The sequence below is a fragment of the Triticum aestivum genome, chromosome 2B (genome assembly GCF_018294505.1).
Source record: "Triticum aestivum cultivar Chinese Spring chromosome 2B, IWGSC CS RefSeq v2.1, whole genome shotgun sequence".
NCBI lineage: Eukaryota > Viridiplantae > Streptophyta > Magnoliopsida > Poales > Poaceae > Triticum > Triticum aestivum.
This window is the reverse complement of record NC_057798.1, coordinates 453437329-453581507: the sequence shown is the minus strand read 5'-3', so window position 1 is coordinate 453581507 and position 144179 is coordinate 453437329.

Sequence of the window (144179 nt, the reverse complement as noted above, 5' to 3'; positions counted from 1 at the left end):
ACCTCCAAACCTTGTCGTTTGAACTCTCTTGATCTCCCGCACCCGCCTAATGCCTCTTCTTCCCTGCCACGCCCGTTCCTTCGCTGTAAGACGAGCGCTCCTTCCTTTTTCATTTTTTTCTTCTTTTAGATCGTACCGTTATGTAGATTTGATTGGTTTAGTAAGTCCTTTTTTTATTAGATTGCTTTTAGTGTACAATTTTTTATAGGTTTAGATCTAAACCGGTTCACCGGTTTCTTTTAGTTATACATTGTATGCAGTTGTTAGTTAACGACCGAGCGATGTTTAGTTTCAGGTTGCACCCTCTAAGCCCATTAGTACCCAATTTTTTATTTTAATAATTTCGTTTCTGTTTTTAAAACAGAAAAGTTTCAATTTAGTAAAATCAGTTTCTCCTAGATTATTTAATATTTTAAATTGATTCCTTTTGCTCTAGCTTGCAAATTTCCTAAAGTTGTAGAAAATAAGTTTGGCCATGTTTGATGCTTTAAAATTTGATTTGTATGGGTTTTACTCAGATTAGTATTTCTGCCATTAAAAGAGCTACCATTAATTTTTTTAGTGATTCTTTTTGCCACTTCTTTGTTTAGACCTTGCCTAGCAGTAGGTTCAGTTTTGGTATCTTTAGATTTTAATAAAATTAGTTTTACAGAAAAACAACACTGTTTTAGTTTCTTTTACTTTGCTGCTGTTTTCTATTGTTTTAATTAGTTTAAATTTATTTATTTTCTGTTGTTTTATTTTTAGTCAAATTAGTTCCTGTAGATTTAGAAGGTGAACTTTTATTTATAGAAATTAGAAAATGTTTTATTTTATTTTCTTACTAGTTTTTTTAGGCATAAGTAGAGTTTTAAAATAGCTTTTAATGTAATTCTTTTTGCACAAAGTTTTTATACTGTTTTCCCTTCTGTTAGTTAACAAAACTTTTGTTTTGGTTCTGTTAAGAAAACTTTTTGTTTGATAAAACTTTTTTTGCTAGTTGTAGGCTTGGAGTAAAGAAAGCCTATTTGTGAGTTCATTTGGTTTTCCTTAATTTTTTTGGTTGATTGTCTATGTGTGAAGTATGTTAGCTTGTTTTTATGTTAATATAGTTGTATGCTTATGTGTTTATTGTTTGCTTTGAATAGAATTCCTGGAGTGCGAAGCTTGCTATCAGGAGTCACTAGCGTTCAAAGACCGTGAGCTAGGCAAGTTAGTTGATCATGTTCTACAATACCTATGATTTGTTGCATTAGAATTATTCCTCCCCACCATGCATGAAGTAGGAGAATTTTGAGTTATGTTCTTGAGTAGTACCATTTGGTAGGTTGACCCGAATCCCTTTGTTACGATTGCCCGGGACGTTGTAGTTTATTTTGCTATGTTCGTAGATGGGGTTGGTTGAATGATACATATGGGAGATTTGAGAGTCGAGATGATGAAAACCCCATGACTTCAAGATTCAAGATGGACTTCAAATTCACTAGTAGGTGGACGACAGATTGATGGGCACCCTGGAGAAACCAGCGGATGGCCAGGATGCATGGAGAAGCGCCATGACATCTGATACGTCTCCAACATATCTATAATTTTTGATTGCTCCATGCTACTTTATCTACTGTTTTAGGCAATATTGGGCTTTATTATCCACTTCTATATTATTTTTGGGACTAACCTATTAACCGGAGGCCCAGCCCAGATTTGCTGTTTTATGCCTATTTCAGTGTTTCGAGGAAAAGGAATATCAGACGGAGTCAAAACGGAACGAAATCAACTGGAGAAGTTAATTTTGGAAGGAAACCAACCAGATGGGCTTGGAGTGCACGTCAGGGGAGTCCCGGGCTGCCCACGAGGGTGGGGGGGGGGGCGCCCCCCTGGGCGTGCCCCCTACCTCGTGAGCACCCCGGAGGTCCATCGACGTACCCCCTGCACCCATATATACCTACGTACCCTAAAACTTACAGAACATAAGATAGATTGGGAGTTCCGCCGCCGCAAGCCTCTGTAGCCACTAAAAAACAATCGGGACCTTGTTCTGGCACCCTGCCGGAGGGGGATCCCATCACCGGAGGCCATCTTCATCATCCCGGCGCTATCCATGACGAGGAGGGAGTAGTTCACCCTCGGGGCTGAGGGTATGTACCAGTAGCTATGTGTTTGATCTCTCTCTCTCTCTCTCTCTCTCGTGTTCTCTCTTGTGTTCTTCTATGGCACGATCTTGATGTATCCCGAGCTTTGCTATGGTAGTTGGATCTTATGATGTTTCTCCCCCTCTACTCTCTTGTGATGAATTGAGTTTCCCCTTTGAAGTTATCTTATTGGATTGAGTCTTTTATGAACACTTGATGTATGTCTTGCGTGGGATAACCATGGTGACAATGGGTTATTCTATTGATCCACTTGATGTATGTTTTGGTGATCAACTTGCGGGTTTCGTGACATTGGGAACCTATGCATAGGGGTTGGCACACGTTCTTGACTCTCCGGTAGTAGCTTTGGGGCACTCTTTGAAGTACTTTTATGTTGGTTGGATGAATCTGAGATTGTGTGATGCATATCGTATAATCATGCCCACGGATACTTGAGGTGACAATGGAGTATCTAGGTGACATTAGGGTTTTGGTTGATTTGTATCTTAAGGTGTTAGTCTAGTACGAACTCTTTTATAGATCGATCCGAAAGAATAACTTTGTGGTGGTTTCGTACCCGACCATAATCTCTACGTTTGTTCTCCGCTATTAGTGGCTTCGGAGTGACTCTTTGTTGCATGTTGAGGGCTTGTTATATGATCTATCTATGTTATTATTGTTGAGAGAACTTGCACTAGTGAAAGTATGAACCTTATGCCTTGTTTCCTACCATTGCAATACCGTTTCCGCTCTCTTTTATCGCTCGCTACCTTGCTGCTTTTATTATTTCAGATTACAAAAACCTATATCTACTATCTATTTTGCACTTGTATCTTCATCTCTTCGCCGAACTAGTGCACCTATACAATTTACCGTTGTATTGAGTGTGTTGGGGACACAAGAGACTCTTTGTTATTTGGTTGCAGGGTTGTTTGAGAGAGACCATCTTCATCCTATGCCTCCTACGGATTGATAAACCTTAGGTCATCCACTTGAGGGAAATTTTCTACTGTCCTACAAACCTGTGCACTTGCAGGCCCAACAACGTCTCCAAGAAGAAGGTTGTGTAGTAGACATCAAGCTCTTTTCTGGCGCCGTTGCCGGGGAGGCTAGGTAAAGGGCACTCACTCACACCCCGTCAACTAAGCTCTTTTCTGGCGCCGTTGCCGGGGAGGTTAGCGCTTGAAGGTATATCTTTAGATCTTGCAATTGAATCTTTTTTATTTCTTGTTTTTATCACTAGTTTAGAAAACTACAAAAAATGGAATTGAGTTTGTCTCTTACGCTTCACCTTTTTAATATCTTTCGTGAGTATGATGGAAAAGAAAATCGTGCTCAAGTGCTAGAAGAAGAAATCTATAGAATGTTTGGTACTAAATCTTTGAATGATGAGCATGATTGCAATGTTGTTAGTATGAATTCTCTGAATATCCATGATGCTAATGATATGCAAAGCCACAAGCTTGGGGAAGCTATGTTTGATGGAGATGATATTTTTTGTCCCCCAAGCTTTGATGAGCAAATTTACTATGATGAAAGCATGCCTCCTATCTATGATGATTATTGTGATGACACGTATGCTTTAAAGAATAATGATAACCATGAAATGTGTCATCTTGATCTTAATTTTCAATCACATGATAGTTATTTTGTTGAGTTTGCTCCCACTACTATTCATGAGAAGAAATTTGCTTATATGGAGAGTAGTAAATTTTCTATGCTTGTAGATCATGAAAAGAATGCTTTAGGTGCTGGTTATATTGTTGAATTCATTCATGATGCTACTGAAAATTATTATGAGGGAGGAGCTTATGCTTGTAGGAATTGCAATAATATCAAGTTTCCTCTCTATGTGCTTAAAATTTTCAAGTTATGCTTGTTTTACCTTCCTATGCTTGTTGATTATTGTTCCCATAAGTTGTTTGCTCACAAAATCCCTATGCATAGGAAGTGGGTTAGACTTAAATGTGCTAGTCATATGCTTCATTATGCTCCCGTTATGTTTCAATTCTTATCTTTTATGTGAGCATCATTGTCATCATCATGCCTAGCTAAAAGGCATTAAAGAAAAACGCTTGTTGGGAGACAACCCAATATTTATCCTTACTGTTTTTATGTGTCCACATGATTATGATACTGTAGTAATCATATTTTATAGCTTTTGTTTCAATAAAGTGCCAAGTAAGACCTTTAGGATGGCTTACGGTGATATTTGTGTTGATCCTGCTAAAAATCAGAAACTTTTGCACCCAGTAAATTCGTTTTGTTAATTCACAGAAACATGCTTATGATCTGATTCTTTTTGCTCTGGATTGGTACACGAATTTCTTAGGACTTCCTAATTTGGTAGAATATTTGGAGTTCCAGAAGTATACGTTTGATACAGATTACTACAGACTGTTTTGTTTTTGACAGATTCTGTTTTCTATTTGTTGTTTGCTTATTTTGATGAATCTATGAGTAGTATCGGAGGGTATGAACCATAGATAAGTTGGAGTACAGTAGATATTACACCAATATGAATTTAGAATGAGTTCATTACAGTACCTAAGTGGTTGTTTTATTTTCTTATACTAACGGAGCTTACGAGTTTTCTGTTGAGTTTTGTGTTGTGGAGTTTTCAAGTTTTGGGTAAAGATTCGATGGACTATGGAATAAGGAGTGGCAAGAGCCTAAGCTTGGGGATGCCCATGGCACCCCAAGGTAATATTCGAGGACAACCAAGAGCCTAAGCTTGGGGATGCCCCGGAAGGCATCCCCTCTTTCGTCTTCGTTCATCGGTAACTTTACTTGGAGCTATATTTTTATTCACCACATGATATGTGTTTTTATTGGAGCGTCATTTTATTTTGTTAGTTTTCGCTTGCTGTTAGTTAGAATAATATTTTGCATCTTTAGTTTCAATAAAAAAAGTCAAGGATAGCCTTTACCATGCTTATTTTGCTATTATACATGTTTTTGCTGTTTGAAAAACAGAAAGTTTACCATTGTTGCAAAAATTCCCTAGAAAAGTCAGCGAGCGGTATAATGTTGAGTCTTTTTGCATAATGAGATATGATAAATTTATTACAGTGGGAATTTTAGTTCATAATTTTTGGAGTTAGGGAAGTATTGATACTCTTGCATTCTTTACATGCTGTACTGTTTTGGCAGATTGCTGTTATGGTTGCATTGTTTGCATATGTTTGCTTGTTTAATGATTCTATTTGAAGATAGGAGTATTAAATATGCAGAGGCATTTAGTATGAAATGTTGAATAATAATGTTAGTGATTTGTTACAGTAGAAAATGATAAGGTTTTGCATTAGTTTATACTAACCTATCTCACGAGTTCTTGTTGAGTTTGTTGTGAATGAACCTTTTGATAAAAAGAGAAACCATGATATGAGAGGAATTAAGGAGACACGAAAGTTCAAACTTGGGGATGCCCAAGGCACCCCAAGATAATATTTCAAGAAGTCTCAAGCATCTAAGCTTGGGGATGCCCCGGTAGGCATCCCACCTTTCTTCTTCAACAACTATCGGTTAGTATCGATTGAGCCTAAGTTTTTTGCTTCTTCACATGAGTTGTGCTATCCTTGCATTGTAGTTTTCTTTTGTTTTGCTTGCTGCTTGAATACAATACCAAGATTTGAAATCCTTTAATGAGAGAGAGCCATACATGATTTGGAATTTGTTAGGATACTCTATGTGCTTCACTTATATCTTTTGAGCTTGATAGTTTTTCTCATAGTGCTTCACTTATATCTTTTGAGCTTGATAATTCTTGCTCTAGTGCTTCACTTATATCCTTTAGACCACGATGTTTGATTTGTTTTAAAGAAACTATTGATCTCTCATGCTTCACTTAGATTATTTTGAGAGTCATTTATAGCATGGTAATTTGCTCAATGTTAATATACTTGGTGTTCAAGATATGTGAAGCTTTCTTTTGAGTGAATTGAATACTAAGATAAGTTTGATGCTTGATAATTGTTTTGAGATATGGAGGTGATAATATAAGAGTCGTGCTAGTTGGGTGATTATGAATTTGAGAAATACTTGTGTTGAAGTTTGCAAGTCCCGTAGCATGCACATATGGCTAAAATTATGTAACAAATTTGAAACATGAAGTGTACCTGGCTTGTGCATCCTTATGAGTGGCGGTCGGGGACGAGCGATGGTCTTTTCCTACCAATCTATCCCCCTAGGAGCATGCGCATAGTACTTGAATTTTTGATGACTTCTAAATTTTTTCAATAAGTATATGAGTTCTTTTGACTAATGTTGAGTCCATGGATTATACGCACTCTCACCTTTCCACCATTGCTAGCCTCTTCGGTACCGTGCATTGCCCTTTCTCACCTTGAGAGTTGGTGCAAAGTTCACCGGTGTATCCAAACCCCGTGATACGATACGCTCTATCACCCATAAACCTCCTTATATCTTCCTCAAAACAGCCACCATACCTACCTATTATGGCATTTTCGTAGCCATTCCGAGATATATTGCTATGCAACTTCCACCAGCATCATCATGACATACATTACTTTTGTCATATTGTCATTGCATGATCTTGTAGTTGACATCGTATTTGTGGCAAAGCCACCATGCAATATTTTCCATACATGTCACTCTTGATTCATTGCACCATCCCGGTACACCGCCGGAGGCATTCATATAGAGTCATATCTTGTTCTAAGTTTTGAGTTGTAATCCTTATGTTGTAATCAATAGAAGTGTGATGATCATCATTATTAGAGCATTGCCCAAATAAAAAAAGAGAAAGGCCAAAAAGAAAAAAATAAAGGCCCAAAAAAAGGGCAATGCTACTATCTTTTTTCCCACACTTGTGCTTCAAAGTAGCCCCTTGTTCTTCATGTAGTGACTCTCATATATTGTGCTTCAAAGTAGCACCTTGTTCCTCATGTAGTGGGTCTCATAAGTTATCTTTTCATACTAGTGGGAATTTTTCATTATAGACCTTGGCTTGTATATTCCTATGATGGGCTTCCTCAAATGCCCTAGGTCTTCGTGAGCAAGCGAGTTGGATGCACACCCACTAGTTTTCTTTTGTTGAGCATTCATAGCTGTAGTGCATCCGTTGCATGGCAATCCCTACTCCTCGTGTTGACATCAATTGATGGGCATCTCCATAGCCCATTGATTAGCCTCGTCAATGTGAGACTTTCTCCTTTTTTCTCTTCTCCACACAATCCCCATCATCATATTCTATTCCACCCATAGTACTATATCCATGGCTCACGCTCATGTATTGCGTGAAGGTGGAAAAAGTGTGAGATTATTTAAATATGAAACAATTGCTCGGCTTGTCATCGGGGGTATAGAAGTTGGGAACATCTTTGTGTGACAAAAATGAAGCATAGCCTAACTATATGATTTTGTAGGGATGAACTTTCTTTTGCCATGTTATTTTGAGAAGACATAATTGCTTAGTTAGTATGCTTGAAGTATTATTATTTTTATGTCAATATGAACTTTTGTCTTGAATCTTTCGGATCTGAATATTCATATCACAAGTAAGAAGAATTACATTGAAATTATGCCAAAGTATCACTCCGCATCAAAAATTCTTTCTTATCATTTACCTACTCAAGGACGAGCAGGAATTAAGCTTGGGGATGCTTGATACGTCTCCAACGTATCTATAATTTTTGATTGCTCCATGCTACTTTATCTACTGTTTTAGGCAATATTGGGCTTTATTATCCACTTTTATATTATTTTTGGGACTAACCTATTAACCGGAGGCCCAGCCCAGATTTGCTGTTTTATGTCTATTTCAGTGTTTCGAGAAAAAGGGATATCAGACGGAGTCAAAACGGAACGAAATCAACTAGAGAAGTTAATTTTGGAAGGAAACCAACCAGATGGGCTTGGAGTGCACGTCAGGGGAGTCCCGGGCTGCCCACGAGGGTGGGGACCGCGCCCCCTGGGCGCGCCCCCTACCTCGTGAGCACCCCGGAGGTCCATCGACGTACCCCCTGCACCCATATATACCTACGTACCCTAAAACTTCCAGAACAGAAGATAGATCGGGAGTTCCGCCGCCGCAAGCCTCTGTAGCCACCAAAAACCAATCGGGACCCTATTCCGGCACCTTGCCGGAGGGGGATCCCATCACCGGAGGCCATCTTCATCATCCCGGCGATATCCATGACGAGGAGGGAGTAGTTCACCCTCGGGGCTGAGGGTATGTACCAGTAGCTATGTGTTTGATCTCTCTCTCTCTCTCTCTCTCTCTCTCGTGTTCTCTCTTGTGTTCTTCTATGGCACGATCCTGATGTATCTCGATCTTTGCTATTGTAGTTGGATCTTATGATGTTTCTCCCCCTCTACTCTCTTGTGATGAATTGAGTTTCCCCTTTGAAGTTATTTTATCGGATTGAGTCTTTTATGAACACTTGATGTATGTCTTGCGTGGGATAACCGTGGTGACAATGGGTTATTCTATTGATCCACTTGATGTATGTTTTGGTGATCAACTTGCGGGTTTCGTGACATTGGGAACCTATGCATAGGGGTTGGCACACGTTCTTGACTCTCCGGTAGTAGCTTTGGGGCACTCTTTGAAGTACTTTTATGTTGGTTGGATGAATATGAGATTGTGTGATGCATATCGTATAATCATGCCCATGGATACTTGAGGTGACAATGGAGTATCTAGGTGACATTAGGGTTTTGGTTGATTTGTATCTTAAGGTGTTATTCTAGTACGAACTCTTTTATAGATCGATCCGAAAGAATAGCTTTCTGGTGGTTTCGTACCCGACCATAATCTCTATGTTTGTTCTCCGCTATTAGTGGCTTCAGAGTGACTCTTTGTTGCATGTTGAGGCCTTGTTATATGATCTATCTATGTTATTATCGTTGAGAGAACTTGCACTAGTGAAAGTATGAACCTTAGGCCTTGTTTCCTACCACTGCAGTACCGTTTCCGCTCACTTTTATCGCTCGCTACCTTGCTGCTTTTATTATTTCAGATTACAAAAACCTATATCTACTATCTATTTTGCACTTGTATCTTCATCTCTTAGCCGAACTAGTGCACCTATACAATTTACTTTTGTATTGGGTGTGTTGGGGACACAAGAGTCTCTTTGTTATTTGGTTGCAGGGTTGTTTGAGAGAGACCATCTTCATCCTATGCCTCCTACGGATTGATAAACCTTAGGTCATCCACTTGAGGGAAATTTTCTACTGTCCTACAAACCTGTGCACTTGCAGGCCCAACAACGTCTATAAGAAGAAGGTTGTGTAGTAGACATCAACATCTTGCAGAAAGCTTCACCCAGCCACGAAGAGATGGATGGATACCCCTTGACTAGGAGCTTACCTGTGAAGCCGCAAGCCATTATGGGCTCTGGCTTGGTCGACCCTAGGCGTGACTCTGGACGGACGGTGCCAGCAGATGTAGAAGAACGGTAGGAAATGGATGGGCACCGGCAGTGGCCCAGAGGAACTCTACGGAAGACCATGTTTCGTTCGTCCCTCTTCAAACACCAGGCAATGTGAGGACATAAAGGAGGGAACGATTCTTGCGCGTAAAGTGCACAAGACTCTGCAGAGTAGAAATCTAATCGATTAGTCGTGTCCCGATTACGGACAACTGAGCCTCTGGAATTGGAGTTATTCAGAAATCTCAACACCAAACAAAATAAATCATTTAATTGAGGGGTTATTAACAATTTCAGGAATGAGACACTGGTTAGCAGAACCATCTCAATAACAACCAATATTTTTGTAGTAATTGCAGGCAAGTCCTTTGTTGTAGGAAAAAATGGCTGTTTTGCAAAAACATAAAATTAAGAGCCCCACAGCCAAATTGCACATAGTGTTAGCAATATTTGTTGTTCTCTCTTCATGACTTGCCGACATATTCAAAATGCTGACCTACACGGCTGCAACGTCTTATGTTGTAGAGAAGTTTTCCGACTAGGATTGAGGCTATGATCTACGTTCGATGATTTCCCTATGGAGTTGGATGGACTCGCTTTGTCTACGCTTTAGCGGCTTTGTTTAGTTTACTTCTCATGAGTTGGCCTTCGGCCGAATCTATTATTATGATATAATAAAGACTCGATATGAGAATCGTGTAATAGATTCAGGTGTGATTGAACTTTGAGTCTTTTCATCAGTGTACTATGTGTGCCAGCATGATCTTGGGTTGGTAAAGATACATAGAGACTTGACCGATTTCGGGTCGGGTCGCTACAGTTTTGGTAGGGAACGTGCCACCTTTGGGGACGAAATGATATTTGTTGTCACTTCTTGCTTTCAATAATTTTCTAGTGTCAACATAGATTGACAGGAGTGCTATGTCAAATTTTGGGATTTTTCAGGGTTCACTTAGACATTTTTATAAATTAACTGGGTTTTCTAGGCATTTTATGTGCATAATTCAAATTTGAACAACATGCACATGCTCCAGTGTAGAAAAATGGGTCGAGATATAAAATGTGTGTCCTTGGGTGCATGCTTAGCTCGCATGCAAGAATTGGAATGAATTTCAAACACCCGGGCACTATTGATTGCCGGCAAAATGTTAAGATACTTTGTTTTTAAATTCTAGTAAATCTGAAACTTGTCCGAAATTCATGAAACTTGGCATGATATCATGGAATGGCATCCGGCATGCTCTGGTATTTTTCGTGTCCATTTTGAGAGAAGGCGCACTCGAATAACAGCCAACAAAGGCATTTTGAAACAAATAGCCGCCACTTTAACATCTCAAATGTTTGTATAATTCAAATCGTGTTTGATACGTCCATTTTGCATCATGCCTTTATATTGATATTTATTGCATCATGGCATGTTATAACACATTATGGTACAATATGTATGCCTTTTCTCTCTTATTTTACAAGGTTTACACAAAGAGGGAGAATGCCGGTAGCTGGAATTCTAGACCGGAAAGGAGCAAATCTAAGAGATCTATTCTGCACAACTCCAAAAGTACTGAAAATTTACGGAGAATTATTTTGGAATATATAAAAAATATTGGGCGAAGAAAATAACAGAGGGGACCCACAAGGAGGCCACAAGCCTGGGGGCGTGCCCTACCCCCTGGGCGCGCCCTTGTCAGGTCTTCGGTGCCCATCTTCTGCTATATAGAGGGTTTTGACCTAGAAAAAATTAGGAGGAAGCTTTGGAGATGAAGCGCCACCGTCCCGAGGCAGAACCTGGGTAGAAGCAATCTAGGGCTCCGACAGAGCTGTTCTACCGAGGAAACTTCCCTCCCGGAGAGGGAAATCGAAGCCATCGTCATCACCAACAATCCTCTCATGAGAGGGGGTCAATCTCCACCAACATCTTCACCAGTACTATCTCCTCTCAAACCCTGGTTCATCTCTTGTATCCGATATTTGTCTCAAAACCTCATATTGGTACCTATGGGTTGCTAGTAGTGTTGATTACTCCTTGTAGTTGACGCTAGTTGGTTTATCCGGTGGAAGATCATATGTTCAGATCCTTAATGCTATTTAATACTCCTTTTGTTATGAACATGAATATGCTTTGTGAGTAGTTACATTTTTTCCTGAGGACATGGGAGAAGTCTTGTTATAAGTAACCGTGTGAATTTGGTATTCGTTCGATATTTTGATGAGATGTATGTTATCTCTCCTCTAGTGGTGTTATGTGAACGTCTACTACATGACACTTCACCATGATTTGAGCCTAGGGGATGGCATTGAGAAGTAATAAGTAGATGATGGGTTGCTAGAGTGATAGAAGCTTAAACCCTAGTTTATGTGTTGCTTCGTAAGGGGCTGATTTGGATCCACATGTTTCATGCTATGATTAGATTTATCTTAATTCTTCTTTCGTAGTTGCGGATGCTTGCGAGAGGGGTTAATTATAAGTGGTAGGCTTGTCCAAGTAAGGATAGGACCCAACCACCAGTCCACCCACATATCAAATTATCAAAGTAACGAACATGAATAGTATGGCATGATGAAAACTAACTTGACAACAATTCCCATATGTCGTCGGGAGCGCTTTGCTTTATATAAGAGTTCGTCTAGGCTTGTCCTTTGCTATAAAAAGTATTGGGCCACCTTGTTGCACCTTTGTTACTTTTGTTACTTTTTACCCGTTACAAATTATCTTATCACACAACTATCTGTTACCGATAATTTCAGTGCTTGCACAAAATACCTTGCTGAAAACTGCTTGTCATTTCCTTCTGCTCCTCGTTGGGTTCGACAGTCTTACTTATCTAAAGGACTAGGATAGATCACCTATACTTGTGGGTAATCAAGACTCTTTTTTGGCACTGTCGCCTGGGGGTGAAGTGTCTTTGGTGAGTGGAATTTGGTAAGGAAACATTTATATTACGTGCTGAAATTTACTGTCACTTGTCACTATCGAAAATAATCCTTTGAGGGGCTTTTTCGGGGTATCTTCATCTCGACCAGTAGAGCAAGAATTTGCTCCTCAACCTACTGAACCTACTAAAAATATTTATTATGAAATTCCTTCGGGTATGATAGAGAAACTGCTAGCTAATCCTTATGCAGGAGATGGAACACTACATCCTGATATGCATCTAATCTATGTAGATGAAGTTTGTGGATTATTTAAGCTTGAAGGTTTGCCCGAGGATGGTGTCAAGAAGAAGGTATTCCCTTTATCTTTGAAGGGAAAGGCATTGGCATGGTATAGGCTATGTGATAATATTAGATCTTGGAACTAACACCGATTGAAATTGGAATTTCATCAGAAGTTTTATCCTATGCATCTGGCTCATCGCGATCGGAATCATATATATAATTTTTGGCCTCGTGAAGGAGAAAATATCGCTCAAGCTTGGGGGAGGCTTAAGTCAATGTTATATTAATGCCCCAATCATGAGCTCTCAAGAGAAATTATTCTTCAGAATTTTTATGCTCAGCTTTCTTGTAATGATCAATCCATGTCCGATACTTCTTGTATTGGTTCTTTTATTAAGAAGACTATTGAATTCAAATGGGATTTATTGGAAAGAATTAAATGCACTCTGAAGATTGGGAACTCGACGAAGGTAATGAGTCAGGTATAAACCTTAAGTTTGATTGTCTTAAATCTTTCATGGATACCGATGTTTTTTCTGAATTTAGCACTAAATATGGACTTGACTCTGAGATAGTAGCTTCTTTCTATGAATCATTTGCTACTCATGTGGATCTTCCTAAGGAGAAGTGGTTAAAATTTAATCCTCCAATTGAAGTGAAAGTAGTAGAACCTATTAGAGTTGAAGAAGAAACTATTACTTAGAATGTTGATCCTGTTATTCCTACTGCTTACATTGAGAAACGACCTTTTCCTGTTAGGATAAAGGATCATGCTAAAGCTTCAATTGTGGTTCGTAAGATTTATACTAAAACACCTACACCCCCTAAACAAATTAAAGTTGAACCTAGTAGTGCTATGGTTAAAGATCTCTTGGTTGATAATATTGATGGGCATGTTATTTACTTCTATGATGAAGTTGCTAGAATTGCTAGACCTGATACTAGACCCATTGTTGGCATGCATGTTATTTCTGTTAAAATAGGACATCATTGTTATCATGGCTTATGTGATGTGGGTGCTAGTGTGAGTGCAATTCCTTTTACTTTATATCAAGAAATTATGAATGATATTGCACCTACTGAGATAGAAGATATTGATGTTACTATTAAGCTTGCCAATAGAGATACCATATCACCAATTGGGATTGTTAGAGATGTTGAAGTCTTGTGTGGGACAATAATATACCTTACTGATTTTCTTGTTCTTGGTTCCCCACAAGATGATTTTTGTCTCATTATATTTAGCAGACCTTTCTTGAACACTGTTAATGCCAAAATAGATTGTGAAAAGGAAACTGTTACTGTAAGTTTTGGGGATGTGTCTCATGATTTTAATTTCTCTAAATTTCGTAGACAACCCCATGATAAATAATTGCCTAATAGAGATGAAATTATTGGTCTTGCTTCTATTGTTGTGCCTCCTATTGATTCTTTAGAACAATATTTGTTAGACCATGAAAATGATATGTTCATGATAGAAAGGAATGAATTAGATGAAATACTCTCTAACCAAATGCCGGTTTAGAAACACAACTTGCCTGTTGAGATTCTTGAGCTTAAATAGTTACCTGATACTCTGAAATATGCTTATCTTGATGAAAAGAATATATATCATGTTATTATTAGTGCTAATCTTTCAGAGCATGAAGAAAAGAAATCATTGAAAACTTTGAAGAAGCACCGTTCCACTATTGGATATACTCTTGATGATCTTAAGGGCATTAGTCCCACTCTATGTCAGCATAAAATTAATATGGAGCCTGATGATAAACTAGTTATTGATCACCAACGACGGTTAAATCCTAAGATGAAAGAAGTGGTAAGAAATGAAATATTAAAGCTTATGGAGGCAGGTATAATTTATCCTATTGCTGATAGTTGATGGGTAAGTCCTGTTCATTGTGTTCCAAAGAAGGGAGGAATTACTATTGTTCCTAATGATAAGAATGACTTGATTCCACAAAGAATTGTTACAGGTTATTGAAGGGTTATTTATTTTAGGAAGTTGAATAAATCCACTAGGAAAGATCATTACCCTCTACCTTCTATTGATCAAATGCTAGAAAGACTATCAAAACATACACACTTTCGCTTTCTAGATGGTTATTCTGGTTTTTCTCAAATACCTGTGTCAAAAGAGGATCAAGAGAAAACTACTTTCACTTGCCCTTTCGGTACCTTTGCTTATAGATGTATGCCTTTTGGTTTATCCAATGCTCCTGCTACCTTTCAAAGATGTATGACTGCTATATTCTCCGACTTTTGTGAAAAGATTGTTGAGGTTTTCGTGGATGATTTCTCAGTTTACGGAACTTCTTTTGATGATTGCTTAAGCAACTTTGATCGAGTTTTGCAGAGATGTGAAGAAACTAATCTTGTTTTGAATTGGGAGAAGTGCCACTTTATGGTTAATGAAGGTATTGTCTTGGGGCATAAAATTTCTGAAAGAGGTATAGAATTTGATAAAGCTAAAGTAGTTGCTATTGAAAAGATGTCATGTCCTAAAGATATCAAATGTATAAGAAGTTTCCTTGGTCATGCTGGTTTCTACAGGAGGTTTATTAAATACTTCTCTAAAATTTCTAGGCCTCTCACTAATCTCTTGCAAAAAGATGTTCCTTTTGTTTTTGATGATGATTGTGTACAAGCATTTGAAATACTTAAGAAAGCCTTGATTTATGCACCTATTGTTCAACCACCTGATTGGAATTTACCCTTTGAAATTATGTGTGATGCTAGTGATTATGCTGTAGGTGTTGTTCTAGGACAGAGAGTTGATAAGAAATGGATTGTTATCCATTATGCTAGTAAAACTCTAGACAATGCCCAGTGAAATTATGCTACTACTGAAAAAGAATTTTTAGCAGTTGTCTTTGCTTGTGATAAGTTCAGATCTTATATTGCCAATTCCAAAGTCGATGTTCACACTGATCATGATCCTATTAATATCTTATGGAAAAGAAATATGCTAAACCTAGACTTATTAGATGGGTTCTCTTACTACAAGAATTTGACTTGCATATTATTTATAGAAAGGGGGCTGAGAACCCCGTTGCAGACAACTTGTCTAGGTTAGAAAATGTTCCTTATGACCCACTACCTATTGATGATAGTTTTCCTGATGAATAATAAGCTGTCATAAATGCTTCTCGTAATGCTCCTTGCTACGTGTGATGCCCCTGAATCAATCGTACACTAATCATACACGCAAATGTGTACGATCAAGATCAGGGACTCATGGGAAGATATCACAACACAACTCTAAACACAAATTAAGTCATACAAGCTTTATATTACAAGCCAAGGTCTCGAGGGATCGAATACATCATCTCGAATACAAACAAGTCAGCGGAAGCAACAATATCTGAGTACAAACATAAGTTAAACAAGTTTGCCTTAAGAAGGCTAGCACAAAAGCAACATCGATCGAAAAGGCAAGGCCTCCTGCCTTGAAGCCTCCTAACTACTCCTGGTCGGCGGCGGCCTCCACGTAGTAGAAGGCACCCTCGGGGTAGTAGTAGTCGTCGATGGTGGCATCTGGCTCCTGGACTCTGTCATCTGGTTGCGTCATGCGAGAAGAATGGAAAAGGGGGAAAAGAGGGAGCAAAGCAACCATGAGTACTCATCCAAAGTACTCGCAAGCAAGGATCTACACTACATATGCATCGGTATCAATGGAAATGGCTATATTTGTGGACTGGACTGCAGAAATGCTAGAATAGAGGGGAAGGCCTAGCCTATCAAAGACTATCATCTTCAAGCAGCTCCAAGCATCTTGCAACATTTAGAAGAGTTTAGAATATCAGTTTATATTTAGCAAACATGTTATAACATTAGCGCCCAGAGATCCTTTCTCGACTCCCTGTGAGAAAGCAATCCCGCAGCCATCATATCCATTACTCATGCCTCAGCATCCAGTCCTAGTTGTATTGATCGAGATACAACTTCGAGTGTCCGTTACCGTTGACACGACTATTCGAATAGATAGAATACTTCCCTGCAGGGGTGCACAAACTTGCCCAACACGCTTGATCAACTCCGGCCGGACACACCATCAGGTCATGACCGCCTCGGCCGATCAACATGCCATAGTCCTACCTAGGCTCAACAGATAGGCCAACACACCAGTCTACATCCTAAATGCAAAGGGGTCATGGGCCAATCGTCCTTTGCAATCATGTGCGTTGCAAACGCGGCCGGTGAGCAGACCTAGCCCCCTTATACAAGTGCAGGCTTAACCAGTCCAACCCAGCGCGCCACTCAGTCGCTGATGTCAGTGAGCTTTCGGAAGAATCGTACGCCGCAGAGTGCCCATACTTATTACCGCGTCGTGTTCAGTGCGAAAAGGCCAGAGGCCTACTCGGATCAAATATCCAAACCGTTAGTGTCTTGGTAGTGCGCGGTAACAAGCACAGACTCACGATCATGTGACCCCGTCGCCCCGTCTCGTGGACTTACGGCAAGGGCTAAGAATGCCCGGTCGGGCCACATAATTATCTCTTGGGTACCCTCCAGGTCAACCCGACTTCACATCACTCACGGGTACCCTTCGGGGCCGACCCGATGTCATCATGGTTCTTTGTTAAGTCAAAGTAACCGCGTGTACGAAACAGCAAGGGGAAACCCGAGGAATCACCCTCAATGTATTCCCACTCGATGTAACCGTCAAGGTGGACTTGGAGGAATCACCCTCGATGGTCCACACTTGAGGGGTTGCACGATAGAGTCGTTATCGGGAGTGGTGAAGGAGGAATCACCCTCGATGGCCACGACCGAATAGCTGCACTACAGGGTCAACATCAGAAGTGCTAACGAGGTATCACCCTCGGCACTCGATAGTAACTCTGCAGAGTTGTACAACTAGGGGTGATGTGTGATGTCGGGCCTGGACGTCGATCACTTTGATCGAGTCATCAAACATAAAGCAGGGCCACTGGGACAAGGTGGGGGGTCATTGATGGATCTCCAACCAACCTATACGAAGCAGTTTAGGATAAACATGTAAGGTATGAAAGCAGGTAACAAAAACAGGCTATGCATCAAAATAGGATCATACAAAAGTAGTAGCGGTTCTAATGCAAGCATAAGAGGGAAAGAAATGGACGCATCAGAATGATCAATGGGGGTTTGCTTGCCTAGAAGCTCTACAGATAGATACAGACCCTCGAAGGTGAAGTAGTCGATCACTGGTTCAACCGCGGTGTCGGGGTCTACCGGAAAGAAGTAACGGAGAGGGAACACAATAAATAATGGAGCTATCAAAGCATCACAAAGCATAATATGGCAATACGCGGTGCTAGGGGTGACCTAACTCAGTACTACAGGTTAAAGACGGAGAGGGAAAATATCCGGAGGGGTCTTCCCGGCATTTGGCATTTTCTGGACAGATGAAAAGAGTGGGACAGTTTCATGTTCAGCATGCTAGGGGCATGTGACAGCTACATGGAGGGCACTAACAGATTCGTCTCATTTTTCTGAACGTTTTTCATATAAAAAACATTTTCATCGAAGCTATGGTTGAATTTATATGAATTTCCAAAGTTTAACAATATTCTGAAATTCTGGAATTATATTTTACTTTGAAAATAAACTGAAACTACTAAGCGCACACACAGAAGTGTACCCAGCAGTGGCTACAGAGGGTGACTGGTGGGGCCATTGACTGGGTTGACCCAGTCAACATTTTGAGTAGCCAAAAGTGAATAGTGTACGTGGGTCCCAATTGTCACTAACTCATATTATTTAACAGAATCATAAATTAAAAGAAAAAAAGCTCAATTAGGGGTTTGGGCTAAACTAATTAGGGCCTTCCTAATTAATCTCGGGCAGGGCCCATGTGGCAGCGGCACAAGGCCAGCTGAGGCGCTGGCGGCCATGCGCAGCGAACGAAAGGCAGCTGCGGGCGCGGGCTGCTTGAGAGCGGCTGGAGCTTGTGGGCGCGCGGGGGAAGTGGTGGCCGGAGGCGAGCTCGGCGGGTTGGCGGGGCGCGGCCGGCGTGGCTCGGCGGCGGCAACGGTGAGCGGCGGCGGACAGCAGCGGTACGCAGCAAAGCAGCAGCGCATGCAGTGGCAAGCAGAACAGCCTAGCGGCAAGCAGCAGAGCAAAATAGTGGAAGTAGCTTGCAGCAGTAGCAGCTAAAACCGAGCAGTGACAGCTAGCACGGGAGAGTAGCTGCAGTGGCATGCAGCAGTTAAGTGCAGTAGCAGCTCGCAAGGAGAAGAGGCAGTGCAGCTGCAGTACGCACACACGTACGCATACACGGAAACTCGGGCACGACGGTGATAGCGTCCTACAATGTACAAATCGAAGGGGAAAAGGGGGATCCGAGGGAGGAGCTCACGGTGGCTCCGTTGGCTTGCTTAGGGAGGGCCGGGGTGGACCGGAGCGACGGCATCGACGGCGAGTTAGTGATGTCCGGTTGAAGAAGACGGCGAGTTAGTGATGGAACGGACGAAGCTGAGCACGGCGACCCTCCAGGACGTGCCTCCGAGCAACAGTGACGACAGTGGCCACGGCAACAAGAGTAAGGCAGCGGTGATCACACCGAATTCGAGCTCGAAAAATAGCGGATGAGGAGGGGGCGAAGGGGGATCGAGGGGGGGCTGGACGAGCGCGTGCTAGCGTTTTTGGTGGACGCCTTTATAGGCCCGGGGGGCTACGTGTTGGCCATCCATGGCCAGTATCCCATGGATGTGCGCCACGTCTGGCTCTGCCTCCTCTGGCGAGGGGAAAGGGAATGGCCGGCCAGATGGGCTGGGCCTCGAACAGGGATAAAGATGGGCCACGTGCACAAGGGACTTTCCCCATTTATTCTTTTTGGTGCAAACTTATTCAGCTCCGGTTTTGCAATTGATTTAGATTTCAAATGATGTTTGTTCTAGTCCAAACTTTGTACATAAATACTTAGTAACATACCAGAGCTGCACAAAAAGTTTCAAGCTAAATGGAATTGTTTATCTATTTTTAGAAATTGAAAAGGGGCAATTATTTTGCTGCTCATACAATTTTAATTAGATTAGGGGCCTTTTAATAACCCAAAAGTTGTTGGTTGATACATGAAAATTACTTAGTGAAAGTTTGTAACACTGTGAAAAAAAATTATTCACTGTTTTATGAAACTATAATTTGACTGGTTATTCGAATTTGTATCTCAACTTAGTTTGAAGCAAGTGAGGTTTAGGAAAATTTTAATCATGATGACTGGCATCATTAACAGGGGTTTACTGTAGTATGATTCTCGGGGTGTTACAGTATGCTAATTATGTAAATTACATTGTTGCTAAATTTATACCTCCTAGTTTCACATACAAGCAAAAGAAAAGGTTTTTCTATGATTTAAGGCATTGTTTTTAGGATGACCCACACCTTTATAAAGAAGGAGTAGATGGTGTTTGTCAGATGTTGGGTTCCGGCAGACCCTTATGGTTCGAACTCTGGGGTGCGCATGAAGATCTCTCCCCTACCGATCTACGTCCGATTGCCTCGTGAGATCTAAGCTGGAAATGATGAACAACACGAAAGACACAAGATTTATACTGGTTCGGGTCACCGTTGTGGTGTAATACCCTACTCCAGTGTGTGGTGTGGTGGATTGCCTCAGGGGCTGATGATGAACAGTGCAAGGGAAGAACAGCCTCGCGAGAGGTGTTCTTGAGATGGTGCGATGAACTGCTTGGGTGAGTTCGATTGCCTCTCTCTCTCGGTCTTTCCTAAGTCTCGATCCCATTCCTCCACTCTGTGGTGGCTAGCCCTATTTATAGAGGCCCTGGGCCTCTTCCCAAGTATTGAGCGGGAAGGGCGCCAACAACGGCCATTTCGAAGGGGAACATCTAGTACAGGTTATCCTGACTAAAGTTGGTCTTCGGCTGCCAAAAGCACTGGCGATGACGCCGTCTTGGACTCCACGGTGACCTCCATCCTGCCGCTCCGCTGGTCTCGGTCTCGTTGCACTGAAATGGCAACCTTTACCCGATGCCTTGGTACTCCGCGCCTATGCTTACCCCCTTTGCACCAAAGAGAAAACAAGGACACTGCGCAGGCCAGCGCCCGCCTGGTCTTGATCGTCATGGCTTGCATCACGAGCACCTCGCGAGGTACCCTGCCTTGATCGCTCCGCCTCCTCGCGAGCCTGCCTGGCGAGGCCACTCCTGAGGAAAGCATTGCGTCGTCCGCTCCACGAGGCTTGGCCCCTCGCGAGGGTCTTGAGTCTTGTGCTGATGAAGATGGGTCGTACCGGGCCACCACTTGAGCCACGTCGCAGGCCACAGGCAGGCAAGTCTGGGGATCCCCGTTCCGAGAACGCCGACAGTAGCCCCCGGTCCCAAGGAGCGCTCGGATTTGGCTTAGCGGAGAAGCGAAGGGGCAAATGCGGAGAGCCGCGGGCCCCATCAGCCTACAGCCTTGGGGGCCGCGTGGCGGTTGATTGGACATGGGCGTCTCCGCTTCCCCACACTGCCTCGGCAACCGCTCAACTTGACAAGTCCCCGCATGCAAAAATGGGTCATGATTACCTGAGATCGTGGTGGCCGACAGTTGGCCTCCTCCGAACTATAAGTACGGACGGACGAGAGCCCCCGTAGTCCATCCCTTCCTGCTACTCTTCTTCTTCCTCGCCCTTGCTCCTCCTTACGCCAATGGCGCCGAACCGCCGGTTTTCTACGGAAGAGAAGGGGAAGGCTCCCCGAGAGGGTCCCGATCCTCTCCCGCTGAAGAAGTGTCCTGTCCCCGGCTGCTGCGGCGTGACCGCATGGCAGGAGACATCGCGGCCGTGGCATGAGCGACCGCCGCCTGGGTTTCCTCTGCCCTTGTACGCCCGAATCGAGGGCCCTGGAGGAGAAGATGCCAAGTAACAATAACGACTCCGACGGCGACGCCGGCGAGTCATGGCGGTTCCCGTCGTCACCCCTGGCGTCCATGCCGAGGGCTCTTCCCGTGAGTTCGTGCTTCATGCCGCCATGCCCCCACGCTCTTGGATTCGCCTTCCTCCCTCCTTCGCCTTTGAGATGCTGCCAAGTGGGTCTCTGGAGCTCTGGCTACAGCACGCTGACTGCAGCACCCTTGTGACTGGAGCAGAGGTTGCGGTCGTCACTCCGGGGAAGGTCTTCATAACCCGGGGCTGGGGCGAGATCGCTCGGGTCTGCCGGACAGGTGGTGCCCTCGTAATTCATCTGGAATACGATGACGCCTCCTTGATGTTCTTCAAAGTCTTCGACACGGAAGGGCACCGGCTGGAGTGCTGCCCCAAGGAAAGCGGCCGGGGTACCGACGTGGCGAGGGCCAGACCGGCCAATCGCCTCCCCAGCAGCTACTCAGGCAGCAGCGGAGGAACCGGAGAATCCAGCGACTCTCCCGAGCTTCACGCGACTCCGGAGACGAGCGACGACAGCTACGAGCCCCCGAGCTCGCGTCGCGCTCGGAGCAGGGCAGCCGCATCAGGCCGTTGACACCACTGATCTAGATGGGGTTGGCCCCAGCGCCTGATGGCCCACTGTTGATGATGGCGTCTCCCGCGGAGGCGCGCGTAGTTAATGCTCCTTAGGATTAGCACCTTTTGTTCCCTGCGAAGAACCATAGTAGCACCCCGCGAGGGTATGTAAGTCGCCTGCCATGTATTTTGTGAATTGTACATCCTTATCATGAATCGATGCAAGATGCGTGTTCTGTCCCAGCTCAGCTCCCCCTTTCTTTCCTCACGAGGGCTTGGTGCTCTACGCTGACAGGTCCCGGTCCCCAGGCAGGCTTCAGCCGTCGCTGGTATGCCAGGTCGTGATGCCGTGGTCAAAGCCAGGAGGTGAGCGGCCCAAGGTCCAGTAAGAGCCCCTGAGTCGCGATGATCAGGAGGTCCCCTTTAGCGCTCAAGCAGCCTCCGCTAGGCAAGAAAGGCAGGAAACATTGCCGTGACAGAGCTGCAATGGGCGAGGGTTTGGTATTGAGTTGATTTAGCTTTTGCGTGACTTATCTCATAGGTTGGGAGTAGCTCTCCGGCGAGGTGCCGGGCCTGCGTGTTGGCAGCTGAGGTGTTGCTGGGTCAGGCCCTAGTGAGCTTCTCCCCTCTTCCCTGCACTTTCCTTCATGCTCTACGTCCTCAGGTCCCGACCCTTGAGCGAGCTCAGCCGCCGCTGGTATGACAGGTCGCGATGCCGTGGGTCAAGGCCAGGGGGTGAGGGCTGGAGAGCCAGTAAGAGCCCATGAGTCGCGATGCTCAGGCGCCCCCCTTTTAACATGTGAGCGGATTGTATGGGAGAGAGGGAGAGAGAGCTCGCGATGCCCCCCGCGCTATTCCTGAAGCGGATCATGCACACCAATCATGAGGGAAAACAAGGTCTGCCATTACGGTTGCCAGCCAGCCATTGGTTGCTCCGAGTGATTGAGGCACTGAGTGCCTGGCGAGGTAGCGCTATGCGGGGGCTGCTGCGGCCAGAGCTCGACCACTCAGATTTGTCGGTGTTGCAGAGACGGACCCATGCGCAAGCGCCGTGCTAGAGCGAGCGGCTCCAAAGGTAGGTGTCAATCGAGCAGGCAATTATCTCAAGCAGGTTAATCATGAAGAAGCAAATCCACTTAGATATATGCGGAGAAAGCAAACGCCACCGGGTCAGGCCCGAGCAGCTTGGGGATGATGCAGCACGAGGGGCACCCCCAATCAAGGTAAGCAGAATACACAAGCAAAACGGTACATGCCGCAGGGACGGACCCAAGCGACCTGGAAATGATGCGGCCCTGGGGGTGCTCCCAGCTGAAACAAAAACTGAAAAGAAGTCACCTGATACTGTTGCAGAATGATTGTCGGAGCAGCTGGTGGTGCAGGATGAAGAAGCCGATCCTCACGAGCCCTCGGGACCCCGAGCCTCGGGAGGCTCAGGAGGTCCGAGCGGCCCGCTGAGGTCCATCTCCATCTCCTCCAGGAACGTGCGATTCTTGGCCACCTGAGCTTCAAGGATGATTCTCATCAAGCGCTGGTGGGCTGCAGCCGCATTCGGCAAGCCGAAGGGCATGCGAACGAAGCTGTGCGGTGGGCCCGTGCAACGCCCCACGCGCGAAGGCCAGAAGCACTCCTGAGAAGCGACTCGATTGAGCCTTGGGTAGTCGATGAAGACGCTCATCCCGCCATCCTCGCCTGGATGGGGAGCTACGCTAGGCAGGCGGCGGTTGTCGCGCATGACTCTCGATTCCTCCAACTCCTGAGTGGCCTTGGTGATGAATTCCTGAGGGTTGGGTCCTTCTTTCCTTACGCATTCCTGAGGGAAGCATGCCGCGAAGCACGCCTCCAAGTGGTGCCCAAGCGCCTCCGTCGTGATCTTGGCAAAGTCGATGGCTCCCCAGGAGAGAGCCCCCGAGCCCTGCCCGAGGAGGGTGCTGGGAATGCCTTCCTATGCGATGGAGGGTGGCGCCCCTTGAGCGTGTGCATGTCCAGATGTGGCGCCTCCGGAGGTGCCTGCCTCCTGAGGCCTTGGACCAGGTGATGTCTTCTTCTTCTTGGGAGCTGCTCCAGGGAGGTTTCCACTCTTGCTGTCTGGGTCCTCGATCGACACGTCCTGGATTGCACGCTCGAGGGAGCACACCGCATCCTTCTCTTCACAGGGGACCATGATGACCCCACCGCTTCCTGGCATCTTGAGGTCGTTGTAGCCATGGTGAGTCACTGCCACGAACTTGGCCAGGGCTGGGTACCCGAGGATGGCATTGTATGGCACGCGAATGTGGGCGACATCGAAGTCAATGAGCTCGGTGCGGTAGTTGTTGCGCTGTCCAAAGGTGACAGGAAGGCAGACCTGCCCTATCGGGACAGTGGAACCATCAGTGACTCCTGACAAAGGCTTGGCTGGCTGAAGCTGATCATATGGCACTTGGAGATTGTTGAACGTCTCGACGGACAGGACGTTGAGCCCTGCCCCACCATCGATGAGGGTCCTGGTAACTTGCACGTTGCTGATGACTGGGGAATAGAGCATTGGGAGGACACCGGCCGTTGCCGCGCACTTGAGCTAATCCGCTGAGCTGAACGTGATGGCGCACACAGACCACCTGAGAGGGCGCGTGGCCTCAAGCTTGGGGAGGACTACATTCACCTCACGAGCAAACTACTTGAAGATGCGCTATGAGACTGGGGCCTGAGCGCCGCCCAGGATGCAAGTGATTGCACGCGGCTCCTGGAAGCCCCCCAGCCCCCTTGTCCTGATGATGGTCTTCATTCCTTCTTGGTGGTGGTGGTAGAGGAGGAAGGCATGCGTTGCCTTGCGGGCGATCCTCACGAGGCTGATCTCTCCAAGCTCCCTCGCGAGGCTGGTCCTGCCAGCGGTCCTCGCGAGGTCGGCCACGCCACCCTTGGTGAGGGCCACGGTCGTCCCATCGTCCTCCACCTCTTGCTCCGCCTCGGCCGTAGCCCTGGTCATTTCGCTCGGGGCGTTGACCGCCGCGGCCTTCTCGCACGGCCCTGAGCTCTTGGCATTCGTTGGTGTTGTGAGTATGGAGGTCGTGGTACACACAGTACCGTCTTCCCTTGGACGACTCCGGCTGGTCCCTGCCGCGCTTTGTGTCCGGCTCCGCTGCGAGCACAGCCGCTCCCTTGCGCTTCACATCCTTGGCCTTGGCTTTCTTCTCTTCTGGGTCTGCTACCGGGAGCTCGAGAAGGGAGAGGTGTCCTTCCTCAGCCCTTGTGCACCTTGTCGCCAGGTTGAACAGCTCCAGTGATGTATACATATCTTCATGGATCGCCAGCTCCTCCTTCATCTTGACATCGCAGACGCCATCAGAGAACGCCGAAATGATGGCCTCCTCAGTCACCCTGGGAATCTTGAGGCGAGCATTGTCGAAGCGCTGGATGTACTTCTGCAAGGTCTCTCTGGGCTGCTGCTTGATGCAGCACAGATCACCCACAGCCGGTGGACGATCGCGAGTTCCCTGGAAGTTGGCGATGAAGCGCGTGCGCATCTCGTCCCAGCAGGAGATCGTGCCAGGAGCCAGGTTCAGGAGCCAGGTGCGGGCGCCGTCCTTGAGTGCCATGGCAAACCAGTTCGCCATGACCTTTTCGTCCCCGTTGCCGTCCCCAACTCGTAAATCTACAGGAACTCCGCGGGGTCTGCAGTGCCGTCGTAGCGAGGAGGCAGGTCAGGCTTGAACTTGCCTGGCCAGGCGACACTGCGTAGCTCGGGGGTGAAGGCGCGGTAGCCTGCGGTGGCCATCGGAGCCCACTGCTGATGCTGGGCTTGCTCCTGGGGATTCCCGCGCACCGCTGCCTGGAGCAGCGCTGGGTCTTGACGTGGTGGTGCAGGAATGCGGTCATGGCGCACCGGTGCCGGGAGAACGCGAGCACTGTCTTGGGGACAAGGGATTTCTTGGCAGCTCCTCACTGGTCGCGCGGGCGCCGGACGCGGTGGATCCCGCCCTGGGACCGCGCGCTTTGGAGCTAGGGCGCCTTCTTGGGGAAGAGGCGGCGGAGGTACCTCCTGGTGTGCGGCTCCTGCGCAGGACGGATGGCGAGGCAGCGAGAGGGATGACATACGAGAGCCCCCTGCAGCGCTGACGAGCTCGGTGATGCAGGCGAGCCAGTCCTCATAGAGGTCGTCGATGGGACGGTAGTGCAGGAGCTCACGCGCCAGGAGCAACGAGGCGTGCGCGTCCGTGGGGGCGCGGCGGGCATGGGACGAAGAACCGGCTGGAGTCAGTGATGGGGTGGCGGTGCGGCCTTCCCGCTGCACCGAAGGATGCAGAGACGAGGCCTGCTGCTCGTTCCCCACCGGGCCGGTGGCGGCTGATGTCTACTACACAACCTTCTTCTTGTAGACGTTGTTGGGCCTGCAGGTGCATAGGTTTGTAGGACAGTAGCAAATTTCCCTCAAGTGGATGACCTAAGGTTTATCAATCCATAGGAGGCGTAGGATGAAGATGGTCTCTCTCAAGCAACCCTGCAACCAAATAACAACGAGTCTCTTGTGTCCCCAACACACCCAATACAATGGTAAATTGTATAGGTGCACTAGTTCGGCGAAGAGATAGTGATACAAGTGCAAAATAGATAGTAGATATAGGTTTTTGTAATCTGAAATAATAAAAACAGCAAGGTAGCGAGCGATAAAAGTGAGCATAAACGGTATTGCAATGATAGGAAACACGGCCTAGGGTTCATACTTTCACAAGTGTAAGTTCTCTCAACAATAATAATATAGATAGAACATATGACAAGCCCTCAACATGCAACAAAGAGTCACTCCAAAGCCACTAATAGCGGAGAACAAACGTAGAGATTATGGTCGGGTACGAAACCACTACAAAGCTATTCTTTCAGATCGATATATAAAAGAGTTCGATAACACCTTAAGATACAAATCAACCAAAACCCTAATGTCACCTCAAGTATCCGTGGGCATGATTATACGATATGCATCACACAATCTCATATTCATTCAACCAACATAAAAGTACTTCAAAGAGTGCCCCAAAGCTACTACCGGAGAGTCAAGAACGTGTGCCAACCCCTATGCATAGGTTCCCAAGTGTCACGAAACCCGCAAGTTGATCACCAAAAAATACATCAAGTGGATCAATAGAATAACCCATTGTCACCACGGTTATCCCATGCAAGACATACATCAAGTGTTCATAAAAGACTCAATCCGATAAGATAACTTCAAATAGGAAACTCAATTCATCACAAGAGAGTAGAGGGGGAGAAACATCATAAGATCCAACTACAATAGCAAGGCTCGGGATACATCAAGATCGTGCCATAGATGGAACACGAGAGAGAACACGAGAGAGAGAGATCAAACACATATCTACTGGTACATACCCTCAGCCCCGAGGGTAAACTACTCCTCCTCGTCATGGATAGCGCCGGGATGATGAAGATGGCCCTCCGGTGATGGATCCCCCTCCGGCAGGGTGCCGGAACAGGGTCCCGATTGGTTTTTGGTGGCTACAGAGGCTTGTGGCGGCGGAACTCCCGATCTATCTTCTGTTGTGGAAGTTTTAGGGTACGTAGGTATATATGGGTGCAGGGGGTACGTCGGTGGACCTCCGGGTAGCTCACGAGGTAGGGGGCGCGCCCTCCACCCTCGTGGACAGCCCGGGCTCCCCTGGCATGCACTCCGAGCCCATCATGTTGGTTTCCTTCCAAAATTAACTTCTCCAGTTGATTTCATTCCGTTTTGACTCCGTCTGATATTCCTTTTCCTCGAAACACTGAAATAGGCATAAAACAGCAAATCTGGGCTGGGCCTCCGGTTAATAGGTTAGTCCCAAAAATAATATAAAAGTGGATAATAAAGCCCAATATTGCCTAAAACAGTAGATAAAGTAGCACGGAGCAATAAAAAATTATAGATACGTTGGAGACGTATCAAGCATCCCAAGCTTAATTCCTGCTCGTCCTCGAGTAGGTAAATGATAAAAAAGAATTTTTGATGCGGAGTGATACTTTGGCATAATTTCAATGTAAATCTTCTTAATTGTGTATGAATATTCAGATCCGAAAGATTCAAGACAAAAGTTCATATTGACACAAAAATAATAATACTTCAAGCATACTAATCAAAGCAATCATGTCTTCTCAAAATACATGGCAAAGAAAGTTCATCCCTACAAAATCATATAGTTTAGGTCTATGCTTCATTTTCGTCACACAAAGATTTCCCAACTTCGATACCCCGATGACAAGCCCAAGCAATTGTTTCATACTTAAATAATCTCAAACTTTTCAACTTCACGCAATACATGAGCGTGAGCCATGGATATAGCACTATGGTGGAATAGAATAGATGATGGGATTGTGGAGAAGACAAAAAAGGAGAAAGTCTCACGTTGACGAGGCTAATCAATGGGCTATGGAGATGCCCATCAATTGATGTCAACATGAGGAGTAGGGATTGCCATGCAACGGATGCACTAGAGCTATGAATGCTCAACAAAAGAAAACTAGTGGGTGTGCATCCAACTTGCTTGCTCATGAATACCTAGGGCATTTGAGGAAGCCCATCGTAGGAACATACAAGCCAAGTTCTACAATGAAAAATTCCCACTAGTATAAAAAAGACAACTTATGAGACTCGCTACATGAAGAACAAGGTGCTACTTTGAAGCACAATATATGAGACTCACTATATGAAGAACAAGGTGCTACTTTGAAGCACAAGTGTGGAAAAAGAGATAGTACTGTTGCCCTTTTTTTGGGCCTTCCTTTTTTTGCCTTTCTCTTTTTTTTGGGCAATGCTCTAATAATGATGATCATCACACTTCTATTGATTACAACATAAGGATTACAACTCGAAACTTAGAACAAGACATGAATCTATATGAATGCCTCCGGCGGTGTACCGGGATGGTGCAATGAATCAAGAGTGACGTGTACGAAAAATAATGCATGGTGGCTTTGCCACATATACGATGTCAACTACAAGATCATGCAATGGCAATATGACAAAAGTAATGTATGTCATGATGATGATGATGATGGAAGTTGCATGGCAATATATCTCAGAATGGATATGGAAATGCCATAATAGGTAGGTATGGTGGCTGTTTTGAGGAAGATATAGGGAGGTTTATGTGTGATAGAGCGTATCGTATCACGGGGTTTGGATGCACCGGTCAAGTTTGCACCAACTCTCAAGGTGAGAAAGGGCAATGCACGGTACCGAAGAGGCTAGCAAAGGCGGAAAGGTGAGAGTGTGTATAATCCATGGACTCAACATTAGTCAAAAGAACTCATATACTTATTGCAAAAATTTAGAAGTCATCAAAAATCAAGTACTACGCGCATGATCCTAGTGGGATAGATTGGTAGGAAAAGACTATCGCTCGTCCCCGACCGCCACTCATAAGGATGCACAAGCCAGGTACACTTCATGTTTCAAATTTGTTACACAACTTTAACCATACGTGCATGCTACGGGACTTGAAAACTTTAACACAAGCATTTCTAAAATTCATAATCACCCAACTAGCACGACTTTGATATTATCACCTCCATATCTCAAAACAATTATCAGGCATCAAACTTATCTTAGTATTCAATTCACTCAAAAGAAAGTTTCACATATCTTGAATACCAAGTATATTAACATTAAGCAAATTACCATGCTATTTAAGACTCACAAAATAATATAAGTGAAGCATGAGAGTTCATAAGTTTCTTCAAAACAAACCACCATTATCCTCTAAAAGATCTAAGTGAAGTACTAGAGCAAAAATTATCACGCTCAAAAGATATAAGTGAAGCACATAGAGTATTCTAGCAAATTCTAAATTCTGTAAGGCTATCTCTCATTAAAGGATTTCAGATCTTGATACTTCATTCAAACAGCAAGCAAATCTAAAGAAAACTACAATGCAATGATAGCACAACTCATGTGAAGAAGCAAAAACTTAGGCTCAACCGATACTAACCGATAGTTGTTGAAGAAGAAAGGTGGGATGCCTACCGGGGCATCCCCAAGCTTAGATGCTTGAGACTTCTTGAAATATTATCTTGGGGTGCCTTGGGCATCCCCAAGCTTGAACTTTTGTGTCTCCTTAATTCCTCTCATATCATGGTTTCTCTTCTTTTATCAAAAGCTTCATTCACAACAAACTCAACAAGAACTCGTGAGATAGGTTAGTATAAACCAATGCAAAACCTTATCATATTCTACTGTAACAAATCACTTAAATTATTATTCAACATTTGATACTAAATGCCTCTGCATATTTAATACTCCTATCATCAAATAGAATCATTAAACAAGCAAACATATGCAAACAATGCAACCATAACAGCAATCTGTCAAAACAGTACAGTCTGTAAAGAATGCAAGAGTATCAATACTTCCCTGACTCCAAAAATTATGAACTAAAATTCCCACTGTAATAAATTTATCAGACCTCAATATGCAAAAAGATTCAACGTTAGACCATGCTCTGACTTTTCTAGGGAAATTTTGCAACAGCGGTAAACTTTCTGTTTTCAAACAGCAACATGTATACAAGCAAAATAAGCATGGCAAAGGCTATCCTAGACTTTTTTTATTGAAACTAAAGATGCAAAACATTATTCTAACTAAAATCAATCAAAAACTAACAAAATAAAATGACTCTCCAAGCAAAACACATATCATGTGGTGAATAAAAATATAGCTCCAAGTAAAGTTACCGATGAACGAAGACGAAAGAGGGGATGCCATCCGGGGCATCCCCAAGCTTAGGCTCTTGGTTGACCTTGAATATTACCTTGGGGTGCCTTGGGCATCCCCAAGCTTAGGCTCTTACCACTCTTTATTCCATAGTCCATCGAATCTTTACCCAAAACTTGAAAACTTCAACCAGACAAAACTCAGCACAAAACTCGTAAGCTCCGTTAGTATAAGAAAATAAAACCACCACTTAGGTACTGTAATGAACTCATTCTAAATTCATATTGGTGTAATATCTACTGTATTCTAACTTCTCTATGGTTCATACCACTTAATACTAGCCATATATGCATCAAAATAAGCAAACAACACATAGAAAACAGAATCTGTCAAAAACAGAACAGTCTGTAGTAATCTGTATAAAACGTATACTTATGGAACCACAAAAATTATGAAATAAATTTCTGGACCTGAGAAATTTGTCTATTAATCATCTTAAAAAAGAATCAACCTAAAAGCACTCTCCAGTAAACAATGGCAGCTATTCCCGTGAGCGCTAAAGTTTCTGTTTTTCACAGCAAGATCAGATAAACTTCACCCAAGTCTTCCCAAAGGTTCTACTTGGCACTTTATTGAAACAAAAGCTATAAAACATGATTACTACAGTAGAATAATCATGTGGACACACAAAAACAGTAAGGATAAATATTGGGTTGTCTCCCAACAAGCGCTTTTCTTTAATGCCTTTTATCTAGGCATGATGATGACAATGATGCTCACATAAAAGATAAGAATTGAAACATAGCGGGAGCATCATGAAGCATATGACTAGCACATTTAAGCCTAACCCACTTCCTATGCATAGGGATTTTGTGAGCAAACAACTTATGGGAACAATAATCAACTAGCATAGGATGGCACAACAAGCATAGCTTCAAAACTTTAAGCACATAGGGAGGAAACTTGACATTATTGCAATTCCTACAAGCATATGTTCCTCCCTCATAATAATTTTCAGTAGCATCATGAATGAATTCAACAATATAACCAGCACCTAAAGCATTCTTTTCATGATCTACAAGCATAGAATTTTTAATACTCTCCACATAAGCAAACTTCTTCTTTATAGCATACGTATCATCACAATAATCATCATAGATAGGAGGCATATGCTTTCATCATAGTAAATTTGTTCATCAAAGCTTGGGGGACAAAAAATATCATCTTTATCAAACATAGCTTCTCCAAGCTTGTGTCTTTGCATATCATTAGCATCATGGATATTCAAGGAATTCGTACTAACAACATTGCAATCATGCTCATCATTCAAAAATTTAGTACCAAACATTCTATAGATTTCTTCTTCTAGCACTTGAGCACAATTATCCTTTCCATCATACTCACGAAAGATATTAAAAAGGTGAAGCGTATGAGACAAACTCAACTCCATTTTTTGTAGTTTTCTTTTATAAACTAAACTAGTGCTAAAACAAGAAACAAAAAGATTCAACTGCAAGATCAAAACATATACCTTCACTTACCTAGCCTCCCCGGCAACGACGCCAGAAAAGAGCTTGATGTCTACTACACAACCTTCTTCTTGTAGACGTTGTTGGGCCTACAAGTGCACATGTTTGTAGGACAGTAGCAAATTTCCGTCAAGTGGATGACCTAAGGTTTATCAATCCGTAGGAGGCGTAGGATAAAGATGGTCTCTCTCAAGCAACCCTGCAACCAAATAACAAAGAGTCTCTTGTGTACCCAACACACCCAATACAATGGTAAATTGTATAGGTGCACTAGTTCGGCGAAGAGATAGTGATACAAGTGCAAAATAGATAGTAGATATAGGTTTTTGTAATCTGAAATAATAAAAACAGCAAGGTAGAGAGCGATAAAAGTGAGCGTAAACAGTATTGCAATGATAGGAAACAAGACCTAGGGTTCATACTTTCACTAATTTAAGTTCTCTCAACAATAATAACATAGATAGAACATATGACAAGCCCTCAACATGCAACAAAGAGTCACTCCAAAGCCACTAATAGCGGAGAACAAACATAGAGATTATGGTCGGGTACGAAACCACCACAAAGCTATTCTTTCGGATCGATCTATAAAAGAGTTCGTACTAGAATAACACCTTAAGATACAAATCAACCAAAACCCTAATGTCACCTAGATACTCCATTGTCACCTCAAGTATCCGTGGGCATGATTATACGATATGCATCACACAATCTCAGATTCATTCAACCAACATAAAAGTACTTCAAAGAGTGCCCCAAAGCTACTACCGGAGAGTCAAGAACGTGTGCCAACCCCTATGCATAGGTTCCCAAGTCTCACGAAACCCGCAAGTTGATCACCAAAACATACATCAAGTGGATCAATAGAATAACCCATTGTCACCACGGTTATCCCATGCAAGACATACATCAAGTGTTCATAAAAAAGACTCAATCCGATAAGATAACTTCAAAGGGGAAACTCAATTCATCACAAGAGAGTAGAGGGGGAGAAACATCATAAGATCCAACTACAATAGCAAGGCTCGGGATACATCAAGATCGTGCCATAGATGGAACACGAGAGAGAACACGAGAGAGAGAGATCAAACACATAGCTACTGGTACATACCCTCAGCCCTGAGGGTGAATTACTCCCTCCTCGTCATGGATAGCGCCGGGATGATGAAGATGGCCTCTGGTGATGGGATCCCCGTCCTGCAGGGTGCCGGAACAGGGTCCCGATTGGTTTTTGGTGGCTACAGAGTTTGCGGCGGTGGAACTCCCGATCTATCTTCTATTGTGGAAGTTTTAGGGTACGTAGGTATATATGGGTGCAGGGGGTACGTCGGTGGACCTCTGGGTTGCTCACGAGGTAGGGGGCGCGCCCAGGGCCCCACCTCCACCCTCGTGGACAGCCCGGGGCTCCCCTGGCGTGCACTTCAAGCCCATCATGTTGGTTTCCTTCCAAAATTAACTTCTCCAGTTGATTTTGTTCCGTTTTGACTCCGTCTGATATTCCTTTTCCTCAAAACACTGAAATAGGCATAAAACAACAAATCTGGGCTGGGCCTCCGGTTAATAGGTTAGTCCCAAAATGTCAGGACCCCGACTCGATGTCACATCGATCTAGCCGGTAACACCTCATATCACTTTGTGGCCTCACGCACGGTATTCCCACGGGTGTCGCCTTACCTTTGCCCGGGACCGTTTGCGCCTTTTGGCTCACGTATATGATAGTGTCGCTAGCATCCATATGATAAAGAGCCCGGGCTGACATGACTAGTCGTAAACCCAAAGTGGCACAGACTTACAGGGACAGGCATCCATGACCCAGCTTCGAACGTGTCGGTCATCAGCAAGTGGGTCCGGGCTGTAGCACTGGGCTAGCAGGACTCCGGTAAACCGGGCTGTAGCGGGCTAACAGGACTCCGGTACTCAAAGCGTGACATTTCCCCGAAGGGACAGACACAGGAACGAAGAAGGACACATGCCGGCCAGCCTAAGTGTTCCAGAGCAGTAGCAAGCTACCATGGCTCAGCGGTAACACTAGGAGACATTTCCCGGTAAGAGAGGCTACTAAAGATAAACAACTAGATAGTCAGATCCCACACATACCAAGCATTTCAATCATACACACAATATGCTCGATATGTGCAAATACAACGAAGCATCACAACATGACTCTACGACACAAGTACTTTATTTAAGGCTCAGGGAGCCATACATAACATACACAAAGGTACGGGTCTCACGACCCAACATACAAGTCATACAGTCATACAAACCAGCAGCGGAAGTAACTTGTCTGAGTACAGACAACTAGTAAAATAAAAGAGGCTTGGAAAGCCTAGCTATACTACAAGGTCCTTCACAAGCTCAGGGTCACCACCTGGGTCTTTAGCCTACTCGTTGATGTCAACGTCTACATAGAACCCATCAGAAGGGGTTGCAGCGTCTTCTGTAAAAATGTAGATTATAGCAACATGAGTACAAAGGTACTCAGCAAGACTTACATCAGATCCTACATACATGCATATTATCAAGAAGGGTTGGTGGAGTTATTGCAGCAAGCCAGCTTTGACTCTTGGCTAGACTATCCTACGATACTCCAACTTGAAATGGTTTTGCGCACACGAGTCCACTACTCACCACTTCAATACACTACCGAGGATCCACCTCCGTCTTCCTACGGAAGAGCCATCCTCGGCACTCACACTTATCTTGAGGCTTTTAGCAGTTTCCATTTACTTGTCTATGAACTGTATAGGCAACCAAGTAGTCCTTTACCGCGGACGCGGCTATTCGAATAGATCATGTTAACCCTGCAGGGGTGTACTTCTTCATACACGCTCTCACCACTTACCGTCGTTTACACGACATGTACTCGGCAACCTTCAAGCGGAAGCCCAACGTGGGTGTCGGCCACGACCTACCTAATCACCTAAGCCTCCAGTCCAGGTTTATCGCCTATTCAGGTTCCATCCGCAGGGAGTCCGGCCGAGGTTTCCCATACGGCCCCGAACGATGTGAACAGGGTTCCCGAGATACCTAACGGGTATTCGGTACACCCGGCCACGTACCTACCGCATCACAGCCCACCCCTACGGTCAGCGCTGTCCACGGCCTCCAGTAGGCTACAAACACCAGAAACTACTTGCAACTCCTGGACGGAGAACTAGGGTGAATAAGAAGCCGAGAGGGTCCATTGGTTTCGGGCCCAATGCATGGTAGTAGCTGATTCTTAAATCACACATACAGATCTCAGTGCTTAAGGTCGGCTTCAATGAAACAACCCACCATGTACTCCTACATGGCCTCTCATCGATACCTTTACCAAATCGTGTTCACCACACCACTCTCATTACCGACATAATCATTTCACTCTAGCCCATCACCCAGATGAACCAGACCTGACACGACTCTAAGCATAGCAGGCATAGCAAGGTAGGAACAACACATACATATGGCTCAATCAACTCCTACACATGCTAGTGGGTTTCATCTAGTTACTGTGGCAATGACAGGTCATGCAGAGGAAATGGGTTCAACTACCGTAGCACACAGCAGTTTGAAACGCGTTGTCTTAATGCAGTAAAAGAGAGCAGGAGCGAGAACATGGGATTGTATCGATATGATCAAATGGTTGGTTGCTTGCCTGATGGTTCGATGCACTGATACGGTTCTTCGTTAGGGTAATCACGGTACTCCTCGGAGGCAGAACCTGTCGCAAAGGACATCGATACACAACCATCACCAAACAATGTGCAACAATATGATGCATGCATGAAACATGGCAATATGAGTGTGTTGGGCTAATGCAACTAAAACCAGAAGGGTTTGAACAAATTTGAATCAAAGATTCAAATTTCAAACTCAAACATGGCCTTTTAAAGTGCTTTTCCTTGTTCTGCTTAAAACATCAATTTAACTTGTTTGATCATGCATGAAAATAGTACAGATGGATAGATTGGATTTTTCTGATCATTTTTCATATATAATTTGTCCAATTTGGAGTTACAGAATAAAAGTTATGAATTTTTGAAGTTTAAATAATATTCTGGAATTTCCTGATTTAATTAAATCCAGAAATATAATTATTGCGCCAGCATGACGTCAGCATGACGTCAGTGGTCAACTGCGGCTGGCTGGGGTCAAACCTGACGTGTGGGGGCCACACGTCAGTGACAGGGGGGTTTAACAGGTTAAATTAATCCTAATTAGGGATTAGTGGCGCTGGGGCCCACTGGTCAGTGTCAGGGGGTTAACTAACAGTGGTTAGCGCTAATCCTAATTAGCTACAGGGCTGGGCCCACCTGTCAGGGACTCAGGGGGGGTCCTGCCGTGGTCAAAGTGGGTCAAACCCACCGGCGACATGACGCCGGCGAGGCCCGAGACGGCGGCGCGATGCGGGATCGCGCTACAGGGCACGGGCGAGGCCGTGCTTGGGCTCGTTGGAGAGCCCTTGCTCCCGCGCGTCGAACGGTGGTGGTGGCCGTGCCTGGGGTGGTCTGTACCGTCGACGGCGAGCTCGTGAGCGGCGGCCGGAGTTCGGGTGCGGTCGGAATCGGCGTTGCAGGGCGTTTGGGGAGGTGTTGGTGCGAGCTGCGTGCTCCTAGTGAGGTGTGGAGCACGATAGTGTGCTCGGTTGGGCGCTACGGTGACCGTGGCCACGACGGCGACATCGCCGGCGGCGTCGAGCTTCGGAGCTCAAGGGGGCGGCAGCTACAGAAGGCTAGGGACGACGGGGCAAGGGGGAATCGAATCGGTGGCTCACCGCGGAGCTGCAGGGATGGTTAGCGGGCTCGGGGACGGCCGGAGTGCAGCGAATCGACGGCGATGACCTCCGGTGGCCGAGGAGGGGAACGGCGACGTAGGCGGCGATGCAGGGCTTCCGGAGACCCGTGGAGCGGTGGGGAGGAAGAGGGGGTCGAGGCGGAGCTCCTGAGCTAGTCGGGGGAGCGAGGGGTGGCCGGAGACGGCTGCTGTGGCGAACGGCGGCGAGGGTGGTGTTCGGCCGTGTGAGAGAGAGAGCGAGGGAGAGGAGGGAGGAACTGAGGGAGAGTGAGAGAGAGCAGGGGGGAGGCGTGGCGTCGTCCGGGGCATCGAGCGAGGAGGGGAGGGCAGGCAGGCAGCCGAGCAGGTGGCGTGGCGCGGTGGCGCGCGCGCGCGCCGGCCACACTCCCCTCCCTCTGTCGAGGACGAAGACGACAGAGGAGGGAGGCGGGCTGGGCCGCCTGCTGGCTGGGCCGGCCAGCTGGCTGGGCTGCACAGGGAGGAGCCCAGGTAAGCTCCTCCTGTTATTTATATTTTCTGTTTTCTAATTTCTGACATTTGTTTTGATTTAAATAATATATTAAATCATTTATTTAACTTATGCCAATTTTTGCAGGAGCTAGATATATTATTCCAGAGCTCCTTTATAATTGGCATAATATTTGGACATATATTAATATATATAATTAATATATTTCCAATGCAAATATTTATGCATTAATTCCAAATGCCCAAAATAAATACCTATGAGCTCTTAAAAATATTGGTTTGATTTTTATCTCTGTCCAATATTTTCAGAGAGCAACATGAGCATTTTCTTGGACCCTTTTGGAGAAATTTTTATTTGGGTCATTTTCAAAATGATTCTGAGGGTTTCACAGATCCCCATTTCAAGTTTCTGATGAAAGAGTAAACATGATGCAACACTCTAATGCATGACTAGCTAGGGTGTGACAACTCACCCCCACTCAAAAGAATCTCGTCCCGAGATTTGGGTTCCTCCGGGAAGAAGGCGGGATACTCAAGTCGAAGACGATCCTCCCTTTCCCAGGTTGCTTCATCCTCAGAATGGTGCGACCATTGAACTTTGAGAAACTTGATATTATGACGTCGGGTGGTACGTTCGGCCTGATCGAGGATACGAATGGGGTACTCTCGATATGTAAGATTATCTTGGAGATCAAGCGTTTCGTGGTCCACTTCACGGATAGGATCCGAGAAGCAACGCCTGAGTTGAGAAACGTGGAAGACATCGTGGACTCTGGAGAGGTGCGGAGGTAGTTCCAACTGGTAGGCAACTTCTCCTCGTTTGGCGAGAATGCGAAAAGGTCCAATGTAACGAGGAGCCAATTTGCCTTTGATACCGAAACGATGGGTTCCCTTCAGAGGGGTGACCCGAAGATAAGCCTTCTCGTCAACCTCGAAAGTCATAGCCTTATGTTTTCGGTCATATTGACTCTTTTGACGAGATTGGGCTGTTTTCAACTTTTCACGAACGATGCGAACTTGTTCTTCTGCTTCCTGAATCATATCCGGGCCAAAGAATTGTCTTTCCCCGGTCTCTGACCAGTTAAGGGGTGTTCGACACCGTCGTCCATAGAGAACTTCAAAAGGGGCTTTACCCAAGCTAGATTGATAGCTGTTGTTGTAAGCGAATTCGGCAAATGGAAGGCACTTCTCCCAGTCCATTCCGAATGAGATAACAGAGGCTCGAAGCATGTCTTCTAGAATCTGGTTGACGCGTTCCACTTGACCACTCGACTGAGGGTGGAAAGCGGTGCTAAAGGAGAGACGGGTTCCCATAGCATTTTGGAAACTTTCCCAAAATCGAGAGGTGAAAAGACTTCCTCGATCCGAGTTAATTTCCAAAGGAACACCATGGAGAGACACTATTCGGGAGATGTATAAGTCTGCCAGCTGGCTAGCGGTTATACTCTCACGAACAGGTAAGAAATGGGCTACTTTGGAAAGACGATCGACCACGACGAAAATAGCATTATTCCCTCTCTTGGTCCTGGGAAAACCGGTAATGAAATCCATACCAATTTTATCCCATTTCCATTCAGGAATAGCTAAGGGTTGAAGGGTGCCAGCAGGCCGTTGATGCTCTGCTTTTACACGACGACAGACGTCGCAATTAGCAATATACTGAGCAATTTCTCTCTTCATCCTAGTCCACCAGAACCTCTGGCGTAGGTCCTGATACATCTTAGTACTACCGGGATGAATGGTGAGAGGAGATTCATGAGCTTCCTTAAGGATCAATCGCCTCAGGTTTCGCACTTTGGGAACCACTAGTCGATTCCCGAAGTATACGACCCCTTGATCATTAATGGAGAAGCAATTCGCAATTCCTTTCTGAATGTTTCTCTTGATGCGGGAGATTCCCGGATCTACCTTCTGTGCTTTGATAATCTGATCCGTAAGGGTAGGTTTTGCCACCAAGGTGGAAAGAAAACCTTGAGGTACAATGTGAAGGTTAAGCTTCCGAAATTCCTCATGGAGAAGCGGTTGACTTTGTTGTAACATCAGATTGTTACAATAAGATTTACGACTTAGCGCATCAGCCATGACGTTGGCTTTCCCTGGGGTGTAGGTTATTCCTAAGTCGAAGTCTGTGATCAATTCAACCCAACGTCTTTGCCTGAGATTCAGATCCGGTTGGGTGAAAATGTACTTCAGACTTTGGTGATCAGTGAATATTTCGCAACGATTACCGAGGAGGTAATGTCGCCAGGTCTTAAGTGCATAGACTACGGCTGCAAGCTCTAGATCATGAGTAGGATAATTCTCCTCATGTGGGTGCAATTGCCGTGAAGCGTAGGCAATTACGTGTCGATCTTGCATGAGAATGCAACCTAGTCCTTGTCGCGAGGCGTCGCAGTAGATAACAAAGTCCTTGGAGAAGTCTGGCGGTACCAGTACGGGAGCAGAGGTCAGGCGTCTTTTCAGTTCCTGAAAGCTGTGCTCACATTGTGGAGTCCATTCGAACTTCTTATCTTTCTTGAGGAGTTCGGTTAGAGGTTTAGCAACCTTGGAGAAGTTCTCGACAAAGCGACGACAATAGCTCGCTAAGCCCAGAAAACTCCGAACTTGCTTGACCGATTCAGGTGGAGTCCAATTAAGGACGGCTTGAACTCGCTCAGGGTTAACAGCAATACCTTTACCAGATATTACATGACCCAGATAGGTCACTTCTGGCAACCAGAATTCACATTTAGAAAATTTGGCATAAAGGCGATGCTCTCGAAGTTTCTTCAACACTAGCCTTAGATGTTCGGCATGTTCTTCCTCGTTCTTGGAGTAGATGAGTATATCATCGAGGTAAACCACGACGAATTTATCCAAATACTCCATGAAGATTGAGTTCATTAACCGAGAAAAGGTGGCTGGAGCGTTGGTTAAACCGAAGGACATGACGGTGTACTCGTATTGGCCATAACGAGTAACAAAGGCCGTTTTAGGAATGTCCCCGTTTCTGATTTTGATTTGATGGTAGCCCAACCTCAAATCCATCTTGGAGAAGACTGAGGATCCAGCGAGCTGATCATACAGGTCGTTGATCCTGGGAAGCGGATATTTGTTCTTGATTGTGACCAAATTGACAGGTCGGTAATCTACAACCATCCGGTCCGTACCATCCTTCTTCTTGACGAATAGGACGGGGCAAGCCCACGGAGATGAACTAGGTCGGATGAAACCCTTTTTCAAGGACTCATCGAGTTGTTTCTTAAGCTCGGCTAGTTCTAGGGGTGCCATCTTATAAGGTCTTCTAGCAATCGGAACGGTTCCTGGAATGAGGTCTATTACGAACTCAACATCCCTGTCAGGTGGAACACCTGGCAATTCCTCTGGAAAGACATCCGGGAAGTCACGGACTACCGGAACGTCCTCAAGGTCTGGCAAAGGGCTGGCGTTAAGAGAATATAATTGTCGCTTGGCTATTCGGGTCAAGACATTGACTATCTTCCCCGAAGGATGGGTGAGTTGAACAGTCCTAGAGAAGCAATCAATTTGGGCATGATGAGCCGACATCCAGTCCATACCCAGAATGATATTAATATCTGAAGATTTAAGGGCTATCAAAGACGCGAGGAAAACAAGTCTGTCGACTTGGATTTCATTTCCATAACTTACCCTAGAGGTCTGCCATCTAGAACCAGGGGTAGAAATTTCCATAGTGGATGGCATGTCACAGAATGCAACGTTATGCAAACGAGCATAATTTTCGGATATAAAAGAATGAGAGGCTCCTGTATCGAAAAGAACAGATGCCGGGTGGCAATTAACAAGAAGCGTACCGAGAACGACGTTGGGATCCTCTTGAGCTTCTTCGGCAGAGATACAGTTGACATGGCCACGTGAAGCGGTGACCGGCTTGGCGTGGAATATTTTTCCTGTCGGCTTGCCACGGCCAACAGCTTTAGCAGACTGGTTGGGGTTGGTCTGGGGACACTCACGCATATAGTGACCAGATTCCCCACACTTGAAACAAGTCACGGAACTGGTACGTGGAGGAGCATTGTTAGTTGGACCCCCATAGGGCTTGGCTGGAGCAGACTGTTGAACGGGGCGAGGCGCCTGGAAGGATGGCCTCGGTGTGAACCTGGGTGGCAGGGCGGTGTTGGGTACCCACACGCGGCGCTTCTGAGGACCAGCACCGGATGAGGAACCCATGTCACGGCCATGCTTGCGTGTTGCGTCATAGTCAGTCTGACCAGTTTCAGCACTGATGGCTTTGTTGACAAGTTTCTGAAAAGATGTGCACTCATGCAGACGGAGGTCACGGCGAAGCTCAGGACTAAGGCCCTTACGGAACCTTGCTTGCTTCTTGGCGTCAGTAGAAACTTCCTCGGTTGCATATCGTGCGAGATTACCAAACTCCCTGCTGTAAGCATCCACAGAGAGTCGGCCTTGGGTGAAACTGCAAAATTCTTCACGTTTACGGTCCATGAGACCCTCCGGAATGTGATGTTCACGGAAAGCCTCACTGAATTCAGCCCAAGTAGTGACATGGCCCGCTGGGCGCATAGCTCCATAATTCTCCCACCATAGACTGGCGGGGCCTTCAAGATGATATGCAGCAAAGGTGACCTTGTCAGCCTCCGCTACCAGCGCGGAACGCAGTTTGTGAGAGATACTGCGAAGCCAGTCATCAGCGTCGAGAGGCTCGACGGAGTGGTGGAACGTGGGTGGATGCAATTTGATAAAATCACTGAGTGACACCACGTTAGTCCTCTGATGGTGTGCTGTGTTCTGTTCAATACGCTCCAACAAACGGTTGGTCTCCCGCTTGTTTCTCTCAGCTTCCATCATAACCTCGGCTAGGGAAGGAGGATGAGGCAGATTTTCATTCCTGCCTTCACTGCCTTCGGCCTGCTCTTGAGAAGCAGGGTTAGCGCGCGTGTTGACCATCCTAGGTAAACAAGACAATGATTTAGTCAGAATGATAAAATTCCGACATAGGATAAAATGTAAGGAATAACTCGAAATGCAAGATGATCATCCGTATGACATGGTAGATACAGAAACTGCTTCTTTATTCCATCGTCATACACACCATACAGGGTTTAGTACAAGACCAAACAAAGTACTATTACGGTGAAAAGAGGATTACATCTCATCGGAGGCATTCCAAGCTCCTATACATTATTTTTCTACACCTCCGGAAAGAGTACAAACTAGGTCATATCCCACGAGTCACGCGGGACGATAGACGACACAGCTAGTGCGAACTAGTGATACTACCACTAACTCAGACCGATCCGTAGTAGTCCTCGTAGAAGTCACCTCCATAGCCTGGAAGCTCAACATGATCATCCGGAAACAGACGATCTCGCGGAGCTTGTGGACCATAGGGGCTAGGATGAGGCCTTGGACCAACAGACGGTGGCCTGCGGGGACCGCGAGGTGGGGTGATGCCTCCTACATCACGCCAAACCATCACGTCTGGCAGAGCAGATCTCACAGGATAGAGATCGCGCATATCTGAATATCCAGCTTGCACCGCCGGTGCGAACCGAGTCAAAGTGGCCCAGTGGTCAGCACGGGTATTGAAGAGCTCTAACCTCAAGGCCCGATTTTCACGGTCCTTATCCTCGAGCATCTCAGCAGTGGTGCGAGTCCGTGAATCCTCCTGAGTGGGGTCAGCATAGATAGCCTGGAGATACCCTTGTGCTCCCGGAAGTGATCCTGGCATATACCGGAAATCAGAGTCCCGAAATAGACCAGATCTGACTCGCATAATGGTCATCATAGAGTAGGCGGCGTCCTGCACAGCCATCTCAATAGTAACCCCGAGTCCATAGGAGCAGTGAAGAGGCTCGGTGGATCCAGGATAAGATGGAAATATCCTGACAGTGCAGAGATACTGGCTTTGATTAAAGTCTCGGAATTGCTCTTCGACCGTGTACTCAGGATACCAGCGGTATCCAGCCTCAGTCATTACCCTGACCAACTTGGCAGTATGGCCGGGTACATCTAGGCATCGAGTCAGGCGAACCACTTGATTGAGGTCGCGAGTGGCCATCTGAAAGCACAATCATAATGCAAGGCATTAGAATTTCTAGCAAAATTTCGGCAGCATAACAGCTGTAAATGCTCAAGAAGGATTTTGAGACATTTGACAAAGGATTTCGTACACACTCAACATCATCATATCAAAGTTCTGAATCCATTCTAACAACATAATGTGGTAGTAGAACTGAACTAGGCTTGTATCCATCAAACTTATAAGGTACTACTGATTAGTAACACGTGATCCTGATAGAGAGAATAGATCCTAATTCCTTAACCCCCGGTGGAAGAATGGACTGACTCAGATCAGAATGTCATAAGATAAAGGAGTAAAAAGAGCCTTACGTTCCAACCCACAAACAATTCCCCTACATATAACTAAAGAATTTCTAGACTCAACATCGACCAGTTTGGCTTGGAGAACCTACAGGCAGTCCGGCTCTGATGCCAACGCTGTCAGGACCCCGACTCGATGTCACATCGATCTAGCCGGTAACACCTCATATCACTTTGCGGCCTCACGCACGGTATCCCCACGGGTGTCGCCTTACCTTTGCCCGGGACCGTTTGCGCCTTTTGGCTCACGTATATGATAGTGTCGCTAGCATCCATATGATAAAGAGCCCGGGCTGACATGACTAGTCGTAAACCCAAAGTGGCACAGACTTACAGGGACAGGCATCCATGACCCAGCTTCGAACGTGTCGGTCATCAGCAAGTGGGTCCGGGCTGTAGCACTGGGCTAGCAGGACTCCGGTAAACCGGGCTGTAGCGGGCTAACAGGACTCCGGTACTCAAAGCGTGACATTTCCCCGAAGGGACAGACACAGGAACGAAGAAGGACACATGCCGGCCAGCCTAAGTGTTCCAGAGCAGTAGCAAGCTACCATGGCTCAGCGGTAACACTAGGAGACATTTCCCGGTAAGAGAGGCTACTAAAGATAAACAACTAGATAGTCAGATCCCACACATACCAAGCATTTCAATCATACACACAATATGCTCGATATGTGCAAATACAACGAAGCATCACAACATGACTCTACGACACAAGTACTTTATTTAAGGCTCAGGGAGCCATACATAACATACACAAAGGTACGGGTCTCACGACCCAACATACAAGTCATACAGTCATACAAACCAGCAGCGGAAGTAACTTGTCTGAGTACAGACAACTAGTAAAATAAAAGAGGCTTGGAAAGCCTAGCTATACTACAAGGTCCTTCACAAGCTCAGGGTCACCACCTGGGTCTTTAGCCTACTCGTTGATGTCAACGTCTACATAGAACCCATCAGAAGGGGTTGCAGCGTCTTCTGTAAAAATGTAGATTATAGCAACATGAGTACAAAGGTACTCAGCAAGACTTACATCAGATCCTACATACATGCATATTATCAAGAAGGGTTGGTGGAGTTATTGCAGCAAGCCAGCTTTGACTCTTGGCTAGACTATCCTACGATACTCCAACTTGAAATGGTTTTGCGCACACGAGTCCACTACTCACCACTTCAATACACTACCGAGGATCCACCTCCGTCTTCCTACGGAAGAGCCATCCTCGGCACTCACACTTATCTTGAGGCTTTTAGTAGTTTCCATTTACTTGTCTATGAACTGTATAGGCAACCAAGTAGTCCTTTACCGCGGACGCGGCTATTCGAATAGATCATGTTAACCCTGCAGGGGTGTACTTCTTCATACACGCTCTCACCACTTACCGTCGTTTACACGACATGTACTCGGCAACCTTCAAGCGGAAGCCCAACGTGGGTGTCGGCCACGACCTACCTAATCACCTAAGCCTCCAGTCCAGGTTTATCGCCTATTCAGGTTCCATCCGCAGGGAGTCCGGCCGAGGTTTCCCATACGGCCCCGAACGATGTGAACAGGGTTCCCGAGATACCTAACGGGTATTCGGTACACCCGGCCACGTACCTACCGCATCACAGCCCACCCCTACGGTCAGCGCTGTCCACGGCCTCCAGTAGGCTACAAACACCAGAAACTACTTGCAACTCCTGGACGGAGAACTAGGGTGAATAAGAAGCCGAGAGGGTCCATTGGTTTCGGGCCCAATGCATGGTAGTAGCTGATTCTTAAATCACACATACAGATCTCAGTGCTTAAGGTCGGCTTCAATGAAACAACCCACCATGTACTCCTACATGGCCTCTCATCGATACCTTTACCAAATCGTGTTCACCACACCACTCTCATTACCGACATAATCATTTCACTCTAGCCCATCACCCAGATGAACCAGACCTGACACGACTCTAAGCATAGCAGGCATAGCAAGGTAGGAACAACACATACATATGGCTCAATCAACTCCTACACATGCTAGTGGGTTTCATCTAGTTACTGTGGCAATGACAGGTCATGCAGAGGAAATGGGTTCAACTACCGTAGCACACAGCAGTTTGAAACGCGTTGTCTTAATGCAGTAAAAGAGAGCAGGAGCGAGAACATGGGATTGTATCGATATGATCAAATGGTTGGTTGCTTGCCTGATGGTTCGATGCACTGATACGGTTCTTCGTTAGGGTAATCACGGTACTCCTCGGAGGCAGAACCTGTCGCAAAGGACACCGATACACAACCATCACCAAACAATGTGCAACAATATGATGCATGCATGAAACATGGCAATATGAGTGTGTTGGGCTAATGCAACTAAAACCAGAAGGGTTTGAACAAATTTGAATCAAAGATTCAAATTTCAAACTCAAACATGGCCTTTTAAAGTGCTTTTCCTTGTTCTGCTTAAAACATCAATTTAACTTGTTTGATCATGCATGAAAATAGTACAGATGGATAGATTGGATTTTTCTGATCATTTTTCATATATAATTTGTCCAATTTGGAGTTACAGAATAAAAGTTATGAATTTTTGAAGTTTAAATAATATTCTGGAATTTCCTGATTTAATTTAAATCCAGAAATATAATTATTGCGCCAGCATGACGTCAGCATGACGTCAGTGGTCAACTGCGGCTGGCTGGGGTCAAACCTGACGTGTGGGGGCCACACGTCAGTGACAGGGGGGTTTAACAGGTTTAAATTAATCCTAATTAGGGATTAGTGGCGCTGGGGCCCACTGGTCAGTGTCAGGGGGTTAACTAACAGTGGTTAGCACTAATCCTAATTAGCTACAGGGCTGGGCCCACCTGTCAGGGACTCAGGGGGGGTCCTGCCGTGGTCAAAGTGGGTCAAACCCACCGGCGACATGACGCCGGCGAGGCCCGAGACGGCGGCGCGATGCGGGATCGCGCTACAGGGCACGGGCGAGGCCGTGCTTGGGCTCGTTGGAGAGCCCTTGCTCCCGCGCGTCGAACGGTGGTGGTGGCCGTGCCTGGGGTGGTCTGTACCGTCGACGGCGAGCTCGTGAGCGGCGGCCGGAGTTCGGGTGCGGTCGGAATCGGCGTTGCAGGGCGTTTGGGGAGGTGTTGGTGCGAGCTGCGTGCTCCTAGTGAGGTGTGGAGCACGATAGTGTGCTCGGTTGGGCGCTACGGTGACCGTGGCCACGACGGCGACATCGCCGGCGGCGTCGAGCTTCGGAGCTCAAGGGGGCGGCAGCTACAGAAGGCTAGGGACGACGGGGCAAGGGGGAATCGAATCGGTGGCTCACCGCGGAGCTGCAGGGATGGTTAGCGGGCTCGGGGACGGCCGGAGTGCAGCGAATCGACGGCGATGACCTCCGGTGGCCGAGGAGGGGAACGGCGACGTAGGCGGCGATGCAGGGCTTCCGGAGACCCGTGGAGCGGTGGGGAGGAAGAGGGGGTCGAGGCGGAGCTCCTGAGCTAGTCGGGGGAGCGAGGGGTGGCCGGAGACGGCTGCTGTGGCGAACGGCGGCGAGGGTGGTGTTCGGCCGTGTGAGAGAGAGAGCGAGGGAGAGGAGGGAGGAACTGAGGGAGAGTGAGAGAGAGCAGGGGGGAGGCGTGGCGTCGTCCGGGGCATCGAGCGAGGAGGGGAGGGCAGGCAGGCAGCCGAGCAGGTGGCGTGGCGCGGTGGCGCGCGCGCGCGCCGGCCACACTCCCCTCCCTCTGTCGAGGACGAAGACGACAGAGGAGGGAGGCGGGCTGGGCCGCCTGCTGGCTGGGCCGGCCAGCTGGCTGGGCTGCACAGGGAGGAGCCCAGGTAAGCTCCTCCTGTTATTTATTTTTCTGTTTTCTAATTTCTGACATTTGTTTTGATTTAAATAATATATTAAATCATTTATTTAACTTATGCCAATTTTTGCAGGAGCTAGATATATTATTCCAGAGCTCCTTTATAATTGGCATAATATTTGGACATATATTAATATATATAATTAATATATTTCCAATGCAAATATTTATGCATTAATTCCAAATGCCCAAAATAAATACCTATGAGCTCTTAAAAATATTGGTTTGATTTTTATCTCTGTCCAATATTTTCAGAGAGCAACATGAGCATTTTCTTGGACCCTTTTGGAGAAATTTTTATTTGGGTCATTTTCAAAATGATTCTGAGGGTTTCACAGATCCCCATTTCAAGTTTCTGATGAAAGAGTAAACATGATGCAACACTCTAATGCATGACTAGCTAGGGTGTGACACAAAAATAATATAAAAGTGGATAATAAAGCCCAATATTGCCTAAAACAGTACATAAAGTAGCACGGATCAATCAAAATTATAGATACGTTGGAGATGTATCAGTGGCGTTGGCAGTAGGCGACGGGGAACGACAGGGACACCCGCCGACGGGAGCCGTCTGGGTGACGCGGGTGGCGAGGGCAACCCCGCGCTTGTCGCGAGCCCGGCGAGCGTCAGCCATGGTCACGACGGAAGATCGAACACGGAACAGCGGAAGAAAGATTCCGGTGCACCCCTACCTGGCGTGCCAAATGTCGGATGTTGGGTTCCGGCAGACCCTTAAGGTTCGAACTCTGGGGTGTGCACGAAGATCTCTCCCCTACCGGTCTACGTCCGATCGCCTCGTGAGATCTAAGCTGGAAATGATGAACAACACGAGAGACACAAGATTTATACTGGTTCGGGCCACCGCTGTGGTGTAATACCCTACTCCAGTGTGTGGTGTGGTGGATTGCCTCAGGGGCTGATGATGAACAGTGCAAGGGAAGAACAGCCTCGCGAGAGGTGTTCCTGAGCTGGTGCGATGAACTGCTTGGGTGAGTTCAATCACCTCTCTCTCTCTTGATCTTTCCTAAGTCTTGATCCCATTCCTCCACTCTGTGGTGGCTAGCCCTATTTATAGAGGCCCTGGGCCTCTTCCCAAATATTGAGCGAGAAGGGCGCCAACAATGGCCATTTTGAAGGGGAACATCAAGTACAAGTTATCCTGACTAAAGTTGGTCTTCGGCTGCCAAAAGCACTGGCGATGATGCCGTCTTGGGCTCCACGGTGACCTCCATCCTGCCGCTCCGCTGGTCTTGGTCTCGTTGCACTAAAATGGCAACCTTTTCCTGATGCCTTGGTACTCCGCGCCTGTGCTTTCCCCCTTTGCACCAAAGAGGAAACAAGGACACTGCGCAGGCCGGCGCCCGCCTGGTCTTGATCGTCATGGCTTGTGTCATGAGCACCTCGCGAGGTACCCTGCCTTGATCTCTCCGCCTCCTCGCGAGCCTGCCTGGTGAGGCCGCTCCTGAGGAAAGCATTGCATCGTCCGCCCCGCGAGGCTTGGCCCCTCGCAAGGGTCTTGAGTCTTGTGCTGATGAAGATGGGCCATACCGGGCCACCACTTGAGCCACGTCGCAGGCCGCAGGCAGGCAAGTCTGGGGACCCCCGTTCCCAGAACGCCGCCAGTGTTATTAGACGTTGTGTACCTGAGCATGAACATGAACAGATCCTATGCAAGTGTCACTCCGAGGCCTACGGAGGACACCATGCTTGATATAGAACTTCACATAAGATATTACAATCTGGTTTTTATTGGCCTACTCTCTTCAAGGATGCTCATAAGTTTGTCTTGTCTTGTGATGAATGTCAAAGAATTGGTAATATTAGTAGACGTCAGGAAATGCCTATGAATTATTCACTTGTTATTGAACTATTTGATGTTTGGAGATTTTATTATATGGGACCTTTTCCTTCCTCTAATGGGTATACACATATTTTAGCTGATGTTGATTACGTTACTAAGTGGATAGAAACTATTCCAACTAATAGTGCTGATCATAACACTTCTATTAAGATGCTTAAAGAAGTTATTTTTCTGAGGTTTGGAGTCCCTAGATGTTTGATGGCTGGTGGTGGTTCACACTTTATTCATGGTGCTTTCCGTAAAATGCTTGCTAAATATGATGTCAACCATAGAATTGCATCTCCTTATCATCCTCAGTATAGCGGTCAAGTAGAATTGAGCAATAGACAAATTAAATTGATCTTGCAAAAGACTGTTAATAGATCTAGAAAGAATTGGTCGAAGAAACTTTATGATGCATTATGGGCTTATAGAATTGCTTATAAAAACCTATGGGTATGTCTTCGTATAAAATGGTTTATGTAAAAGCATGTCACTTACCTCTTGAACTAGAAAATAAATCTTATTGGGCAATCAAAGAGCTCAACTATGATTTCAAACTTGCCGGTGAACAGAGGTTGTTTGACATTAGTTCACTTGATGAATGGAGAACCCAGGCCTATGAGAATGCCAAGTTGTTTAATGAAAAAGTTAAGACATGGCATGACAAAAGGATACAAAAGCGTGAATTTAATGTAGGTGACCATGTCTTGCTATACAACTCTCGTTTAAGATTTTTTGCAGGAAAGCTTCTCTCTAAATGGGAAGGTCCTTACATTATCGAGGAGGTTTATCATTCCGGTGCCACCAAAATCAACAACACCGAAGGCACTAACCCGAAGGTGGTAAACAGTCAAAGAATCAAACATTATATTTCAGGTGCTCCCATAAATGTTGAAATCAATATTATTAATACCATAACACCCGAGGAGTACATAAGGGAGACTTTCTAGAATGTTTCAGACTCCGAAAAGGAATAGGTATGTGGTACGGTAAGTAAACCGACTCCAAAATGTTTCCAATGGCAATTTTATCCGTTTTGGAGTATTTAAAAAATTAGGAAAATTAAAAGTACTCCGAAGAGTGCACGACGAGGCGACAAGCATGAGGGACGCGCCCTACCCCCCTGGGGGCGCCCCTGTGGCTTGTGGCCACCTCGCGTGCCCTCCGGATCCATTTTCTTGCACAACACTTCTTTTGGTCGGTAAAATTTCATATATAATCTCCTGAAGGTTTTGACCACCGCACCACGACAGAATCCTTTGTTCTTGTTTCGAGCTGTTTTTCCGACAAATCTAGATCACCATGACGTCTCCAAGCGCCCCCAAGGACAAGTTTTTCGAGAAGATCATCAACCCCTACCTTGCGGAGGTGCTGCGACACCCTCAAACCAACGAGATGCATGAGGGGGTGCTGCACATCTGCGATGTTCAAGGGCCAAAGAAGAACAAAAGCATGGAGACAAGGCTCAAAGCAATGGAGCAACAAGTCTTCAAGTGCCAAGGGATGGTGGAACGCAGACTCAACGTCAATCACTCCATGGCCGCGGAATTTAACCATGACCACAAGTTGGACGCCAAGAATATTGGAGAAGCCATCTTCAAGCTTCACGAGAAAATCAAGCATCTCCAAGCCCATATCTATGACCTGCAAAACCAAAACAGTGAGTATGAATACAGATTTAAGAGGATGAGTTTGGCTACAGATTTGAGGATGCTGGAGACTCGTTCGTCTTTCTATATATGATGGTGCACCTATGCCCTGGAAGGTGGAGGACAAGCCTACAACATCAACAACTCCATCATCACCACCTCCGAAGAAAGAGATCTAAATACATGGGTATGGGCACTCCCCTTGGCAACTGCAAAGCTTGGGGGAGATGCCCCGGTATCGTATCACCATCACACTTTTACCTTTATCGTTTTTCTTAGTTCGATCCTTTTGGTTATATCTTGATCTAGTAGAATAAAGTTTTAGTATGATCTACCCTTGAGTTTTGTTTTGAGATCTATCTATGTAATCGAGTCCGTGGGGTATATAATAAAGAGTAGTTTTGAGTTGAGGGTTTTATCTTTCTTGCTTTGATCTTGAGGAAAAAAAAGAAAGAATAAAAAGAAATAAAAAGATCAAATAATGATCTTATGGAGAGTGATGACTTCACATATAAAGAGTGTGATGAATAAAAGTTCTTGAGGGTTGACAAACATAGTTTTGGTCATTGTTGCAATTAATAGGAAGTAATAAAGAAAGAGACATTTTCACATATAAATATACTATCTTGGACATCTTTTCTGATTGTGAGCACTCATTAAAATATTACATGCTAAAAAGTTGATGTTGGACAAGGAAGACAACATAATAGGTTATGTTTTCTTATATCCGAATAGAAGTTATATCGTCATGAATCCTCCAACATGTTGAGCTTGCTTCTCACCCCTTGCTAGCCAAATATTTTGCACCAAGTAGAGATACTACTCGTGCTTCCAAACATCCCTTAAACTAGTTTTGCCACGAGAGTCCACCATACCTACCTATGGATTGAGTAAGATCCTTCAAGTAAGTTGTCATCGGTGCAAGCAATAAAAATTGCTCTCTAAATATGTATGATCTTTTAGTGTGGAGAAAATAAGCTTTATACGAACTTGTGATATGGAAGGAATAAAAGCGACAGACTGTATAATAAAGTTCTTTATCACAAGAAGCAATGTAAAGTGACGTTCTTTTGCATTAAGATTTTGTGCATCCAACCAGAAAAGGGCATGACAACCTATGCTTCCCTCTGCGAAGGGCCTATCTTTTATTTTACCTTCTACCCTTATGCAAGAGTCATGGTGATCTTCACCTTTCCTTTTTACACTTTTTCTTTTTGGCAAGCACTATGTGTTGGCGAAAGATCTAGATATATATATCCACTCGGATGTAGATTATCATAAAGTATTATTGTTGACATTACCCTTGAGATAAAAGGTTGGGAGGCGAAACTATGAGCCCTTATCTTTCTCTGTCTCTGACTGAGGCTTTGAATTCATAAGTATCACATGAGTGTTAGCAATCGTGATAGACTAAAAGATGGTTCAGTATGTGGACTTGCTATACAAAAGCTCTTACATTGACTCTTTCCGATATTACGATAAATTGCAATTGCTTCAATGACCGAGATCATAGTTTGTTGGTTTTCAATAAATTTTTTGGTTCATACTTTACCTTGTGAACATATTATTACTTTGGCATAAGAAATTATATGACAATAAATGTTGTTGTTCTAAAGATGATCATGATGCCGTCATGTCCGTATTTTATTTTATCGACACCTCTATCTCTAAACATGTGGACATATTTTTTGATTTTGGCTTTCGCTTGAGGACAAGCGAGGTCTAAGCTTGGAGGAGTTGATACGTCGATTTTGCATCATGCTTTTATATTGATATTTATTGCATTATGGGCTGTTATAACACATTATGGTACAATACTTATGCCTTTTCTCTCTTATTTTACAAGGTTTACACAAAGAGGGACAATGCCGACAGCTGGAATTTTGGACCGGAAAGGAGCAAATCTGAGAGACCTATTCTGCACAACTCCAAAAGTCCTGAAAATTTACGAAGAATTATTTTGGAATATATAAAAAATATTGGGCAAAGAAAATACTAGAGGGGACCCACCAGGAGGCCACAAGCCTAGGGGGCGTGCCCCTGTGGCTTGTAGGCCCCCTGTCAGGTCTCTGGTGCCCATCTTCTACTATATAGAGGGTTTTGACTTGGAAAAAATCAGGAGGAAGCTTTCGAGATGAAGCGCCGCCTTCTCGAGGCGGAACCTGGGCAGAAGCAATCTATGGCTCCGGCGAAACTGTTCTGCTGGGGCAACTTCCCTTCCGGAGGGGGAAAGCGAAGCCATCATCATCACCAACGATCTTCTCATCAAGATGGGGTTAATATCCATCAACATCTTCACCAACACCATCTCCTCTCAAACCCTTGTTCATCTCTTGTATTCGATGTTTGTCTCAAAACCTCAGATTGGTACCTATGGGTTGCTAGTAGTGTTGATTACTCCTTGTAGTTGATGCTAGTTGGTTTATCCGGTGGAAGATCGTATGTTCAGATCCTGAATGCTATTTAATACTCCTCTAATTATGAACATGAATATGCTTTGTGAGTAGTTATGTTTGTTCTTGAGGACATGGGAGAAGTCTTGTTATAAGAAATCATGTGAATTTGGTATTGGTTCGATATTTTGATGAGATGTATTTTGTCTCTCCTCTCGTGGTGTTATGTGAACGTCGAATACATGACACTTCACCATGACTTGGGCCAAGGGTAGGCATTGGGAAGTAATAAGTAGTTGATGGGTTGCCAGAGTGACAGAAGCTTAAACGCTAGTTTATGCGTTGCTTCGCAAGGGGCTGATTTGGATCCACATGTTTCATGTTTTGGAAATATGCCCTAGAGGCAATAATAAATTAGTTCTTATCATATTTCCCTATTCATGATAATCGTTTATTATCCATGCTAGAATTGTATTGATCAGAAACTCAGATACATGTGTGGATACATAGACAACAACGAGTCCCTAATGAGCCTCTACTAGATTAGCTCGTTGATCAAAGATGGCTATGGTTTCCTAGCCATAGACATGAGTTGTCATTTGATAACGGGATCACATCATTAGGAGAATGATGTGATGGACAAGACCCAAACTATAAACGTACCATATGATCGTGTCAAGTTTATTGCTATCGTTTTCTGCATGTCAAGTATATGTTCCTATGACCATGAGATCGTGCAACTCACTGACACAGGAGGAGTACCTTGTGTGTACCAAACGTCGCAATGTAACTGGGTGACTATAAAGGTGCTCTACAGGTATCTCCGAGGGTGTCTATTGATCTGGTGTGGATCAAGACTAGGATTTGTCACTCTGTATGACGAAGAGGTAACTCAGGGCCCACACAGTAATGCATCATCACAATGATCTTGCAAGCAATGTGACTAATGGGTTAGCCACAGGATGTTGTATTAGGGAACGAATAAAGAGACTTGCCGCTAAAAAGACTAAACTAGGTATGGAGATACCGACAATCGAATGTCGGGCAAGTAACATACCGATATATAATGGGAACTACATACGGGATTAGTTGAATCCTTGACATCGAGGATCGACCGATAAAGATCTTCGTAGAATATGTAGGACCAATATGGGCATCCAGGTCCCGCTATTGGTCATTGACCATAGAGGTGTCTCGGCCATGTCTGCATAATTCTCGAACCCGTAGGGTCTACACACTTAATGTTTGGTGACAATATAAGTATAGTTGAGTCATTATGGTGGTTGCTGAAGGTTGTTCAGAGTCCCGGATGAGATCCCAAACATGACGAGGAACTCAAGAATGGTTCGGAGGTGAATATTGATATATTGGACAAAGGGTATTGGAGTCCGGAAGTGTTTCGGGGGTACCGGGTGATGACCAGCATGACCGAAAGGGGTTTCGGGGGGCCCCGACAAGTGTTGGAGGGCTCATGGGCCAAGGGGAGGGGGCACATCAACCCACCAAGGGGTTGTGCGCTCCCGAAGCCCCCTTCCCACGTTGCCAGAGGAGGTGGGGCGCCTCCCTAGGGCAGCCCACCCCTTTTCCTTGGGGGCCAAGTCTCCTAAGGGTGGGGGGGGGGGCAAAACCAATCTATGGTTTCCCCTTGTTGGCCGCCGCCCCCTAGATTGGATCTAGGGGCGTCCCCTAGATTGTAATAGTTTATATCGACTTGCATGTCGATGCATACGGCAACCGGCAGGAACCATAGGGTTGTTTTTAATTATTTTATGACCTGCGTGTCAATCATTATGGCTATGTAATGCTTTATTTATCGCTAAGTGGTAGCAATAATAGTGGAAGCATGGTTGGCGTGACAAACCCGATGGTGACAGGATGATGGAGATCATGGTGTCATGCCGGTGACGATGGAGATCATGTTGGCGCTTTGGAGATGGAGATCAAAAGCACAAGTTGATGGCCATATCATGTCACTTATGATTTGCATGTGATGTTAATCCTTTTATGCATCTTATTTTGCTTAGGACGACGGTAGCATGATCAGATGATCCCTCACTAAAATTTCAAGATAAAATTGTGTTCTCCCCAAGTGTGCACCATTGCGAAAGTTTGTCATTCCGAAGCACCACGTGATGATCGGGTGTGATGGACTCTACGTTCATATACAACAGGTGCAAGCCAGTGTTGCACATGCAGAACACTTGGGTTAAACTTGATGAGCCTAGCATGTACAGACATGGCCTCGGAACACAAGAGTCTGAAAGGTCGAACATGAGTCATATAGTAGATATGGTGAACATGGAGATGTTCACCATTGAAACCACCTCATATCACGTGATGATCAGACTTGGGTTGGTGAATTAGGATCGTGTTACACTCGGATAACCGGAGGGATGTTGATTTGAGTGGGAGTTCTTAAGTAATATGATTAATTGAACTCATTATCATGAACAATAGTCTAAAGTTGCCTTTGCAAATTTATGTTGTTGATCAATAGCTTGTGTTGTAGCTCCCTTTTTTGATATGTTCCTAGAGAAAGACTAAGTTGATATTGTAAGCAATTATGTGGACTAGGGCCATAGTCTGAGGATTGTCCTCACTACTAAACAGAAGGCTTATGTCCTTGATGCACCGCTTGGTGTGCCAACCCCACTAGCATCGTCTTTGGATATTGTGAACATCTGGCAGACATGTTCTAATGACTACTTTGATAGTTTAGTGCGCCATGCTTTACGACTTATGTTGGGGATATAACTATTAGGTATGACCCGCCCAGGAGGGGCTGGGTTATACCTATGACAACTCATGATGTGAAGCCCATGAGGATATTGAAGATGGCGGTTCACAAGCGAGGGCCCAAGGCCCAAGGGCGACTTAAGGCCCGTAGGAATAAACTGCCATATGTGTAAGACTTGTATGGTAAGGCATGTATAGTTAGTCACTGAGCCGGACATGTTGTCTATGAGCCGGCCGGGACTCCGTGAGCCGCTGGGCGTCAACCTGTGTATATAAAGGGACGACCCGGCGGCGGTTCAGGGCAAGAAACAAAAGATCGAAAGCTAGGTCAAGCGGATTCGCTCCCTAGTAATCGAGACATAAGAAATATCACCTCAAATTGGATTAGGCCTTTACCTTCACCGCAAGGGGCGGAACCAGTATAAACTCCTGTGTCCTTTGTCCCGTTTAACCCCTTTAAGATAACCTAGTTGCGATGGCTCCATGACTAAGTCCTTACACTAGGACATCTACCGTGACTATTCCACAATAGCTGGCGCCCACCATGGGGCCAGCGCACGGTGGTTTCGAGTTCTTAAAGGGCAGCTTCGAAGGGATCAAGGGATACGCTATGGGCCGGATGACCAAGAGTCGTCGCGGCAAGCTCTACATCGACGATGCAGGCTGGGGCCCCAAGGCCGGCTCAATTGAGTACGGGTACCGGGTCCCCATCAGCGGAATTCACGTCTTCATTGGCAAGATCAGCGAGCCGGGCCCTGAGCCGGACATCTGCAGCGACATCATCGATACGGCTCAGCGTGCGAGACCCGCCCGAGCTCAGCCCGCCGTGAAGCATGCCTTCGTGGGATTCATCCATGGAGCGGAATTTGATGAAGGGTTAATGTCTGGCGGTGAGATGGCCATCTATTCTGACGGTGAGTCGTCCATAGGAAAGACTACTTCATTGTATCAATTGCAAGACGGCGGGCTTGGGGGCTGTTCTAATGGCGACAGTATTCCGGACCCCTATGAGCCGCCGAACAGGGTTGCAATCTTCATGGCTGGTACGTAGCTTGGGCAGAATTCTTCAACTGCGGCAGCAATGACTTCCGGGTCAGCAGCGGTGACGGCAGCCGGGGTAGGAGGCCTTATGCGCCCACTAGCTCAGGTGTTGACGGATTTGCTGGATAAGCTCATAGCCTTGTCAACAGCAGAAGTTAACCCGGCGAATCAAGCTCAGCATAACGCGGAAATTGCAAAATTGTGTGATGAGGTAGCACAAGCCATGGAAAACCTGGCAGCGGAGGACATCAGGATGGCCGCAAAGCGGGCTGCCCTGGATGCTCAGGCCCAGCAAATTCAGTCAAAGGCTTTCCGGCTTACGATGGATCAAAACGCTTCAAATGAAATCATGAGGAGGCACAAGTCTCGTCTACCTCCGGTTTACGAGGCGATAAACCTCTTTTGCATGCCTAGAGCGGGGAACAGTAACCTGCCGGAGATAAACCGGGTTGCAGCGCCTGGGGTTGGAACGCCGGCTCAACCACGTGTGACGGAACCTCCTCGTCTGAATAGCGCTCCGCCTCAGCATGTACCAACACCACCGGTCATTATTCCAACCCTTTGGATAACATGATCGCTGTGGCTACACGATTGGCGGCTCTCCCAGTGGATGGCGACTCTCCAACGGCGGTTGAAAAACGAAGGGCTAGGGAGCTGCTTCAAACAGCGTTGGCGCGGTAAGCGGTGTATTCTTATAGCCAAGATAGGTTTCATTCGACTCCTCGCCCAAGCCGAAGTTATAGCAGACACATGGACTCACCGGCCGTTTCAAGCAATGACCAGCACCGTAACCGGCCGCGTGGGCATGACCCGGTGAAATCATGGCACTCGGGCCTTGGTGGCAAGCATTAAGCATAGCAAAGTCATAGCAACATCAATCTCAGAACATAGTGGATACTAGGGATCAAACCCTAACAAAACTAACTCGATTACCTGGTAAATCTCATCCAACCCATCACCGTCCAACAAGCCTACGATGGAATTACTCATGCACGGCAGTGAGCATCATGAAATTGGTGATGGAGGATGGTTGATGATGACGACGGCAACGGATTCCCCTCTCCGGAGCCCCGAATAGACTCTAGATCAGCCCTCCCGAGAGGGTTTAGGGCTTGGCGGCGACTCCGTATCATAAAACGCGATGAATCCTTCTCCCTGATTTTTTTCTCCCCGAACATGAATATATGGAGTTGGAGTTGAGGTCGGTGGAGCTTCAGGGGGCCCATGAGGCAGTGTGCACGCCCTAGGGGGGGCACCCTTGTGGACAGGGTGTGGGCCCCCTGGTGCTGATTCTTTCGCCAGTATTTTTTATTAATTCCAAAAATTTGCTCTGTGGATTTTCAGGTCATTCCGAGAACTTTTATTTCTGCACAAAAATAACACCATGGCAGTTCTGTTAAAAACAACGTCAGTCAGGTTAGTTCCATTCAAATCATGCAAGTTAGACTCCAAAACAAGGGCAAAAGTGTTTCGAAAAGTAGATACGACGGAGACATAGGAATTCCCCAAGCTTAAACCTTTGCTTGTCCTCAAGCAATTCAGTTGACAAACTGAAAGTGATAAAGAAAAACTTTTACAAACTCTGTTTGCTCTTGTTGTTGTAAATATGTAAAGCCAGCATTCAAGTTTTCAGCAAAGATTATGAACTAACCACATTCACAATAACACTTAGCTCTCATGTTTACTCATATCAATGGCATAATCAACTAGCGAGCAATAATAATAAATCTCGGATGACAACACTTTCTCAAAATAATCATAATATTATATAACAATATGGTATCTCGCTAGCCCTTTCTGAGACCGCAAAACATAAATGCAGAGCACCTCTGAAGATCAAGGACTGACTAAACATTGTAATTCATGGTAAAAGAGATCCAGTCATAGTCATACTCAATATAAATTAATAGTAATGCATGCAAGTCACAGTGCTGCTCTCTAGCCGGTGCTTTTTAATAAGAGGATGATGACTCAACATAAAAGTAAATAGATAGGCCCTTCGCAGAGGGAAGCAGGGATTTGTAGAGGTGCCAGAGCTCGATTTTAAAATAGAGATAAATAATATTTTGAGCGGTATACTTTTAGTGTCAACATAACAACTGAGAGATCTCGATGTCTTCCATGCTACACACATTATAGGTGGTTCCCGAACAGAATGGTAAAATTTATACTCCCCCTCCACCAACAAGCATCAATCCATGGCTTGCCTGGAACAACGGGTGCCTCCAACTAACAACAATCCTGGGGGGTTTTGTTTGTAATTATTTTGATTTGATTTGAGCATGTGACTGGGCATCCCGATGACCAGCCATTTTCTCATGAATGAGGAGCGGAGTCCACTCCTCTTGAAAATAACCCGCCTAACATGGAAGATACAAACAACCCTAGTTGATACATGAGCTATTCGAGCATACAAAACAGAATTTCATTTGAAGGTTTGGAGTTTGGCACATACAAATTTACTTGGAACGGCAGGTAGATACCACATATGGGAAGGTATGGTGGACTCATATGGAATAACTTTGGGGTTTATGGATTTTGGATGCACAAGCAGTATTCCCGCTTAGTACAAGTGAAGGCTAGCAAAAGACTAGGAAGCGACCAACCGAGAGAGCGATAATAGTCATGAACATGCATTAAAATTAATCAACACTAAGTGCAAGCATGAGTAGGATATAATCCACCATGAACATAAATGTCATGAAGGCTATGTTGATTTTGTTTCAACTACATGTGTGAACATGTGCCAAGTCAAGTCACTCGAATCATTCAAAGGAGGATACCACCCTATCATACCACATCATAACAATTTTAATAGCATGTTGGCACGCAAGGTAAACCATTATAAACTCCTAGCTAATTAAGCATAGCATAAACAACTATAATCTCTAATTGTCATTGCAAACATGTTTATTCATAATAGACTATATCAGGAACGATGAACTAATCATATTTACAAAAACAAGAGAGGTCGAGTTCATACCAACTTCTCTCATCTCAATCATTTCATCATATATCATCATTATTGCCTTTCACTTGCACGACCGAACGGTGTGTATAATAATAATAGTGCACATGCATTGGATTAAGCTGGAATCTGCAAGCATTCAATTCAAGGGAGAAGACAAGCTAATATGGGCTCTTGGTTAAATCAACAATAATGCATATGAGAGCCACTCAACATTTTCATCATGGTCTTCTCCTCTCGCCCCCCAAAGAAAAGAAAAGAAATAAAACTATTTACACGGGAAAGCTCTCAACAAGCAAAAGAAGAATGAGAAATCTTTTTGAGTTTTCTTTTAATTACTACTACTACAGGCATGGAAAGTAAACTAGCTAAAAGCTACAAATAAATTTTTTTGGTTTTTTCTTAAGGTTATTCAAGCACACAAGAAGAAAGCTAGAAAAAACAATTAAACTAGCATGGATAGTACAATGAAAAAGTATGAGCACCGACAACTAGAATGAGTGTGTGAACATGAATGTAATGTCGGTGAGAAATGCGTACTCCCCCAAGCTTAGGCTTTTGGACTAAGTTGGTCTATGCCCATGGATCATAACTACTCTCTCTGGTGTACTGAGGAGTGTCATCTGACTGCCACTGGCTGGCAATCTCCTCTGGATCCCACTGATAAAAGGACGGTCAATAAGGGTCAAGTGGTGGTTCTGGCTCAGGCTCTAGAGCTGATGTCTGCCCCGGTACGCATAAACGGCCTCCGGCAAAACAAGAAACGTGCCTGAAGATAATTCAAACAAAGAGGGTGCAGGCAAGATAATAGTCTCACTGTGAGTTTTATGAAATCTCAAATTATACTTAAGCATCTTCTCATCATTTTTAACAATAAACTCATGTGCCACCATACACTTATAATCTAGAAAAGTAGGGGGCAACAACTTTTCCTCTTTCTCATAATGCCTAATAGGTATCCTGAAGTGTTTAGCAAGGCGTGAAGCATAGATACCTCCAAAGATGGGGCCCTTTGTATGGTTCAGACTTAATCGTTTAGCAACAATAGAGCCTAAACTAACAGTGTTATCACAAAATAAGGCATGGCAAAAATAACAATATCAAGAACACTAAGGTTTCCATAGTTCCCGCGGCCAATAAGCATCTACTAGAAAATATCGCAAAGTAACGTAGAACAGGAAAGTGTATGCTAGAAATTCTTGCATCGGAAATCTTCCTCGTTTCCCCTACAGTAATCATACCAATAAATCCATCCACATCTCTACGATGTGGTTCCTTTATGCTGCCCTCCAAGGGTATCTTGCAAAGCGCACAAAATTCACATAGTGACATCTCCCTAACCTCATCATATAGATGAAAGTCCACTGAAGGTGGTGATTTCTTATTATGAAAGTAAAAATTTTGCACGAAAATATTAGTGAGTGGGAGATACTGATCGAGCTGGTCGTGGAGGAAGTCAGTGAGGCCCGCATTCTCAGCCAAAGAATAAAAATCATCATGAATCCCCGTTGCTCTCAAGAACTCATCACAAGGCCATTCACACGACCGAACTTCCGCAACGCGAGGGAGATTATACTTGGGCTTTTTATTCTCCTTGATTTGTTTATCCTCGAGCTTTGGCTCGAAGAGCCCCTCAAAAATCTCTTCATCATTTTCTGAAAATTTCTGAAATTTTTAGTAACTCAAAATAAAAGTGAATCAAACTCAACAAAATTGATAGCAACTACTCCCACAAGTGCCTAGAGACTATATCATGCATTAAAAGTACTTGGGACCATATAAATTTGTCATGCAAGCTCAAGAACAGGGTCACCTAGGCAGCAAAAATTGTCAATGAATAAAGCACTAGAACAAAAACTAATTAGACCATTGGAGGAGTCACATACCAAAGAACAATCCCCCAAAGCAGTTTTGTGAATGGAGCTTTGAGCAAGGAGATCGAAAATGGCAGCAAGATGAGCTAGAACTCGTGCTTGAGCTGGATAGTGATTTTTTGGGGAGGAAGAAGAAGTGTGTGAGTGCAGGAATAAGTGGAGGGGGGCCACCATGGGCCCATGAGGCAGGGGGCGCGCCCCATGGGGGTGGGCGCGCCCTGGACCCTCATGGCCAGGTGCTTGCTCCCCCTGCTGTGTTCTCAGTGCCAGATATTCTCAAATATTCCAGAAAAAATCATATTAAAATTTCAGGGCATTTGGAGAACTTTTATTTTTGGGGTATTTTTTATTGCACGGGTAAATCAGAAAACAGACATAAAATACAATTTTTGCTTTATTTAATCTAAATAACAGAAAGTAAAAGGAGTGTACAGAAGGTTGTGCTTTCTAACTTCATCCATCTCATGCTCATCAAAAGGGATCCACTAACAAGGTTGATCAAGTCTTGTTCACAAACTCATTCCGAATAACATGGAACCGGAGAAATTTCGAATAACACTAGGTTACCTCAATGGGGATATGCACATCCCCAATAATAAGAATATCATATTTCTTCTTGATAGTAGGAATAGGAAATCCAAAACCTCCAATAATGATCGATGGAATTTTTCCAATAGAATTGATACTGTGAACTTGAGGTTGTTTCCTCGGAAAGTGTACCGTATGCTCATTACCATTAACATGAAAAGTGACATTGCCTTTGTTGCAATCAATAACAACCCCTACAGTATTCAAAAAGGGTCTACCAAGGATCATCGACATACTATCATCCTCGGGAATATCAAGAATAACAAAGTCCGTTAAGATAGTAACGTTTGCAACCACAACAGGCACATCCTCACAAATACCGACAGGTATAGCAGTTGATTTATCAGCCATTTGCCAAGATATTTCAATAGGTGTCAACTTATTCAATTCAAGTCTATGATATAAAGAGAGAGGCATAACACTAACACCGGATCAAAGATCACATAAAGCAGTTTTAACATAGTTTCTTTTAATGGAGCATGGTATAGTGGGTACTCCTGGATCTCCAAGTTTCTTTGGTATTCCACCCTTAAAAGTATAATTAGCAAGCATGGTGGAAATTTTAGCTTCCATAATCTTTCTTTTATTTGTAATAATATCCTTCATGTACTTAGCATAAGGATTCACTTTAAGCATATCAGTCAAACGCATACGCAAAAAGATAGGTCTAATCATTTCCGCAAAGCACTCAAAATCCTCATCATCCTTTTTCTTGGATGGATTAGGAGGAAAAGGCATGGGTTTTTGAACCCATGGTTCTCTTTCTTTACCATGCTTCCTAGCAACGAAGTCTCTCTTATCATAACGTTGATTCTTTGATTGTGGGTTATCAAGATCAACAATAGGTTCAATCTCTACATCATTATTATTGCTAGGTTGAGCATCAACATGAACATTGTTATTAACATTATCACTAGGTTCATGCTCATCACCAGATTGTGTTTCAGCATCAAAAATAGAAATATCATTGGGATTCTCAGGTGTGTCTACAACAGGTTCACTAGAAGCATGCAAAGTCCTATCATTTTTCTTCTTCTTCCTAGAAGGACTCGGTGCATCAACATTATTTCTCTGAGAATCGTGTTCAATTCTCTTAGGGTGGCCCTCTAGATACAAAGGTTCCTGAGTCATTTTACCCGTTCTAGTTGCTACTCTAATAACAAAGTCATGTTTATTATTCAATTCATTGAGAAAATCATTTTGAGCCTTAAGCATTTGTTCTACTTGAGTGGTAACCATAGAAGCATGTTTACTAATGAGTTTAAGTTCACCCTTAACTCTAGACATATAATCACTCAAGTGTCCAATCATATAAGCATTACTTTTCAATTGTCTACCAACATAAGCATTGAAGTTTTCTTGTTTAGCCATAAAGTCATCAAATTCATCCAAGCATTGGCTAGCAAAATTAGTAGACGGGATTTCAACTTTATCATATCTATAAAGAGAATTTACCTTTACTACCTGTGTCGGGTTATCAAGACCATGTATTTCTTCAATAGGTGGTATATTAAGGCCATGTATTTCTTCAACAGGATGTAAATTAAGGCCATGTATTTCTTCAACAGGAGGTAAATTCTTAACATCTTCAGCTTTAATACCTTTTTCTTTCATAGATTTGTTTGCCTCTTGCATATCTTCAGGACTGAGAAATAGAACACCGCTTTTCTTCGGAGTTGGCTTAGGAGTTGGTTCAGGAAGTGTCCAATTGTTTTCATTAGTCAACATATTATTCAATAGCAATTCATCTTGATCAACAGTTCTTTCCCTGAAAACACAACCAACACAACTATCCATATGGTCTCTGGAAGCATCGGTTAGTCCATTATAAAAGATATCAAGTATTTCATTTTTCTTGAGAGGATGATCAGGCAAAGCATTAAGTAATCAGAGAAGCCTCCCCCAAGCTTGTGGGAGACTCTCTTCTTCAATTTGCACAAAATTATACATTTCCCTTAAAGCAACTTGTTTCTTATGAGCAGGGAAATATTTAGCAGAGAAGTAATAAATCATATCCTGGGGACTACACACACCACCAGGATCAAGAAAATTAAACCATATTTTAGCATCACCCTTTAACGAGAACGGAAATATCTTAAGGATATAATAGTAGCCATTTTTCTCATCATTAGTGAACATGGTGGCTATATCATTCAATTTAGTAAGATGTGCCACAACAATTTTAGATTCATTGCCATAAAAAGGATCAGAATCAACCAAAGTAATTATCTCAGGCTCGACAGAGAAATCATAATCCTTATCAGTAACACAGATAGGTGAAGTAGCAAAAGCAGGGTCATATTTCATTCTAGCATTCAGAGACTTCTGTTTCAGCTTAGCTAATAACTTCTTAAGATCAGATCTATCATTACAAGCAAGAAAATCTCTAGCAGTTTCTTCATCCATAACATAACCCTCAGGAACAACAGGCAATTCATATCTAGGGGGAGAATCTTCATCATCACTTTCATAAATATTATCAGTTTCAATAGTTTCATTCTCTCTAGCCCTAGCAAGTTGTTCATCAAGAAATTCACCTAAGGGCACAGTAGTATTAAGCATAAAAATAGTTTCATCGTAAGTATCATGCATAGCAGAAGTGGCATCATCAATAACATGCGACATATCAGAATTAATAGCGAAGCAGGTTTAGGTGTCGCAAGTTTACTCGTAACAGAAGGAGAATCAAGTGCAGACCTAGATGGCAGTTACTTACCTCCCCTCGTAGTTGAGGGATAAATCTTAGTTCTTTCGTCTTTCAAGTTCCTCATAGTGATCAGCAGATATAAATCCCAAGTGACTCAAAGAATAGAGCTATGCTCCCCGGCAATGGTGCTAGAAAATAGTCTTGATAACCCACAAGTATAGGGGATCGCAATAGTTTTCGAGGGTAGAGTATTCAACCCAAATATATTGATTCGACACAAGGGAAGCCAAAGAATATTCTCAAGCATTAGCAATTGAGTTGTCAATTCAACCACACCTGGATAACTTAATATCTGCAGCAAAGTATTTAGTAGCAAAGTAGTATGGAAGTAACGGTAATAGTGGCGAAAGTAACAGTAGCAGTTTTGTTGTAATTGTAACAGTGGCAACGTTAAAGTAAATAAGCAAAGAGCAATATGTGAAAAGCTCGTAGGCATTGGATTAGTGATGGATAATTATGTCGGATGCGATTCCTCACGTAATAGTTATAACATAGGGTGACACAAAACTAGCTCGAGTTCATCAATGTAATGTAGGCGTGTATTCTGAATATAGTCATACGTGCTTATGGAAAAGAACTTGCATGACATCTTTTGTCCTACCCTCCCGCGGCAGCGGGGTCCTATTGGAAACTAAGGGATATTAAGGTCTCCTTTTAATAGAGTACCAGACCAAAGCATTACACTTAGTGAATACATGAACTCCTCAAACTACGGTCATCACCGGTAAGTATCCCGATTATTGTCACTTCGGGGTTAACGGATCATAACACATAATAGGTGACTATAGACTTGCAAGATAGGATCAAGAACTCACATATATTCATGAAAACATAATAGGTTCAGATCTGAAATCATGGCACTCGAGCCCTAGTGACAAGCATTAAGCATAGCAATGTCATAGCAACATCAATATCACAACATAGTGGATACTAGGGATGAAACCCTAACAAAACTAACTCGATTACATGGTAAATCTCATCCAACCCATCACCGTCCAGCAAGCCTATGATGGAATTACTCACGCACGGCGGTGAGCATCATGAAATTGGTGATGGAGGATGGTTGATGATGACGACGGCGACGGATTCCCCTCTCCGGAGCCCCGAACGGACTCCAGATCAGCCCTCCCGAGAGAGTTTAGGGCTTGGCGGCGGCTCTGTATCATAAAACGCGATGAATCCATCACCCTGATTTTTTCTCTCCGAACATGAATATATAGAGTTGAAGTTGAGGTCGGTGGAGCTTCAGGGGCCCACAAGGCAGGGGGCGCGCCCTAGGGGGGCGCACCCCACCCTCGTGGATAGGGTGTGGGCCCCCTAGTGCTGATTCTTTCGCCAGTATTTTTTATTAATTCCAAGAGGTTGCTCCGTGGATTTTCAGGTCATTCCGAGAACTTTTATTTCTACACAAAAATAACACCATGGCAGTTCCGCTGAAAACAACGTCAGTCCGGGTTAGTTCCATTCAAATCATGCAAGTTAGAGTCCAAAACAAGGGCAAAAGTGTTTGGAAAAGTAGATAAGACAGAGACGTATCACCCGGCACGTGATGGAGCTCATGACTTGGTTGATCAGGACAGAGTGCGTCAAGAGACTGAGCAGGCGGCTCAGCGGGTGGCTCACCAGCCCCTTTTGGTTTATCCAATGACTTCAGTAGAGGCAGGCATGACCTCTAGAACTATAGGTGTACCCTGTTTGGTGCCAGCTCTACGTAATGAGCGTCTGCCCAAGGATTTCAAAGGACCTCACAAGGTGCCTAACTACATAGCCGACTTACCCCCTGAGGCGTGGATTGAGAGTTCTGAGATGGCCATGGAATTGTTGGAGGTCAGTGATGCCACGTGTGCTAAATACTTCACCATGATGCTGGATGGGACGGCCCGTACTTGGCTAAAAGGGCTGCCAGCTAATTCCATCGGGTCATGGGCTGATCTAAAGGCCCGATTTATCCAGAACTTTAAAAACACATGCAAACAGCCCATGTCAATTCTGGATTTTTCTGCTTGCGCTCAAGAGGAGGGTGAATCAACGACCCATTGGGTGCCCCGGGTCAAGGCTATTATACACTCATCTGATAACATCAATGCTGGCTCTGCAGTTCTGATGTTGGAGAAAAAATTGTCGTTTTTTTGCCTCTTAAGCAGAAGCTGGGGCAGCTCAAGCATGATTGCAATGATATGGGGCAGCTGATGGCAGCTCTAATTAAATATGCTGACTCTGACGGTACCAAGGACCCCGAGTCTGATGATGACAAGATGGGAAAGGAAAAGAAGAGTGCCAACGCCAAGGGACCGCAGCATAACCCGATGAATCAGGGGGGCAACGGTAAGCGCAAGGACGATGGTAACTCGGATTTTGTGGCTAACACCAACACGCAGAACAATGGTCAGCATCGTAAGGGGAGGCCGCCTCCTCGTACAGGTAGATGACATCCCAATCATGAGCAGTTGCTGAATGAGCCCTGTCCAAAGCATGGTACCAAGGAGAGGCCAACCGCTCACCTTTGGAAAGATTGTACAATTATGAGGGATTTAAAAACAACTATGGGTCGGGTGGCGGCTCAGGTTCTAGTGGCGGCGGTTCTCATGGCCTAGGTTACAGTGGTGGTGGTTCTAATTCCGGCTTCCAGGGTCATCAAAATCATCAAGGCAATCAGGGCGGTTACAATCAACAATCCGGTCAGGGGGGTCGGCAGTAACAACAATCTAGATATCAAAGTCATCCAAAGCAGTTGAATAGTAGGCAGTATCATGTTTTCACCCCAAGTTTATGCAAACAGGACCAGAAGCTCCACAAGAGGGCTGTGAACACCGTTGAGTCGGCAGTTCCCCATTACTTGCGATGGTCTGAGCAACCCATTATGTGGAGTCAAGAGGATCACCCACCCTGGGTTGATAATCCAGATCATTTGGCTTTGGTGGTGGAGCCTCAAGTTGGTGGATACAAATTCACTAAGGTGCTCATGGATGGAGCTAGTAGCATTAATATCCTTTATTATGATACTTTCCGTTGCATGGGGTTAATCGATAAAAATCTTAAACCATCCAATACTGTTTTCCATGGAGTGGTGCCTGGTAAGTCGGCATACCTTGTAGGCAAGATTGAGCTGGAAGTGGCCTTTGGATATGAGCACGATTCCAGGGCCGAGAAGGTAACCTTTGAAGTGTTCAAGATCAGAAGCCTGTACCAAGCTCTGTTTGGACGGCCGGCTTATGCTAAGTTCATGGCACGACCTTGTTATGTTTATTTGCAGCTCAAGATGCCGGGTTACAAGGGGACCATTATAGTGCATGGGAGTCGGAAGATAGCTTTGGAGTGTGAAGAAGGTGATGCTGATTATGCTGAGTCTGTATGTGCAACAGAAGAGTTGAAGTTTTACAAGGACAATGTTGATCCGGCGGATATGACATCTCTGAAAAAGCCTACTACAGAGCATGATCCGGTGCTGAAGTTTAAATCGGCTGACGACACCAAGCTAGTTGACTTTGTTCCTGGCGACTTATCCAAGCAGTTCAGTATCAGTGTTAACCTAGATCCAAAATAGGAAAGTGTGCTCATCGAGTTCATCCGTGAGAACTGGGACATCTTTGCATGGAAACCTTCTGACATGCGGGTGTACCGAGGGAACTCGCTGAGCAAACTCTTAATATTGATCCTAAGTTTAAGTCGGCCAAACAATTCCTTCGTCGCTTCAATGAGGAGAGGCGTAAGGCTATCAATGAAGAAGTGGCCCGGCTCTTGGCGGCTGGGTTCATTGTTGATGTCTTTCATCCTGAGTGGTTGGCTAATCCGGTGTTGGTGCTTAAGAAGAACGACACTTGGCGTATGTGTGTGGACTACACAGACTTAAACAAAGATTGTCCGGCTGATCCTTTTGCTCTCCCTCGTATTGATCAAATCATTGATGCTATGGCGGGTTGTGAGTGTTTGAGTTTTTTGGATGCTTATTCTGGTTATCACCAGACCAAGATGGTAGTTAAGGACCAGGAGAAGACAACTTTCATCACTCCCTTTGGAGCCTTCTGCTATGTGTCTATGCCCTTTGGGCTTAAGAGTGCCCAGGCGACTTACCAGCGGTTTGTGCAGAACTATCTCCACAGTCAGATTGGGCGCAATGTTCATGCTTATGTGGATGATATTGTGGTGAAATCCAGAGAGAAGGAAACTTTGATAGATGATTTGAAGGAGACCTTCTACAATCTCTGGGTCTACAAGATGATGCTTAACCTGGCCAAGTGTGTTTTTGGTGTGCCAGCAGGCAAGCTTTTGGGTTTTCTGGCTTCTAACAGAGGCATTGAGGCTAACCTGGAGAAGATCAAGGCCATTACCTCCTTGGCAAAGCCGACGTGTATCAATGATGTTCAGCATCTGGCGGGTCGTATTGCTGCCTTAAGCCGGTTCATAAGCCGGTTGGGTAAGAAGGCCATACCACTGTACCAGATGATGAATGTCGGTGTCAAAACTGGCGGATCTCGGGTAGGGGGTCCCGAACTGTGCGTCTAGGCGGATGGTAACAGGAGACAAGGGACACGATGTTTTACCCAGGTTCGGGCCCTCTTGATGGAAGTAAAACCCTACGTCCTGCTTGATTAATATTGATGATGTGTGTTACAAGAGTGGATTTACCACGAGATCAAGGAGGCTAAACCCTAGAAGCTAGCCTATGGTATGATTGTTGTTCATCCTATGGACGAAAGCCATCCGGTTTATATAGACACCGGAGAGGGCTAGGGTTACATAGAGTCAGTTACAATGGTAGGAGATCTACATATCCGTATCGCCAAGCTTGCCTTCCACGCAAGGAAAGTCCCATCCGGACACGGGAAGAAGTCTTCAATCTTGTATCTTCATAGTCTTGGAGTCCGGCCGATCATGATAGTTCGGCTATCCGGACACCCCCTAGTCCGGAACTCCCTCGGTAGCCCCTGAACCAGGCTTCAACGATGACGAGTCCGGCGCGCATGTTGTCTTCGTCATTGCAAGGCGGGTTCTTCCTTCGAATAATTTATAGAAGATTGTGAACACCAGGATAGTGTCCGGCTCTGCAAAATAAATTCCACATACCACCGTAGAGAGAATAATATTTACACAAGTTCAATCTGCTGACGTATTTTGTGGCGTAACGTCACACCACTACCAAGCCTTCAAATTGTTTTTATTGTTCCATCTCAGCGCGTTTAGCGAGGCGGTTTCCTTGGCACGTCTTGTCGAAGCAGAGATCGTGTTCCCCTTATTCCGGGATTCCCATCAATACGGACGTGGGTAACCCAACCGCGCCATTGATTGCAGCGCTTGGGAGATAAGAGAGTTTTATCAGGCCGATGGGGACGCATGTTTCCGTTCGCCCATATAAGGGGATAAAGATCCAATCCTTTTACCTGCGCCTTCTTCCTCCTTGGCTTATCCATCTCCGCGAACTCGAGCTCCAGTGCCCAAGTCCGCACATCTCACCTCAACCTTCTCCAAATATGTCCGGAGCAGGAGGCAAGTGGATGGACTCCTCCGTCACGGAGGGGCATATCCAGAAGGTGCGCAGCGCCGGATACTTGTCCAGCAACATCGCGCACCGGCTCCCCGACGAGGGAGAGCTCATCCCCACCCCCAGGCCCCATGAGAGGGTAGTATTCCTTCCCCATTTCCTCCGCGGACTGGGCTTCCCACTTCATCCCTTTGTCCGGGGGCTCATGTTCTACTACGGCCTAGATTTCCATGATCTGGCCCCAAATTTCATCCTCAAAATCTCGGTGTTTATCGTCGTGTGCGAGGCCTTCCTCTGCATCCAGCCCCACTTCGGCTTGTGGATCAAGACCTTCAGTGTCAGGACGAAGGTTGTGAAGGGCAGCCAAGCGGAGTGCGGAGGCGCCATGGTGGGCAGGATGTCCCACGTTACATGGCCGGAGGGCACTTTCGTGGAAACCATTAAGGGGTGGCAATTGGGGTGGTTCTACATCACCGAGCCGCGTGACCCTGATTGGGCAGCGGCCCCCGAATTTAGATCCGGCATCCCTACACGGCTCACCTCCTGGAAAGAGAGTGGCCGGATCTGGGGGGATTCGGAGGAGCTGACCGGACTCCAAGCCTGTATCCAGAAGTTGGTGGACAAGAAGCTCAAGCTTGTCAACGTAGTCCAGGTCATGCTCATCCGCTGGATTCTCCCATGCCAACGACGGGGCTTCAACATGTGGGAGTTCGATCCGGCGCAGCACCAGACCCTGAGCGGGCTCTTCGACACTACGTACGAAGATGTCTGGAAGGTGCTGTTCAAGGGCGCTGAGTCTTCTGCATCCGCTACCGAAGATCGCGGATTCCGCTTGCAGCGTCCACCTGACGAGGTAAGTGATTTTGCCACTTGTTTTCCATAGTTTGACTCTATGCGAGATCTAAACTCCCTTTACCTTTGACAGGACTGGCTGGCGAAGGCCGAACGGACTATCTGTCCGGCCCCATTGCCAGAGGACCCAGTGGACGCCCGCCTAACGGGGCTGCTGGCTCCGGCACCCCACGTGGTGCCGGAGAAGAAGGCCAAGAAGAAGGCCATGGGGACTCGGAAGAGTTCCCGTTTTTAGGTGCTATCGGATGATGAATCCAAGGCCGACTCCTCCCATCAAGGCGAGGAGGAGAAGAAGAAAGCCTCTCCCCTAGTGGGGGGAGGGAAGAAAAGGAAGGCCTCTCCAACAGGGGAGGCCGAAGGGTCCAAGAAGGGAAAAACTCTCCCCCCCGGACTACTCTGCCAGCGCCAGTGACGACGACGAGGACTGGCCTCCAAGGGCCAAGCCCCTGGCGAGATCTTAAGTATCTGGACTCCCGAATAACTTCAAGGTTTTTATTTCTTGCCACATAATGTCTTTCTAATGCCGCATACAACCCTGCAGTCCGCCTAAGGATGATCTTCCCGCTTCATTGAGTGGGTCCTTAGGCGCGTCGGGTATGGATTCTCTTCCGACTGCCTCCACCCCTCGTGACGCGGGCGATGCCGAGGTGGGATCCCAGCAAGGGACCCACCAGGAGGAGAGGGCCCCGGAGGTGTCGCAGGACAACCTCCCGGACTTTGCACCGGACTCGGCCCCGGAACCCACAGTGGCTCCGGAGTCCGGCGGGCGATCCCTTTGCAAGAAGGGCAAGACCGTGACGCCGGCAGCCTCCGTCCAACCAGAGGAACCGGATAATTTGCTGGAGGCGTTCAATGGCACCTCCATCGATGAGGAACACCGCACTGTTATGAGTGCGGTGATTCAGAAGGTGCAGCTCGCCAAGAGCGGGCTAACCGAAGCCTGCAGCAGCCTTCTAACAGGCTTTGAGGTAAGAATTTCAATATGTGTAAAATGGTACCTCATAGACAATAGCTCCTGATGCTCGGTTCGGTGTTCGGAAAGAAAAGTCGGACTGAGGATCTAAAAAGATATACGCAGGAGTCATAATAAATATGTCAATATGGGATTGCAGGCTGCACTGCTGACCTCTGCCGCACTGACTGCGGAGGTCAATACTTTGAAGGAGAACCTCGAGCGGTCCGAGAACGAGCTCGGCCGTGCCAAGAAGCAGCTTGAGGACAAGGAAGGTGAGTAATACCCTATTAAAATTGTACCTTACAGAAAAGGATTTTGGTTGCAAAAGAATGACAAGGATAACGTGGGTATTGCAGGGGCCACCAACGAGGTGGCGACCCTAAAAGAGGCGGTGGCCGCGGCCGAACGCAATGCGGCCGCGGAGCGCACCGAGCGAGAGAAGCAGGAGGCGCGGGTGGCGGAGGTACAACAAGAGCTCTAGGATCTCGTGAAAAAACATGAGAGCCTGGAGCGTGACTCGAAGACTCGAGAGTCTGAGCTTGCAATGGCTCTTGAGAGTGCCAAAGCCGCTAAGGCCGAAGCCTACAAGGCCCTCCAGGAGATTGAGGTGGTGAAGAAAATAGCAGCGGGTAAGGCATTTTTCATGCAAAGAAAGCGTGTCCGATGCTGCCGCATTCTACCGGGCCGAGGAGGGGAGCTCGACGGAGAAGGTCTTCTGGTCTCAGTATGCTGAGGCCGAACATCTGGTGCCCCTTAGCGACCAGCTGAAGCAGCTGGCCGAGCTCCACAAGGCGGCCAAACAGGCCATGAAGGGCATCATAGTTCGGCCGTGGCCTAAGGAGGCCATGCCTGGGAGCTACTTCGGCCTGGTGCGGCGGCTGGTGATGCGTGCCCGTGGGTTGAAGTCATCAAGCACTCCGCCTGTATTGAGGGTGCCCGTCGGGCCCTTGCCCTCGCAAAGGTGCACTGGGGCAAGATGGATGCCCAGAAGCTTGTGACAGACCTGCCACCAGAGGGCAAGGAGCATCGCACGCCCGAGATGTATTATAAGAGTGTGCTGAAGGGCGCCCGCACTATTGCAGGGGAGTGCTCCAAAGATGTAATTTTTGAGTAGACTCGCATTTTGTTATCCTGTGCGTTGAAAACTTAGTTCAAATGCGCTAACAACACTTGTTAATTTAAAATATTACCTTCTGTGCGGCTGTTTATCAAATCTGAGAGGTGGCAAGTCGTCGGCTTCAGCCCCCATGCCACGAGTGCTGTGGTGTTCGGGATAAATTTGAGCACTCTTGTTCCCATTTTTGGGTCCATCTAGGGAGGCGCTCAACACAGCGAACAAGGCAACCAGACTTATAATGCTTGAACACTGTCACTTAGCCATAGAATTCTATAATTTTAAATTTCGGTGAAGCCCCTAGTCTTCGGAAGGCCGAATTTGGGGCGCTATCCACGCGTGGGCCGGACAAGATCCGGCTCTTCGCTCTAAGCGGCATAAGTCTTTAAGGACTCGCAAAAACCTCTCGAACAGCGACCGGCTCTCTCCTCATCATGACAGTCAGTTTTAGCTTTCTCCACTGAGGCGTTAACCCAGCTCAACTGGGGTGTAATCGCAGTGGTTCTCCCAGTGCTACCTTAGCCGATACAACAGAACGTAAGGTACCAAAACATGGGAGCCGGGCAAACCCAACTATTGACTCAAGACATGATTCGGAGCCGATGCATATAGTGCTATAAGTTCGGGGTGCCGCACTTGTGAAAGTGTTCGGACTTATCACACCATGATGCGGGAAACATAAGCCCCTGGTGTATTTTAGCCGTACCAAAGTGTACAGATGCGACATGCCATAAATGAACATATGTATAAAAAGAAAATGCAATTATAAGCAAAAGGGTGCTGCATTGTTTTATTCAATAAGTGCTGCCATGAATGCAGAATGATACGAATAGTGCGATAAGCAAGGGATGGGACTGTTAAACATGTCCCCCTCCAGGGGTAGGTTGCGGATTGGTGTATAAAAATGCTCGTAATGGAGACCACCTGTATATTCGTTGTAGCCTTTATCCTTCCTTGGCTGTTGCATCATGAGTTCGGCAGGTCTGCTGCCGGACAAGGCCTCTGACGAACGGAGTCCTGTGGGTAAAAAATAAAAGGTAAAAAGAAAAAAGAACGACACACTTGAGATCCCCTGGTGTGGTTGAGCCACAGTTTGGGCTTATCGTGGTCGTGCCCCTCTCCCCATGCCCATGGTATCTTCAGAGCGTAATGGTGTACGCGAAGGACCTGCTTCGACGTTTTTCAGGGGCTGGGGTTGGTGCCGCACTGCTACGCATGCTCGGAACGTGCCAGGTGGTCTTGTTGTAGGTTACTCCGGGCGTGCTTAGCTATGTCCGGCCGCTTAACGGCCGGACTTGAGAACTGCCTTAAGAAGTTGCATTGTACTTCTGCCGCGAGAGCCTCTATGCGTTCCTCCGTTCGGAGAGAACGTTCAGTGTTTCCGTTGACCATGATGACTCCTCGAGGGCCTGGCATCTTGAGCTTGAGGTATGCGTAGTGCGGCACCGCGTTGAATTTTGCAAACGCGGTACGTCCGAGCAAGGCATGATAGCAGCTGCAGAACGAGACTATGTCGAAGATTAACTCCTCGCTTCGGAAGTTATCCGGGGATCTGAAGACCACTTCTAGTGTAACTGAGCCTGTACAATTGGCTTCTACACCTGGTATGACGCCTTTAAAGGTCGTCTTGGTAGGTTTAATCCTTGAGGGGTCTATGCCCATTTTGCGCACTGTATCCTGATAGAGCAGGTTCAGGCTGCTGCCGCCGTCCATCAGGACTCTGGTGAGGTGAAATCCATCGACGATTGGGTCTAAGACCACTGCGGCAAATCTGTCATGGCGGATGCTGGTGGGGTGGTCCCTTCGGTCAAAAGTGATCGGGCAGGAGGACCATGGATTGAACTTCGGGGCGACTGGCTCCATCGCATATACATCCCTGAGTGCACGCTTCCGCTCCCTTTTGGGTATGTGCGTTGCGTATATCATGTTCACCGTCCGCACCTGTGGGGGGAAACCCTTCTGTCCTCTATTGTTCGGCGGTCGGGTCTCTTCCTCGTCGTCGCTATGCAGCCCCTTGTCATTGTTTTTGAATACCCAACAGTCCCTATTGGTGTGGTTAGCTGGCTTTTCGGGGGTGCCGTGTATCTGGCACAAGCGGTCGAGTATTCGGTCCAAATTGGACGGACCCGGAGCAGTTCTTTTGAATGGCTTTTTCCACTGACCGGGTTTAGAGCCTCTGAATCCGGCATTGACTGCCGTATCCTCACTATTGTCGCCGTTGATGCGGCGCTTGTTTTTGTTACGACACGACCTGCCATTTCGGTCCTTGAAATCCGGACTGCCAGAATGTTTGCTGAGGTTGTTGCTGCATGCTAGCCAGCTATCCTCACCCGCGCAGAAGCGGGTCATGAGTGATGTGAGGGCTGCCATGGATTTCGGCTTTTCCTGTCCCAGGTGCCGGGCAAGCCACTCGTCGCGGATGTTATGCTTGAAGGCCGCGAGGGCCTCCGCATCCAGACAGTCGACGATTTGGTTTTTCTTGGTTAAGAACCGTGTCCAGAATTGTCTGGCCGATTTGTCTGGCTGCTAAATTATGTGGCTTAGGTCATCAGCGTCTGGTGGTCGCACATATGTGCCTTGGAAGTTATCGAGGAATGCGGCTTCCAAGTCTTCCCAACTCCCAATTGACTCTGCTGGCAAGCTGTTAAGCCAATGCCGGGCTGGTCCTTGAAGCTTGAGGGGGAGATATTTGATGGCGTGAAGATCGTCACCGCGGGTCATGTGGATGTGAAGAAGATAGTCTTTGATCCAAACCGCGGGGTCTGTTGTGCCATCGTAAGATTCGATATTCACGGGTTTAAACCCTTCGGGGAAGTGATGATCCATTACTTCATCTGTGAAGCATAGTGGGTGTGGGGCGCCTCTGTACTGGGCGATATCACGACGGAGCTCGAAAGAGCTTTGTCTATTTTGTTCGGCCCGGCCAGACTTACTGTGTCCGGCGCGACGGTTGTCGTCGCGTATCATGGGGCGCCCACGCGATCCATAGATCGATCTTGATTGTCTTGCCTTATCCTCCAATATATCTCGCAAGTCCGGAGCGTTCCCCTGTGGCCTTGTGCTTTTCGAGCGATGCCGGGGTACGGGTCTAGTGAAGGGCCTAGAGGCCTCTCTGTCGCGACCACGGGGTGGTCGGTCAGCCGTATTGTCTCCTGGTGATGCGGGTTCGTATGCTTCCTCCTCTAATCGGGGGAGCAACTTGCGTTTAGGGTAGCTTTTGGAGGGGCATTCGAGCTCATGCTCTTCGGCCGCGAGGACTTCAGTCCATCTGCCGACTAGTAGATCTTGATCAGCTCTAAGTTGTTGCTGCTTTTTCTTGAGGCTGTTTGCCGTGGCCATAAGCCTGCGTTTAAAACGCTCTTGTTCGATGGGATCCTCAGGCACGACGAATTCATCGTCGTCGAGGCTTGCCTCATCTCCGGAGGGAGGCATATAATCCTCTACCTCTTCTTCTGCCGCTCTCTCATGAGGGGTGGCGTCTCCGTCCTCCTGCGCTGCATCTTGCTGGAGTGGGTTATCTTCAGCACTGTCCGGTGTATTATTATCTCCGGTGCCGGAGTCTTCATTCTTGCTGTGGCGGGATTTAGAGCGGCGCCGCTGACACCGGCGCTTGGGCTGCTTTTTGGAGGGGTCATCCTCCGATGTTTCTTCGCCATTCCCATCCTTTGGGATATCCACCATGTATATGTCATATGATGAGGTGGCTTTCCAGTGCCCAGTAGGCGCTGGTTCTTGGTCGTCTCCGGCATCTTCGTCCATACCGTCGATGTCTTCGGAGTCGTAGTCTAGCATGTCGGTTAGATCGTCGACAACGGCTACCAAGTGGGTGGTGGGTGGGCTTTGAATTTCTTCGTCGTCCGCATCCCAACCGTCCTGACCGCAGTCCGGCCAGGGCTCTCCTGATAACGAGAGATACTTTAGCGAACTCAAGATGTCGCCAAAAGGTGAGTGTTGAAAGATGTCCGCTGCGGTGAACTCCATGATCGGCGCCCAATCGGATTCGATCGGAGGGGGCGCGGGAGGTTCGGAGTCCAGCGAAGAGTCCGGCACCTCGGAGTCACGAGCCTTATGAGGGACAAGATCAGTGTTCGGCTCTATCGCCGTAGAGGTTGCAGCCCTCGAGGCGGTGTCTAGCCATCCGTCCTCAATCTGCGCAGCCAGCTCCGAATTGAAGATCGAAGCGGGTTCGAGTGCGGCCTCCAGGGTACTGTCCGGCTGCAGAGCTAAATCATGCTTGCCGTGACAGTGTGGCACACTCGGCTGTGGCTCGAATCCGTCGAGGATCAAGTCCCCGCTGATGTCTGCCGTGAAGTTTAAACTTCCAAATCTGACCTGACGGCCAGGGGCGTAGCTTTCGATCTGCTCCAGATGGCCAAGTGAATTGGCCCGCCAGTGCAAAGCCGCCGAATACGAAGATCTGTCCGGGGAGGAAGGTCTCACCCTGGACTGCGTCATTGATGATGATCGAAGAAGCCATCGAGCCTATCGGTGACGACACAGAGGAACTCTCAATGAAAGCACCAATGTCGGTGTCAAAACCGGCGGATCTCGGGTAGGGGGTCCCGAACTGTGCATCTAGGCGGATGGTAACAGGAGACAAGGGACACGATGTTTTACCCAGGTTCGGGCCCTCTTGATGGAGATAAAACCCTACGTCCTGCTTGATTAATATTGATGATGTGTGTTACAAGAGTGGATCTACCACGAGATCATGGAGGCTAAACTCTAGAAGCTAGCCTATGGTATGATTGTTGTTCGTCCTATGGACGAAAGCCATCCGGTTTATATAGACACCGGAGAGGGCTAGGGTTACACAGAGTCGGTTACAATGGTAGGATATCTACATATCCGTATCGCCAAGCTTGCCTTCCACGCCAAGGAAAGTCCCATCCGGACACAGGACAAAGTCTTCAATCTTGTATCTTCATAGTCTTGGAGTCCGGCCGATCATGATAGTTCGGCTATCCGGACTCCCCCTAGTCTGGAACTCCCTCAATGAAGAAAATAGATAACTTTGTCTTGAGTGATGCTGCTAACGATGTGTTTGAAGCTTTGAAGAAATAGCTAGCTGAGCCGCCAGTCATTGCTGCTCCCATTGATAAGGAGCCGTTGTTATTATATGTGGCTGCTAACGCCCGGGCCGTCAGTGTAGCTATTGTGGTGGAGCGAAAGGAAGAAGGCAAAGAATATCCGGTTCAACGGCCGGTTTACTATATCAGTTAGGTGCTTATTGAATCCAAGCAGAGATATCCGCACTGGCAGAAGCTCGTTTATGGGGTGTTCATGGCTAGCTGGAAGCTTAAGCAATATTTTCTGGGTCATCCCATCACTATGGTCAGTTCTGCTCCTTTAGGGGATATTATTCAAAACAGAGAAGCCACAGGGCGGGTAGCCAAGTGGGCCATTGATCTTGGACCTCATGGTTTGAAATATATGTCTCGCAATGCCATCAAGTCTCAAGCACTGGTGGATTTCATCAATGACTGGACTGAGCTGCAGTTGCCTGAAGAGAAGCCAGATAACACATATTGGACTATTCACTTTGATGGGTCGAGGCAATTGGAGGGCTCAGGGGATGGAGTTGTCTTAGCTTCCCCTCGAGGGGATAAATTTTGTTATGTTCTTCGATTGATATTTCCTGTACTAACAGTGCAACTGAGTATGAAGCCTTGCTCCATGGTCTTCGGATGTCTAAGGAAATGAACTTAAGCCGGGTGAGATGTTTCAGCGACTCGGACTTGGTGGCTCAGCAAGTTTCAGGCACATGCGATTCTAAGGATCCACTTATGGCAGCTTATCATTGTGAAGTTGACGCTATTGCTGGACACTTCAAGGGTTATCAAGTGGAACACATTGATCGCAGGAAAAATGAGGCGGCTGATGCTTTAAGTCGGTTAGGGTCCCAGCATAAGTCGGTGCCACCTAACATTTTCTTGGATATTTTGCATAATCCTTCTGTTAAGTTGCCTACAGAGGAAGATCTTGCTATTCCTGACCCGGAAGCACAATTGGTGGCAGCTCAACATGATATTGCTGATTGGGCAGTTCCATATTTGGCTTACATGACCCGGGGCAAGTTACCTGAGGATGAAACTTTGGCCAGACAAATAACCCGGCGGTCTAAGTCAATGACAACTGCCAATGGCAAGTTACACCATCGCAGTGTCACTTGGGCGTTTCAGCGTTGCGTCTCTCCTGAGGAGGGCTGTGAGATTCTTCGCGAGATTCATGAAGGAGATTGTGGTCATCATGCCGGTTCAAAGTCTCTTGTGGCTAAAGCTTTTCGTCATGGATTTTATTGGCTGATGGCTCACGCTGATGCAGAGGATTTGGTCAGTAAATGTGATGGTTGTCAGAAATTTTCACGGCATGCTCACGTGCAGGCTCAAGATATGAGGATGATTCCAATTACTTGGCCGTTTGCAGTCTGGGGGTTTAATAATAGTCGGGCCTTTTAAAAGGTCCAAGGATAAAAAGACCCACCTTTTGGTGGCGGTTGACAAATTCACAAAGTGGGTCGAAGCAGAGCCGGCCAGTAAGTGTGACGCAACAACAACGGTTCAATTCATCAAAAAGGTGATTTTTCGCTTTGGCTTTCCCCACAGCATCATAACTAATAACGGCACTAATCTGTCCAAGGGTGCTATGAAAGAGTTTTGTCAATGTGAGCATATTCGACTTGACGTGTCATCAATAGCTCACCCCCAATCCAATGGTCAAGCTTAAAGAGCCAATCAAGAAATTTTGAGAGGCATCAAGCCCCGGCTTATGGTTCCTTTGCAGAGGACACCGGGTTGCTAGGTGGAAGAGTTACCTTCAGTGCTATGGAGTATTAATACTGCCCCCAACAGATCTACGGGCTACACACCTTGCTTCATGGTTTATGGAGCAGAGGCGGTTCTTCCAAGTGACATCAGTCATGACTCGCCCTGCGTGGCGGCTTACGTTGAAGCTGATAAAGAAAAAGCACGTCAGGATGCACTAGACCTGTTAGATGAGGAGCGTGACCTTGCGGCGGCTCGTTCGGTGATTTACCAACATGACCTACACCGCTATCACAGCCGTCGGGTTAAGACTAGAACCTTTCAAGAAGGTGACTTGGTGCTCCGGCTCATCCAGGATCAAACTGACATGCACAAGCTATCCCCTCCTTGGGAAAGACCCTTTGTGGTTAGCAAGAATTTGAACAATGGGTCATACTATCTCATCGATGTTCGAGACCACAAGGATTCATGTCAGTCAGAGGAGGAGACCCACCAACCATGGAATATTGCTCATCTTCGGCCTTACTACACTTGAGCCACCGGCTCTTATGATGTACATACTTTGACAATGTATATATTATGATGTTTACAATAAAGCCGGCATCCCTAACAAAGCAGGGCCTCTGTCGTTTCATCCCCACGAGTAATGAGTCTTCTTCATGATAATTACATGGTTATTTGGGGCTTCCTGTTCAAACATAGGTGTATTCACCAAAGAGAACATAGCCGTGAATATCCCTCTTGATTGGTGCAAAGCCAAAACTCATGGTCATTTGGGGGCTTCATGTTCAAACATAGGTGTATTCACCAAAGAAAACATAGTTGTGAATATCCCTCTTGATCGGCGCAAAGCCAAACCTCATGGTCACTAGGGGGCTTCCCGATCGTATTCGAATCATAGCTGTGGATATCCCTTTTGATCGGCGCAAAGCCAAACCTCATGGTCCCTAGGGGGCTTCCTGATCGTATTTGAATAATAGCTGTGAATATCCCTTTTGATCGACGCAATGCCAAAATTTATGGTCACTTGGGGGCTTCCTGATCGTATTCGAATCATAGCTGTGAATATCCCTCTTGATTGACGCAATGCCACAAACAACTTGGGGGCTTCCTAATCGTATTTGAATCATAGCTGTTAACCCTTTTGGTCCGGCTTCCTGCTCGTATTCGAAGCATAGTCTTGTTTTTTCTCTGTTTGGCTTGATTTTTTGAACAGTTTTTTCGGTTCTTCTTGATACTCTTTTGCCTTTATGGTTTACAGTGATTCAGGCCATGTAGCCTTAATTATCACAGCTCATATTTGAAGCATACCCATGCTCTCTGTTAACCCGGCCTGGCTCTGGACGATAAGTCGCCAGTCCATGATGATATTAAATACAAGGAAATATTGGCTTCTAAGTTTTGGGTTATCACCCTTACTGCACAGGTATCATAAGCCGGCAGTACAACTCAATATCCCAGGTATGATATTTTGTTATGATTACATCTAATTATGACTAAGCCAGCCTTGTCTATAAATTGTTTTACAACATCAGTGGCTTTATATGGGTATTATGACCCGCCCTGTGGTAAACCGCCAGGGCTCTTGTGATTTACTTATGTGTAGGCAAAATCTAAGTTTCCTCTGCGCAAATCAAAGGTCATGATAAGTGTCAAAGGACATTTATCAAGTGGCGGCTCAAACAGCGTTGGGAAAAACATCAAATGTGCACGATGGCACGAGAGAGCAAAGTTTTCTCAAACCTATTACATGACTCAAGGAGCCAAAAAGGGTTACGTGTTTTTCAGTGATCACACATGTGAACCACCCAGCGGGTTAATCTTCCTGGCCCTGGCGGCTTGAAGCTTCTGGATCATCCTTCTCAGCTTCTCTGTCCTCCTTTGCTTCCTAGAAGTTGGGTGATGACCAGTCAATGCCACTCAAGGCTTGGAATTCAGCTTCGTCATCTATAAGCTCTGACGGGCCAACTTCAGGAGCAAAAGTATGCTTATGGATTGGGGGAATCAGATCAGTCACTTTATAAGCCGATGTAGGCAACTTCTGATTTTACATGTCGTAAGCCGGCTGATATTTTGAAAGACCTGATTCATTGGCAACCAGGCTGGCAAGGGGACACATTTCTTTCACGCAGGCGTCAAAGTATTTCTTATCAAAAGGACTGCCATCCTTTTTCAAACTTGGATACCCGGTTGATATGTCGGCCGGGTCTAGCTCTGGTAGCCATGCTTTGGCCCGGCTCAAAGCTATTACAGTGCCAACTCTTGCAGATGATCGCTTCATCTCATTAAACCGCTCAGGCAGAACGAAAAGCTTCCTCAAGACCTCAACTAAGAGAGTAGGTGCTTGGTTATATGGAGAAATTGTGGCCAATGCGTGCTGAGCCCCAGTATAAAGCTGCTCCACAAGTGTGTAAACCGCCTTCAGCTTCACAAGCATATCCTGGTTAAGGTTGGTGCTCCTGGGGCCTGCATAATAATCATGGATGGATTAGAGGCGGCTTATATCATCAACGAAGAAATTCAAAATGGATACTAGTGAGGCGACTTACCAAAGATAGTAGAAACCATCTGAGACAGATGGCGTTTTAAGCCGGTAAGTTTAGTGGTCACCTCCTCAAGAGCCGCTTCCGCCTTCTCAGCCCGCTGTATCAAGGCAGTCTTCTCTTCAGCCCAGGCACTCTTTTCAACTTCAAAGTCGGTCTTTAGTTTTTCCGTCTCAGTCACGCTGAATTGGAATTTAGAGTCCGCCTTTCGGGTCTCAGATTCTTCCAACTCCAGACGAGTCTTTACATCAGACAGCTCTGATTGAAGTTGAGCAGTGGTGGCATGTACATACACCGGTTCAAAATCATGAGCCACAGAAAGGAAGTCCCAAGCATTTTGCAAGCAACAATACTTGGCACTTGGGGGCTAATGCCTGTCGAAAAGTTATTCATCCAAATGGCTCAGGTGATTAAAGTCCCAAGCACTTTGCAAGCAAGAATACTTGGCACTTGGGGGCTAATGCATATTGCTTGTATTTTTCTGGTTATCTTATGATGACCCGGATGTGCTAAAAGTAAACACAGCCGGCTCATGAGGGCTATACAAGTAGTTTCTGTTTTCTATGCAAGGATATAAAGGACCGGCTCATTCATGCTGATTAAACCGGCCCTTGGGTGCTATGGATTCAACGCTCAGTCATTACATATCAGTTTTAACTCAGATGGTGTAAGCCGGATTTTGAAGGATCGATCAAAGGGTATTATTTATGCTCATGGTTAATCTAAGTCTACAACATATTCAATTCCATCATAAACAGTAGACTTGGGGGCTGACAGGATGTGCATAACTCAACAAAGAAGAAGCTCATACTACAAATTTTTGGTGCATCTGCTTCACCAAATCAACTTCAAGATCATGGCAGGAGTGCACCTGACTAAGAAAGCCAAAAAATATTTCACCAATGCTCAGTTGAGAGTAATTGGCAACATCAAATCTCACTTTGTGTTGTTCAATGTATTCCTCCTTGGCAGAGTGCTTGGCCAAGACAGTAGGCCTCCCCGGCTCTCTAAAACCGGTGTTGATAATCACCACATCATCATCATGTGTCTCAGGTGTTCTAGCAGGGCTTGATGTTTCAGCGTTCAAAGGATCATCGTTTTCTTGATCAATTGAAGGGTAAGGAGTCACGGCTGGGACGTCCAGAACCGGCTCTGATGGTTGAGGAATAGAGGGCTCAGCCGCTGGGATTTGCTACTCCGGATCATTTACTTTCGGGTCTGCGGCCGGCTTAGTCACCTTTGCCTTCTTGTTAGGCTTGGCTTTTCCACTTCATGAGTTAGGATAGGTCGTTATAAGTATAAATGAGCGTAATGAGAATATAATAAGTAATTGTTATTACCCGGGAGCAGTCTTGAAAGCTGACACATGAGACTGAGATGAATTGCCGGAAGAGGAACGAGACATCTCCTGGTAATTTGAGTTGGAAGAATTAAGTGGTTGGCGGATACGACCCACCAGAGGATAAAAAGAGTTTAAATCAGGGGTGACCTCGTTTTGATGCTTCTTTGGGGTGTTCGGTAAGCCGGAAGATAATTCTTTGTCTCTGCTAGTCCGAGTCTGTCGCCGGCTCTCGTGCTACTGTTGCTTCAAAAGAAAGTGATGATCCAGATGAGCTAAGGGGTGTGAAAAGCTTAGTTTCCGGGTTACTTTTCGAATTTTCTGTCTTGGCAAGGGCTCGGAGTCGGAGGAAATGATAGTTAGCTCTTCCTTGATAGCTTGACTGGTCCCCGTGTTGTCCTGCTGATAATCAATGTCAATAAGATGGTTGAAAAAGGTGCCAAGGGAATCAAGGGCTACCTCCGACTCAGATCTATTGTCTAGTTCCAACAGCTCAGAAGCACTGGGTTTCTTTCCCTTCTTCTTGGCGGTTCTCTTGGCGGCTTTCTTGGCTTTCCTGGCCCTTTGGGCAGCTTCATGGTCATAATCCTTCTTCCAAAAGTCATCATCAGCCTGTGAAAGTCATCAAAGTTGAGTTAAACAAAGTATTTAAGGATGAAGGTAAAATAAGCAATTTAAAGACTTACTTTTGGTGCTGGGTTAGATGTGCAGAAAGGGCTTAAGCCCACCTTGCTGTAGTCTACCGGGCTTTCATGTAGAAGGGATTTTGTCATTTCGTTGATGGCGTCATCAGTTAAATCCACGGAGCTATGGCGCAGTGGATCCTTTTTGCCACCCGTGTAGGTGCACATTAAGCCGGTGCGGCAACTCAAGGGAATGACCCGCCATGCAACCCAGCATCGAACCAAGTTAATGCCAGTTAAGCCGTTTCCCAACAGAGCTTTGACCCTGGCAATGGTGGGGGCGAGGTTTTTTGTGTTCAGCAATTGTTAACTTGTTAGGGAGAGGATGCTTTGAATCAAGGCGCAGGGCGCGAAAGCCGGGCAGTCAGTTCTCACCAGCCGGAGAGGTGTCCTGGCAATAGAACCATGTCTGGTTCCAATCCTTGGGATGACTTGGCAGGCGAGCGCAGGGGAAGATAGCGTCTCTCCTTTACTGAATTGCAATCCCACCAAGTTCCAGGCTGGGTCCGTTTGAGTACTCATTTTGGCAGTTCAAATAAAAGTTTTCTCTGAACAGCTCCACATTGGGCTCCTCTTGAAGGTACACCTCATAGAAAACTTGGAAATTGCATATGTACTCTAGGCTAGGTCCGATATCTTGAGGATGAAGATAAAAAAAGTGCAGAACGTCCCAGAAGAATTTAGAGCCGGGCGGTGAGAAGCCCCGGTTCATGTGGTCAGTAAAGAAAATAACTTCATCCTCTTTGGGCCAAGGTTTTTCTTCTTCTGGGTTAGGGGCGCGACAATGCATGACAGTCTTCTTCGGTAAATAGCCGGTTTTCACAAAGTCCTGAAGCGTGTTCTCAGTAACAATGGAAGGGACCTAGTTATAGGAAGTGGCTGTCTTCGAGGCCATTGCAAAGAAAGAGGCCTAAAAAGAAAAAGAACAAGTTTTCCTATTCAAATTAAGCCGGAGGAAAAGCACTACATCACATATTCAGAATGACGTCTTAAAAAGGGGCCTAATGGTATATGAATAGCTATAGTTGGCTATGTAAGCTGCCATGACCAGGTTTGATGTCTGTCAAGGGTGAAATCTGTTGAGCATTGAATCTAACTACAACCAGTGATGAAAGCCACCATGGCCAGATTGATCTATCAGGAAGAATTTTTTTTGCTAAGTACTGGACAAACAGGTTTCACATATTACAATTATAATTTTGGATTAGTGGCAGTTCAGAAAAAGAAAATAAATCAAAACCTAAAGCATTGCAGCAGCAGAGGAACTAGTACAAGGGTGAAATTTATACATCTGCGAAGCAAGCTTGAGACAACAAAAGGAAGGGAAACATGTTCCGCGCATCCTAATAGACATGTTTTGATCTAAAGACGAGGGCTGTCTAGAAGAACGATGAAGAACTACAAAGAACATGAAGAACTATAGAAACCCTAATGCGATCTGGAGCATAGAAGGGGGAACGCTTACAAATGCAGGAAAATTGCGGTGAAGCGCTGACGTTCTCTGGTACCGTTCAGGTTGATGCAGCGGCCGAGGACGAGGAGGACGGTGAGCTTCACGGCGGCGGTGGAGCTGAAGTGACAGGTGAGTCGCGAGAGGAGGAGGACGAAGGAAAGGGGGGGATGAGAAGAGGCTGTTCGACCCTATTTATAAGGAAAAGGGAACAGGTGGGTGCGAAAAACGAGGAGGTCAAATTATGGTTATCGAGTTTCTTGGGCGCCTCGATTCTCGGTACGGCTATTAAAGATAAAGATCTGTTAAGATATATTGGGTATTGTGCAAATTAATGACAGGTGATGTCATGGCGGGTTACCGCAAGCCTAGGAGATGACGTCATGGCGGCTTATGAGTTCTCGCACAAATGAAGAAGGGAAGATTTTTTATAAGTATTGAAGATTGACATGAACCTGTTCAAATCAATCTGGGGCCTAATGTTGGGGATATAACTATTAGGTATGACCTGCCCAGGAGGGGCCTGATTATACCTATGACTACTCATGATGTGAAGCCCATGAGGATATTGAAGATGGTGGTTCGCAGGCGAGGGCCCAAGGCCCAAGGGCGACTTAAGCCCATAGGAGTAAACCTCCATATGTGTAAGACTTGTATTGTAAGGCATGTATAGTTAGTCACCGAGCCGGACACGTTCTCTATGAGCCGGCTGGGACTCTGTGAGCTGCTAGGCGTCAACCTATGTATATAAAGGGATGACCCGGCGGCGGTTCAGGGCAAGAAACAACAGATCAAAAGCTAGGTCAAGCAGATTCGCTCCCTACGAGCTATGGAGAAGCGATGGTGGGCCCAGATTCCAACAAATGGTTAGGTGCCATGAAATCCGAGATAGGATCCATGTATGAGAACAAAGTATGGACTTTGGTGGACTTGCCCGATGATCAGCAAGCCATTCAGAAAAAATGGATCTTTAACAAGAAGACAGACACTGATGGTAATGTCACCATTTATGAAGCTCGACTTGTCGCAAAGAAGTTTCCGACAGGTTCAAGGATTTGACTACGATGAGACCTTCTCACCCGTAGCGATGCTTAAGTCCGTCCGAATCATGTTAGCAATTGCCGCATTTTATGATTATGAAATTTGGCAAATGGATGTCAAAACTGCATTCCTGAATGGATTTCTGGAAGAAGAGTTGTATATGATGCAACCAGAAGGTTTTGTTGATCCAAAGGGAGCTAACAAAGTGTCCAAGCTCCAGCGATCCATTTATGGACTGGTGCAAGCCTCTCGGAGTTGGAATAAACGTTTTGATAGTGTGATCAAAGCATTTTGGTTTTATACAGACTTTCGGAGAAGCCTGTATTTACAAGAAAGTGAGTGGGAGCTCTGTAGCATTTCTGATATTATATGTGGATGACATATTACTGATTGGAAATGATATAGAATTTATGGATAGCATAAAGGGATACTTGAATAAAAGTTTTTCAATGAAAGACCTCGGTGAAGTTGCTTACATATTAGGCATTAAGATCTATAGAGATAGATCAAAACGCTTAATTGGACTTTCACAAAGCCACATACCTTGACAAAATTTTGAAGAGTTCAAAATGGATCAAGCAAATAAAGGGTCTTGCCTGTGTTACAAGGTGTAAATTGAGAAGACTCAAGGCCGACCACATGCAGAAGATAGAGGAATATGAAAGTGTTTCCTATGGCATCAGCCATTAGCTCTATCATGTATGCAATGCTGTGTACCAGACCTGATGTGTCCTTGCTATAAGTTTAGCAGGGAGGTACCAAAGTAATCCAGGATGGATCATGGACACGTGTCAAGAACATCCTGAAATACTGAAAAGGACTAAGTATATGTTTCTCGTATATGGAGTGACAAAGAGCTCATCGTAAAAGGTTACGTTGATGCAAGCTTTGACACTGATCGGACGATTTAAATCGCAAACCGGATAACGTGTTACATCTAAACGGTGGAGCTGCTCAGTTGGTGCAGTTCTAAACAAAGCGTCGTTTAGGGGATCTACATGTTTGACGGAATACATAGGTGCTTCGGAAGCAAGCAAATGAAAAGGAGTCTGGATGAAGGAGTTCATATCCGATCTAGGTGTCAACCTAGTGCATCGGGGTCCACATGAAAATCTTTGTGGACAAATACTGCGTGCAATTGCTTGGCAAAGGATCCAGATGTTCACAAAGGGACAAAACCACATCAAGAGACGCTTCAACTCCATCCCGTGTCTAGTTCCAGTGGAGCATAGAGAATTTGCAAGATACATACGGATCTGAATGTTGCAGACCCGTTGACTAAGCCTCTTCCACGAGCAAAACATGATCAGCACCAAAGCTCCATGGGTGTTAGAATCATTACAGTGTAATCTAGATTATTGACTCTAGTGCAAGTGGGAGACTGAAGGAAATATGCCCTAGAGGCAATAATAAAGTTATTATTTATTTCCTTATAATCATGATAAATGTTTACTATTCATGCTAGAATTGTATTTACCGGAAACATAATACATGTGTGAATACATAGACAAACAAAGTGTCACTAGTATGCCTCTACTTGACTAGCTCGTTAATCAAAGATGGTTATGTTTCCTAACCATGAACAATGAGTTGTTATTTGATTAACGAGGTCACATCATTAGTAGAATGATCTGATTGACATGACCCATTCCATTAGCTTAGCACCCGATCGTTTAGTATGTTGCTATTGCTTTCTTCATGACTTATACATGTTCCTATGACTATGAGATTATGCAACTCCCGTTTACCAAAGGTGACTTAAAGCCCGTAGAGATAAACCGACATATGTATGTAGCTTGTATTGTAAGGCAAGAATAGAGAGGGACCAAGCCGGACACTGTTTATGAGCTGGTCGGGACTCTGTGAGCCGCTGGGCGTCGACCTCTGTATATAAAGGGATGACTCGGCGGCGGTTCAGGGCAAGTAAGATCAGACCGAGAGCTAGGTCAAGCGATTTCGCTCCCTGGTAATCGAGACATAAGCAATCCCACCTCAAACTGGATTAAGCCATTACCTTCACCGCAAGGGGCCAAACCAGTATAAACTCCTATGTCCTTTGTCCCACTTTAACCCCTTTAAGATTCCTAGTTGCGGTGGCTCCATGACTAAGTCCTTCCACTAGGACATCTGCCGTGACAATTCCACGATAGTTGGCGCCGACCGTGGGGCTAGCGCACGATGGATTTGAGTTCTTGAAGGGCAGCTTCGAATGGCTCAAGGGATACGCTGTGGGCCGGATGAGTAAGAGTCATCGCGGCAAGCTCTACATCGACGACGCAGGCTGGGGCCCCGACACATGCTAAATTGAGTACGGGTACCGGGTCCCTTCGGTAGAATCCATGTCTTCATCGGCAAGATCGGCGAGCCGGGCCCTGAGCCGGACATCTGCACTAACATCGTTGAGATGGCTCAGCGTGCGAGACCCGCCCGGGCTCAGCGTGCCGTGAAGCGTGCCTTCGTGGGATGCATCCATGGAGGGGAACTCTCTGAAGGATCTGTGTCTGGCGGTGAGACGGCCATCTATTCTGATGGTGAGTCGTCCACAAGTGAGACAGACTCGTTGTATCAACTGCAAGACGGCGGGCTTGGGGGTTGTTCCGATGGAAGCAGCATTCCGGACCTCTTTGAGCCGCCGAGTAGAGTTGGGATCTTCATGGATGGCATGCAACCCGTTCAAAACTCTACGGCTATGGCAGCGATAACCTCCGGGTCAGCGGCAGCCAGGGCAGGAGGACCTATGCGCCCACCGGCTCAGGTTCTGATGGATTTGATGGATAAGATGACAGCTCTATTAACCAGCATGGTTAACCCGACGGATCAAGCTCAACATGATGTGGAAGTGGCGCAGTTAAAGCAAGATATAGTGCAAGCTAAGGAAGACCTGGCGGCGGAAGGCGTCAGGATGACCGCAGAGCGGGCGGCTCCGGATGCTCAAGCTCAGCGGATTCAGTCACAGGCTTTCCAGCTCACGATGGATCAGAACGCGTCAAATGAGGTCATGAGGAGAAGGTACCAGAAGACTCAATCTCGTCTACCTCCGGTTTATGATCCTCGAAACCTCTTCCGTACACCCGGTGCAGGGCCCAGTAACCCACCGGAGGTAAACTGGGTTGCAATGCCCGGGGCTGGGACGCCGGTACAGCCACGGGTGATGGAGCCTCCTCGTCCGAATACTACTCCGCCTCATTATGTACCAACACAACCGGGTCATTATTCTAACCCTTTGGAGAACATGATCGCCGTGGCGGCACGATTGGCGGCTGTCCCGGTGGATGGTGACTCTCCGGCGGCGGTTGAAACACAAAGGGTCAGAGAGCTTCTTCAGACGGCTTTGGCGCAGCAGGAGGCGTACTCTTACAGCCGAGACAATATTCATTCGACCCCTCGCCCAAGCCGGAGCCCGAGTTATAGCAGGCACATGGATTCAGCGGCCGTTTCAAGCAACGCCCGACGCCGTGACCAGCAGTGCGGGCATGACCCGTCGCATGATGGAGTTCCTAACTTGGTTGATCAGGACAGGATATGTCAAGATTTTGAGCGGGCGGCTCAGCAGGCGGCTCAGCGGGCGGCTTATCAGTCTTTTCTGGTTTATCCGATGACTTCTATTGAGGCAGGCATGACCACTAGGACTAGAGTTGTCCCTTGTCTGGTGTCGGCTCTGTGTAATGAGCGTTTGCCCAAGTATTTCAAGGGGCCTTGAAAGGTGCCTAATTACACGACCACTTACAGCCCGGGGCATGGATTGAAAGCTATGAGATGGCCATGGAACTACTGGAAGTCAGTGACGCTGCAATGGCCAAGTACTTCACCATGATGTTGGATGGAGTGGCCTGCACTTGGTTGAAGGGGCTGCCACCTAATTCCATCGGTTCATGGCCAGAGTTAAAAGCCCGGTTTATTCAGAACTTCAAAGATACATGCAAGCAGCCCATGTCAATCGTGGATTTGACTAATTGCAAGCAAGAGGAGGATGAGTCCACGACCCATTGGGCGCACTGGGTCAAAGCCATAATACATTCATCTGATAAGATGGATGCCGGCTCCGTAGTCTTAATGTTGGAGAGAACTTGCCGTTTTACGCCTCTGGAACAGAAGATGGGGCGGCTCAAGCACGATTGTAATGACATGGGCCAGCTAATGGTGGCTCTAGTCAAGTACGCCGACTCTGATAGTACCAAGGATCCCGAGTCTGACGATGAGAAGGCATGGAAGGGAAAGAAGAACGGCAACGCCAAGGGTCCGCAGCATAATCCAGCGAAACAAGGAGGCAATAATAAACGTAAGGATGATGGCAGCTTGGAGTTTGTGGCTAACACCAATGCACAGGGCAACAATCAACGATGTAAGGGGAGACCACCTCCTCGGTCCGGCGTGTCAAGTCCTACTCTTGAGGAGTTGCCGAATGAGCCCTGTCCGAGGCATAGTACTCAGCAGAAACCAGCCACTCACCTGTGGAAGGTCTGTACGATCATGAAGGCTTTCAAGAACTCTGACATGTTTGACGACAATCATGGGTCGGGCGACGGCTCTGGTGGCGGCGGTTTTCATGGTCCGGGTGGCGGTTCAAATTCCAACTTTTAACGCTCTCAAGGTAATCAAAGTGGTTATAATCAGCAATCTGGCCAGGGAGATCAGCAACAATAGCAATCTGGATATCAGAGTAACCCAAAGCAGCTAAATAGTGGACAGTATCATGTGTGCACCACCAGTTTGTGCAAACGGGACTAGAAGCTTCATAAGAGGGTTGTGAACGTTGTTGAGCCGGCAGTTCCTCGTTATTTGAGATGGTCTGAGCAGCCTATTCTATGGAGTAGAGAAGATCACCCACCCCGGGTTGACAATCCGGGTCACTTGGCCTTGGTGGTAGCGCCTCAGGTTGGTGGATATAAGTTCACCAAGGTGCTCATGGATGGAGGTAGTAGCATCAACATCCTCTATTATAAGACTTTCCGTCGCATGGGGTTGACTAATAAAAATCTTAAGACGTCCAACACTGTTTTCCATGGAGTGGTGCCTAGTAAGTTGGCATACCCAGTGGGTAAGATTGAGCTGGAAGTGGCCTTTGGAGATGAGCATGATTCTAGGGCTGAAAAGTTAATTTTTGAGGTGGTCAAAATCAAGAGCCTGTATCACGCCCTGTTTGGACGGCCGGCTTATGCGAATTTCATGGCACGACCGTGTTATGTTTGTCTGCAGCTCAAGATGCCGGGTGACAAGGGAACCATCACAGTGCATGGGAATTGGAAGATAGCCCTGGAATGTGAGGAAGGCAATGCGGCTTACGCTGAATCTGTTTGTGCAACACATGAGTTGAAGTTCTACAAGGACAATGTTGACCCAGCGGACATGACGTCTTTGAAGAAACCAATCATAGAGCATGAGCCGGTGATGAAGTTTAAATCGGCCGATGATACTAAGCTGGTTGATTTTGTTCCTGGCGATTCATCTAAGTAGTTCAGTATCAGTGCTAACCTGGATCCCAAATAGGAAAGCGCTCTCATCGAGTTCATCCATGAGAACCGGGACATCTTTGCATGGAAACCTTCTGACATGCCGGGTGTACCAAGAGAACTCGCTGAGCACACTCTCAATATTGATACCAAATTTAAGCTGGTAAAACAGTTTCTTTGGCGGTTCAATGAGGAGAGGCGTCAGGCCAGTGGTGAGGAGATGGCCCGGCTCTTAGCGGTCGGGTTCATTGTTGAGGTTTTTCATCCAGAGTGGTTGGCTAACCCGGTGCTCGTGCTTAAGAAGAACGACACCTGGCGTATGTGTGTGGATTACACAGATTTAAACAAGGCTTGTCTGGTTGATCCTTTCGCTCTCCCTCGTATTGATCAAATCGTTGATGCTACGGCGGGTTGTGAGCGTTTGAGCTTTTTGTATGCTTATTCTAGTTATCATCAGATAAAGATGGCAGTTAAGTACCAGGAGAAGACGACTTTTATTACTCCGGTTGGAGCCTTCTTCTATGTATCTAATCCTTTTGGGATGAAGAGCGCTCAGGTGACCTATCAGCGATGTGTGGAAAATTGTCTTCACAATCAGATTGGGCGCAATGTTCATGCTTAGTGGACGACATTGTGGTGAAGTCCAGAGAGAAAAAGACCTTGATATATGATTTCAAGGAAACCTTTGATAATCTCCGGGCTATAAGATGATGCTTAACCCGGCCAAGTGCGTGTTTGGTGTACCAGCTGGCAAGCTTTTGGGTTTTCTGGTTTCCAACAGAGGTATTGCAGCTAACCCGGAGAAGTTCAAGGCCATCACCTCCTTAGCTAAGCCGGCATGTATCAATGATGTTCAGTGTTTGGCGGGTTGTATTGCTGCTTTAAGCTAGTTCATAAGCCATTTAGGTGAGAAGGCCATACCGCTGTATCAGATGATGAAGAAGACGGACGACTTTGTCTGGCGTGATGCTGCTAACGCTGCCTTTGAAGATTTGAAGAAATAGCTAGCTGAGCTGCCGGTCCTTGCTGCTCCCATTGATAAGGAGCCCTTATTGCTATATGTGGCTGCTAACACGCTTGCTGCCAGTGTGGCCATTGTGGTGGAGCGCAAGGAGGCTGGCAAGGAACATCCAATTCAGCGGCCGGTTTATTACATCAGTGAGGTGCTTATTAAGTCCAAGCAAAGATACCCACATTGGCAGAAGCTCGTTTATGGGGTGTTCATGGCAAGCCGGAAGCTTAAGCAATATTTTCTAGGTCATCCCATCACTGTGGTCAGTTCTACTCCTTTAGGAGATATCATTCAAAACAGAGAAGCCACAGGACGAGTCGCCAAGTGGGCTATTGAACTTGGGCCTCATGGTTTAAAGTATGTGCCACGCACTGCTATCAAGTCTCAAGCACTGGTGGACTTCATCAACGATTGGACAGAGCTACAGATGCCTGAAGAGAAGCCGGACAACACATATTGGACTATTCACTTTGATGGGTCCAGGCAATTGGAGGGCTCGGGGGCTGGAGTTGTTTTAGCTTCCCCTCGAGGTGACAAATTTTGTTATGTGCTAAGGTTGATGTTTCCCTATACTAACAATGCAGCTAAATATGAGGCCTTGCTCTATGGTCTTCGGATGGCTAAGGAGATAAGCTTAAGCCGCGTAAGGTGCTTTGGCAACTCATATTTGGTGGCTCGGCAAGTCTCAAGCAAGTGGGATTCCAAGGATCCCCTCATGGCGTCTTATCACCGTGAAGTTGATGCCATTGCTGGACACTTCAAGTGTTACCAAGTAGAGCACATTGATCGCAGAAAGAACAAGGCATCTGATGCTTTAAGCCGGCTGAGGTCTCAGCGTAAGCCGGTGCCACCTAACACTTTCTTGGATATTCTGCATAACGCTTCTGTCAAGTTACCTACAGAGGAAGACTTGGTCGTTCCTGACCCGGAGGCACAATTGGTGGCGGCTCTTCATGTCATCCCAGATTGTCAGTGCCATATTTGGCTTACATGACCCGGGGCGAGTTGCCCGAGGATGAAACCTTGGCCAGGCAGATAACCTGGCGATCTAAGTCAATGACAATTGCCAATGGCGAGTTGCATCATCGCAGTGTCACTGGGGCATTTCATCGTTGTGTCTCTCCTAAGGAAGGTCAAGAAATTCTTCGTGAGATTCATGAAGGAGATTGTGGCCATCATGTCGGTTCAAAGTCCCTTGTGGCCAAGGCTTTTCGTCATGGATTTTACTGGCTGACGGCTCACACTGATGTAGAGGATTTGGTCAGTAAATGCGACGGTTGTCAGAAATTATCAAGACGAGCTCATGTGCCGGCTCAAGAATTGAGGATGATTCCAATTACTTGGCCGTTTGCAGTCTGGGGGCTTGACATGGTTGGGCCTTTCAAAAGGTCCAAGGATAAAAAGACTCACCTCTTGGTGGCGGTTGACAAATTCACAAAGTGGGTTGAGGCAGAGCCAGTTAGTAAGTGTGACGCAGCCGCGACGGTTCAATTCATGAAAATGGTGATCTTTTGCTTTGGCTTTCCACACCGCATTATAACTGACAATGGTACTAATATATCCAAGGGCGCCATGGAGGAGTTCTGTCAACGTGAGCATATCCGGCTTGATGTTTCATCAGTAGCTCACCCTCAATCCAATGGTCAAGCTGAAAGAGCCAATCAGGAAATCTTGAAAGGCATCAAACCCTGGCTTATGGCTCCTTTGCAACAGATGCCGGGTTATTAGGTGGAGGACTTACCTTCTGTGATATGGAGCATCAATACTATCCCCAACAGATCTATGGGTTACACCCCTTTCTTCATGGTTTATGGAGCAGAGGCGGTTCTACCTAGTGACATCCGTCATGACTCTCCCCGTGTGGCGGCTTACATTGAAGCTGATAACGAACAAGCCCGTCAGGATGCACTTGACCTGTTAGATGAAAAGTGTGACTTGGCTGCAGCCCGCTCGGCGATTTACTAGCAGGACCTACATCGTTATGATAGCTGCCGGGTTAAGTCCAGAACCTTTCAAGAAGGTGATTTGGTGCTCCGGCTCATCCAGGATCAAACTGATGCACACTATTTATCCCCACCTTGGGAAGGGCCCTTTGTTGTCAGCAAGAACTTGAACAACGGGTCATACTACCTTATCGATGTTCGGGAGCACAAAGACTCATGTAAGTCGGAGGAAGAGACCCGTCGGCCGTGGAATATCGCTCATCTTCAACCTTACTACACTTGAGCCACTGGATCTCATGATGTACATATTTTGACGATGTATATATTATGATAAGTAATAAAGCAGTACCTCTGTCCTTTTCATCCTCAATGATCATATGTCTTCATCATCATAATTTCAAACGACCAATTGGGGGCTGATCGTATTCGAATCTAGCTTAACCCTCTTGGTCCGGCTCATGATCGTATTTGAATCTAGCCGTTAAATCTCATGATCACTAGCGGGCTTCCTGTTCAAACATAGGTCATATTCGAACCAAAGAGAACATAGCTGTCGGTACCCTTTTGATCGGCACAATGCCAAACTCATTAGGGGGCTTCTTGATCGTATTCGAATCATAGCTTAACCCCTTTTGGGTCCGACTTTGATCATATTCGAATCAGAGTCGTTAAAAAACTCTCAAGGTCATTTGGGGGCTTCCTGTTCAAATATAGGTTGTATTCGAACCAAAGAGAACATAGCTGTCGGTATCCTTTTGATCGGTGCAATGCCAAAGCCACTGGGGGCTACATGATCGTATTTGAATCCTAGCTTAACCCCTTTTGAATGGTTTACTGATCGTATTCGAATCGGAGGCCTCGATTTTTTCTCTCTATTTGACTTAAATTTTTTGAAAACAATCTTTGGTTTTGCTTTGAGACTTTTTGTTCAGATCTAAGTATAAGTGTGGTTTAAACTTAACCCGGCTTAGTTTTGGACGATAAGTCGCCAGCATATGACAACCATCATACATTTGGAAGTGTTGGCCTCTAAGGATTGGATTATCACCCTTACTGTTCAGGTCAGATAAATCGACAGTGCAAATTCAAAGTCACAGGTATGATATTATAGTTGTGTTTCAAAGCTATAATTCGTAACAAGATTATCTGCATCTCTTTTTTCATATTAATGGTTGTCAGATATTATGACCCGCTGGCGTTAAGCCGCCAAGGGTCCTTGTGAGTTATTTCTGTATGCAGGACAGTTCAAAGACTTTCTTATGCATAAGGACAACAGATGATAAGTATAAAAAGGGGCGAATATAAGACGGCGGCTTAACAGTGTTGAGCACCAAAACGTGCACGATGGCACGACAAAGCAAAGTCATTTCTACCCTATTACATGACTCCCCGAGTCCAAATAATTAAGTTGTCTTTCAGCAGGCTACAAATATGAGTCGCCCGACGGATCAACTCTCTTGTTGACCTGAAGCTTCCGGATAAACCCTCTCCACTCCTTCGTCCTGTTCCCTATCCTAGAAGGTTGATGATGACCAGTCAATGCCATTCAAAGCTTCAAAATCGGATTCATCATCAATTAGTCTGACCGGACAACTTCAGGGGCGAAGGTATGCTTATAGATTAGTGGGATCAGGCTGGTCACTTTATAATGTGGCGTTGGTATCCTCTGATTCTCTGTGTCATAACCCAGCTGGTACCTGGTGAGATCCGCCTCATCAGCAATCAGGGTGGCCACAGGGCGTATTTCCTTCACACAAGCGGTGAAGTCCTCCTGTTCAAATGACGTGCCATCCTCCTTCAGGCTTGGATACCCAATGGCGATGTCGGCCGGGTCTAATTCCGGTACCCAAGCTTTGGCCCAGCTTAAGGCAGCCACGGCTTCGGCTCTCGCAGACGATCGCCTTAATTCGTTGAATCACTGGGGCAGCACAGAAAGCTTCTTTAGCACTTCCACCAGGAGTGTGGGGACTTTGTTTGACAGGGAAACTGTGGCTAAGGCACGCTGAGATCCAGTGTAAAGTTGTTCCACGAGCGTGTAAACCGCCTTTAGCTTCACGAGCATGTCCTGATTGAGATTTGTGCTCCTGGGGCCTTCATAGCAATGTCAGGTGAGTTAATGACAATTCATATGATCACTAGAAAGATTCAAATATTTGACACTTGCAGGGCGACTTACCAAAGATTGCTGAGACCATCTGAGATACATGGCGTTTTAAGCCGGATAATTTGGTGGTCATCTTTTCAAGAGCTGCCTCTGCTTTCTCGGCTTGATTGGTCAAGGCGATCTTTTCTTCAGCCCAGGCCTTTTTCTCCACTTCAAAGTCTTTTTTTCAGTTTCTCTTATTCAGACACACTGAATTCAAATTTGGAGTTGGCTCTTTGGGTTTCAGTCTCCTATGCTTCCAGGCGGTTCTTCAAATCAGACACTTCTGATTGAAGTTGAGTACTGGTGGCCTATACAAATACCGGGTCAAAATCATGAATATTATCATAAAATATTAAGTCCCAAGCCTTTTGCAAGCAACAACACTTGGCACTTGGGGGCTAATGTTTACCAAAAGATTCTATCTACGTGGCGGTTCATGAGAGTAAGTCCCAACCACTTTGCAAGCAAGAGTACTTGGCACTTGGGGGCTAATGCATATTGCTGTTAAATTTACACAAGTACTATATTCTATACAAGCATGTGAAGGGCCGGCTTATTCATGTTAATTAAACCAGCCCTTGGGGACTACGGATTAAGTCGGATTTTGTCAGGTTTGACCAAATGATATGTTTGTTCTAAGTCTTCATCATATTCATCATATGCAGTAGACTTGAGGGTTGGCACACTAAGAATAATTCAGTGAAGGGAAGAGATTGTACCTCAAATTTCTGGTGCATTTGCTTCACCATATCAACTTCGACGTCACGGCTGCTGTGCACTTGGCTAAGATAGCAAGAAAAAACTTCCCCAATGCTCATGTGAGAATAATCAGCAATGTCAAATCTGACCTTATGGCGTTCCAGGTGCTCCTCCTTGCCAGAACACTTGGTCAGCATAGTAGGTCTCCTAGCTCAGTGTAGCCAGTCTTGGTAATTTCAACATCAGCGTCTTGGGGGTCGTCTGTCTTGGCCGGGCTAGAGACTTCAGGATTTTCAGAGCCGTCAGCGGTTTGATTGGGTCAGTAGTTGACGTTGGAGTATCATGCACCGGTTCAAGTGGCGGCTCAAGAATAGAGGCCTCAGGCGCGGACGACTAGAGTTCCGGCTCTTTGAAGATTGGCTCTTCGGCCAGCTTGTTCTTCTTCGCCTTCTTGCTAGGCTTTGCTTTTCCGCTGCATAAGATCAAAAGATTAGTACAAATATAAATAATTGAAATGAATACAGGATAAGTCAATCATCATTACCCTGGAGCGGTCTTGAAAGCCGGCAAGTTGGACTGGATTGAGTCGCTGGAGGAAGGTGAAGTTTCCTGATAATTTGAATCATAAGAGTTGAGTGGTTGACGAGTGAGACCCGCCAAAGGATAAAAAGGATTTAAGTCAGAGGTGACCTTGTTCCGGCGCTTCCTATGTGTGTTTGGTAAGCCGGAGGAGAGTTCCGCGTCCTTGCTGGTCCAGGTCTGCCTCCGGCTCTCATGAATCTGTTGCTTCAAAAGAAATTGAGGATCCTGATAAGCTAAGGGATGTGAAAATCTTACTTTCCGGGTTACTCTTCGGATTTTCTGTCTTGGCAAAGGCTCGGAATTGGAGGAAATAATAGTTACCTCTTCGTCCACTCCGCGACTCGTTCCCGTGTCACCTTGATGATAATCAGTGTTAATAAGGTGGTTAAAAAAGGAGCCAAGAGAGTCAAGAGCTACCTCCGACTCAGAGGTATCTTCTAGTCGAAGCAAGTCAAAGGCGCTGGCCTTCTTTCCTTTCTTCTTGGCGGTGGCTTTCCTGGCAGCTCTCTTGGCCTTCCTGGCTCTCTTTGTAGCCTCATGATCATACTTTTTCTTCCAAAATTGGTCGTCATCCTGTGAAAGTCAGGAAAGTTTTAAGTAAAGACAAAACATCAAGTTTGAAGGTGAATTTATTCATTTTGGCGTCTTACCGCTGGAGCCGGGTTAGCCTTGCAGAAAGGGCTTAAGCCCACCTTGCCACAGTATGCTAGGCTCTCATTCAAGAGTGACTTTGTCATATCATTAATGACGTCATCAAGTAAATCGTCAGGGTTGTGCCATAGAGGGTCATTCTTCTCGCCGATGTAGGTGCACATCAAACCGGAGCGGTGGCTCAACGGAATGATCCGCCAGGCAACCCAAACCCAGACCAAGTCAATACCGTTTAAGCCGTTCCCCAAAAGAGCCTTGACTTTAGCCATGGTGGGGGCAAGTTTCTAGCGATCAGCGGCTGATAACTTGTCTAGAAGAGGATGATTAGACTCCATGCGCTGGGGATGAAAGCCGGGTAGAGGGTTCTCATCAGCCGGAGAAGTGTCTTGGCAGTAGAACCTTGTATGGTTCCAGTCTTTGGGGTGGCTTAGCGGATTCGCATAAGGGAAAATGGTGTCTGTCCGTCGTTGGATCGAGACCCCGCCAAGCTCCAAACTAGGTCCATTGGCACATTCATTCTGGCGGTTCAAATAAAACAACTCTCTAAAGAGCAACAAGTTGGGCTCTTCTCCAAGATATACTTCACAGAACATTTGGAAGTTGCAAATATTAGACACGGAATTGGGTCCAATGTCTTGAGGACGGAGGTCGAAGAAGTGCAAAACATATCTGAAGAATTTTGAGCTGGGTGGTGAAAAGCTCCGGATCATGTGATCAGTGAAAACGACGACCTCCCCTTCTTTGGGTTGAGGCTTTTCCTTTGTTGGGTCAGGAGCACGGTATGACATCACTTCCTTCTTTGGCAGATAGCCGGTTTTCACAAAATCATCAAGGTACTATCAGTGACGATGGATGGGACCCAGTTGCATGAAGTGCTTGTTTTGGGCGGCATTGTGAAAAATGAGCCTAACAAAAAGTAAAATTGCCGGTTCAATTTTAAGACGGAGGGAAAAAACATTACAATACATATTCAAGATGGCAACTTATAAAGGGGCCTAATGGTATATGGGTAATTACGTCAGGTTACATAACCCGCCATGAAGCAGTGCAGGTTAATTAAGCCGCCATCATAAGTTGGATGATGTCTATTGAGCATTGCAATTTAAGTCAGCAGTTTGAGCCGCCATGGCTAGATGGATCTAACAAAATGCAGTTTTTGGCTAAGTGTTATACAAACAAGTTTCACAAGCTTCAGTTATTATTTTAGATCAACGGCTGTTTAGGAAAAGAAAATAAATCTAGACCTAAAAACTAGTACAGATGAGCTCATGAGCTCTCACAAGATCTTTCTTCCAGGAAAAGGGATCTACTGGTATCAAAGGTGGAAACAAAACAACTACCACATTGGTTAAGCACCATTTTCAGATCAAAGAGGTTGCGGTACGAGCACTCATGATGAACAATGAAGAACACAGAGAAACTCATAAACCCTAATGCGGATCTAAGGTGCGGAAAAGTGAAGACTTACAGCTGCAGATCTACTGCGGAGGGTCACCGCCGTTCTCTGGATCGACTCAGGTTGATGCAGCGGCCGAGGTTGAGGAAGACGAGGTGCTCTGCGGCGGCAGCGGAGCTCGAGCAGCAGAAGGGTTGCGAGAGTAAGAAGACTCTGGAAAGGGGGAGAATGAGAAAAGACTAGGTCGGGGTTATTTATAAGGGAAAGATTGATAAGTGGGTGTGAAAAACGAGGAGGCTGAAAATATGGTTATCCAGCTACAAGGACGCCTCGATTCTCGGGATGGTCATTAAGATAAGGATCCATTGAGATATGTTGGACAAAGAGTGAATTAATGGCAGATGACGTCATGGCGGGTTATCACAGATCCAGAGGATGACGTCATGGCGGGTTATAAAACTTCTACACAAATGAAGAGCAGAAACTTTTTCTAAGTGTTGAAGATTGACATGAACCTGTTCAAATCAATTTGGGGCCTAATGTTGGGGATATAACTATTAGGTATGACCCACCCAGGAGGGGCCGGGTTATACCTATGGCAATGGAAGATGGCGGTTCAGTTAAGGGCCCGAGTCCCAAAGGCGGCTTAAAGCCCGTAGAGATAAACCGCCATATGTATGTAACTTGTATTGTAAGGCAAGAATAGAGAGAGACTGAGACGGACACTATTTATGAGCTGGCCGGGACTCTGTGAGCCGCTGGGCATCGACCTCTGTATATAAAGGGACGACCCGGCGGCGGTTTAGGGCAAGTAAGATCAGATCGAGAGCTAGGTCAAGCGATTTCACTCCCTGGTAATCGAGACATAAGCAATCCCACCTCAAACTGGATTAAGCCATTACCTTCACTGCAAGGGGCCAAACCAGTATAAACTCTCATGTCCTTTGTCCCGTTTTAACCCCTTTAAGATTCCTAATTGAGATGACTCCACGACTAAGTTCTTTTCACGAGGACATCTGTTGTGACAATTCCACGACAAGACCCAAACTATAAACGTAGCAGATGATTGTGTCAAGTTTATTGCTATTATTTTCTGCATGTCAAGTATATGTTCCTATGACCATGAGATCATGAAACTCACTAACACCGGAGGAGTACCTTGTGTGTACCAAATGTCACAACTTAACTGGGTGACTATAAAGGTGCTCTACAGGTATCTCCGAGGGTGTCAATTGAGTTGGCATGGATTAGGACTGGGATTTTTCAATCTGTATGATGGATAGGTATCTCAGGGCCCACTCGGTAATGTGTCATCATAGTAAGCTTTCAAGCAATGCGACTAACGGGTTAGCCACAGGATTTTGTATTATTGAACGAGTAAAGAGACTTGTCGCTAATGAGATTGAACTAGGTATGGAGATACCGACGATCGAATCTTGGGCAAGTAACATACTGATAGACAAAGGGAACTGAATCCTTGACATTGAGATTCAAGCGATAAAAATCTTCGTAGAATATGTAGAAGCCAATATGGGCATCCAGGTCCCGCTATTGGTTATTGACCGTAGAGGTGTCTTGATCGTGTATGCATAGTTCTGAACCTGCAGGGTCTACACACTTAACGTTTGGTGACGATATAAGTATAGCTGAGTCATTATGGTGGTTGCCGAAGTTTGTTTGGAGTCCCGGATGATATCCCGGACATGACGAGGAACTCCGAAATGGTCCGGAGGTGAAGATTGATATATTGGACGAAGGGTATTGGAGTCCGGAAGTGTTTCGGGGGTGATGACCAGCATGACCGAAAGGGGTTTCGGGGGCCCCCGACAAGTGTTGGGGGGGCCTCATGGGCTAGGGGAGGGGGCACATCAGCCCACTAAGGGGTTGTGCGCCCCCCAAGCCCCCTTCCCACGTTGCTAGAGGAGGTGGGGCACCTCCCTAGAGCAGCCCACCCCTTTGCCTTGGGGGCCAAGTCTCCTAAGGGGTGGGGGGCCAAAACACATCTAGGATTTCCCCTTGTTGGCCTCCGCCCCCTAGATTGGATCTACAGGCGCCCCCTCCTCCTCCGTTCCCCCTATATATAGAGAGGTGGAGATAAGGTAGCCGCACCCATACAAATCTATTCGTGCCACAATGCTTCTCCTCCTCTCCCTCGTAGTCCTATTCCTCTTCATAGTGCTTCGGGAAGCTCTGCTGAGGTTCCACCACCACCGCAAACACCATGCCGCCGTGCCGCTAGAGGACTCGAGCTACTACTTCACCATCGCTCGCTGGATTGAGGAGGTGAAGGCGTCATCAAGCCGTACGTGTGTCGAATGCGGAGGTGCCGTCCGTTCGGCACTAGATTGTAAGTTTGCGGGACGGATCGTGATTGGATTACGAAGATATTTGACTACATCAACCATCTTTCTTAATGCTTCCTCTTAGCAATCTACAAGGATATGTAGATGCAATCTCTCCTCTCGTAGATGGTCATCTCCTAGATTGATCTTGCTTCCCATGCAACGTTCCCCAACATCATGCTATGGTTATATTTATCTTAATTCTTCTTTCGTAGTTGCGGATGCTTGCGAGAGGGATTAATCATAAGTGGTAGGCTTGTCCAAGTAAGGACAACACCCAAGCATCGGTCCACCCACATATCAAATTAGCAAAGTAATGAATGTGAATCATATGAGCATGATGAAAACTAACTTGACAATAATTCCCATGTGTCCTCGGGAGCGCTTTGCTTTATATAAGAGTTCGTCCAGGCTTGTCCTTTGCTACAAAAAGGATTGGGCCACCTTGCTGCACCTTAGTTACTTTTGTTACATGTTACCCGTTATGAATTATCTTATCACACAACTATGTGTTACCGATAGTTTCAGTGCTTGCAGAGAATACCTTGCTGAAAACCGCTTATCATTTCCTTCTGCCCCTCGTTGGGTTTGACACTCTTACTTATCGAAAGGACTACGATAGATCCCCAATTATTGTGGGTCATTAGTGTGCGCTCTGTTAACCATTCACGTGACGCCAACTCTCTTTTAATGGATATAGGAGGTGTCGTGCAGACAGCTGCTTGACTGAATGGGAGGCGTGCGAGCGCAGTTCGGTGTGCATGCTGACTGAGAGGCGTGCAAGCTGTCCTACAATGTGCAGGCTCACCGAGAAGCGTGCAAGTTGTATGCTGCACAGGCTCACTGGAAAGCGAGGCCTTTGACTTCCATGGCCGCCCGCCTTACTCTCATTCTCTCCATTAATGGCGCCCGAGCCGCTGTTCAATACGGGCGGCCTTACTGTTCACCTCCCATTCACCTCCCTCCCACAGACCTCCACCAACACCATGGTGCAGAAGGATCATCTGCCACTAGTCCTCAAGTTTGGTGAAGTCGACTCCGAGCCAGAGGAGATAGAAAATAATAAGGAGGAATGGGGCCTCATGGACATGGCCCTGAACGAGCTGGTCGTGGCAGTTGTTGCCTCCGAGCCCGTCCCATCTCCCATCCCCGCGACCGCACCAGCGACCATCCCCGTAGCATTGATGGGCTGGTCACCGAGGACTATCGCAGAGCTGGAAGCCGCGAGCATCAGCGAGGTCTCCACAGACCCGTGCGAGCTCGTGTACAAGCCAACACCAATGCCCATGCCCATGTGTGCCCCTACACCCATTGGGGCGCCAGTCCCCATGCGTTTTCCTGCACCTGTCGCGCCCGTGCCCATGCGCATGCCCCCCTCAGCGGTATGGGATGCCGTCATCGACTGCTACCTCGCAGCGCCGCCAGTTGACGTCCTCCCGCGCCCCGCCGTCGATCGCGCGACGAAATGATGTTTGATTTCCAAATGAAGAACATTCTGTGCTGCCTTGAAGACTTCAACCACGGCGTCCTAGAGGATGATAATGACAATGCCGGTGCAGCATGCCACATCCGCCGTCGCCGGAAATAGTTTTTCGGGTTTAAAACTGTATCTCGATCATATGAATATAAATTCGCAGTGTGACTGAATGAAAGATATGGTTTGAACGAACCGTCTTCTTTCTCTCTTAATGTATGGACTTATCAAACGATTTTATTTACAAATACGTCAATGGTTTTTAAATATAAAACACTCATCACAAACGTTTTAGTTAGAACACCCATATGCAGACCGACAACTTCCCCAGGAAGCCAAGAGAAAATGTGTCGAGTGGGATTTGTGCAGCTCTTGATTGCAAACGTTTTAGACAGCACACCCGTATGTAAACCGACAACTTCCCCATTAGGCCAAGGGAAAATGTGCCGAGCAAGATTTGTGCAGCTCTTCATCGCAAACGTTTTAGATAGAACACATGTATGCAAAGTGAGAGCTATGGTCTTCCCCAGTAAGTCAAGGGAAAATTCACAGCGCTAGATTTCTGCACTTCTTCAACGCAAACGGTTCAGATTGAATACGATATGCAAAGCCAGACTTCGGCGGTAAGCCAAGAGAAAATGTGTCGAGCAGGATTAGTACATCCCTTCAACGCAAACGGTTGTTTTGGATGACCCATGTGCAACCACGTACAGACAATTTGGTAATATTTGCATCTGTCATATTGGGTATATTGCCTTTTGTCAAACTAGAAAGATTGACATTTGTTGATCTAGTAACATTACCATTTGTCAACCTTGTAACACTGTGATTTGTCAAAATATGCAGCTAAAAATCACTAGCACTATCTAATTTTTGCAACTAAAATTCAGTAACTAAGCATAGATTTCATTCATAGATTAAGCAGTCATTCTTTATACAAACAGTTCAACTCGACAGCTGAACTGACCAAACTTTCCCCAATTGTTGCCAACCACGTACTAAAATAGCTAGTTCAACTATATATACTAGCTAATTTTAAGTACGTTGTACAGTTCCACCAAATCTATAGTCAGATGAACTGAACAAAATAGCCCCAAAATACCACTACTACGGAGGGGCTTTGTACTACTTCTGGCAGCCTCTCCTCTACTAAGCGTGCTTAGTAAGAGCAGAGGAGGAGGAGCCTACCGACGAGCTGGACAACTGCAATACGGTGCCTGCCGCTGCTGCACCTGCAGCGACGCACACAACGAACGCCCTCTGCCGCTCCATACTACCCCTCTCAAAGCGGTGGTTCTCCGTAGATCTCCTGATTCCTCGCCTCTGCGGTGGTGTGTGTTGCGGCCATGGCGGCGGTAAGGCTCTTTGCATGGTCGACGAGGTGCTCCTCGTCCTCCCACAGGAACTCGATGTAGCACGCAAGGTCGGTGACACACATGCGGGCCTCCACCTCCGCCTCCCGCCTTTGATCGGCGGTAGCGGAGCGGGTGATGACCCCGGCGGTTGACGGTGGGCTGGCGGTTACGGCGGCCGATGATGGGGTGGCGGCCATGACCACCACCTCCCGCCTTCGGGCCGCGGTGGTGGAGTGGGTGATGGCCGGGGTGGCCAGCAGTGGGGTGGCGGCCATGATGGCCACCTCCCGCCTTCGGGCCGCAGCGGCGGAGTAGGCGATGGCCCTAGCTTTTGATGGTGGTGTGGCGGCCACGGCGGCAGAAGGTGGGGTGGCGGCAATGGCAGCCGGCAATAGCTGCCAACGGGCAGCAGCGGCGGAGCGTGTGGTGGGTTACGCCGGGGACTGCACCGCCGCTGCGGTGTAGCCTCCCAGCTGGAGCTGTCCTCTGATGATGGCGGAGTGGTTGAGCGACGATGGCGGACTAGTGCCATTGGCAATTGTGGGAGAAGCCGATGAGATAAGCTATTGGAGGGAGGGGAAAATGTAACGCAGGACTTGCCGGCCGTGAGGGTTTATATAGCAGGTCGGTAAGCATTGGGATTTTGGGGGGATTTCACCAACTCGGGCGGGAAGCTTGCGCGGGAACCTGCACAGTTGCGCGGGAACGGGCTCACCACCGTTTGGCCAAAAGAACACCCCCGGGCGCTGCTGAAGCTTGCGCTCTAAGCCGTCTGCGACAATGGGGTGACAAGATGTGAGAGAGGAGGACAAAAGGACCCGTACACATACGGTTAATAAAATAAAAACGTTTGCGATTAAATTACCTGCTACCCCGTCTTGGTTTATAAGTCATCAATGTATTTTTGTGCCAAATTTTGACTAGAGATTTAACTAATAAAATAAGAATGCATGTCGCGAGAGATTATATCGTTGGATTCGTATTTGAACATAGTTTCCAATTATATAATTTTTGTAACATGCATTAACATTTTGTTGGTTAAATTTAAGGTCAAAATATGGCACAAAATATAAAGGGGACTAATAGACCAAGACGGTGGTAGTACCACAGGGCCGCTCTCTGTACAGCGACGCAACTGTCGGCCAGCTTGTAGACGACCATTTCCTACGTGTTTAACCGCTCTATGTGTGTGGTTGCTCGCGGTTGACGCGGCCGCGGCGCGCTATGCTCGGTTCCTGCTACACGCGCTCTGCTCTCACGTCCCTCTGGGTGCTCGGCCCTCGTCCCTCCATGTGTGCTGCCAGTGTTTAGGGCCGGTGCATGATCACGTACATTCATGTGCATGCGGTTGCGCCGGGCGTGGCGCCACGATGCAGTTACCCACTGCAAATACTTCCATGCGGACGCGCCGAGAATCCAGACCGCCCGGCCCCATTTATTCTTGTGGCCATTTACCTTCATCTCTCGTGCCACACGACACAATAAGCACACCCACGACGACACATACAGAGAGGACATCCAGCGGTTCCAATGGCGCTCCCCGTGGCTCCAATGGCGCTCCCAGCGGCTGACAACGACAACAGCGGGCAGTTCACCACACATCACATAGTGGACACGCACATGAGGGGAAGGCCCTCTCGGTGTTGTCCTCAAACGAGCCAGTCTCGGTGGAGAGCTCCATCCAAACTATGGAGCAGTTGCTTGCTGAGGACAAGTACCAAGTGGTCGGCTTCGACCTCGAGTACACCATTGGTCGTGCCGAGCACGATCAGAAGGTTGTCGTCGCCCAGTTGTGCGTGCGACATGACATCCTCATCTATCACCGCCACCTGTCCACAAGGCCTTGCGAGCGTTTCTCCAGGTTTATCAACAGCTCCGACTACAGTTTCGCTACGGTGGACACCACCAGCGATCTAAAAGTGCTCAAGGTTTCGGGCTTGAAATGCCAAAATCTTGTCAACATCCAGGACCACTACAAGGTTTGGGGCAGCGATAACAACAAACAAAACTCCTTGGTTGACCTCGTCTCGGCCATCATCGACCCCTACTACATGAAGATGAAGGATAAGAGCAAGAAGGACAAGAATGCCTGGCACTGTGTCTGGCATGAGAGACTGAATGAACAACACGTCAAGTATGCAGCCAAGGACGCATACAAAGCTACGAGATGTACATGCGGATCGTTGACATGAGGGAGTGTCTTCTTCCAGCCCTAGATGAGGGATCGAGCCACAAAGCAGTGGAGGGAGCATCACAAGAAGTAGATGACTAGACGATCATTCCTCCTAGTTTAGAATGCATACAATTGTTTATTGAGGTGTGCGTGAATGATTTGTACAGTCACTTATGTAATTGGATGTTTATTTCAGTTATATATATATATATATATATACATATATATCTATGTGTGTGTGTGTTACTCTTCTGTAGACAGGGAAAATCACATGGCTTATTAGCAGCAATCGTTTGTGATATTATTTGTCTCCGCACACATTTCTGATTACGGACCTGTTTTGCCGCATATCACACACATCTTGTTCAGTTGAACTGTTTCTATTGTGTTGGGTCATCGCAAATAGTTCATTCGAGTGAATTGTATGCCCTCCATCGCGCACACCTTGATCTGGCTGACATTTTCTATTATGTTGCCTAATCACACATAGTTCATCCTAGTGAACTATATGTCGTATATCGCACACACCCTCATCGGGCTTCCCATTTCTGTTGTTCTGCCTCATCACAAATAGATCTTCTGGATTAACCGTTTGCCACGCATCACACACGCAACTCTAATCTAAACCGTGTTTGATGTGACCGCCGCAAACGTTTTGAATGTTTTTTGAAGGTTTTATTACATCATCATTTGTGATTAATGCATTGCACACAGTTTCATTGAAGGGTCTCTGATTGGACGGTCGCGTTTGGACCAACCTGTAGTTGTGTGTGTTCGATATTTTGATGGTATGTATGTTGTGATTCCATATTTGGGCCTAAGGGAGTGCATTATGGGTAGTTATAAGATGATGGGTTGCTAGAGTGACAGAAGATTAAACCCTAGTTTATGCGCTATTTCGTTAGGGGACGATTTGGATCCAAAAGTTTAATGCTATGGTTAGATTTTATCTTAATACTTTTCTCGAAGTTGCCGATGCTTGCGAGGGGGTTAATCATAAGTAGGAGGATTGTTCAAGTAAGAACATCACCTAAGCACCAGTCCACCCACATATCAAATTATCAAGGTAGTGAACACAAATTGAATCAACATGATGAAAGTGACTAGATGAAATTCCCGTGTACCCTCAAGAATGCTTTGCCTATTATAAGAAACCGTTTTGGCCTGCCCTTTGCCATAAAAGGATTGGGCTACCTTGCTGCACTTTATTTACCGTTACCATTACTTGCTCGTCACAAAATATCTTGCTATCAAACTATCTGTTACCGACAATTTCAGTGCTTGTAGAAAATTACCTTGCTGAAAACCACTTGTCATTTCCTTCCGTTCCTCATTGGGTTCGACCCTCTTACTTATCGAAAGGACTATGAATGATCCCCTGTAATTGTGGCTAATCAAGGCTCTTTTCTTCGCCGTTGCCGCAGAGTGAAGTGCTCTTGGTAAGTGGAAATTCGTAAGGAAAAACTATTACTACATGTTAATATTTATTGTCACTTGTTACTATGGAGAACAATCCTTTGAGGGGTTTGTTCGGGGTATCTTCACCTCGACCGGAACCACAGTTAGTTGACCCTCAACATTCTACACCTACTGAAAATATTGGTTATGAAATTCCTTCGGGTACGATAGAACAACTGCTAGCTAATCCTTATGCAGGAGATGGAACCGAACATCCTGATATGCACTTGATATATGTAGATGAAATTTGTGGATTATTTAAGCTTGCAGGTTTACCCAGAGATGAGGCTAATAAGAAGGTTTCGCTTAATCTTTGAAGGGAAAAGTATTGGCATGGGATAGGCTATGCGATGATATTGGATCTTGGAATTGGAATCGATTGAAATTGGAATTTCACCAAAAAGATTATCCTATGCATCTAGTTCATCGTCATCGGAATTATATATATAATTTTTTGCCTCGTGAAGGAGAAAGTATCGCTCTAGCTTGGGGAGGCTTAAGTCAATGTTATATTCATGCCCCAATCATGAGCTTTCAAGATAAATTATTATTCATAACTTTTATGCTCGGCTTTCTCGTGATGATTAATCCATGCTCGATACTTCTTGTACTGGTTCTTTTATGAAGAAGACTGTTGAATTCAGGTGGAATCTTTTAGAAAGAATTAAACTCAACTCTGAAGATTGGGAACTTGACGAAGGTGAAGAGTCGGGTATTGAGCTTAAGTTTGATTGTGTTAAATCTTTTATGAATACCGATGCTTTTCACAAGTTTAGCACCAAATATGGACTTGACTCTGAGATTGTAGCCTCTTTCTGTGAATCATTTGCTACTCATGTCGATCTCCCTAAGGAGAAGTGGTTTAAATATCATCTACCTATTGAATAATAAATTAAAGAACCAGTTGTGGTTAAAGATGAAACTACCATTTACAATGTTGATCCAGTTGTTCCTGCTGCTTATATTGAAAACCCACCTTTCCTTGTTAGGACAAAGGAACATGCTAAGGTTTCAATCGTGGTTAATTAAAGTAATATTAGATCACCTAAACCACCGGAACAAATCAAAGTAGAACCTAGTGTTCCTATGGTTAAAGATCTCTTGGTAGAAAATATAGATGGACATGTTATTTACTTCTGTGATGAAGCTGCTAGAATTGCTAAACCCAATGAGAAAGATGAACATAGACCTATTGTTGGCATGCTTGTTGTCTCAATCAAAATAGGAGACCACTATTATCATGGTTTATGTGACTTAGGTGCTAGCATGAGTGCTATTCCATTTACCTTATACCAAGAAATTATGAATGATGTAGCACCCATTGAAATAGAAGACATAGATCATGTTACTACTAAACTTGGTAATAGAGACACCATCACACCACTTGGGATTCTTAGAGATGTTGAAGTATTGTGTGGGAAAATAATATATCCTAATTATTTTCTTGTTCTTGGTTCCCCACAAGATGACTTTTGTCCTATTATCTTTGGTAGACCTTTCTTGAACACTGTTAATGCTAAAATACATTGTGAGAAACAAACTGTCGGTGTTAGTTTTGGTGATGTGTCTCATGAGTTTGATGTTTCTAAGTTTAGTACAAAACATCATAAGAAAGAATTACCTAGTAAGGATGAAATAATTGGTCTTGCTTCTATTGTCGTGCCTCCTACTGATCCACTAGAAAAATATTTTCTAGACCACGAAAATGACATGCATATGCATGAAAGAAATGAAATAGATAAAATATTCTTTAAATAATGACCTCTGCTTAAGGGTGATCCTGTGTTTGAATTGAAAGAATTGCCAGGCACTTAGAAATATTCTTATCTTGATGGGAGGTATTACAGTTGTTCCTAATGATAAAAATGACCTCATTCCACAAAGAATAATCACTGGCTATAGAATGGTAACTGATTTTAGAAAATGAAATAAAGAAACTAGAAAAGATCATTACCCTTTGCCTTTTATTGATCAAATTCTAGAAAGATTATCTAAGCACAAACACTTTTGTTTCCTTGATGGATACTCTGGTTTTTCTTAAATACCTGTTTCACAACTTGACCAACAGAAAACCACCTTTACTTGCCCTTTTTGGAACTTATGCTTATAGACGTATGCCTTTTGGTTTATTCAATGCACCTGCTACCTTTAAAAGATGTGTGACTGCTATATTCTCTGATTTTTGTGAAAAGACTGTTGAGGTATTCATGGATGACTTCTCCGTTTATGGAACTTCTTTTGATGATTGCTTAAGCAACCTTGATCGAGTTTTGTAGAGATGCGAGCAAACTAATCTTTTCTTGAATTGGGAGAAGTACCACTTTATGGTTAATGAAGGTATTGTCTTGGGACATAAAATTTCTGAACGAGGTATTGAGGTGGATAAAGCTATTAAAGGTATTCATAGTTTCCTTGGTCATGCTGGTTTCTATAGGAGGTTTATTAAAGACTTCTCCAAAATTTCTAGGCCTCTTACATATCTTTTACAAAAGGATGTTCCATTTGTTTTTGATGATGTGTGTAGAAGCCTTTGAAACACTTAAGAAAGCCTTAACTTCTGCAGCTATAGTACAACCACCTGATTGGAACTTGCCTTTTGAAATTATGTGTGATGCTAGTGATTATGTTGTTGGTGTTGTTCTAGGACAAAGAGCTGATAAAAAGATAAATGTTATACATTATGCTAGTAAAACGCTAGACAGTGTTGAACGAAATTATGCTCCTATTGAAAAAGAATTTTTAGCAGTTGTGTTCACTTGTGATAAATTCAGATCTTATATTGTTTATTCTAAAGTAACTATTCTGCAATAAAATATCTTACGGAAAAGAAAGATGACAAACCTAGACTCATTAGTTGGGTTCTCTTGCTACAAGAATTTGACTTACATATTACTGATAGAAAAGGAGCTGAGAACCCCGTAGCTAATAACTTTTCTAGGCTAGAAAATATTTTTGATGACCCACTACCTATTGATGATAGTTTTCCTGATGAACAACTAGCTATAATAAATGTCTCTCATAACACTCCTTGGTATGCTAACTATGATAAATACATTGTTGCTAAATATATACCACCTAGTTTCACATACCAATAAAAGAAAAAAATTCTTCTATGATTTAAGACATTACTTTTGGGATGACCCACATCTTTACAAAGAAGGAGTAGATGGTATTATTTGACATTGTGTACCCGATCATGAACAGGAACAAATCCTACGGAAATGTCACTCTGAAGCTTATGGAGGACATCACGCGGGAGATAAAACTGCTCACAAGGTATTGCAATCTGGTTTTTATTGGCCCACTCTCTTCAAGGATTCCCGTAAGTTGTTTTATCTTGTGATGAATGTCAACGAATTGGTAATTTTGGTAAGTGTCAGGAAATGCCTGTGAATTATTCTCTTGCTGTTGAACGATTCGATGTTTGGGGTTTTGATTACATGGGACCTTTTCCTTCCTCTAATGGGTATACACATATTTTGGTTCCTATTGATTATGTTACGAAGTGGGTAGAATTTATTCCAACTATTAGTGTTGATCACAACACCTCTATTAAAATTCTTAAGGAAGTTATTTTTCCAAGGTTTGGAGCCCCAAGATATTTAATGACTGATGCTGGTTCACATGGTGCTTTCCAAAAAATGCTTGCTAAGTATGATGTTAACCATAGAATTGCATCACCCTATCATACTCATTCTAGTGGTCAAGTTGAACTTAGCAATAGAGAAATAAAAATAATTTTACAAAAAACTATCAATAGGTCCCAAAATAATTGGTCTAAGAAATTAGATGATGCACTTTGGGCCTACCGAACAGCTTATAAAATTCCCATGGGTATGTCTCCTTATAAAATGGTTTATGGAAAAGCTTCTAATTTGCCTCTTGAGTTAGAACATAAAGCATATTGGGCAATTAAGGAACTCAACTATGATTTCAAACTTGTCAGTGAAAAGAGGTTATTTGATATTAGCTCACTAGATGAGTGGAGAACCCAAGCTTATGAAAATGCCAAATTATTTAGAGAAAAGGTTAAAAGATGGCATAATAAAAGAATCCAAAAGCATGAGTTCAAAGTGGGTAAATATGTCCTTTTGTACAACTCTCATTTCAGATTCTTTGCAGGAAAATTTCTCTCCAAATGGGAAGGACCTTATGTTATCAAAGAAGTTTATTGTTCTAGAGCTATCAAAATAAATAATGCCGAAGGTACTAACCCGAAGGTTGTCAATGGGGAAAGAATTAAACACTATATATCAGGTATGCCTATTAATGTTGAAAGCAATATTTTTCAAACCATGACATCAGAGGAACACATAAAGGAAACCTTCCGGAACACTCCAGAATCGTGAAAACAAGAGGAGGTACGTGATATGGTAAGTAAACGGACTCCGAAAAACCTGCAAAAATATTTTTATCAGTTTTGGAATATTTAAAATTTTAGGAAAATAAGAAATAACCAGGAGGGCAACCCTGGTGGGCACAAGACACTGGGGCGCGCCAAGCCAGGCGGGCCCACGTGGGTTGTGCCCACCTCGGGTACCTTCCGGACTCCGTTTTTCTCCCGTTTGCTTGTTTCCCAAGATAAAAAATCTTTATATACCCCTCGAACCTATTGACCACCGTATCGCGGAGAAATCTTCTGTTCTTCTTTCTCGATGTTTTTCCTGACAGATCTGAAAATATGTCATCCCAAGTCTCGGAGGGTGAGAGTTATGTTGCTGATTTTGTCACAAACCCCAAGGTTTATGGGGATGTGGAGCATTACGGTTGGACCTCGGAGGAGGAAGAAGACTATGATCCTAAAGGGGAGGAGGGGACGAGCTCAGACGAAGACGAAGTTCCATTGCCTCAACCTGGGGACATGCACGTGGAATTCAAGAAGTCAAGTCTCCCCAACAAAGCAAAGAAACCTAAGATTCAGTTTGTCCCTTTCGTCTCTTGTAGGAAAACAAGCAGGAATTATGCAAAAAGATATTAGAACTTGAGCAGGAGACCAGTGACTTAAAGGAGGAAAATTCCATCCTCAAGCATACGCTGAGGAAGAAAAATAAGATTGCTACTACCTCATCACCACCACCTTCTTCATCACCAAAGGAGACTTGAGTATCGGGTATGGGCACTCCCCTTGGCTTGTGCCAAGCTTGGGGGAGGTGCCCTAGTATCGTATCACCACCACTATCTTTTGCCTTTATGTATTTTAGTTCGATCCTTAGTTATCTTTTCCTTTAGTTGCATAAAAAATTGTTTAATATTTCTTTGAGTGTTTGCTTAGTGATCTATCTATCCTTGTAATCGTGTGCGACATATATAATAAAGTTTAGTTTGAGTTTTGCTCTCTTTACTTTCATGTTCCAATAAAAAGAAAGGAAAATAAATGAAAAAGATCATATGTTAATCTTATGATAAGTAAGGACATCACATAAGGAAGAGTATAAGTAGTAAAATTTATTGGAGATTGACAAACATAGCATTGGTCAATGATGCAGTTCATAAAAGAATTAATAAGGGATGAGAAGATTCACATCCAAATACACTATCTTGGATATCTTTAACGACTGTGAGCCCCCATCAAAATATTATATGCCAAAATAGTTGATGTTGGACAAGGAAGACAACATAATGATTTATGATTGGTCATATTCACAGAGAAGTTATATCATCATAGATCCTTTAACATGTGGTGCTTGCCCCCTATCTTTGCTAGACAAAAATTTCGCACTAAGTAGAAATACTACTTGTGCATCCAAAAACCCTTAAACCCAAATCTTGCTTTGCGTGTCCACCATACCTACCTATGGATTGAGTAAGATCCTTCAAGTAAGTTGTCATCAGTGCAATAAGGAAGTAAAAATTGCTTCTAAATGTGTTAGATCATTTAGTGTAAGAGAAAATTGAGCGTTGTACGATCTTGTGATGGCAAAATAATAAAGGCGACATGCTGCATAATAAAGGTTGCTATCACAAGGCCAATATAACGTGACATTCTTTTGCACTAAGAGATTGAGCATACAACCAAAACCGCATGGCAACCTCTGCTTCCCTCTGTGAAGGGCCTATATTTTTCTTTTACTAGTAAGATTGCACGTGCAACGCACGTTATAAGCTTAGCAAGAAATTTTCTCAGGCCCCTCTTAAAGATTATCGACAGCTACTAATCCCTCTTAAATCAGACCAATGCTCCTTGATCAATTGAACTTTTCTCCAAATTTGGGACAATGAGTCTGAGGGTACATTGGATTTATTACATATCTTCTCTGAATATAAAATGTATATTTTTGTCAAAGTCTTGTAAGCTGTAAATCAGCTTCAGGTGCACCTATTTCCTAATGTTAGAAGCAATCGGACCATTACTACACAACAACCTTGATGAAAATATTCATTCTATTTATCGATTGCTCGCCGTCTGTGTCGCCACCATTGACGACACCTTCGCCACACTGCACTAACTCTGGCAGCCATGAAGGCAATGGTACAGTGAGCAAAATCTCGCAATATGTAGAAAAGGAGAAAAATATGATGGATCAAAAAAGTAAAGGGAATCTTTATGACATTTGTGTGGCCTACTCTGAGTCAAGGAAATGGAAAAGGTATGAAAGGAAAGATTATCCCAACTTGCACGATCACACACAACACACATATCAAACGGCAACCGTTAACTCGAATCAGCTTAGTGTTACCTAACATGGCAACAAAAAAGGAAGCATGCTATATGTGCAGATTTCTCAGAATAATATTAAAAATGAAGTGCATAACTAAAGTTAGAGAGATAGCCTCGAGAGGATGTTTCCTCAATACATCTCTTCCAGAGAGAACACACATAGTAAATGGACATGTGTATGTCACTCTCAACAAAGCAAAAATTGTATGAATCTAAACACTTGCCTATTAAATATTAACCAATCACTTTCGCAAAAGCATGGCAAGCCAACATGACCTTTACTTGCAAGTACACCAACAAACACAAAAATATATGGCATGATTTCTAGGTCTTTGTTTTTGTATTATGAATGATATGTGTATAAGAGGCCAAGGAATACCAAAATATGGACAATAAGCACATCACAAATCTGAAAAATAAAAGGAGAGTATCTTGAAGATTACCTAGGCAGTCCTTCAAAAAAATAAGAAGCACCTGAACTAACACAGCAGAAAGGTGTCCTGAAATAGAATCCCAGATATAAGTCATTAGCATAAATTCCATCAAGTATGTGGAGCACATAATATTTTACATCTAGATATTAAATCCATCACCTCAATAAGTAAGAAACTGATGTTAGATGCATCTTCATTTCACATCCATTCATGATGAAGCTGCCTAGTATGATTTGAAGATTAATACATGCTATTTTTATTTTGGCAAACATGGCCTGCAATTTTGGGAGTTGTGGACATTAATGTAGATACCACATGTCTAGTAATAAAGACTGCACAAAATATTAGAGGGCGGTGAATGGAGATTCATAGAGGGAAAACCAAAGACTTATTAATTAGCATGAAAATTGACAAAAAAGGGGGGCTGGTCAATAAAAACAGAGCTCCTTATGCATCCTTCTTCTGTCCTTCGTGTGCCAAAACTGTAGTTTTCATGAACATTAGTTGGCCACAATGCCGCACCCTAGCTCGTCAGGTAGGTGACAAAAAAGATCAACACGTCAGTTCACCTCCAAATTTGAATAATTCTGGTAGTTGTGATACAATTTTCAGCTCTCATAATTCATCAACCTGTAGAATGCTATGCTTCAGAAAACATTAACATCTGAACGATCTTGAAGCCAGGAAACATGTGTAAATTACCAGCGGCTGGTGACAAAAATACTCGTGGTCGCGGGTGGACATCGTCGTCGTCTTGCTCGATATGGGCAACGGCTACTTGCTCGAGGTTTGGCGATGTTGGTAGTGTCGAAATCTCAACTCCATCGAAGGGGGAGTGCGGGATAGGCAGTGAGGGTGGAGAGGAGGGGATGGCAAGTGAAGGGACTGCTGGGGGCGGCACGGGAGCGGCGGCGCGGCGAATAGTGCTCCCTCATCTGTGCAGCGCGCGACATGCGGCAGGCAGCACGACGACTCCTGCTCCCTCGGCTGTGCGGCGCGCGGCATGCTGCGGGCGGCACGTAGGCTCCTGGTCCCTGTGCGGCGTGGCGGCGGCGTGGCATGCTACAGGAGGCATATGGCCGATGGCGCAGAGGCTCCTGCTCCCTGGGCGGCATGGCGGCAGCGGAGAGGGAGCATGAGGATCATGCATTATGTCAAGCTAGTGCGTGATTACAGGGATACGTTGTATGACTATCTGAGGATGAGCAATTTCCATCCGATTCATTTTTCTGTGTTTTGCCTGCGTGAAGTTTCCTTTGTGGTGGAATTTGTTCAGTCAATCTAAATTGCTAAGTACACACAAGTGAACGGAGTAGATTAACACAAGCCATTACATCAAGTTTAGTGGGCCTAATCATGTTGTGATAATCGATCTGTGTACATTTTATGGCGTGTGTTTAGAGAAGTTTATGTTTGATATTTTATTAGTAATAGAGATGTATTTACTTTTATGCAAGAGTCACAGTATTCTTCCCTATTCCTTTTTTTATTCTCTATTTTGCAAGCATCATGTGGTGAGGAAAGATCTAGGCACATGTATCCAGTTGAATATGGGTGGGCATGAGTTATTATTGTTGACATCACCCTTGAGGTGAATACATTGGGAGGCAAAACTATAAGCCCCAATCTTCCTATGTGTCTGGTTGAAACTTTTTGCTCATGGGTATGCGGTGAGTGTTAGCAATCATAGAAGAATATATAATGGTTGAGTATGTCGACTTGCCAAAAGGCTCTGATATGAGACCCTTCCTGAAAAGATGATGAATTGTAGTTGCAAAGTTGACTGAGACCATAATTTGTTGGTTTTCAATAGAGTTTATGCTTTATACTTCGATGTTGTGGTGAATTGTTACTTGTTTATAAGAAGTTTATGATAAAAGTTCTATGATAAAGTTTGTTGATGTTATAATAATACACATGATGCTTCTATGTCCATATTTTGTTTTTATCGACACCTCTCTCTCTCTAAGCATGTGGACATGTTTTTCTCTCTCTCTAAGCTTGAAGGAGTTGATACGTCCATTTTGCATCATGTTTACCTACTGTTATTTACTATGTTTTATGCATAACAATGCCTTTTGGAATATTTGTAATGTCTTTTCTCTCATAATATGCAAGATTTACACAAAGAGGCAGAATATTTTGAAAATCCAATGATTGAAGAACTCTGAATTTTTTCAAACTTTCAAAAAATAAAATAAAAACGTGTAGTTTTTTGATAGAAAGAATTTTGCAATTCCTAAACATTTGATGAAAACACGAACATTTATTGAATTTTGAGAACAAAACTTCAGTAATGGGAACAACTTTTGAAAAGTACAAACATTTTTGAAATTCTTGAAATTTTTTGAAAACTCAAATGCTTATTGAATTTTGAGAACAAAATTTGATAATACAAACACTTTTTGAATTGTTGAACTTTTCTCAAAATTCCCGAACATTTTTTGAAAACACAAACCGTATTTCAATTCGTGAGACAATGTTTAGCATTCTGAACATTTTTTGATAATGGGAACATTTTTTGAACTGTTGAACACTTTTTTGAGAAGAAGGAACATTTTATGAAATTCCCGAACATTTTTGAAAATGCAAACATCATTTGAAAATAGAGAAATTTTTTAATATTCTGAATATTTTTGTAAACATGACCACTTGCGCACTATGAGCAATTTTTTTTAAAAAGGAACTATTTTTTAAATAACGAACATATTTCACATATTTAGAACAAATTTTGAATTGGAGAACAATTCTGAAAATCCGAACAAGGTTGAAACACGAATAAATTTTGAATACATGACAAACAATTCGAAAACAAGAACATTTTTTGAATTCGCTAGAACAATTTTTTGAATACATGACAAAAACATGCAAACAATTTCTGAAAAGGGGACCATTTCTTCAAATTCCTGAACAAATTTTAAAAATGGAAACAAATTTTGAATTTATGAACAATTTTTGAAAAAACATGAACATTTTTATAAAATTTGAATTTTTCTATAAGCACGGACATTTTTTATGTTTTCGAACAATTTTCAGAAACATGAACTCTTTAAAAAAGAATAAACTTGAAACATGAATAAGAAACCAAAAAAGAAAAAAGAAACAGAAAAGGAAAAGAAAAAGAAAAGAATAATGAAAGAATAAAAATAAATAGAGAAATGAAAAAATAAAACAAAAACTAGAAAGAAACGGGAAAACCGGTTCATGGAACCTTCTACAAGGTTCCCAAAACCAGAAAAATCAGAAAGGAAACTCTAGAAGGTTCCCAAAACCGAAAATCAGAAAAATCCGAAAGGAAACTCTAGAAGGTTCCCAAAACCGAAAACACAGCAACACGTTAATGGGCCCGGACCAGGGCATCGCTGGATTGTCACGTCTATGCAAAACAACGACACTTTGACGCAATGTGCGTCCAATAGGAGATTCCACCAGGGGCACCCGACCGCTACTGTAGAGTTTGCTCGTTTTCCTCTTTTTTACTTCGTTCTTTACTTCGGTTTCTTTTTTTATTCTTTTTATCTTTTCTTTTTTTGCTCATCTTCCTCTGTTTTCTTTTGTGCGTGTTTTTTAAAATCGATTAACTCTTTTGATAACCAATGCAGTATTTTCAGAATCGCTGAACTTATTTTGAAATTCGACGAACTTTTTTTGAAGTTTGATGAGCTTTTTTCGAATTTGATGTACTTTTTTTCCAAATCGATGAGCTCTTTTCAAAATCAATGAAAATTTTCCAAATTTGTGAACATTTTACAAATCTGATGATTTTTTTTTCAAATTCAATGAACTTTTTAAAAAATTGATAAACTTTTTTCAAAAACGATGAACTTTCTTTTGATATGATGAACTTTTTTAGAACATTGATGAAATTGTTTTCAAATTCATGAACTTTTTTATCAAATTAGTGAACTTCATTCAATTTTCTTGAACTTTTTTTGTTTCACATGAACTTTTTAAAATCTATGAACTTTTTTCAAACTCACTAAATTTTCTTCAATTATTGATTTTTCTGAAATTATGTGAACAATTTTCATCATTTGTGAACTTATTTGAATATGCGAGCCTTTTCTTTTTTGAATTTTTTTTGCAAACTTTCTTTAATTTGTGGACTTTAATTTTTTGGAACCGTGCAACCCATATTGTCCTGAATCACTATCGAGGTACTACGAGCAGAAGTACAAGTTAGCTCTACCGGTTAGCCGAGCGGGTTTTCAAAGCGAAATGCGTGAGTTTGAATACTGGGCACTACAACTTTCGTTAGGATTTTATGTCCGCTGGCGTTACGCATTCGTGGGCTAGCCCAGCAAGGCGCTGCTGCGAGCGCCAGTTGGTTAGATGGCGCTGAAGGCGCGGAGTAGGAGCTCCCCTTGGGAGGTACTATCTGACTCTAACAACATCAAATAGTTATTTAGGGGTAAACCACACTTTATTCAATGTTTGGAGTATGGTTTATAGGAATTACAAACGGGTCATGGGGAGATTCCATCCACTAGTACCAACCCTCATCTAAAGAAGAATAAAACTTAGCTAAATTTTGAGATCAAAGTTCATACTACATCCTTCAAAAATAAAATCATAGCTAGTAAAGTCTGTCGCTCGAGCACAAATTTCCTTGATAATAGCATCGTGCCTTCCTTCAGATCCATTCTTTATCTCTGCTACAACTCCTTTGGAATCACATGCAATAACTATGCAGTGTAGTGATAGGTCGAGTGCTAATGCCAATGCTTCGCGGCAGGCCAGTGCCTCCAACGTCGCTAGTTCTGTTATGTCCCTGAAGACCATAGCTAAAGAACCCAAATAAAATCCTGAATGGTCGCCACACACCGCTGCAGCTGCCCCGCTCCTTCCGTTTCTAGCTAGCCCACCATCCACTTGGATCTTGGCCAGTCCCATGTCCAGTGCTCTATAATGACTTGCGTTTTTCCTCGCACCTAGTGGTGCAACTTGCACACCAGAGCTACCAGGTTCCACAATCATATCTAGCGGTGCTATATAGTTCATCACAAAAGCATGTGTCACATGCAGACTTTGCAAAAACCCCTCGTGTATAACTTTACGCCGAACTGCCCAAATTGCCCAAAGGGTGACGACCAGCTTGATGAGACTAGCATGCGGTAGATCATCTATAAGTGAAAATAACCGCAACTTAGCATTTGGTTCCTCCGAAGCATGGACGTACTCAGCCACATCCTCATCTACTAGTGCCCACATGCACCGTGCTTTTGAGTAATCCAATAGTGAATGACGCCAAGAGTCTGGCATCCCACATAACTAACACTTATCCTCCTCAGCCATGTTCCTACTGTGTCTAACATCCTTGCTACTTCTTGAGCTTGCATTGGTTTTTCCCTTGAAGAGGAAAGGGTGATGCAGTAAAGTAGAGATAAGTATTTCCCTCAATTTCAGAACCAAGGTATCAATCCAGTAGGAGACAACGCACAAATTGCCGAATACCTACACAAACAATCAAACAAACTTGCACCCAACGCGATAAAGGGGTTGTCAATCCCTTCACAGTTCTTTGTAAAAGTGAGATCTGATAGAGATAGATAAACGATAAAGTAAATATTTTTAGTATTTTTTGTTTATAGATCGGAAAGTAAAAGATTGCAAGAATAGTAGATTGGAAACTAATAATGTAGATCGGAAACTTATACGATGGCAAGTAGACCCGGGGGCCATAGGTTTCACTAGAGGCTTCTCTCAAGATAGAAAATAATACGATGGGTGAACAAATTACTGCCGAGCAATTGATATAAAAGTGCAAAGTTATGAAAATATCTAAGGCAATGATCATGAATATAGGCATCATGTCCATCTCAAGTAGACCGAAACGATTCTGCATCTACTACTATTACTCCACACATCGCCCGCTATCTAGCATGCATCTAGATTATTAAGTTCATAAAGAATGGAGTAATGAATTAAGTAAGATGACATGATGTATAGTAATTAAATCAAGCAATATGATAAAAAAAACAATCTATCCTCGACGGCAACAATACAATATGTGCCTTGCTGCCCTTACTGTCACTAGGAAAGGACACTGCAAGATTGAACCCAAAGCTAAGCACTTCTCCCATTGCAAGAAAAACCAATCTAGTTGGCCAAACCAAACCGATAGTTCGAAGAGAACTACAAAGATATCAAATCATGCATATGAGAATTCAGAGAAGATTCAAATAATATCCCTAGATAAGTTGATCATAAATCCACAATTCATCAGATCTCGGCAAACACACCGCAAGAAAAGTATTACATCAAATAGATCTCCAAGAACATCGAGGAAAACATGGTATTGAGAATAAAAGAGAGAGAAGAAGCCATCTAGCTACTAGCTATGCACCCGTGGGTTTGTGGTAAACTACTCACGCTTCATCTGAAGGGCAATGGTGTTGATGTAGAAGCCCTCCGTGATCGAATCCCCTTCGGCAGGACGCTGGAAAAGGCCCCTAGATGGGATCTCACGGGTACAGAAGGTTGCGGTGGCGGAAAAGTGTTTTTGTGGATGTCTCCATTGGTTTGGGGATATATGGGAATATATAGGCGAAAGAATTAGGTCAGGAAGTGCACGAGGGTCTCACAAGGGTCGGGGGCACACCCTCCGTCCTTGTGGCCGCCTCGTGGATCCTCCGACTTCATCTCCAACTCTCCTGGTTGTCTTCTGGTCCAAGAAAAATCATCGCAAAGGTTTCATTCCATGACTCCATTTGGTATTACTTTTCTACAAAACTTCAAAACTGGGAAAAAACAGGAGCTGGCACTGGGCTCTAGGTTAATAGGTTAGTCTAAAAAATAATATAAAATAGCATATAAAACATCCAAACCAGATAATATAATAGCATGGAACAATCAAAAGTTATAGATACGTTGGAGACGTATCAAGCATCCCCAATCTCAATTCATGCTCGTCCTCGAGTAGGTAAATGATAAAAACAGAATTTTTGATGTGGAATGCTACCTAACATATTTATCCATGTAATTTCCTTTATTGTGGTATGAATGTTCAGATCCATAAGGTTCAAAACAAAAGTTTAATATTAACATAAAAACAATAATACTTCAAGCATACTAACAAGGCAATTATGTCTTCTCAAAATAACATTGCCAAAGAAAGCTTATCCCTACAAAATCATATAGTCTGGCTATGCTCCATCTTCATCACACAAAATATTCAAATCATGCACAACCCCGGTTTCAGCCAAGCAATTGATTCATACTTTAGTATTCTCAAACTTTTTCAACTTTCACGCAATACATGAGTGTGACCATGGACATAGCACTATAGGTGGAATAGAATATGGTGGTTGTGGAGAAGACCAAAAGAGGGAGATAGTCTCACATCAACTAGGTGTATCAACGGGCTATGGAGATGCCCATCAATAGATATCAATGTGAGTGAGTAGGGATTGCCATGCAACGGATGCACTAGAGCTATAAGTCTATGAAAGCTCAGAAAGAAAAACTAAGTGGGTGTGCATCCAACTTGCTTGCTCATGAAGACCTAGGGTGATTTGAGGAATCCCATCATTGGAATATACAAGCCAAGTTCTATAATGAAAAATTCCCACTAGTATATGAAAGTGACAAAATAGGAGACTCTCTATCATGAAGACCATGGTGCTACTTTGAAGCACACGTGTGGAAAAGGGATAGAAACATTGCCCCTTCTCTCTTTTTCTCTCATTTTGTCTTTGGCCTCTTTTTTTATTTCTTTGGCTTCTTTGGCCTCTTTTTTATATTTCCTCACATGGGACAATGCTCTAATGATGATCATCACACTTCTATTTACTTACAACTCAAGAATTACAACTCGATACTTAGAACAAAAATATGACTCTACGTGATTGCCTCTGGCGGTGTACCGGGATGTGCAACGAATCAAGAGTGACATGTATGAAAGAATTATGAAAGGTGGCTTTGCCACAATGTGACGCCCCCGATTTAATCGTACACTAATCATGGACGCAAACATGTACGATCAAGATCAGGGACTCACGGGAAGATATCACAACACAACTCTAAAAACATAAATAAGTCATACAAGCATCATAATACAAGCCAGGGGCCTCGAGGGCTCGAATACAAGTGCTCGATCATAGACGAGTCAGCGGAAGCAACAATATCTGAGTACAGACATAAGTTAAACAAGTTTGCCATAAGATGGCTAGCACAAACTGGGATACAATCGAAAGAGGTGCAGGCCTCCTGCCTGGGATCCTCCTAACTACTCCTGGTCGTCGTCAGCGGGCTGCACATAGTAGTAGGCACCTCCAGTGTAGTAGGAGTCGTTGTCGAATGTGGCGTCTGGCTCCTGGACTCCAGCATATGGTTGCGGCAACCAGGTAGAAGGGAAAGGGGGAAAAGGGGGAGAAAAGCAACCGTGAGTACTCATCCAAAGTACTCGCAAGCAAGGAGCTACAGTACATATGCATGGGTATATGTGTAAAGGGCCATATCAGTGGACTGAACTGCAGAATGCCAGAATAAGAGGGTGATAACTAATCCTGTCGAAGACTATGCTTCTGGCAGCCTCCGTCTTGCAGCATGTAGAAGAGAGTAGACTGAAGTCCTCCAAGTAGCATCGCATAGCATAATCCTACCCGGCGATCCTCTCCTCGTCGCCCTGTTAGAGAGCGATCACCGGGTTGTATCTGGCACTTGGAAGGGTGTGTTTTATTAAGTATCCGGTTCTAGTTGTCATTAGGTCAAGGTACAACTCCAAGTCGTCCTGTTACCGAAGATCACGGCTATTCGAATAGATTAACTTCCCTGTAGGGGTGCACCACATAACCCAACACGCTCGATCCCATTTGGCCGGACACACTTTCCTGGGTCATGCCCGGCCTCGGAAGAACAACACGTCGCAGCCCCAGCTAGGCACAACAGAGAGGTCAGCACGCCGGTCTAAATCCTACGCGCGCAGGGGTCGGGGCCCATCGCCCATTGCACACCTACACGTTGCATACGCGGCCGGTAGCAGAACTAGCCCCCTTAATACAAGAGCAGGCTTACATTCCAATCCGGCGCGCGCCGCTCAGTTGCTGACGTCATGAAGGCTTCGACTGATACCACGATGCCGAGTGCCCATAACTGTTCCCGTGTAGTTGGTTAGTGCGTATAGGCTAGTAGCCAGACTCAGATCAAATACCAAGATCTCGTTAAGCGTGTTAAGTATCCGCGAACGCCGAACAGGGCCAGGCCCACCTCTCTCCTAGGCGGTCTCAACCTGCCCTGTCGCTCCGCCACAAAGTAGCAGTCGAGGGCCATCGGGAGCCCAGGCCCACCTCTATCAGGATGGAGCCACCTGTCCTTCCAGCCCCCACATCGGAATCACTTGTGGGTACTCAACGAGCTGACCCGACTTTAGTCACCATCTGTAGTATGTATATATGTATAATATATACCCGTGATCACCTCCCGAGTGATCACGGCCCAATAGTATAGCAAGGCAGACTGACAAGAATGTAGGGCCAATGATGATAAACTAGCATCCTATACTACGTATTTAGGATTGCGAGTAAGGTATCAATGACTGTAGCAACAATGACAGGCTATGCAACAGAATAGGAGTAACCGAACAGTAACATGCTACACTAATCTAATGCAAGCAGTATAGAGAAGAATAGGCGATATCTGGTGATCAAGGGGGGGCTTGCCTGGTTGCTCTGGCAAGAAGGAGGGGTCGTCAACTCCATAGTCGAACTAGGGGTCGTCGGCAGCCTCGGGGTCTACCGGAAAGAAGTAACGGAGGGGGAACACAATAAATAACAGAGCAATCAAAGTATCGCAAAGCATAGCATGGCAATACGCGGTGCTAGAGGTGACCTAACACAGTAGGAGGTGATACCGGTGAAGGGGGGAAACATCCGGGAAAGTATCCCCGGTGTTTCACGTTTTCAGACAGATGAGCCGGAGAGAGAAAGTTGCATGTTCGCTATGCTAGGGATGCGTGGTGGACAAACAGGTTGCGTATCCGGATTCGTCTCGTCGTTCTGAGCAAGTTTCATGTACAAAGTTTTTTTCATCTGATAAACGGTTTATTTTATATGAATTTTCAAAGATTTAAACAATTTCTGGAATTTCTGGTTTTATATTAATTCGTAAAAACAGAATATACTGTTGTCACCTAGTTCTACCCTAGCATGTGAGTATGACAGTGGGGCCAGTGGGGTTGGGTTGACCCGGTCAAAGATTGACTGGTCAACACATGAATAGTGTCAGTGGGTCCCGCATGTCATTGACTTAGACATTTTTTTGGAAAAATATTTGCTTTTTATTTAAACTAAAAGTGGGTCCACATGTCATCTACCCATTTGACTAATTAAACAAATAAACTAACCTAATAACTTAACTAAATAGGGCCGGCCACTCACGACTGTGACACAGCCGGCCTCACACACACTACACGGCACACACACACAACACACACACCTAGCTCATGGCCATGGCCATGCCCAGCCGTAGTAGTGGTCGGAGCAGAGCAGCATCAGCGAACAGTAAGTAGCAGAAGCTAAGCAGCAGTAAGTAGCAGCAGCGCATAGAGTTAAGAGTAGCAGGGCAGCACAGCAGGAAGCAGCAGCGGCAGTAGCCGAGCAGCAACAGCAGCGCAGCAGCGGCACTACAAGGAGAAGCAGCAACATGGCGAGCACCGGAGGTGCACGTCTAGGGCGCAGCGGGCGCACGCACGTGCGGGCGGACATGGCCAGGGGACGGCTGACGCGCAGCTGGTCGCGGCCAGGGGCGTGGCGGGGCGCAAGCTCCATACATGGCGGCCAAAGTGCGGGGCAGCTAAACGGCAACAGATCGAGGGGGCGAGCAAGGGGAGCGGGCAGAGGAGCTCACAGTGAGCTCGAGGACGTGGTCGGGGTGGCCGGGGACGGACTGGAGTAGCGGCAAACGACGGCGGACGACAATGATGTACGCGAAGATGACGATGTCGATGGCGAATGTACGGGACGTCCCAGATCCAGTTGTTGCTCGGGGAAGATGAAGTCGAGGGTTGCGGTCCTCCTGGACGGATCCACAGGCGCCGGAGAGCACGTTGTCCGTGGCAACGGCGACGAGGTGTACAGTCACCACGCGAGGTTCCGGGCTCGATTCCAAGCCAAGGAGGAGGTGATTCGATGGGGAAAGTGAGGGGATTGGTCGAGAGCTGGCTAGGGTTTCCAGGGGACGCTCTTATAGGCCGAGGGGAGTCGACGTGGTGGCCATCCGGCCATGGCGCCGTGGGATGGCCGCCACGCCATGGCCTCTGCCTTCTCCTCACAGGAGAAGAGGAAAGGCCTGTGGTGGGCTGGGCCGTGCACTATAGCACTGGGCCTCTAGTGCACAATGTGCACTTAGCCTCTGTTCCTTCTTCTAATTTTCTGTTTTGTATTTTCTTCACCGTTTTGTATTTTAATTTAATCCAAATAAGTTTTTTTGTATACAAAACTTGTCACATCAATAGTAGGCAATGTTTTGAGCTAGCACAAACGATTTCAAGTGGTTTGTAAATACATGAACATTCATTTATTTTGAAATGGCTAATTTATTTGTTGTTGGACCACTTATTAATGTCCTAGGGATTTATCTGTGAGTCAAATGAGGTTGGTAACATCATGGCAATGATCAAGGGAATTTATAAAATAGTGTGAACATTTTAGTTTTATTTTTTGAAAACTTTTGTTGGTTGCCATTTTTTTAATTCAAATTTGTATCGGTTTCAAACTAACGTGCGATCAGCAATAGTAATCGAGGTGACGTGGCATCATTACTAGTGGTTTAATGTAGCTTGATTACCCGGGCGTCACACACAAATATGATGTCAACTACATGATCATGCAAAGCAATATGACAATGACAAAACGTGTCATAATAAACGGAACGGTGGAAAGTTGCATGGCAATATATCTCGAAATGACTATGGAAATGCCATAATAGGTAGGTATGGTGGCTATTTTGAGGAAGGTATATGGTGGGTGTATGGTACCGGCAAAAGTTGCACGGCACAAGAGAGGCTAGCAATGGTGGAAGGGTGAGAGTGCGTATAATCCATGGACTCAGCATTAGTCATAAAGAACTCACATACTTATTGCAAAAATCTATCAGTCATCGAAACCAAGCACTACGCGGATGCTCCTAGGGGAAGGGTTGGTAGGAGTTAACCATCACGCGATCCCGACCTCCACACAGAGGATGACAATCAAAAAATACCTCATGCTCCAACTTCTGTTACAAAACGGTTCACCATACGTGCATGCTACGGGAATCACAAACCTCAACACAAGTATTTCTCAAATTCATAATTACTCGACTAGCATGACTCTAATATCATCATCTTCATATCTCAAAAAACAGTCATAACGAATCAAACTTCTCATAGTATTCAATGCACTTTATATGAAAGTTTTTATTATATCCCTGTTGGATTCCTATCATATTAGGACTAAATTTATAAACAAAGCAAATTACCATGATGTTTAGAGACTCTCAAAATAATATAACTGAAGCATGAGAGTTCATCAATTTCTATAAAATAAAACCACCGCTGTGCTCTAGAAAGGTATAAGTGAAGCACTAGAGCAAAATTGCCTAGCTCAAAAGATATAAGTGAAGCACATAGTGTATTCTAATAAATCACGATTCATGTGTGTCCCTCTCAAAAGGTGTGTACAGCAAGGATGATTGTGGCAAACTAAAAATAAAAAACTCGAATCATACAAGACGCTCCAAGCAAAACACATATCATGTGGTGAATGAAAATATAGCCTCAAGTAAAGTTACCGATAGATGAAGAGGAAAGATGGGGTGCCTTCTGGGGCATCCCCATGCTTAGGCTCTTGGTTGTCCTTGAATGTTACCTTGGGGTGCCTTGGGCATCCCAAAGCTTAGGCTCTTGCCACTCCTTATTTCATAGTCCATCAAATCCTTAGCCAAAACTTGAAAACTTCACAACACAAAACTCAACAGAAAATCTCATAAGCTCCATTAGTATAAGAAAATAAATCACCACTTTATGGTACTATTGTAAACTCATTCTTTATTTATATTGGTGTAATATCTATTGTATTCCAACTTTTCCATGGTTCATACCCCCCGATACTACCCATAGATTCATCAAAATAAGCAAACAACACAAAGAAAACAGAATCGGTCAAAAACAGAACAATCTGTAGCAATCTGTAACAATCGAATACTTCTGCAACTCCAAAAATTCTAAACGTTAGGACAACCTGGGAAATTTTTTTACCAATCCAATTCAAAAAGAATTAGATCAAAATCACGCTTCTGTGAATTATCAAAATTATTTTCCTGGGCGCAAAAGTTTTTGGTTTTCAGCAGGATCAAAACAACTATCACCGTAAGCTATCCCAAAGGTCTTACTTGGCACAAACACTAATTAAAACACAAAACCACATCTAACCAGAGGATATATGAATTATTAAAAGCAAAATAGGAACAAAAAGTAAATAACAAAAAAAATTGGGTTGCCTGCCAACAAGCGCTATTGTTTAACGCCCTTAGCTAGGCATAAAACACGAATAGATCTAGGTATTATCATCTTTGGTATGAAATCCATAAGTGGCTCTAATAATAGATTCATATGGAAATTTAATTTTCTCCCTAGGAAAGTGTTCCATGCCCTTCCTTAACGGAAATTGAAATCTAATGTTTCCTTCTTTCATATCAATAATTGCACCAGTTGTTCTAAGGAAATGTCTACCAAGAATAATAGGACATGTAGGATTGCAATCTATATCAACAACAATGAAATCCACAGGCACATAATTCCTATTTGCAACAATAAGAACATCATTAATCCTTCCCGTAGGTTTCTTAATAGTGGAATCCGCTAGATGCAAATTTAAAGAACAATCATCAAATTCACGGAAACCTAACACATCACATAAAGTTTTTGGAATTGCGAAAACACTAGCACCCAAATCACACAGAGCATGGCACTCATAATATTTAATCTTAATCTTAATAGTAGGTTACCACTCATCATAAAGTTTTGTTGGGATAGAAACTTCCAATTCAAGCTTTTCTTCAAAAGATTGCATCATAGCATCAACGATATGTTTAGTAAAAGCTTTGTTTTGATTATAGGTGTGAGGAGAATTCAACATGGATTGCAACAAGGAAATACAATCTATTAAAGAACAATATCATAATTAAATTCCTTGAAATCCAAAAGAGTGGGTTCATTGCTACTTAAAGTCTTTACCTCTCCAATCCCACTTTTAGTATTTTTTGCATCAAGATCTAAAAACTCTGAATCATTGGGACGCCTTTTAACTAAAGTTGACTCATCTCCAGTCCCATCTTTATCAAGATTTATATTGGAAAACAAAGATTCAATAGGAGTCACATCAATCACCTTAAGATCTTCATCATTATTTTCACGAAAAGTAGAATAACATGCTTTTCCAAACAAATCTCGTTTAGCACGCATCTTAGCGGTTCTTTCTTTACACCCATCAATGTAAATTCTAATGGCTTTGAGAGACTCAGTAATATCATGCTTGGGTGGAATAGATCTAAGTTTTAAAGAATCAACATCAAGAGAAATTCTATGCACGTTCCTAGCCAAATCATCAATCTTGAGAATTTTTTCTTGAATCAAAGCATTGAAATTCTTTTGTGAACTCATAAATTCCTTAACACTCATGTCAAAATCAGAGGGCATCTTATTAAAATTTTCGTAAAAATTGTTCTAGGAATTACCATAATTATTAGAGGGATTACTAGGAATCTGTCTAGGATTAAAGTTACCTCAATACGCGTTATTACCAAAATTGTTCCTACCAAAAAAATTCACATCCATAGATTCATTGTTATTCTCAATCAAAGTGGACAAAGGCATATCATTAGGATCAATAGAAGCACTCTTACTAGCAACTAATTTCATAAGTTCATCCATCTTTCCACTCAAAACATTAATTTCTTCAATTGCATGCACTTTTTTACTAGTGGAAGATCTTTCGGTGTGCCATTGAGAATAATTAACCATAATATCATCTAGGAGTTTAGTAGCCTCTCCTAAAGTAATTTTCATAAAAGTGCCTCCCGTGGCCGAATCTAAAAGATTTCTAGAAGCAAAATTCAATCTGGCATAATTTTTTGTATAATCATCCACAAATTCAAATCATGTGTAGGACAATTTTGTATCATCAATGCCATCCTCTCCCAAGATTGTGGAACATGTTCATGGTCAAGTTGCTTAAAATTCATAATATCATTCATAAGGGAGATGATCTTAGCGGGAGGAAAATACTTAGTGATGAAAGCATCTTTACACTTGTTCCACGAATCAATACTATTTTTAGGCAAAGATGAAAACCAAGTTTTAGCACGATCTCTAAGTTAAAACGGAAATAGCTTCAATTTAACAATATCATTATACATATCTTTCTTGCTTTTCATACCACACAAATCAACGAAATTCTTTAGATGGGATGCGGCAACTTCACTAGGAAGGCCAAAAAATTGATCTTTCATAACAAGATTCAGAAAAGCGGCATTAATTTCACAACATTCCACACTAGTGGCGGGAGCAATCGGGGAACTAATGAAATCATTGTTATTGGTGTTGGAAAAGTCACACAATTTGGTATTCTCTTGAGCCATGGTAACAAAGCAAGCAATCCAACACACGAGCACACAAAAAGCAAGCGAAAAAGACGAACGGTAGAGGGGCGAAGAAAAGGCAAATCTTTTTGAAAATCGTTTTAGAAGTGGGGGAGAGGAAAACGAGAGGCGAATGGCGAATAATGTAATGCAAGAGATGAGAGTTTATGATGGTTCCTTGGTATGTCTTGACTTGGCGTAGATCTCCCCGGCAACGGCGCCAGAAATTCTCCCCGGCAAGGGCGCCAGAAATTCTTCCTGCTACTTCTTGAGCTTGTGTTGGTTTTTTCCTTGAAGAGGAAAGGGTGATGCAGCGAGATAAGTATTTCCCTCAGTTTGAGAACCAAGGTATCAATCCAGTAGGAGACAATGCACAAATCAACAAATACTTGCACAAACGATCAAACAAACTTGCACCCAACACGATAAAGGAGTTGTCAATCCCTTCACAGTTACTTGCAAAAGTGAGATCTGATAGAGATAGATAAACGATAAAGTAAATATTTTTGATATTTTTGGGTGGAAAGTAAAAGATTGCAAGAATAGTAGATTGGAAACTAAGATTGTAGATCAGAAACTTATATGATGGAAAATAGACCCCGGGGCCATAGGTTTTACTAGAGGCTTCTCTCAAGATAGAAAATAATATGGTGGGTGAACAAATTACTACCGAGCAATTGATAGAAAAGTGCATAGTTATGACAATATCTAAGGCAATGATCATGAATATAGGCATCTCGTCAGTGTCAAGTAGACCAAAACGATTCTGCATCTACTACTATTACTCCACATATCAACCGCTAGCCAGCATGCATCTAGAGTATTAAGTTCATAAAGAACGGAGTAATGAATTAAGTAAGATGACATGATGTAGAGGAATTAACTCAAGCAATATGATGAAAACCCCATCTTTTTATCCTCGATGGCAACAATACAATACGTGCCTTGCTGCCCCTACCGTCACTGGGAAATGACACCACAAGATTGAAACCAAAGCTAAGCACTTCTCTGATTGCAAGAAAAACCAACCTAGTTGGCCCAACCAAACCGATACTTCGAAGAGAATTACAAAGATATCAAATCATGCATACAATTATTGAGAGAAGATTCAAATAATATTCATAGATAAGCTGATCATAAATCCACAGTTCATCGGAGATCTCAGCAAACACACCACAAAAAAGTATTACATCGAATAGATCTCCAAGAACATCGAGGACAACATGGTATTGAGAATCAAAGAGAGAGAAGAAGCCATCTAGCTACTAGCTATGCACCCGTAGGTCTATGGTAAACTACTCACGCTTCATCGGAAGGGAAATGGTGACGATGTAGAAGCCCTCCGTGATCAAATCCCCCTCCGACAGGACGCCGGAAAAGGCCCCTAGATGGGATCTCACGGGTACAGAAGGTTGCGGCGGCGGAAAAGTGTTCTTGTGGATGCCTCCATTGGTTTGGGGATATATGGGAATATATAGGCAAAAGAATTAGGTCAGAAAGTGCACAAGGGCCCACAAGGGTGGGGGGCGCCCTCCGTCCTTATGGCCACCTCGTGGATCCTTAGACTTCATCTCCAAGTCTCATGGTTGTCTTCTGGTCCAAGAAAAATCATCGGGAAGGTTTCATTCCATTTGGACTCCATTTGGTATTCCTTTTCTGCGAAACTCAAAAACAAGGGTAAAACAGGAACTGGCACTGGGCTCTAGGTTAATAGGTTAGTCCCAAAAATATTATAAAATAGCATACTAATGCATGTAAAACATCCAAAACAGATAATATAATAGCATGGAACAACAAAAAAATATAGATATGTTGGAGACGTATCAATCCTCTGTAGGGATTGAATGTTTGGCAAGCGTCCAAAGAAAATTACGGATCTTCCTCGGTACCTTAGCTGACCACAAAGAGGTCCAACTATTCCATGTGCTTCATAATCTGAACTTCCCACATTACCTTCTAGCCAATCTTATCTCCTTCTCTTTGTGTCAACTAACATGCGATAAGCTGATCTCACTGTGGACATACCATTCTTCTCAAAATTCCACAACCAACAATTGTCCATCCGCCGAGTGCAAATAGGGATACTCAGGATCATACTCTTGTCCAACGCCAGAAAGGTTTGGTCAATGATCTCCCTCATCCAAGTAGCACTTTTATTATCTATGATTTCACTTACCATAGTGGGTGGGTTACCACACAAACAAGCAATAGGTCTAATTGTTGCATTCCATGGTAACCAGTTATCAACCCATACTTTTGTTGTTGTCCCATCACCTATTCTCCTTATCAATCCTTGGCACATGAACTACCTCCTTCCATGATAGCATGCCACACCTACGAAGGTTAGCTGCCTAGCTCAGCTCGGATAGTATATTGCCTTCAGCATACGCGCACACAAGGAGCTCGGCTGATGTTGTAACCTCCATGACTGTCGTGCAAGAAGGGCAAGGTTAAACAGTTCAAAATCTCAGAATCCTAGCCCTCCCATAAATTTGGTTGAGTCATGGTCTTCCATGCTACCCATGGCGGTTTCCGTTTTCCTTGTTTACTCCCCCACCAAAACTGCCTGATTAGTTTATTTAGGTGCTCGCACAGACCCCTTGGCAATTTGAAGCAAGACATAGAAAGAACCAGGACTGCTTGTGCAACAGAAACCAGGACCTCCTTACCCGCCAAAGACAATGTTTTTTCAATCCATCCCTTCACCTTGCTTCCCAATCTATCCATGAGATATTTCAATGCACCAAATTTTGAAGTACCTATGTCCGAAGGCATACCAAGATACTTGTCATTTAATGTCTCGTTTGGCACATCTAGGATCCCTTTGATCTCATCTTTGATATTAGTTGGGAATCCTTTGCTGGAAAATATCGATGATTTAGAAGGATTAATCCTCTGACATGAAGCTTGAAAGTATACATCCAATAGGTTTGACAACTCAGTCGCCCCTCAACCATTTGCTTTGAAGAACAGCAAGTTATCATCTGCGAATAAAAGGTGATTGACTGGTGGTGCCGAGATGCCACTTGTATCCCCCCAAGTTGAGATGACTCACTTAAAATTTTCAATAGGCCTGAGAGACCCTCCGCTGCCAACAAAAATAGGTAAGGGGGATCGGATCTCCCTGCCGAATACCTCTGCTAGGTTTAAACTCCTCCAACTTCTTCCCATTGAAAAGAATTGAATATGAGACTTAGCTGACCAGGCCCATGACAATGTTTACCCACCTTTGAGAGAACACCAACTTCAGCATTATGGCTCTCAAATAATCCCCAACCCTATCATGTGCTTTCATCATGTCCAATTTAAGAGCACAGTGACAATTTTTAATATCCCTATTCCTCTTCATAAAATGCAAGCATTCGTACACCACAATAATGTTGTATGTAATTAGCCAGCTAGGAACAAAGGTCGACTGCTCTGCCAAGATGATCTCTGGAAGTACTAGCTTCAGGCGATTATCTATGACTTTTTAAACTATCTTATAGATGATGTTACAAAGACTGATAGGGAGAAATTGTGCAAGCAAAGAACATGTTTTTCACCTTAGGAATTAGCACCAAATAGGTCTGATTTATCCCTTCCACACTTTCCTATCCTTCAACAATTTTCAAAACGGTGCTGGTGACCTCCGCCCCACAAACTCCCCAATGCTTCTGAAAAAAATGCACAAGGAACCCGTCTGGTCCCGGTGATTTTGTGGGGAACATTTGATAGAGGGCAGTTTTTACCTCCTCGTTATAGACAACATCAAGCTGGGCTCGTATGTCATTAGTAATTTTAGCTGAGACTGCATCCAGAACTTCTCGCATGTTTGTGCAGCCTTCCGACATGTACAATGTTTGGTAATATTGCATCGTCATTGTAGAAGTATCATCCACATCATCCGTCACTTGGCCATCTGGTTCAGTCAGGGCCGTAATACGGTTTTTTCTCCTTCGCATCGACGCCCGCTATTGAAAATACCATGTATTTCTATCTCCATGCATTAGTCCACCCTAGATCTCTGGCGTTGGATTATTTCTTCTCTCTTGTACAATTCAACAAGTCGGTTTGTAACTTTAGTTTCCAAGTGGCTTGGACCTATCTATCCCGGTACATTTTCCAAATCTCCAGCTGCCGTACTAGTTGCTTAATCTCTTTTTTGACACTACCAAAAGTGCATATGTCCCATCTTTGGAGGTGTATGCCCAGATCCTTGAGTTTTTCCTGTAGTTCTACTGATGTCGCTCCCATACGACTACTACTCCATGTACTTTCAACAAAATTATTCAACTCAGGGTGACGATCCCACATTACTTCATACTTGAAACTCTTTGGTAGATGGCTTGTCGCCGCATTCAGCATCATCCTGAGTATGATTGGGCCATGATCTGAGCACACCACCGTCGTATTCTCCACCTCCGCAGTAGGAAAAATCAAGCTCCAACACAAATCCGCAACCGTCCGATCCAGATGTACTCTAGTGTAAGTTCCACCTAAGACTTTTTTCTCGAATGTCCGTACTCTTCCTTTGTAGCCCAGATCAACGAGACCACATATATCTAATGCGTCCCTGAATCCATCCATCTGTCCTTGACCCCTTTGATTGACTCCTTCATGCTCAGATTGTGTTAGAACTTCATTAAAATCACCAAGAGCCACCCATGGAATGTTTGATAAACCAACTATTGAGCATAAAGTGTCCCATGTTTTATATCGCTCCTCTACCTGCGCTTCACCATACACGCAGATCATTCTCCATGGTGCAGGTCCTAGCTCACTTACAGTAGCATCAATATGATATCTCGTGTAACCGATGATCTATAATTTAATTGCATCGTTCCAGAATAATACAAGACCCGTGCTCCTCCCGGAGCTCCCAACAGCAAAAGACTTATCATAACCAAACGATTGAGCTAGTATCTCAGCACGCGCGCTAGGTAATTGAGTTTTGACTAAGCATAGCACGGCCGGGGCAAATTTGGCCATGAGGTCATGCTACGTCTTGAGCTTGCGTTGGTTTTCCTTGAAGAGGAAAGGGTGATGCAGCAATAGTAGAGTAAGTATTTCCCTTAGTTTTTGAGAACCAAGGTATCAATCCAGTAGGAGGCTCCTCAAAAGTCCCACGCACCTACACAAACAAACAAGAACTCGCAACCAACAAAATAAAGGGGTTGTCAATCCCTTCACGGCCACTTGCGAAAGTGAGATCTGATAGAGATAATATGATAAGATAAATATATTATTGGTATTTTATAATATAGATAGGAAAAGTAAAGATGCAAATAAAAGTAGATTGAAAGCTTATATGATAAGAGATAGACCCGGGGGCCATAGGTTTCACTAGTGGCTTCTCTCAAGATAGCATAAGTATTACGGTGGGTGAACAAATTACTATCGAGCAATTGATAGAAAAGCGAATAATTATGAGATTATCTAGGAATGATCATGTATATAGGCATCACGTCCTTGACAAGTAGACCGACTACTACCTGCATATACTACTATTACTCCACACATCGACTGCTATCCAGCATGCATCTAGAGTATTAAGTTCATAAAGAACAGAGTAACGCATTAAGAAAGATGACATGATGTAGAGGGATAAACTCATGCAATATGATATAAAGCCCATCTTTTTATCCTCGATGGCAACAATACAATACGTGCCTTGCTGCCCCTACTGTCATTGGGAAAGGACACCGCAAGATTGAACCCAAAGCTAAGCACTTCTCCCATTTCAAGAAAGATCAATCTAGTAGGCCAAACCAAACTGATAATTAAAAGAGACTTGCAAAGATAACTTAATCACACATAAAAGAATTCAGAGGAGATTCAAATATTTCTCATAGATAAACTTGATCATAAACCCACAATTCATAGGATCTCGACAAACACACCGCAAAAAGAGTTACATCGAATAGATCTCCAAGAAGATCGAGGAGAACTTTGTATTGAGATTCAAAGAGAGAGAAGAAGCCATCTAGCTAATAACTATGGCCCCGAAGGTCTGTGGTAAACTACTCACAACTCATCAGAGAGGCCTTGGAGATGATGTAGAGGCCCTCCGTGATCGATTCCCCCTCCGGCGGAGCGCCGATGAAGGCTCCAAGATGGGATCTCGCGGATACAGAAGGTTGCGGTGGTGGAATTAGGTTTTCGTGGTCTGTTCTGATGTTCTCGGGGTACGTAGGTATATATAGGAGGAAGAAGTAGGTCGGTGGACGCCCGAGGGGCCCACGAGGGTTGGGGGGCGCCCAGCCCTAGGGTGCGCGTTGGGCACCCTCGTGGCCGCCTCTCTTGTTTCTTGACTTCCACTCCAAGTCTCTAGGTTTGCATTCGTTCCAAAAAGACTGTTCCCAAAGGTTTCATCGCATTTGGACTCCGTTTGATATTCCTTTTGTTCGAAACACTGAAATAGGCAAAAAAAACAGCAATTCGGGTTGGGCCTCCGGTTAGTAGGTTAGTCCCAAAAATGATATAGAAGTGTAAAGTAAATCCCATAAACATCCAAAACGGGTAATATAATATCATGGAACAATCAAAAATTATAGATATGTTGGAGACGTATCAAGCATCCCCAAGCTTAATTCCTGCTCGTCCTCGACTAGGTAAATGATAAAAACAGAATTTTTGACGTGGAATGCACCTAGCATAATTCTCAATGTAATTTTCTTTATTGTGGCATGAATTTTCAGATCCAAATGATTCAAAATAAAAGTTCATATTAACATAAGAAATAGTAATACTTCAAGCATACTAATAAAGCAATCATGTCTTCTCAAAATAGCATGGCTAAAGAAAGTTATCCCTACAAAATCATATAGTCTGGCTGTTGCTCTATCTTCATCACACAATGTATTTGATCATGCACAACCCCGATGACAAGCCAAGCAATTGTTTCATACTTTAGTAATCTCAAACCTTTTCAACTTTCACGCAATACATGAGCGTGAGCCATGGACATAGCACTATATGTGGAATAGAATGGTGGTTGTGGAGAAGACAAAAAAGGAGAAGATAGTCTCACATCAACTAGGCGTATCAACAGGCTATGGAGATGCCCATTAATAGATACCAATGTGAGTGAGTAGGGATTGCCATGCAACGGATGCACTAGATCTATAAATGTATGAAAGCTCAACAAAAGAAACTAAGTGGGTGTGTATCCAACTCGCTTGCTCACGAAGACCTAGGGCATTTTGAGGAAGCACATCATTCTAATATACAAGCCAAGTTCTATAATGAAAAATTCCCACTAGTATATGAAAGTGACAACATAGGAGACTCTCTTACATGAACATCATGGTGCTACTTTGAAGCACAGGTGTGGAAAAAAGGATAGTAGCATTGTCCCTTCTCTCTTTTTCTCTCATTTTTTTATTTGGCCTTTCTTCTTTTTATTATTTGGCCTTTCTCTTTTTTTAAGTCCAAAGTCTCATCCCGACTTGTGGGGGAATCATAGTCTCCATCATCCTTTCCTCACTGGGACAATGCTCTAATAATGAAGATCATCACACTTTTATTTACTTACAACTCAAGATTACAACTCAATACTTATAACATGATATGACTCTATATGAATGCCTCCGGTGGTGTCGGTGTACTAGAATAGGGGTACCCTAGTACCCCGAACTTGTGCACGGGCAGTTGCAGCACCCTGCGGCAAGGCTTGCCGGGCGAACGCCAGGATCCTCCATGGTTCCCTTGGAGCCATTCAAGAACAAAGTATTTAAGCTCAGGAGACAAGGCCCCGGCAAGAGGAGCTTGCCGGGAAGGCCAACCGAGGCACTCCAAGGAACTTGCCGCGACGCGCCACGCGCTCCGGCAAGGCAACAAGGCCCCGGCAAGAGGAGCTTGCCGGGAAGACCAACCAAGGTACCTCGAGGCCCGGAGAGCGACAAGCTTCCGGACCCGACAAGATAACAACAGCGGCAAGGCGCTTGCCGCGGCAGGCGGCCACTCTGTGCCCGCACTCCAGCGCATCCACCAACGTGTCGCTCTGGGGGCCTCTCCAGGCGCGCATGGCGGGAGGCTGTGCAGCCAGTGGTGCGCAGTGGCATGCGAAGCTGACAAGATCGCCATCGTGACGAATGGTGGCGCCCCTAACGGTCCTTTCTGCACTGTTTGGGCGACTCAGACGGGCCTTTAATGCCCTTGTCCCCTGTCGCCAGGGTTAGGTAGGGTGCACTATAGAAGCAACTGTACTAACCACCTCACTTTTTACGTTTATACCCTCCTCTGCGTTGCCACCTGTCGGTGACCCCTTTAGCGTATAAAAGGAGACCCATGCGCAATGTAGAGGGGGTTGGGACAGTTCGCTTTGATTCACTCGTAGCCCAGAAAACACCACGCTCTCTCTCGAGAGCAAGAACACAAGATAATACAACCAGACAAGCAGCAGTAGGAGTGTTATCTCTCCGGAGAGCTCCGAAGTTGGGTAAAACTGCTCGTGTGCTTCGCCTCGATCCGCTCTTCGTGCGACCTCCGCCCCCGCCGAACCGAAAGGGGCCCGGTCCGCCGGCCCCATAGGTGTTCGTGGATCAGTTTCCCCGACATCTTTGGCGCGCCAGGTAGGGGGGGCGTCGAGATGCCACCGACATGCGATCTAGATCTTCATTCCCTTCATCAACATGCCACCGAAGAAGAAGACTTCGGCGGCAGCCGCTCCGTCCACGTCACTTCCGCCACCGTTGGAGCAAACGGGTTGTGCAATGGACGCCGGCGGAAGAATGGACGTCGACGAAGAAGCTCATGATGCTGCCAACTCCAAGGACAAGGCTGCACAAACCTCGGCGACTGTACATGTCACGCGCCACTCTCAAGAGGCGCAAGACCAACAGCGTCATGGCACTTGCAGTGCCATACGCATGATAGGCCAAGACCAAGCTGGTGGATCTCGGGGCGCTCAAGACCAGCAAGCACGCCAGCGTGCTGGCACGAGCGGGGCACGGTCGCTTGGGCGGGATACTGCTCCTTCTAACATAGTTAGAAGTTCGAGCACGTCCCGCTCCTCGCGTCGTCCGCCACTGCCACCCACCACTCCAGCAGAAGCTTTGGCACGAGCTCAACTTCTCCTAGATTACCCTCCGACGTCGGACAAGATCGACGAATGGAGGGCCACCATTCAGAGTCTCATCGGCTACGCCAACGGTGACACTCCACGGCGGCCGAGCGCGTCGCCGCCGCGGCAGGGTTGCCGGACGCGAGCCGGTGGCGACGAAACGGGCGGAGGTGCAACTACCATGCAATCACCGCCCCGAAGACCAAGATCGCCGACTCGCCGGATCCACCTCGACAGGGACTCCACTGCATCGTCGGATCCACGAGATCGTCACGATCAATGCCAAGTCCTTCATGATCGGCAACAAGAAGACGCTCAAACTCGCATCGAGCGCTGAAGATAAGCGCGACGTCAATCCGACAAGCGCGCTGGGCCCTCTGTTGACATGCATGCGCCAGGGGAACCAGGCGATCTGCCGTACGCGGTAGGTTGCCCTGCGTTCACTCGTGAGCTGCCGCAAGTCCAGTGGCCCAGCACAAAGAACTTCAAGCCAGATGTACCGGAGAGGTACGACGGCAAGACGCATCCATCGGAGTTCCTCAGCATCTACACCATTGCGGTGCAGGCTGCCGGGGGACGAGATGACAAGATCCTTGCCCACTACTTCCCGCTGGTGCTCAAGCCCAACGTCAGATCCTGGCTCATGCACTTGCCGGACAACTCCATATCCTCTTGGGCTGATCTGTGCCATCAGTTTGTCGGCGCCTTCACAGGCGGACACAAGCCTCATGGCCAGGAGAGTGATCTTCATCTGCTCGCCCAGAAGGAAGGAGAGCCCCTGCGCAAGTACATTCAGAGATTCAGTAGTGTGCAGCACAACATCCCAGACGTCCACGCTGCCGCGGTGATCAGCGCGTTCCATCAGAACATGCGAAACCGCAGGATGCGGGAGGAAATGGCGATGTGCAAGATCAGGGACGTCAGTGAATTATATGTACTGGCCGACAAGTGTGCACGTGCTGAGGAAGGGAGGAGACTCCCCGGAGAAAATATAGGAGCGGGAGGATCTGACAGTGAAGATGCTGCCCCGACAAGGAAAAACCGGCGGTGGAACAACAGAAGGAGGAAAGGCAAAGAAGTGCTAGTTGTTGAGCAGTCCGGCAAGGGTGGTGGCTCCAAGGAAGCCAAAGCTGGTGACTCCGGCAATGAGGTTGCCGCGGAGGTGGCGGTCGCCGACAAGCATGACGGCACCAACAAGCAGTATTGCAAGATCCACCGCACCAAGGGCCATGATCTCCAGAACTGTAAGAAAGTCGAACAACTTGTTGAGCAACAGAAAGCTGAATACGAGCGGCGCGACAAGGAGAAGGCCCAGGAAGGAGCTGGTGGATCCGGCAAGAAACGTCCCGGCCGAGGAGGACGCCGCGGCAAAGCTAAGCAGCGGCAAGGAGACAGACCTCCTCGCGGCCGCGACAAGGATGAAGATGACGACGACGATGAAGACATGGATGATGAGGAGACTGATGAGCAGGAGTTCCAGAAAGCCACAAAGGTCCTGTGCATTGACGGTGGTGCTTCTCTGCATGCCTCGCACCGCCAGCTCAAGCAGTGGGTGCGGGAAGTTAATGCAGCAGAACCACCCGTCGAGTCATGCAAGCCTCTGAAATGGTCCGGTACGCCTATCATCTTTGACATTGAGGACCACCCTGATCGCATAACTGCGTTCGGGTGCTTGCCGATGCTGGTTTCACCAACAATCCGCAACCTCAAGGTCACTAAGATGCTAGTTGACGACGGGGCCGGCTTGAACCTGATCTCCTCCGCGGTGCTCCAGAAACTCCAAATCCCTGACAGCGAGCTCGAAGAGACTGGTACATTTCAAGGAATCAACCCGGGAAGGAGCAAGCCAAAGGGAAAGATCACGTTGCCGGTAACATTTGGCAGCGAGCTGAACTTCAGGACTGAGAGGGTCACGTTTGACGTTGCCGACTTTCCATTACCTTACAATGGAATCCTTGGCCGTCCGGCACTCGCCAAGTTCATGG